General features: G+C 38.1%; 1 protein-coding gene and 1 pseudogene across 1 annotated transcript; one reads left to right on the top strand and one right to left on the bottom strand.

Moving 5' to 3' along the window:
* Positions 1 to 23,134: 23,134 nt before the first annotated feature.
* On the bottom strand, positions 23,135 to 95,651 carry LOC117019089 (sperm-associated antigen 6). Its single transcript, XM_033100506.1, has 11 exons — positions 95,488 to 95,651; positions 95,307 to 95,402; positions 78,916 to 79,082; positions 76,751 to 76,934; positions 46,572 to 46,777; positions 45,534 to 45,707; positions 44,197 to 44,349; positions 41,539 to 41,730; positions 34,950 to 35,066; positions 31,465 to 31,610; positions 23,135 to 24,133 (listed from the first exon to the last, which is right to left on the bottom strand). Exons 1-11 carry the CDS (start codon positions 95,510 to 95,512, stop codon positions 24,064 to 24,066), a joined length of 1,530 nt encoding a protein of 509 aa, XP_032956397.1. The 5' UTR covers positions 95,513 to 95,651; the 3' UTR covers positions 23,135 to 24,063.
* On the top strand, positions 53,078 to 53,951 carry LOC117019091 (60S ribosomal protein L10a-like; annotated as a pseudogene).
* Positions 95,652 to 121,896: the final 26,245 nt, after the last annotated feature.

Below are 121,896 nucleotides of genomic sequence, written 5' to 3'. Positions count from 1 at the left end.
TCACTTTCCACCTGGCACTAGTATTAGGCCAGTAGAGTTTTCTGCAACTACATTGCAAGTTTGTGAAAGAACAGGTTCCTCCCAATCAGCAGCTCTGAGACAGAGACCACAACTTCAAGATGAAAATTAGTCCCCTCATGTAATAAAATGCTTACTATATAATGCATAATGTTTAAGATGTAGGTATTAGAAAAATTGGGAAATCACAGCCTAAAACTAAAATGAAAAAAAAAACAACCCAAGCTTCAGAAATCTATCAAGTGTGATATTCTCTTGAAAAAAATCTCTTCATGCTAAATCATTCATTTTTCAGTGTTTTAATAACTAATTTCGAAAGTGACTTTGTGCTAGCAAACAGTTCCAATTCCATCCACAGTTCAAGTCCATAGTTCTATGGGTAGTTGCCCAAAATCAGCAGGGTGTTACTCTCTGATAATACCCTCTCTGATAATACGACACAAGTCGTTTCAGCCCACAGCATTCTGCCATCTTTCACAGATTTTTTTTTTTTTTTAAGATTCTTTGGCATCCAGAGGGATTAAAAACATCTGATAAATGTCTGAGAAAGGATCCAGTCATTTTTTTCCTGAGAAAAAACATTATACTAAAGATAGGGAATGGATTATAGTCACCTTTTCAAATTCCCTAAATATGTTCTAACATTCGCATATTGCTATTTGTGGGTTGCAACATTATTTCAACTCTATCTTAGTATATAGGGCACTTTATAAGAACTAGCAATAATTCTTACCTTACAAGCATGAAAACTAAGTTTGTTAATTTAGTAAAACCTAAGTAAATAATGTTTCAACAGTCCCATAGCCCTCCTTTTCCTTTCCCACCAATACCCTCTTAGGAAACCAAAAAAAAAAAAAAAAAAAAAAAAAAAAAAAAGCACTGTAGACAACATGTGGCTATGGCATAGCTGTTCTTCATTTTTTTTCTTCACAGTGCTTAATTCTATTTATAAATATCGCTTCATTTACCTTTATTATAGATGCCAATTTATGCAGTTACAGGAACTTTTCCATAATCTCTCAGAACTAGCAACAGAGCTCAGAAGTCTTGCTCTTGACTTTTCATATTGACCACTGGAGACCCCTGGAAACTTCTAGAGTGCAAAGGGATATTGACAGGTATCATAGTCCAGCCTTCAATCCCAGACCTGCTGACATCTAAGCGAGTCTCAGTGGAACTCAGGCCCAGGGCATCCTTTTCCCCAATCTTCTTTGAGGCTGTGGGAGAAGTGACAGGAAGACTATGATCAGGAATCTGGGCTCCAATCCTGGTTTTGTCACTAATTAGTAGAGTGTCCTTTCACAAATTCCTCTTCCTGAGCCTCATTCTCTTATCTGTAAAATGAAGGCACCGGACGAGATGATTTTCATGGATTCTCTCAGGTCTAAGTTTTTAGGTACAGTACATTATTTCTAAAGATGGTCACAACAGTCCCTCTTACCTTCTCTTTTCTTCCCTTTTGTGTAATTGGCCTAATAATTACAATAATTCACACATTTTGACAAATGTATACACCTGTGCATACACCACCACAATCAAGGTACGGAACATTTCTGTCATCACAAAATGTTCCTTCATGCCCTATTATTGGCAATCCCCACTCTTCTGCCCCAAGCAACCAATGATCTGCTTCCGGTCACTCTAGATTAGTTTGTTTGCCTTTTCTAGAATTTCATATAAATCATATCTAACGTATTCTTTTGTGTCTGGCTTCTTTTACTCAGCATCATCACATCCCTTTCACAATGTGCCTGTACCATTCTTCCATTAAGAGTGGAATCTACTTCCCAATCTCTTCAATCCATGCTAGCCCTCTGACTTGCTTTGACCAACAGAATATAATAAAAGGGATGCTATGTAATCCCTTTCACACCCTTAGAGACAGCCACCATGTAAAAATGCTTGAGCTAGATAATTGAATTATGTGAGACAGAGGGGCAGGGGAGAGAGGGAGAGACGGAGAGAGAGAGAAAGAGAGAGAGAGAGAGAAACCAACCATGTGAAGGAGAACCAATGTGCCTCAGCACCCAGGCCCAGACATGTGGACGAGGCCACCCACCAGCCCCAGTTGAGGCACCCAAGTCAAGTCTACATGGAGCAAAGAACAGCCATCCTCACAGATCTGCCCGAATTCCTAACCCAAAGAACTGTGAGCAAACGAAATTGGTGTTTATTCAAGCCACTAAATTTGGGGGTAACTTATAACACAGAAATTGTAAGTGAAACGATGACCCTTTTGCTCTGTCTTCTTTTAAAGTCCAACAGACTTTCTGTCAGGCCCTAGACTATTAGCAAATGATATAAATATTTTACCTTAAATCTTTTCTACTTCCCTTACTTCCTTTTCTTTCTTTTTTAAAATTGAGGTATAATTGACATATATTAGTATACAACATAATGATTTGATATATGTACACATTGTGAAATAATCAGAAGTCTAATTAACATCCATCACCAGACATAGTTACAGAATTATTTTTTCTTGTGATGAGAACTTTTCAGATCTTAGCAACTTTCAAAAATGCAATACAGTATTAACTATAGTCACAATGCTGTACATTACATCCCTATGACTTACTTTGTAACTGGAAGGTTGAACCTTTTAATTCCCCTCCACCCCCCACATCCTCACTACCATCACCACCACCCCACCATCCTTAGAATGAAGTAGGAAGCATCCTAGAGCTGACAGTTCATTTCTTTCATTATTCCTCTTCAGAAAATGGAATGGTGGTGTGATTATACTTCTTGGCTATTTTTTCGATTATTGCTCCAGGTTTGAAGAGAGAAATTTTTCTTGTATATCTGGCTTTTGGTTTTGTGCTTCTCTCACAATGCCTTTAAATATTTGTTTTTTATTCACTGAATATTTACAAAGCCCCAAGTACTTTGCCAGGTCCTGTGCTAGGCTCCAGGGAACAACACTGCACAAACAACTCCCAGCTCGCATGTGTTTTTTATCAAGTGGGGAGAGAAGCCAATAAATAAATACGTAAAATATGCACCAGTATCAGGTGGTTATACATGCTATGAAGATAAACAAAGAAGAGTATAGGAGATAAGCAGTCACAAGCTCTAAACCCAAACTTTACAGTGGTGCTTTCAAAAAATCTTCTATTTCTCCTCTTTCTCATTGTAGGTTGTTCTGTAATCAAACAATAGATGCGCTCTCAGTTGAAGCCCCTTCGTTAGGTTCAGTGGCCTCCCACCTTTTCTGATCAGGCACTTTCCTCAGAAATTCCTAAAAATCATAAAATCATGGGATCCCAAAACAACTTTCACCCCCCATAGACCTATCCTCCTTTCAGTGCTCTCTCCTCCCCTCAGGCTGGCTGTGTCTGTCAGGGACTGTATCTGAGGCACCAAGAGTCCTTGTGAGCATCGCTCAGCTCCAATTTTTGTGAAATTCCATTATTTCTGAGAGAGGAAAAGAAGTTAGAAGGGTACAGAGAACTTGGTTACCTATAAAATTTTAGAGTAGCTAAGGAATACGGTATTAAAGGAGATGGAGTAAGTGGAGGCGCATGGTAGCTTCCTACTACAGACACTAAGACTCGAATCTGAATGAAAATGTCGTGAGGGGGAAAAATGCAGATTTTCCCTTTCTTTAATTGATATGGAAGAAATTGTCAACGGTTCCGGCGGCTCCCCGCAGAAGGCGCCCGGCGGCCATTCAGGAGAGGCCCATTTCGCAACAGCTCTTTTTCCTCAGACAAAGCCTCCTTGTAAGTCCCTCCGCTTCGCCAAACAACTACGTTCGGAATAAGAAAAATGGAGCTGCTGCTGCCCGTCAGGCAGCCAGACAAAAGCGGCAGGCAGGCCGCTCCACGCCAGAGGGCAAAACGCCCTCATCTTTGTTTCCACCGCGACCTTAAAGTTAGGTTTCCCAACATTATCAAAACGAGGAAGACGCGTGGAGGAGACGACTCCGAACCACGTTTCTCGCTCTCGTCTTCCTGACCGGCAGGGACCGGCGGCCACCTCTGGAAAGGGCGGAGCTCCGGCACATCGCCGCCCGCGCTTCGCAGTCTTTCCTCAGACTGAGGACGTCGCGTCCAGGCCGCTGACTCCGCGCCTCTGGAAGTAGCGCCGTCCGCGCGCGGAGGGAAACGCCCGGGCGGCGCGGGGTGAAGCGCCCGGTTGCGCGACTGACTTTAGTGCCCGCGAAGGATGCAGCGGCTCTCGTCCCGCCTTCTGGTCAGGAGCGGGGCAGCGGCCGGGCCTCCGCACTGGGAAGTAGCCGCCGCGGGCCGCTCAGCGGAAGCAGGAGACGCCAGAGGCCTGCGGCTGGGCCGGGGCGGCCGAGCGGGCGGCGGCTCCGGCATGTTTGGCCCGAGCCTGCGCACCGCCGGACGCCTTCTCTCCCTGGAAGCTTGACAGCCGGTCCGGCAGCTACGCTGACTGACTCGCAGGAGTCGGCGGGTGTCCCCTCCCCGACCAAACTCCCCCGCTGGGCGCCGAACTTCGGGCCCTCTGCTGTGAAACAAGATGGTTGTGAGGATGCGGGTTAACATGCCCGACATTTAGCATAATACACAGTAATTTCTCCAAAATAGTAAGGAACTGAAAGGGACACAGTCTTAACACATGCAGCAACAGGGATGTATCTCAAAACAATGCTATGGGGGAAAGGTAACGCAAAAGCTCATAATCTCATTACATTTCTATGAAATTCTAGAAGAGGCAAAACTGTAGTTACAGAAAGCAGTTGCCTGGGGAGGATGGAGTGCAAAGTGCGGGGTGAGGGGGGAAGAGTTAAAGTAGTGGCTGCGGGGTAGTTGAGCATTAAGGAAGACATTGGTCGGAAAAAATTAGGAGTTACAAAATCCTAGCACTAAATGAGTGTTGTCTCTGAATTGAGTGGCTTCTTGTTTCCTGAGAAGCAGTGACCAGCACAGAAAGAACTCAGGTCCAAGAAGGATACACACCACCACACCCCATTTATGCACCTCCCCAGATTTTCTCAGTCCCACCCCTACCACTCTCGTTTTAGCCTCTTGTTCAGTGCAGAGGTTTGTCACTCCGCTGCTGTGACTTCTTTCAGGACAGCCTCCCCCACCCCGGGTGAGGGTCAGGCTTCAGCACTGCCTCTCTCACACCATGGCTGTAATGGATGCTCTGGCTTCTCCCACCATTCCTAGACTCGTGAGAAACGTTGTGGTCAGCATGCTTTAGCTTCCCTGGCAATTGCCAGGAGGGGTCAGTTGCCACACCCAGAAGAGTAGGGACATTAGAGCCCCAGGAGCCAAACTTGCATCTAAGAGTTCAGAAAGCAAGAAGTGGCCAACATATAAACTCCTCTCCTTCTCCATGGACAGAGGGTCTCAAGGCATGATGATTCAGCATGGCTTGTCTAGAAGCTGTCCTTTGGGACTGAGCAATCAGATGTACTTTCTTGTGAAGTGGTTTTCAGTTCAATGCTGAACCTCCTTTGCATTTCCGCTCACACTTGCCGCCCTGGGATTGCCCTTCCTAATAAAATCTTAGTACTTAAACTTGGCCTCAGGCACTGCTTTCTAGGTAATCCTTTAGCAGCATTTGGGCTTTAGGTCTGTGCTTTACTGAAAATTTCACAGCCACAATAACAAACAAAATAAGATTATTTTTGGCTCGGCTCACTGTGCAATTAGCCCTAACCTGCTACTTTAAAGGCAACCAGTAGAGACCACTGCTAAATACATAAATTTATATATACCTGCCTCTATTTGAAGTTGGTAGAGATACAAGTTTGGTTTTCCATTTGTTGATGCTTAGTGGTGTTTCCTCTCAAGAATAAATTCCTAGAGCACAGGCACTTATATGTTTTAAACATTTGGAAGCTTGAAAAACTTGAGATGCACGTGGGTACAAAACAAAGAAAATGCATTTCAATCATGATTATAAAGCTGTTAGTCGGATTGGGGGGGTCGAGTTACATGTTTTTGGTTCATTCATAAAGCCATGTTCTGCCTTTCTTAAAATCTTACTATCACGGAAGGCTATGTTTAAGCTTTTTAAAGTTACTTCTGGTCCAGAATGCTTTGCAAAACTATTAAACTATTTGCGTTAAATATTTAAAGACTTCAGTCAGGCGATATTTTTAATGATAGCCACTGGCTTTGTGGCCTCCTGCTCATTGCCAAGTTTGTCAGACTTTTCTTTCTCTTCCCTCCCCCCTCGTTTGCTAACGATCTGTAACTTGATCAACAGTAATTTGAGATGGGACTGGCCAGGGTCATATGTTAAATAGGATATTTCCACTTTCTTGACCACAAAAATCCTCCCTTTCCTGGCCACTTAAACACTGTTACATAACCTACAAGCACATGGATCTGATGGTTTTCTGAGACATGTTAACAAAGGTCACACCTGCAAATTTACCTTTCTATTGGCACATTTTTTATTAGAGACTTAATTTTATTGTTTATAATCTCGCCTATCAGAGCATGAAAAAATTATTTTTAAAAGCAGGTTCTGCCCTCATCTATATCATCATTGTGAATTGGTTTTTGCAGAGAAAACTTTATCATCCTATCATGTGAATAATTTTTAAGCTTTGCAGTTGAAAAATGTTTTATCTGTGGTAATTCTAATCACAAGTAAACATGAAGCCAAGCTGTATACATATTGTATTTAAATACTTTTTCACAAAAGGAAAAAACATTTTAAAATATCTTGAGTTACAAACATGCAGTATCAGAGGACATCCCATTAAGCGAACATGAGAGTTTCTCTTTAAATGCTAGTACTTGATTCTTTCCAAATATACGAGGGCAGGTAATGCACTAGCAAATGTACAGGATATATATATATATATATATATATATATATATATATATATATATACCCCTTCAGAATAGATCTTAAGCTTGCTGCAATTATATTGCTATTATGCATTTTTAGAATTCTTTAGAAATTTGTCACAAGAGACGAAGTCACGTTCTTTCAAATGGACACCATCATTGATAGCAAATCTTCCTCCTCTGATAGATTTAATTTTTAGAAATACCCCAAAGTCTTTTGAAACCAGACTAAACTTAGTAACAGTGTTTAGCAGGGAAAAATTGAACAAGAAAGAATAAAAAAAAAAAACTGAACTGAGTAGTACTTTTTAAAAAATTAAACTCAGAAAGAAGAATCAGGGATAGTTTGAAGCAGAAATTAATGAATTAGAAAAGAAACGAAAAACACAATTGTTGATCAATTCCAAAAGTAAATCCTTGGAATAAAAAATAGAAGAAAGTAGAGAAATATCTGGCAAATCTATTTAATAAGTAAGAGAGATAACATAAATAAAATTATAAAGGAGAAAGGAGACATAACAGATAGGAGGAAGTTTGGGGTTTTAAAAAGATTATGTGAGAATACTATGTGTAGTTAACTATGTGCTAATACATTTTTTCTTGGAAAAATATAAATGCAAATGGTGGGATCAAGAAGAAGTAAAAAAAAAAAAAAAGTAGATTAAAACCAGAGAAGAACTCAAAAAAGCCTCAACTCTAGAGATTCCTTAGGTAAATTCTTGTAAATTTTGAAGGACATATAATTTCCCTTTCTAAATGCATAAATATATTTAAATGTAATTTTTTATGAAGCAAATGTAATTATTACAAAATATATCAAAAGTGGTACGCAAAGAACACTCAAAAATATAAACTCACATAAGAAATCCAATCCAATGCCAGAATTCTTCCTTAAAATACCAGCAAATTAAATGCAATGAAGAAAGTCATTGTTAACATGATCAAGTAGATTTTATTCTAGAAATGTCAGGATATTTTATAATAGGAAAATAATTGAAATAATAAATCATACATTTAGGTCATATAAGAAAAAACACCATTACCTCAATAGATGATAAAAATCTAATACCTTGTCTTGATTAAAATGACTAAATTAAAAGAAAAATCTCTTAGTAAATATTAAACCAATAGCTAACATCATAACTTTTAGTAAGATTTTATAAAAGTAATAATGTTAATGGTAAGACAGCCAAGCTATAAGGAAGAGGAGAAAGTATAAAGTTATTTCCTTAACCTCCCATCACCACTCCTCATTCTCCCTCCCAGAGGTAACCTCTATTAACAGTTTCTTACATATCCTTTCAGAAATTTTCCATGCACATAAAAGCATATGACTATTTCCTCTGGAAAAAAAAATAGAATCATACTATATATATGGTTCTGCACTTGCCTTTTTCATTGTACCCTGGATATCTTCCCACTTCAGCCCACAGACACAGATCTACCCAAATTTTTCATAACAGCTGAGTACTATTATATGAACACACCATAATTTTTCACTCACATATGTGGAACATTTAGGCTATTTACTAGTTTTCTGCAATTATACACAGTTACAGTGAACATCCTTGAATATCTTTGCCTGTTGGTGCTGGTGTACTTGTAGGATTAATGTCTAGCAATGGAATTGCTGGATCTATTTTTGGATAGACGTTTTTCCAAATTAGCATCCAAAAAGGCTGGATTAATTTATAACTCCACCAAAAGTGTGTGCAAAAATTTTGGTAATTATTGAGGCTAGGTGATGGGTACATGAGAGTTCATTTTACTATTTGGGTTTATTTTTAAATTTCCATACTTAGTGACATAACAGTAAAGGCATTATTAAAATAAAGTATAAGGATACCTGCTATTCTTTAAAATATCAAAAAGCAGAAGAAAAATTGCCTTTATTTGCAGATGATACTTTTGCCAAAAAAAGAGACTTGATTGAAAAGCTATTATAAAATAACTTAAAAATCAATAATTTTTCCAGTGACTCAACAATAACCTGTTGGGAAATTTAGAAATAAGAAATTAGAGGATAACTATTAGAGGATAGAACATTTGTGACAACATGGATGGATCTTGAGAGTATAATGCTAAGTGAAACAAGTCTGACAGAAAAAGCAGAGAACCATATGATTTCACTGATACGTGGTATATAAACCAAAAACAACAAAAGAACAAGACAAACAAATGAGAAAGAAAAACTCATAGACACAGACAATAGTTTAGTGGTTACCAGAGGGTAAAGGGGGTGGGGAGTGGGAGATGAGGGTAAGGGAGATCACATATATGGTTATGGAAGGAGAACTGACTCTGGGTGGTGAACACACAATGGAATTTATAGATGATGTAATACAGAATTGTACACCTGAAATCTATGTAATTTTACTAACAATTGTCATCCCAATAAATTGAAAAAAAAATTAGAGGATAGAGATTAGAGATTCGAGGCTAGAGGATAGAGATTCGAGGCTAGAGGATAGAGATTCAAGGATAGAAGATAGAGATTAGGGGATATAGGATAGAGGGTAGAGATTAGAGGGTACAAATTAGAGGGTAGAGATTAGAGGGTAGAGGGTAGAGATAGAGGTAGAGCTAGAGAGACATGTACGTATAGATAGATATATCGATATAGATGTATATAGATATGAAGATCCTATTCACCTATAAATAATATTGACAAAAAACTGGAAGGAATCTATAAAAAAGAAAGAAAAAACACAAAAGCAAAAAGATTTTAATAAATTGAGAAATCTGTTATGCTCTGAGATAAATCTATTTTTCAGTTGTGATTTTAACCAAAATTCCAATGGGATATTTTTGAAGTTGAAAAAAATTGTTTCTATTTGGAGGGAAAAAAAGGAGAGTAGCCAGAATACTTTTAAAAAGGAAGAATAATAACAGGAGATTCACTATACCAGATGTTAACACATATTATAAACCTACAATAACTACAATGATTTTGAAATCCTGAGAAAAGACTGATAGATTAATATTTCAAAACAGAGAGACTTGAAAGAAAATTCAATATACCAATAAATAGAGCATCACCAATGAGGAGAACATGGATTATTCAATAACTGGTATGAGGAAAATCAGCCAATCATTTGGGAGAAAAACAATCTGATCAGAGCTCACTTCGTACTACTTGAAATATATCCCGGACGGATTAAAGAGGCAAATGAATGTAAAACTGAAACTGCAAAGGACTAAAAGAAAATGTAAGTGAATATTTAAGTGATTCTTGGATGGGAAAAAACTAACTACAAAACAGTGGAAGAAACCATATAGATGTATCTGCATAAGCATTTGTATGTCAAAAAATTATAAAAAATATTGAATAATAAGTTGCAAAGTAAAAAGATATTTGTCAAAAATGGCAGTATTTGCATGAAGGTCCTTAAAAGCCTTTTCAGAGAAGAAATCCTAACATCTTTTGTGCAACAAGAGCATCCTATGTTGGACATAAACTTAGAGGGAACCACTGTGAAGAAAAAAGTTCATTTGGAAGAATCATTTGTCCCATTTTTAGAATGTCACGTCTTTGTTGCCTGTTTGTATATTTTGTTTTGTTTCCACCTCTTTTCGTGTGTACAAGGTGATATTTGGATTACAAGTGCTTTTTTCTGCAATTTCTTTTTCAAATGCACACCTAAAATATTGTTCCCTACGAGGTTCACAAGATTTATCTCATTATAAACTCAGGTGTAGATACTCTTACTATCTCCATTTTCCAGATTAAGAAGATTGTGTCTTTGTGTCTTTAAGTACAAAATGGGCAGCAAACAAATATTAACATAAAAAAAATCATTCGAAATGAAGTCATCAGAGAAGAAGCTAAGCCAAGTGAACACAAGTAGAAAAAGAGAGGCAACCTGTGAATCTTCAAATACAGTACACATGCTCAGCCAGGATTCTTACACCTTGCCCCCCTCCTTAACTGTCACAGTCCACACCAGGGGTTATAGCCCAGCTTTCCGTAGTGCCCAAATGAGGACAGGTCCCAGAAGCCTCGGGCTGGAGAGATATGAGGTTGTGAGGAAGCTGGCCAACCTGCATGGTAAACACCATCTGATGCCTGCACTGGTGCTAGCACTTAATGGAGCTTAAAACAGGGACTGTTCTAAGCATGTTCTGACTTCGTAATATGCACGAATTGTCTCAGGTAGCCATCAAACAACCCCAGGATTCAGGTGCTTTTATGGTCTACATTTTCCACATTAGGAAACTGAACCACAGAAAAGTTAAATAGTTTGCTGAAGTTCACATAGCTAGAAAATGCTACCAGCGAGATTTGAGCCAGGTAGTTGGAGCTAGAGCCCAAGCTCCTTGGCCACATTTAACTATTTACAAAGCCCTTTCAGCCCCAAGAGCTCATTTGACCCTCCCGTCTTTGTGAGGTGGTAAGGAAATATTCTCCCCAAATTACACTTAAGGAAGTGGGAAGCCAGAAATGGGTTATTGGAATTAGTTTGTTTTTTTTTTAAATGATCTGAAAGAAGCTGACAGCAGAGCATGGATGAACATGTGATAAGGAATGACTGGAGAGAAAACAAGGCTTAAGGGCTTGGATCAGAGGAAGAAATGCCCTAGACTTTAAGTGGATTAAATACAAGCTGCATAGAGAAGAAGGACCTGGGAACAAGCAAAGGGAGGTTATCCTGAGCACAGTGAGAATGAAAATCATTTCAGCTCCTGAGCCATCAGGTCTAATGAAGCTGGATGATAATCAGTGAAAGAAAGCATCCACAGCATTCCCATCATGTTGAACTCGGCCACCGTCCTGAAATATTAGCTCCCATTCCAGGTCATTGTTTGTCTAAGAATCCTGTCATTAAACTTATGTCTCTGTTGATTTACCTAGCCTTTGTTAGTTTAGATAACAAGGCAAGAGGTTGTGTCTAAACGCCCACTGACCCTCCCATTGCACACCAGGATTTTCACCCAGTTTTTAAACAGAATCATGATACTAAAGTTTATACAAATACTTTTAGAATTTGCTTAAATAGAACTAAAAGTATTAATTGACTTCTGAACTTGTTGCTTGCTTTTTTATTTCATTATTTTTTATTTCACAATATTGTGAATTCAAAGGAACTTCACAAGAAACATACATGTTCTGAGAAATTTACTTTTATAAAATGATCCCTGTTAAATGCATTGGACCTCCATGTATTTAAAACTAGAAAAATAAAGAATCCGTTTGCTATATGACTGTTGCCCACTCATTTATCTGATTTTGTTCATCTCTATTGATAAGTATTAGAAAAGATATCAAAATGTTCTCAAAGTCAATATGCATCATCAACATCAAGGGTAATTCTTTTACCTACTGTAAATTATAGCATTAACCTCAAATTTTATGTAATGTCATCGTTTCATAAAATTTATTATAAGAACATTGTAAGAATATTGTATTTAGGTATAAACATTTTCATAAATTTCCATCTAAATCCTTTCTCAGAAGTAAATTCCATGCATTAAGCCTTTCCTATCTTCCCTTTCCTGCTCCAAACATGCATTCTTTCCTTCTATAATTCTTTGTCATTGAAATACATCAGGGACCTGTAGCAACCAAACATATTTCCAGTATTTGATCTCAAATAGTTAAAAGAAAAAATTGGGGGATAGCTCACATTGAAAAATTTGGCTACACCTCGGGGGAAAAAAAATAAAAGGCACCCTTAATCCTGGTTCTGAAAACAACATTGTTCTGTCTTTTTATTTTTTTATTTTTAATTTGTTTTATCGCTGGTGCTGTCGTGAATTGATAAACATTCAATGAGAATTTGAATGCTGGTGGAAAACGGTACAGAAAATCAAGGTGAGTTGAAGGAGAAAGAAAACAGGGGCTTGTGAGGAAAATGCAGTCAGGGGCCACCAGATGGCTCAGTTGGTTATAGCGCCAGCTGTTAACAACAGGGTTGCTGGTTTGATTCCCACAGAAGCCAGAGAGCTGTGCCCTCCACAACTAGATTGAAGACAATGTGCTGCTGGTGAGCTGCCCTTGGGGCCGGATGGCTCACTTGTTTTGAGCGCAAGCTCTTAACAAGGTTGCCGGTTTATCAGCCACTGGACTTGGAGCTAAGCTGCACCCTCCATAACTAGAGCGAAGGACGACTGATGGGTCCTGGAAAAACACACTGTTCCCCAATATTCCCCAATAAACATTTTAAAAAGGAAAATGCAGTTAGAAAATGGAAAGAGATGTTCTCTGAATGCAGGAAAACAAACATAACAGGTTTGAAGTCTCATACTTGAAGCCTGGTGAAGGCCAGTGACATATGACACCAGGATGGGAGAAGAGCCCAGGATGAAAAGTTTTCTAACTTGACTATTAAATTGATGTAACTCACTGACGAGTGTGCCCACTTGGGGTTTTAATTACTGTGACATCTGTTTAGTAAAGTGTATTACTAAATAGGGATCAAATACAGAGATCAAATTACGTGGGGAAGAGAGTGGAGATGACATTCATGACTCAGAAAGGAGAGCTATCGGCCAGGCCGGGGGGAATCTATCTCAGCTTTACATCTCACCAACAGAGAAGCAATAATTTTAGATGTGGAGCTGGTTAGCATCTTAGGTCATGAATTTAATTAAATAACCCTCAAGTGGCAGAAACAGAACAAACTACTGTATTTAACTGTCAGTAATACACACTGCAAATAAATTGGTCCAAATTTCTCCTCTTTTCCTTCTCTCTTCCCACACAGATGTGGTGTAGTTTTCTTAAATTCACAACGTTCTTCCTAATTTAGACTTTCCTTCCCCGTAGCATCCAATAAACTCATCTAAATAGGTGGCTTGAACCAGAGGCAGGATTTGCTTTCCACGTTCTCACAATGAAATATTTGGGAAGATGTTGAAAAAAGAGAAGGATTTGAGTTCCTACCTTGGGCTCAGAAAAAAAGGCAAATAATTCAGAGAGATATCCTGGAATCAAAGAGAAGACCATGTGGCCTTCTTGCTGGCAATTTTAGCACCTTGGAAGGTAAAGAAAAGCTGAGGTAGGGAGACTCAAAACAAGTAGTTGGGGGCAAGAACTGCAGGAGAGATTCCCAAACAGAAAAGAGGACAAAGAGAATACATTCAGCTTTTGAAATGAGTATTTAAAAACCAATTTTACTCAGTGTGTCCCCTGGAAGCCCTCTGCTGAGCTCTCGTCAACAGTTGGCAGCCTCTTGTCCATAACTGATTCTCAGCAGAAAGGTGATTGTTTCTAGGGCCTTCATCCCAGCTCTCCATTCAGCTTTCCTTGCCACATCAACCACTTCCTTCAGTAACACCAGCATCCAACTTAGATGCACTGGTTTCCTCTGAAATGCTTTTCCTTCTCTTTGCAAATAATGGACACCAACTGGAGAGAACTTAAGTAAAACTAAACATGCTGGACGAATACTTGGGTATCTCATGGAACCCAAGGAAGAGTTGAACAACTAAGCCTTCATCAGGGAGAGCTGGCCCAGGGCAGTTCCCAGGACCTCAGAGGCTGAAATCCACTAATTCCTCCAAAGAGCTGCCATTAACTTAGCTACCAACTCCCAATCACTGACTCTCTGTTAAATCCAAAATTCCCAGGACAATCTGATACACACACACACACACACACACACACACACACACACACACACATGCACACACACACGTATGTATTCAAGCTCATGCTGTTTAATGAACTCTGAAAATCATCCTACTGTGGATTCATTCCTTTGAAACTCGTCCTTTTTGCTACCGTTTTAAAGTCCTAAGAAGAAGATCTATTAATATTTCAGGCACTAACTTGAGTTGGGTGGATGTGGCTGACAGCACAGCCAGATTCCGATGCCGAATGTGACCAGACAAAGTGGCAGCAGTCCTGACAGAACAGAGCTTGAAAAGAGCCTGTTCTTGCTTGGGTGAGCTACACTTTCAAAATGTGCTTGTCAAAGTCCCCTCAAAGGGTTCCAACAACCAGGCTGGCTTTTGGAACTCTGCAGCAGCATTCATTCATTCAATCATTATTTATTGATCGCCCACTGACTGCCAGGCAACTATGCTCAAGTGATATGCTGGCTGCAAAGATGCATGGTTCCTGCCCTCATGGAACTTAGACCTGTATCTCTTGTGTGAGCAACAGTGTAAAGGCTTCTAAGAATAATTTTTTACATACACACTGTAAAGCATGGTCTCTGGTCCCGCTCTCGGCGGGTGGACACAGAATATAGTGAGGCCAAAAAGGAACACCAATGGAGCCATGGATAGGGGAGTCATACCTCTGTATTCCTGCTGGCAGCTGGGTTGGAGACACAGGAAGCAGGATCCACATGAACTGCAATCCGCCATCCGCTTTTCTGCCAACCCCCTTGCCAGTGTAGCCACAACAGTTATATTAGTGGCCAATGGCTAACCGGTTACAGATGATGGCCAACTAATTACAGCTCATCAGCTGATGACAGCTGATGGCCATCTAATAACTGAGCCAGCACATTTCAACCCTTGTGCTGCTCAGATGCACTTGCTCTTCTTACAGTAACTTCTCCCACCTGTAACCAGCAACTCTAGGACTCTGGTTAGCCTTTATTGCTGAGGAAACACAAGAAGATTAGTGGGAAAACTACAGCTGCTGCAGCTGCAATGAATCTCAAGGCTGAAGTAACTGATATTTTGATCCATTGTCTACCACCCATTTTAAAATTGGCACAGCCTCAGCTAGCACCCATACTAGTCGAGGCAGATCACACCATAGTTGTGAACACCAGCACAATAGTGGCAGATGACATGGGGATCTGGGCCACCAACTGGTACAACTTTATTTTGTCCTCTGGCCCTGCTCATGCCCAATCAAGTGGCCCAATATCTGCCACTTCCATTTTGGATTGCTGCTGAGCCCACCCAACTTATCACTTGCTGGATCTGACAGAACCCAGCTCATGATGACTATATCTGGCTGCAGATTTACTTGGTGTCTCATGGTCACATACCCCATCTCAATCAAGGCCTATCAGTCTGTAAGAAATTCTGTTTGAATGGTGTATAGATCTTTACTAGAGATGGTACGACTTTGCTCCAGAATCCTAGGATCTATGCTGTGGTTTTCCTATTGGGATCACGGGTAACTCTCTACATGACATCTTCCCCATCACAGATCCCTTTAATACCATAAGGTTTGCTGAGTTACATGGCAGGGCTTCTTGCATGGGTGCCTAGACCTGCTGTCTTTTACAAGCTCTGGTAAAAGGGTTGAAATAATATTCTGAAGTGCATGGGAAATAACTATTGAATACACCTAATGGAGGTCTTTCAGTCTTCATTCTCATAGGGACCAACCTCTCCTTCAGTCAGTGACTTCCGGATCTGAAAATTGACTCAGGTCTGGAAACTAGGCAAGTGACTGTGACTTTTTATTGGTGTAGCTGCCCTTAGTCTTCTGACCATCCATTCTTGATTTTACTTTATAAATTGATACCCTATTGACTGCCTATCTATCTTGCCTTCAGGATCTTTGAGTTCTATTAACCATCTTTATAGCTCTCTATGAATTGGGTCCCTGGATGCCACACTGATTTTGCAACTCATTGCAATAATTGCACACACCTTGCTTCTGACAGTTAAGTACTGTCACTTGGCCTCTATTGTGTCAGGATCCTATCATCCCTATTCAGGAGGCCAGTTCTGTAACCTTGTCTCCTCCAGTCAACCCTGGCATACAGAATAGTGATCAAGAGAGATTCAGTTATCATTCCTCTTAACAATGCATTACTTATCACTTCGGTAAATGGTATGTTCTCTGGAACTTCTCTTAGAACAGAGTCAGCTGGGGGGTCTTCCATCCCTACATAGGGTATGCACTCCAGCATGCCCACTCCTATGAGCCATTTGATTTCTTCTTCCACTCGGCTATGGCTGTTGCCTTACAGCTGCCAAACCGTTTGTTGCCCTGCGCTGTTCCCAGGATCTCACAAGGGAGTGCCTCAGGAAACTGAGGCCCGATGGAGAGATATCAGCAAAGCTCCTTTGAGGGAAGTCTCAGCAAACTGAGACTCGAATGGAATTATATCGGTCCCTCCCCTTCAATGGATTCCTTGGAGATGTGTGTGTGTGAAGGTAAAGTACAAGCTGGAACACAATGGGAACTTCAGGAAAGACAGCCAGCAGGCTACTAACACACAGATCTTGAGACTAACAATCTTTTACCTCTTTAGAAGTTTACCAATAAAAACTACGTGTTGGCCCAATTCGGGGCTCAGTCCTTGAGGCTGGAGTCCCTTGGCCCCACTCGCACTCTATTCTTGGTTACTGTCTTTTCTTAGCCCTGCGCTGCCCTTCTCACTCCCCACAACCCTCGTCGTGCGGGACGCGACATATGGCAGTTGTGGAATTTCCATTTTGTTTAGTGGGAGCTGTTAATTTCTCCAAACTTCCAAGAGCCATCCTCATACCAGGGGTCCTTGCTCAGGTGATAAATCCTGTATCTTGGGAGAGTGTTTGTATTATCAGTATATTCTCCCTAATCCAACTCTAGTCAATCTTCTTCATGATTGTACTGCTAGGTTTTGCGACGAATTTTTCCCTTTTGTGTGGTCACACAGCAGCCTAGCCGTCTGCCCCCACAACCTTTCACTAAGGAAAGAAGAATCTGTGGGACTGTGCCTCTCTGGCATTGAGTTTATAATATCCTGAGTCTCTCCATCTGGTCTTCAAGAGAAGGGTCTGCGGTCAACGACGAGTAAGATTCCTCACGGGAGGGACAACTCAAGCCAGATGGGACCCGTTGAGACCCCAATGAGCTGTTACAAGAAATAATAGGAAGGAGCCTTGCCCCTCCTTCCTCTTGTGCTTGTGGGAAGCTGCTGCTTGCCTCTGCCACTCCCTCTCACCTTATTGTGAGAGACCAGTTAGAGCGATAAGGTCAAGCTCTTTCTTCTCAGCTCATGGAACAGTTTCACCATGAGAGACTCTCAACCCCGGGGAGGTGCATACCGCACCTTAGTCATCATGGGACGACATTCTTCGGCTGCTTTGGGGCAAATAATTGGGTATTGAAATAATTTTTTTGAAATGGTGTAAGAGTTTCACAGACCTGCCTCTAATCATGTGATGTTCATTGTATGTAATCAATAAATACTGTCAGTGATCCAATTTGGGGCTCCAGTCTCTTGAGGCTGAGTCCCTTGGTCCTCTGTGATTTAACTGTACTTGAGTCTCTGTCTCTTTATTATAGTTTAACCCTCGCCGCCTCCCTCGTCTTCCCACGGCTTGTGTTGTGCAGGTCGCAACACTTTTGTGGGCAAAAAAAGGTACTGCAATGGTCTCTCAATCAGGACTATCCCAGTCCAGCTTCCAGGATGAAGAAAGGTGAATGGAGCCCCAGCAGAGTTGCTTTCCAAAGATCTGCCATCTTGCAATAATGATATAATATTCTTCATCCACTCTTAAAAATCAAAATTAAGAGGCTATATGGATTATTCCAAAATGTGCTTTGCTTTTGCATAAATAAAATGTTCCCTGATTTTGTCTTACATTCAGTGTTTATAAATGCAAGGGTAATGGCTTAATTAGTGTCTCTGCTAACTTAAACTGCAGGTTTCATTGTAGAAGGTACTTTCTGTAGGAAAATGGGAAGTGAGGGAAGCAGTAAGACCAAATGTTTCCAGGTTTTGTAACAAAATGCTGATTCTTTTTAAAGAGATTAACTTCTACTCCTTGGTTTTTTAAAATGAATTGCTTCCTACAACAGCACTGTTTATCTGGAATTCTCCTCCAAACCCCATTTACAAAAGTGAAAAGAAGAATAGCAAATGCGATCTATTGAGCACTTACGTGCACAGTTGTACAGGTTGTGTATTGCACAAGGGTACCAGCACATCTAAGGGGGTGTGGTTGACATTGTAGTCACCATTATTTGCATATTTATTAAGAAAATTTTCCAGCAGATGGCAGTAAAATCTTGCTCAAACAAAATCAGAATATTACAATTTCTGCCAAATGGAAGTAAAGTGTCTTAAAGACTGTACACCTTCTAGTCACGTAAAGATCTCACATAGACTCCCGCTGGCACTGCTTTCTACACTCCCGGGCTTACGCTCACCTACCCTTGTTTAATCCTCAGGAGCCTAGAAAATGGGTGCTGTTAGTAACTTGCCTAAGGCCACTGAGTCAGGGTGTAGTAATTTCAAGAGTGTGATGTGGGTCTCTAACTCTAGAGCCTGTCCTCTTCTGCACTGAGCGATGATATTTCAGAAAACTAGGGCCTGGGGATTTAAAGAGACTTGACCAGAGAATCTTGCTGCCCTGCGGCTCATCCAGACTGCCGCCTGTTCTGTGTGTGCTGACCACAGCGCTGGATGCCACTGGGGGCTGAAGCAAGCAGGGCACATAACATTCACCCAAGAAAATGGTCATTCTGAGTTAGTAAAGAAAAAAAATGGGAGGATGATGACATTCTCTTTGGTATTTTTAATTACATTAATATGATTTAAACTATACACGCTACAGAAATTCAAAAACTAGAGAACCCAATATAGGTTACAATATTTCTCAAAGAGTTGGAATTCTTTATATGAAAAATATATTGAATAAACACCATCAGTAATGCATACATTTTATATTTTAGTATAAATTTTAGCAAAACTGCATTAATTCTATATACAAGGCCGGACAATTAAGTTCACGAACTCGTTCTAGAAAAAGAGCTACATAACTTATTGCTGAATATCACTATGGTCACCTTCAAAGAACTCCCCTTGGGAAGCTATGCACCGTCGCCAGTGCCTAGTCCACCCTTCAATGCAATTTTGGAACTCTTTCTGGAATGGCCTTCAGAGCTATCATCGTGTTATCCTTGATGTCCTGAATGTCATCATAATGTCTTATTTCAATATTTCCTTTATCTTCAGGTAAAGACAGAAGTCATTGGGGGCCAGATCATGTGAGTGGGGAGGGTGTTCCAATACAGTTATTTGTTTACTGGCTAAAAACTCCCTCACAGACAGTGCCATGTGAGCTGGTACATTGTTGTGATGCAAGAGCCATGAATTGTTGGAGAAAAGTTCAGGTCATCTAACTTTTTCATGCATTCTTTTCAGCACTTCCAAATAGTAAACCTGGTTAATTGTTTCTAAAGTTGGTACAAATTCATAATGAATAATCCCTCTGACATCAGAAAAGGTTAGCAACATCATTACAAGTTAGCAAAGTTAATTATCCTACCTAATACATGGGAAAGGTTTTTTAAAATGCATAAATATCTGCATCAAACGATTTTGAAAAATAATATATTGGTATAATATTCTTGATCCAATGTTGTAAAACTGGTAAGTCATACATAGCACTCAGTTTAAAATCTCTATAACAAATTCTCATCAATCATTAATAAAAGGAGGCCATTTATAAGTATATTATACTGATCCCTAATTTATCACTAAAGAGAGGTTTTACCTAAATACACTAAAATAAACAGAAAAGTAAAAACTACATCTTCTGTGAATCAAGAAAACTGCTATAAACTTTTGCTTTTTATTTAAAATAGCATATATAGCATGAATACACTTTTCTAAATTTTTTTTGTATCTGTGCAAGGCTCAGAGAGGAATTTGGAATTATGTTAACTTGATGATAATTGTTTTCTGGGTTGTGAGATTTGCAGTGAAGTTTTTGCTTTTTTATCCTTTCTTATAATGCCTAAATTTCTAAACAAAAAAAAAAACTGACTGATTTTTATGAACACAATAAAACTCACCATACTTTAAAGCAATTATCACTAATATGTGTCTAATTTTATTGCTTTTAGAAAAAATAGTGAACTGGTAAGTGGAATATTTATAGTTAAGACTTTAATTTGATCTTTTTAATCTCTGAAACAGAATAGCTACAAATCATTTTTTTCAAGACAGTGAATTTCGTGGCAAAATAAGACAGAGTGTACACAAGCCTCAACATTTGCTAGCACCTGACTTAATCAAAGGGTTGGCGATTTGAAAACATAACAGACAAATCCTTCATTCTTTCAAGGTTAATTTTTTAAACTTACTATCTTGGATTGAAGAGGGCCTCATCCAGGTCAGGGTTTATGTTAAGCAAGACCTCAAATCAAGTTTAGAAACAAGCAAATGTTCAATCCTTTCTTTAAGGAGATAGTATGAGAGGAGAAGTTTAGAAAAACAGGTCAAATTCCTGTAAATATGAGGTTGTCATTTGTCTTATATACTAAATGAAGTATGCCTGTTTTATGTTCATGTCTTGTGCCTATTTTACTCCCTGTGTCTGGGTGAATGTGTTTATGTTAGAAAACTCCATGAGGGCAGGACATGCAGCTTTTCTTTACTATAAATCATTTGGTATAAACCCACTTATCTAAGAGTATGGGGACTGGTCTGCCCAATGCTTGATTTTTGGCCCAAACATATAATCTGTCTGTGACGATCATTGCCCATAAATCACATGTCGGTTTGCACAGAATGGGACAGTTTACAAAACTGTCATTGCAGGTTATTTTCACATGCATCTTATTAGTAAGCTGACCAACAGATATGACTAGAACCCAGATTTTCAACATCTCTTTCAATCACCACTGATATGCTCTTCACAACAGGTGAAGTGAGTGAATAATAATAAGGATCAACCAATAATAAGATTCAACAAATTCTATTCCTGAAGTTCTACAAATAGGAGGTGTGATCAAAAAATAGTGAATGTATAAATTTTTAAAAAATCATTACAGTAAAAGACACATTGCTGTCAATCCCCCTCAAAATACTCCCCCTCACTTCGAACACACATATCCCATTGTTCTTGCCATTTTCTGAAGCAGTTCTGGAAGTCATCTTTCGTGAATGTCTTTAGTTGCACTGTTGTGGCTGCCTTGATGTCCTGAATCGATTCAAAACATTTACCTTTCATGATCATTCTGACTTTAAGGAAGAGCCAGAAGTTGCAGGGTGCCATATCCAGTGAATGAGGTTGATGAGGATACACTGTAATGTTTTTATTTGACAGAAATTGCCATACAACAGAAGAGATGTGTGACATGGAGTGTTGTCATGATGGAGGATGATTTACAACACACTTTAAAACACACCTTCTCTCAATCGTAGTTCACACCCGACTGCACCAAACAAGTTGAAACTTGTCACACACTGTTACTAAGGTTCGACGTGCTACTTCCCGTATTGAAGATCCCTGCCTTTCTGTTGGATGGCACTTGGCAGCAGCATTCACCATAGTTTTTTATCACACCTTGTAAATTGTTCAGTTAAAAGAGATATCCTAATGATAGTTGAATTTTAAATAAACTGCAGGAGGTGGGGGAGTATTGGAACAGGGGTTGATCTGCCTAGAGAATTGGAATTGACAAAATTCAAATCAGGGTGAAAATACCAAAGAATGCAATCAATGAGAGACATTAATTTTGATCTAGCACAAAATAATTTTTTATATTTTAAAAAGTCACATAATAGACTTTTCAAAAAATAAAGCTTCATTTTGCTTTAAATATTCTATGTCAAGAAACATTTCATAGCCTAAAATTTCCAAATTGCATATGATCAAAGTATGGCACCCATCCAAACACCATTATTACCTTCTTAGCTTAATTACTTTTATTACTTTTTTAGTTTAATACTATTTGATAAGTATGAAATGATGTATGAAGTGAAAACCTTCAAGTTCAACATACAATGGCAAGAAATACATAACAGGAAATTTACTATTCCTATAACATCCAAGGAGGTTTTATCCTAGATAGGCCAGTTTCTTCATTATTAACAAGGTCATCTAAGAAAAAGGTTTTAATAAAGAAAGTTGAAAACTATCTTTATTTTTTCAGATTGTTAAAAGGTTCATAAGACAAGCGGGCAGGCTGGAAGGAGAGGAAGGAAAGCTACAACACTGGGAATAAAACATATTTTCTTATGTAGTGAGTCAAAGAAATTACTGCAAGGAAACAAAATAGGCACAAGGTAGTATTAAAAAGTCAAACTAAAAGCAATCGTAGGCTTATATGAGGCAAAAAGAAATGGGACAATCTTGGGTATAATAACATTTAAAAAGATGTAACAAAGTTATGCACTGTTAGGAAATGATGACAGAGAATAATCCAGAAAATACCAAAAATAAATGGGTAGGATCCTTTTGAGAAGGAAACCTGAAAGTCGGCCAGATTGGAAACATTGTGCCCTAAGGGCTCCTTGGTTATCATTCACCTCTTCTCCTATCACTCACTAACCTTCCAGGGGAGATCACTGTAAAGATCTCCCTTTAGATTAAAAGACACACACATGCCAACTATCCAAGATTCCTAAATCTAATGACATATTCCTCAGGGTCAGAAACATTTAAGATAGGAAAAATGAAAAGGACAATACTAATGCTGTTTTTATTTAAAATTTTATTTGAACCCCTCCCAGCCCCTTTTTAATTCCCTAAGTAAAGATGCATATAAAATCTGAGCCTGATGGTATTCTTTTCTAATTATATCTTAAATCTCTGAAAATATGTGACTTTTGAAACTTGGGTAAGTGAAGCTAGGACAAGGGAATACTGATGACTCATTTTACATGCCTACTTCCTTGTTTATTCATGAGTAGAGCTAGAATAAGAAACCTTTTTAGTGAAAATGGAAAGCATGTCAGCAGTAATATAATGCTTAATGTTGACTTCTATCCTCTCCAACCCCTTGAAAGGTAAGGAACAGTTTAGGTAGGGTAAGAAAAGAGTCTGGAAAACTTGGGATGAAGGGGAGAGTTTCCTAAGTTCTTAAGAAAATCTGACAGGTTATCCATAGATTCTGTGTGTTCAGTTAATGCATTTATGTAACCAGCAACAGAGTCTCTTTCAAGTGCCCTGTACTTCTGTTATCAGTTTCCCCTTTCAACTATTTCCCTTCTATATTCTACTGTGGAATTTGCAAGGCTAGCTTTCCTTGCCTAAGCTTATGAGGAATTGGCCAAAATACTTTGAGTTTTTGAATACCATCTTTCATCTGTATCTAGTTGGGGGTGTGTGCGTGTGTATATATATGGTTTTTAACAGAACGATAACAAATGTCTTAAAACCCTTTAATGTCTTTTTTAAATTCTATGTTTAGAGAAAGTCTTGTATAAATGACCATGAATAATTTCTCACATATACAAACCACTAATTTTTAAAGTATTACATAAATTTAGAAAATATTATCCAAAGGTATTTCACATTGAATAAATCTAGAATGTACTTAGTTCAAATATTTAGAAAGAGCTTTAATAATTGTTATTCATATGTATTCTGCTGTAATTCAAGTATAAAAATACAACTTTGTTTAATTAATAATTGGTTGATAGCTGTCCACTCTTTGCAGAAGTGTATCTGAATATCCAGGAGAATAATACCTGAAAAATAAAATTTTCTATGAGATACCTGTGAAAGATTCAGCACAATAGGCACAAAACATGCAATATAAGGTATTTATCTGCAATAATTCTATGAATGAAACATCATATATACTGAGAAAAAGTACACTCTCTAGTAATTCTTTCTGTACAAGGATAGAGACTATCAAAAAAGAGAAAACTTGTAGGGCAGTTGAGAATTAGAAGGAATATTGGCTGCACAGATTCCCTCCATTGGAGTGAAGGATTCCAGCCCTAGACACCAGGCTCCCCGGCCCAGAGTACTGGTGCCAGGAAGAAGAGCCTCCACAACATCTGGCTGTGAAAAACAGTGGGGATTCTGGGTGGGACAGCTGCAGGAAACTCAGAGGTCCTCTTAAAAAGCCTGCACACAGACTCACTCACTCCCAGGCACTCACCCTGGGTTCTGGCTGAGGGATGGTGACTCAGGGCACATTGAAGGTATATTGGGGTCAGACTGGGGTGTGTGGCTGTCGGGTGAGGGCTGGAGGATAGTCACCATTTTCCCTGTGTGAAGTCCTTCTCCTGTGCAGCCTGCAGGCAGGGTCCATGTCTTGAGCCCTCTCCCCAAGCCCATGGCCAAATCAGAATCTGAATTGGTCTGGTGAGTTCTGCAGCTCCATCCTGCTGACTCCCTGGGTCCTCACCCTACTCAATTTCCCTAATGCAAGAGGCACTTACTTGGTGAGCAGCCAGCCCCATCCACATTGCACTCTTTCTTTGAAAGCTATCAGAGTACATGGGTCCCAGGCAGTCAGCAACTGGCCTAGGTGTGCTCTGATACTTCTGCTGAGTAGCTCCAGGCTCATCACTGTCACCAAACCAGAATCTACATTAACCTGGTAAACACAACTTTCCCATTGTAGTGACTCCCTGAGACCCTGCTTCATCCAACTTTCATATCTTGTGAGGCTTTATCAATGGCTGGACCTTAAGGGAGCCAGCATGTGACAGCAGGCCTCAGGGTATCCCAGCTTTTTACAGAGCTACCCTACGCCCAGTACTGGTGGCAACTGTCCTTGGCTTGCAGTGTGACGTCTCCCACGTGCCTCCAGGTTTATCAGAGGCAGTGAACAACCACAGATTTCTTTGTAGCTCCTGCCAGGTAGTCCCCGGCTGGTCACAGGCAGTGGGTGACCTGAGCCTGCACCAGAGCCCCTCCCAAGAGGCCCCAGAACCAACATACTTGGAGGTTGGCTTCAGGCTACAGCAGAGCACCACTGCAGCACACTCAAAGGGCAGTCTCAACAGGCACCAGAGCCTGCTGGGGTGAATCTCACTCAGTGGGTGAAGCTCCCCACACAGTATTCCATAAACTGTGGATGTGGCCAAACCCCACAGCAACCAGCCTGAGGGCCAATGCCACCCACTGATGTGCCAATATCTATCAAGAAACAACTGTAAAAGGAGGGCACACACAACCCACACAAGGGACACTCCTCGAGTATCCAGAGCAGGTGACCAGGGAGACTGTGCCAGGGGCCCACAGGGCACCTACTACATAAGGCCACCGGACCAAGACTGGGGGGTGTAGCAGATCTACCTACTATATAGAAACAAACACAGGGAGGAAGCCAAAATGAGGAAACAAATAAATACATCCCAAATGAAAGAACAGGAGAAAACTCTAGAAACAGAACTAAACAGAATGGAGGCAAGGACCCTACCAGAGACATAGTTCAAAACAATGGTTAAAAGGATGCTCAAGGAAGTTAGTGAGAACTTCAACAAAGAGATAGCAAGTATAAAAAAAGACATAGAAACCATAAAAAAAGAACCACTCAGAAGTGAAGAATACAATAACTGAAATGAAGAATGCACTAGAAGAAATTACCAGTAGACTAGATGAAGCAGAAGATCAAATCAACGATTTGGAAGACTAGCAGAAAACATTCAATTAAAACAGCAAAAAGAAAAAAGAATTTTAAAAAATGAGGACAGTATAAAAGACCTCTGAGGCAACATGAAGCATCACAGGGGTACCAGAAGGAGAAGAGAGAAAGCAAGGGATTGAGAACCTATTTGAATCTACTTAAAGAAATAATGACTGAAATCTTTCCTAACCTGAAGAAGGAAATAGACATACAAGCCCAGGAAGTAAGAGAGTCCCAAACAAGATGAACCCAAATAGGCCCACACCAAGATACATCATAATTATTAGGTTGGTGCAAAAGTAATTGCAGTTTTTGCAATTTTTAACCTTTTATACCCCAATTTCTTTTGCACTAACTTAATAAAATGACAAAGGTTAAAGACAAAACGAGAATTCTAAAAGTAGCAAAAGGAAAGCAACTAGTAACTTATAAGGGAGCCCCCATAAGATTGTCAGCTGATTTCTCAAGAGAAACTTTGCAAGTCAAAAGGGATTGGCATGAAATATTCAATATGATGAAAAGCAAGGACCAACAACCAGCAAGTCTATCATTTAAAATTGAAGGACAGACAGAGAGCTTCCCAGACAAGAAAAAGCTAAAAGAGTTAATCACCATCAAACCAGTATTACAAGGAATCTCAGAGGGACTTTTTTAAGACAGGAAAAAAACAGACAAACAAACCACAATTATGAATAATAAAATGGCAATAGCTACATATCGATCAACAATTACTTTCAATGCAAATGGGTTAAATGCTCCAATCAAAAGACATAAGAAGGCTGAATGGATAAGGCTATAACAAGAGACAAAGAAGGACCCAGTAATCCCACTTCTGGGTATTTATCCGAAGAAACCCAAACTACTACTTTGATAGGAAATGTACATCCATATGTTCATTGCAGCATTGTTTATAATGGCCAAGATGTGGAGGCTGCCTGGCGTTGATGAAAAAATGGATAAAGGGGAGGTGGTACATATATACAATGGAAAATTGCTTGGCCATGGAAGGGAATGGGTTCTTGCCATCTGCAGCAGCATGGATGGACCTGGAGGGTATTGTGCTGAGTGGAGTGTCAGACAGAGAAAGACAGATGCAATGTGATTTCGCTTTTATGTGGAATTTAAAGAGCAAAATAAACAAACAAACAGAAACAGACTCATAGATACAAAAACCATTTTGATGGTTGTCAGATGGGAGGGTTTTGGGGGGTGTTGGGGGTGTGCATGAAAAAAGGGGAAGGAATTAAGAAGTACTAAATGGTTGTTACAAAGTAGTCATGGAGATGTATGGTATGGCATAAGGAATATAGTCAATAACAATGTAATAACTATGTATTGTGTCAGATGGGTACTAGATTTATCGGGGTGATAGATGGGAGGGGTTTTGGGGGCAGGGTGTAAAGAGTGTAGGGATAAAGAAATACAAATTGGTAGTTACAAAATGGGGATGTAAAGCATAGGGAATATAGTCAATAATATGGTAATAACTATATATAGTGCCAGGTGGGTTCTAGGCTAGTCAGGGGATTACTAAAATTAAAGAGAGAGAGAGAGAGAGAGAGAGAGAGAGAGAGAGAGAGAGAGAGGGAGAGAGAATCAACTGAAAGAACTCAAAAGATTGTGCCAGATAAATAGCAAAACATTTAAGGGATGTCAATGTAGTGGCAAAGGAAGAGTATTTTGAAAGCAAGGTCCAGTGATAGTATTTTACTATAAAAACTTTGTTTTTATTATGTCAAGTGACTGAAGTTGCTTTCATGATCATAGTTAATAGATTTTTTTATAAATTAGATAACACAATCTATCATTACTAATCAACATCTGCATTCTGATTGCCTTAGAGATTTTCAATGTATATTTTAATCACATCTGGTACCCATAAAATTGAAATTTCTGGGAGCATAATTCATATTAAAGAACTATTTTCTTCATAGTTCACAAATATTCTATCTTACAAACCTAGGAAACTAATCATTTTCATTTGTTCTTGGGCATCTACAGTACTACAAATTTATATTTATAAATTGAACATTTTATGAAAGATTTAGTATAAAAGGATTAAATATATTAATTAATGTATTGTGGGATACTTCATATACCATAGAAAGAATTAACATGCATATAAAAATATGTCAAATAAAATTTGGCAGACATTCTAGAATACAATAAATGAATTTTAAAAATCTAAGTAAAATTAAAAATTTTCCAAAATGCTTAAAATAATTAAGCTTCCTAAGGTGTTTTCTCCAGATGAAACTTAATGTTCAAGACTTGCTTTGTCATTTGTTAGTTATCTTTATCTGTTAAGATGCTTGACTTACAAAAATTTTATAGTATACTAATTTCTTCCACAATTAGTCAAGTTATAGTGGACAAAATAGAACTGTATTTTCTCAATAGAGTGCTTTTATAGGCAGTCATACTCAAGCAGATACACACACACACACAAACATAAAAAGCTACCTGAAAGAATATTTTTCTTCTACAGGCTCATACTCTGGAAAAAATTGCCCACAACAGTAGGTCTCTTCAAAGTATTCATACACGGAGGAATTCACAACTGTTTCTCTTTCTGTTGGAGTTACTCAACAAATTTTAAAATAGGCCTTACCTTCCTAAGCTGTAGGCCTTGTGGCAGGTACAAGATGGGTATTTTTTATGAAAATGGCAAGTAGTAGATTTTTAAAAATCTAAACTATAAAAATAGTGCTGTTTAATAAGGTAGCTACTAACCACATGTGGCTATTCAGCACTAGAATTATGGCTAGTATGTCTAAGGAACTGAATTTTTCATATTTAATCTTAGTAAAAATTTATACTCAATTCAGTTATTGAAAATACTTTAGGCATGTTTCGAACAACTCATGAATCTATTTTTTCATCTGTAAACTTTATATAATCTAAATAGAGATAAAGTATTTGGTGAAATTTAGCATCTGAATTGAGATGTGCAGGAAGTGACAAAATACCCACCAGATTTCAAAAACTTAGTATAAAAAAATATAAAATAGCTCATTAATAATTTTTATATTGATCACAAGTTGAAATGTTACTATTTTGATATACTGAACTAACAAAAATATATTATGAAAATTTATCCTATTTTATTTTTTAATGTGGCTATTAGGAAATTTAAAATTAACCACGTGACTCATTTTATATTTCTGTTGGATTGTATTGCCTTAAAATTAGGTCCCCAGCAAATAATTAGGATCTACCAATAATTCTCAAGGCTTTACTGGCTAATTGCCAAGCTAACTGCCATTGTTGTACCTCTCTCCTCAAGGACCTCAGAGACTCTACAATCTCCAGGATTCTCCAAGGGGAAGGAAGTGTGCTTACACCCCACTACTGCTGTCCTACACCCATGTAGAATTTGGGTTATTATACAGTTACCATATCAGATGTGCCAAAAGGAAGACTGTATGCATATCTCCCTCTCCAAACTAGATGTTTCCTAAAAGCAACTTCCCCTCCCATTTAGGCAGAGATCCAGAAGATGAAAGAGTTCCAAAAACACCTCTGGCTGTGGAGTGGACCAGGACTAGAACTTGGGTTTCCTCACGTCTAGTCCTGGGCCCCTTCTCTCTCATCATACCAACTACATTTATTAGAAATTTTTAAAGATTGTTTAAATTGGAAGGCAATAGGAAGTCAACATTTAGGCTGATAACAGCTGAAAGAACGTAACCATTGATAATCTGTCTTATAAAGAATAATTATTTTTAAAATATTCACCAAGTAATTTTTGAGAATTATATGATTGCAAAACTAAAACAATTTTAAGATTATATTTGTCTTTCTTCATAGAAAGACAATGTTTCAAAGAATTCTATAAAACACCATTTTATAGAAGCTAATGCTTTAAAAAATGTATCCAAAACTTGAAAAAGTTAGTCACTATCTAACCAAAATTCTTCATGATAATTAGCCAGTTTTTAAAATAAAATCTCTGATCACAGAATGTTAGAAGTTAAAATTTTACAAAGGTATTTTGACAAAGCACCAGATTACATGCTAGCATAACAGAGCTTTTGATTTGTCCTGGTGCTCTGTAAAATAACCCGAAAAAGGAGTAGAAAGAAGATTGCTATTCAAGAAATTACCTTACCATTGGTTAATTCTAATAGGTCATTCTATTTTGGGGTTCCTTTAGTTTACTTTTCTCATTTTTCTATAATTTTCTTTATGTTAGAAAATTGTATTGAAAGTTATTTTAAACTTACATAAAATAGCATTCTTCCTGAAGATGGACATGTAAATATGTAAAAATTAACTTTATTTTTTTTCTTGGGAAAAGATTTTCATATTTCCTTCATTTAGTGGTTTTGCACATATTTTATGTGTTATATAAAATTTTTTGGTGTATCATTATATTTGTATATTATATATAGTAGATATACATGGTATGATAGATTACACCTTTGGTATGTTTTATATATATTAATATTTTCAAAGCTAACTTATTGGAACTCTTTTGGTCAAGCAGGTCTCATAAACCTCCCAAAAGTGCATAAACTTGTATCTTTGGAAAGAATTAATTGCAGAATATATACAAACAGAAAACAAATTTTCATCTTAAAGAAATTTGTGTTCTTAAAATCAGTGTTACTATATGTATTAAAAACCACTGAAATCAAATAGGAAGAATTGTTTATATAACATATATAAGTTTTAAACATTGGAATTCATATTCTCTAATAATAATTAGAGAAAATAAGAAATGAGCTCAAGATTAGAAAAATATGGCCTTTAATTCCGCATGTGCTGTGGGTGTTTTTCAAGATTCAGTTATTTAAATCATTCCATCTTTTTGTGGTAACTTTCCTTTTATTTACTCTGGATTTAGTGGTATAGTTCTCTTTTAGGCTTACAAGGACTGAAGCTTAGTTTTAATGCTCTGCAAATAAAACTCATTTTAAAAAATTAACCTTAAAAGTAGATTCCTGCTACATTACTGTGCAGCACCTGCATATCATAAACATTATTTAATTTTTTTCAAATATAGATTGTAACTTTCTTTTTGCCACTCAACATTTCTTTTCCATCTGTAATATTCCCATTAATATAAATGTAAGCTTAAGGCAGAAAAATAATATGCGAGGAACCATGAAAATCAGAATCTATAGGCCTTTTCTAAATCAGGTTCACACTAAAGATTAATTTGAACTCTGTATTTGGGCACTCTTCAATAAAGCATGTCTTAAATTAGTACAGAAATGTCTCAAATGACATTCCAGTTTGATTTGGAAATGTGTGTGTCAATCATAACATTATTTAATTTCAGGGGAAAAAGACATCAAGAGCAGAAGTAAAGGTACACATTGGTCTCATGTAGTATTTCAAAGTCCACATTTTGACACAGTGAAAATCAAATCTAGATTTGAAAACAGAAAAACTACATAATTTTGAACTTTTCAAAGCTGTTTTTCCCACCTCACAATTTCCTCTGGATAACAGTTGTTAATACTGTTAATGTATTCTTGAAGGAGAGAGCCAGGTTCTGCTTTTATCTCTTGAACCTTTTTAAGTCCACCACTTGTTACAAAAAGTCGTCGAGCTTTGCTATCATGTGGCAGCACCTTGAAAAATGAAGCACATGAAAATGTCAGTTTTCTTTTCCAAATTGGATTATCATTACTGAAAAGAAAAATATATCTGAGGAACTGTAAAAGAGAATTTATGTCCAATATACCAGTAACATAATGAGCCTCAATTTGCTGATGAGTGGAAGTAAAATGCAGTCAGTCTCTTTAGAAATGTCTGACCTTTTTCTGTTGTGGAGATGGAATATAGGCAAATGAACATAGCAAAGGTAATGGAGATCCACTCTTACATATAAAATGTAAAGTGGTGTCCCTCTTTGCTGATACCCATTCAAAATCTTCCCATTACCTACAAAATTAAAGGCAAACTCCTAACAAGGCCCAGAAAGCCTTCTGTGACCCAGCAACTAAGTACTAAGTACTTCTCCAGCTTCCTTTCCCACCAGTCTTTATCCCAAAGGGTGCATGCCGGGCCATTTCTTGCCTTTGCCCATGCTGTTGCCATTCCTGGAATGCCCTTCTTCCTTCCCCACACCTGCTTGGCTAACTCTCGCTCATCTTTTAAGATTTTACTTTAAGAAACTTATCTGAGATACCCCTACTTTGTTATGCCAGGATGAGTTAGGTACTTTTTTTCTCTCATAGCATTCTGTTAAACCATATTGGTGCACTTGCCATGTAATATTTTAATTATCAGTTTATGTGTCTGTCACACATAAATGTCATGAAGGCAGAAACTGCACATTAAATCAGTCACTTATTTCTCTAGTGCCTGGTACCTAACAGATGCTCAGTAAGTGTTTAACAAATGAATGAACATACGAAGGAGTAGGCAGAGAAAGGAAATTGAGATGTTAAAGAGATACAAGAATCAGGAAAGTAAGGAATCAACAAATCCAAAAGAAAATTTTAAGAAGCAACCAATGAGAACTAAAGAAAGTCACTGGATTTGACAGTGGATGTTTGTGTGTCAAGAGCAAAGAGCCAGTGGAGATGAAATTAATTATGCAAGACAGCAACAACTCTCCAGACTTGGAAAGTTCTGGAGGGGTGGTCCGCAATGTGGGAATTCCCCCTCTCTTCCTTGGTCATTGCTACTATTCCCTCTGACACAAACACCCTTTCTTTCCCCCACAATTCTTACTCTTTTTTCAAAACCAATTTTTTCCAATCATACTTCCTCTCTGAATTACCTTAGACTACATTCATTTATTCCTTCTTTTTTAAAAAAAGTTTATTATGAAGTCTAGCACATTAAAGTATTTTTTAATCGTTTTTTCTGGTCTCCCCCCTAGATTGTAAGTTTCTTAAAAAAGAACTTTGTCTTACGCTATTTTGTCTATCCTCAAAAGGGTACATGTAGGCATTTAACAAATATTTAAAACTACAAAAGGATCTGGCTAAGAGAACACATATCAACTGGACTATAAAAGATTATACTAGTATGTATTTATAAAAAATGGAATGGTCTACAGATATATCAGTTATAAATATATTTTTGTCGTGGAGAATTTTCATACCTCCTATGTCTGTCCCTAGCCATGCGAAACTGTATCTTTTTACCTTTTGCCTTGCTTTCCTGTATGTTTCTAGTGCTCTTAGGTTTCCTTAGGTTAAGAAACACAAAACTCTGCCTGAAGCAAATATTCCCAAAGGCACGTTTATAATGGTACATAATATAAGTACTATATTTTATCTTAGCTATCTAACCTTCCACAGAGCCCATTGATTTATTTTTATTTACTTTAGTGACTGATTGCCAACTCCTAATTCGGGTTAGTGTTCATTTTCATAGCAAGTTCAATAAAACCAGAATATCCCAGTAGCCAAAGAGATTAGACTATTAAAATGAAACTTGCAGAAATAATGTCAACTTCTCATTTTCGAGAGCTGATGACTCTGTAGATGATCCACTCAGCGCCTCACTCCCCCACTCTCTTAGGGGGTCCGTTTCTTACTTAGCTCCCAGAAAGAAAGAAAAATAGTTTAATTATTTTCTTAGAAGGAGGTGTTTGACACACAGAACTTTATCCTGAGGCGGTTTCAGCAATGTAAAACCTACTATCCAGTGGCTATGGTGCTTGAGGGTCAGCCAAGTGTTGGAGATCATGGAAAGAGTTCAGAGAAGCGATGGCTATTAGTAGAGTATCTTTCAGTGGAGTACCTAAAACCAGGCTTATTTAACTGTAGGGCTTAGAGTGTAAGTTATAACGATATACAGTTTTGTTTATTGTTTGTAGAAATATATGTAGTATACAGAATGTGGTACCCCCTTTATATAGTATTATAACTGACTATTCAAATAATATTGGTCCCCCATTCATTTTCATTAATTTTTTTAATCAGACTTAACCACTTCCGTGTTTAATATCTTAAAAACAACCGTGTGTGTGTGTGTGTGTGTGTGTGTGTGCGCGCGTGTCTGCGCGCGCACATGTTTAGTATATTCCTGGGATTAAGCTAAACTCTTTACATATAACATCTCATTTAACTTTACAATGACCCTATGGAATAGGTACTCTTGTGATCCCTATTTTATGGCTAATCATACTAAGGTTTAGAGAGCTCAAGATTTTGCTAAAAATATTAGCACTGGTAAATGTAAATCCAGGTACCCCAACTCCACAGCCTGAGGTCAGAGCCACTCTGGGATACTATTTCCACAGACTCCATTTTCTTCAATCAAATCTCCTGAGCACAATTTAACCAGTTCTTGATACTTAGGGTCACCATCAATGGCTGTGGCAACGCAGCTACTCTCTCTCAGGCATTGCAATCAGTAGTCAGTCCTGGGGGCTGCTGCCCACTGCTAGCAGCTTGACTTCCTGCCTTACTACTTTTAATCTGCAATAAACTAAGAAATATAACAGCTACATTGGTTAAAACTGTTCATAAAGTAAGTCAACAAACTTCACATCATTGTCTGAGAGCATGTCCAGTAAAAGCATGGACTTTGTGGAAAATATTTCAGTGGTTCAGAGACCTTTTTCTTTTTCTTTATAAGATCTTTGCAGTGTTCCCAGAGGAGTGAGCCTAACGGACACTGGGAAATTTACTAAAAGTTACTTATCAATATAAATATTTTTATGAGGATTTTATGTGTTCACTTACTATTTACCCCCAAGAACACTAAAAAAGACAGTACAGAGATTGAGCGCAAGAAGAAAGTGTGAATTATATATGTGTGAATTTCATTAACCTGTGTTAATTTTATGAACCTACGTTATTGCTCCTGTCAATACAATCAGTGAGAGTTAAGTAACAAACTTAACTGCCCGCCCCCCAATTACAGAAGAAAACATTGACCCAATAGAAAAAACAAGTTAACTCATTTTCATTTTCTTCCCCCTTTTCCAGGCTAAGAGCACTTCTCACCTTACTGAACTGTCCAACCACATGCTTCAGAATATTGGGAGGGGCATCATATAGAAATGGCTCAAGGGCTGGTAAATAGGTGCATTTTTGTAGGATAGTCTTTATGGCTTTTTTGCTCTGTTGAAATACAAAAGCAAAATACATACCAAAGTAAGTGGTCAATGAAAGTTTGACAAAAATTCATGTCTCATGTTCTTGGAATCTGAAAATGAAATCAATTTCCTGGTCTAAGTTGCAGTTGTTCCATTTTTTAAAAAAGTTGTCAGAAAAACTCCTTTCATTGGTTTTATCAAAAACTACCCTGCCAGTTGTCTTCATGTCAAATTTTAAAATATATAGTGTATTATTGAGCTTTTAAGATACCTGTGAGGAAATTAAGATTATAAATCATAAAGCTATAGACTGTAAATTAATATGGATTATATTTTATTAGCTTAAAAATTCATATGTATGAAACTATGAGATACATATGAAACTAAGGTCCTATTCTTCCCAATCAACAAATATGAGAAAATACTTAGTTTACAATGGAAAACCATTATGAGGCATTCTGTGTTCTCCAAAAGATTTCATGGCTTATATGTATATACTCAGAAATAGTCTGTGTGCATTATTCAATGTACACTTGCAGATATGCTGCTGTAGATCACAGGTAGAAATAGCCCCATTCACACATAGAAGCAAAACAGATAGAATCTACTCAAATGTAGACAAAAGCTGGACAGTAGGGAGTGTATCACCCACAAGCGAAAGAATCGGTATCCACTCGTACCTTTCCCACTCTCCCCCAGCACTCTGTATTTCATGGTGACACCATGTGGTGCTGCAAGAATGGCTGCAGAAGGGCTGCTGTGACTGCAGCACATCCCTGCACCCAGCTCTAAGGCCATGGCTGGTTGTGATTCTGTTTCTTTGTATTAAAGTCTGCCCCCTTCACTTTGGAAGGCTTCACAATTGGGTTTATCTACAACTGTTTTCCACTAGAAATCCACATCCGTTTGTAAATATATGGTTTTGTGCTTTAGTGCATCCTTACAGACTTTCCTCTGATCACCTATTCTGTCTCTGAGGCCGTAGCTGACTTGTTCTTCTGGGATCTTGCATTGAACGTTTAGCAATGCTCTTGAATGTCACGGAGCATATTGATTTTCACATCATGAATTTTACAGTTGGTAAGTGGATTCTGCAAAAACTTTCATCACATTTGGGCTCTCTGTAAAGAAACACTTGAATTTGTGGTTTCCCAGAGATGCAGGCTAAGCAGTCTTGAATAATCTCTTATCTCTTGACACATTTGTCTTCAAACATTGTTTTATAAACCAAATTAAATAGAACAAAGAACTAAGAAATGCAGCCCAAAGTTTTTCCACAAGTTGTATAGCCTAAGCCGGAATTAAACTCTCCATTCCCAACACACCTAGTTAAAGCTTTGTGAACCAACTTAGGATCATGGTGACCTTAACAGGCCAACAAATTTAACTTAACTGCTGTTGATGAAAGGTCCACTAACAGTATAGCAGAGATCACATTCACCATACCATACAGACAGCCTTACTCTAATTCTAACAATTCCAAGTTGGTGATGTACTGTCAAGTTATTAACAAGAACTCTAGAGGATTAGAACTTCTAATGAATGACACTAGAAATTCACTGAACTTTACTATATCCTTTGTTAAGAAATATACTAGATTTGCAACTACATTCCTAGGTAGGAATGTGTGTCATGATTAATAATCAGCTGTATTGTCTAGCATGAAAGAAATATTAGTATATTAATTAAGATTTTGTTTACTTGTTGATTTCTGGGTTTAAGATTTTTAACAATTTTGCTGAGATATAATTTACAATCATAAATTCATTCATTTTAAGTGCACAATTCAATGGATTTTTAGCCAATTTACAGAATTATGCAACCATCAACACATTCTAATTTCAAATATTTTCATCGTCTCAGAAGGAAACTTCATGCCCATTTGTAGTCATTCCTCCTTTGCCCCACTTTTCCCATCATCCCCAGGTCACTATTAATCAACTTTCTGTCTATATATTAGACTTTTTTGGACAACTGAAAAGTTAATTTTGTTTTAAAAGCATTCTGGCCCAAAGAGTTATAGTTTTTAAAATGAAGGGGGAATGTAAGGATAAATTTTGTGACCTTGGGTTAGGAAAAGTATTCTTAGATACGGCTCCAACAGCACAAGCAACAAAAGGAAAAATATATAAATTGAATTTCATTAAAATTTAAAAGTGTTTTGCTATAAACAATACCATCAAGAAAGTTATAACAAAGTACACAGATTGGGAGAAAATGCCTGTAAACCATACATCTAAATATATAAAGTACTTGAATATATAAAGAACACTTACAACTCCATAATAAAAAGATAAATAGCCTAATTTTTAAATGGGCAAAGGGTGTGATTAGATATTTCTCCAAAGAAGATATATGAATAGCCAATGAGCACATGAAAAGATTTTCAACAGTATCAACCATCAGGGAAATACAAATCAAAACCACAATGAGGGCGGCCAGTGAGCTCAGTGGTTAGAGAACAGTGCTCATAACACCAAGGTCACTGTTTCGATTCCCCCATGGGCCAGAGAGCTGCGCCTCCACAACTAGATTGAAAACAATGACTTGACCTGGAGCTGAGCTGCACCCTCCTAGATTGAAAACAACGACTTGACTTGGAGCTGATGGGTCCTAGAAAAACACACTGTTCCCCAATATATCTCAATAAAAATTAAAACACACACACACACACACACAAAATAAAAACCACAGTGAGATACCAATTCACACCCATTAGGATGGTTATAACAAAAAACAAAGATAATATAAGTGTTGGCAAGAATGTTGAAAATTGGATTCCTCACACATTGCTGGTAAGAACATAAAATGGTACTCACATTGGAAATCAGTTTGGCAGTTCCTCAAAATATTAAATAGAGTTATCGTATGAGCTAGCAATAACACTCATAAGTATTTATCCAAGAGAAATGAAAACATACGTCCACACAAGAACTTGTACAATAATGTTCATTCCAGCATTATTCATAATAGTCAAAGAGTAGAAATAACCCAAATGTCCATCAACTGGCAAATGGATTAAATGTGGTATATCAATACAATAGAATATTACTTGTCAATAAAAAGGAGCAAAATATTGATATATGCTATATAACAAGAATGAGCCTTGAAACTTATGCTAAGTGAAAGAAGCCAGGCACAAAGGCCACATATGTTGAATAATTCCATTTAAATGTTCAAAAGAGACAAGTACACAGAGACAGAAAGTAAATTAATGGTTGCTTGGGGCTAGTCAGGGAAGATATAGCTAATGGGGGAATGAAAAGTTTCTAAAATTAGATTATAGTGATTGTTATACAACTCTGTGAATATACTAAAAGCCAGTGAACTATACACTTTAAATGGGTAAATTATATAGCATATGAATCATATTTTAATAAAGCTGTTATAAAGGAGAATAACCATGATGATGAGAATACAATAACCAAATCAAATAATTAACTTAGAAACTGGTTTATAGCTAAGGTGATAGAATGAACTTATTCAAATGCCAAAACTAACATGGAACATTTCAATATGATGCCTCTAAGTCAAAATAAATGAAAATGCAATAGCCTGAATATTTTCAAAATATATGTAGGTAAGCTTACTAGAGAAAAGATTTCTTCTTTCAGTTTTTATTAAGGTATTTGATATGACATGGGCACAGGCAGATAGGAAGGCTATGTGAAAATATGCAAGAAATTCCAAGAGGCTGCTCCTTGGTTCTCCTGGATCAGAACCAATTAGAGAATGTTTATAGAAGCTGACATGCCTTTGGGACAAAATGGACTTCAACATGGCTTTATATTGTGAAAGCTGCCACAGAGTAACAAATGAGAAATACATCAGACTGTTCCTGAACCTCTTGGATGCATTTTCCCTACTGAGATAGGATCAAATCAAACAGACTTGGACTTTCATCCTAAAGCCTTTAAAACAACAACTGATAGAATCCAAGAGATCTTGGGAAAGAAAAAAAAATGATCAAGTCCCTACAATAAGAAAATATTTGTATGGACGTAAAGCCTTGGAAAGATTGCTAATAAGACAATGATTGATAAAGATCCCACTTTTTAATTTAATACTCAGTGTATTTCCTGAAAGTAAATATTATATCAAACATAGGCAGAATGAACCTTAACTTCTATTAGTAAACCTAAATGTTTTAATAAAGTCACCTTTGTTAAAATAAAACACAATAAAAATTATCTTACTTTAAGGAGTGAAGTTTTCAAATTTCTTCTACTGCGGTAATATTTATATTTCTTAACATCATAATAATTCATTAAAAACCAAGTTATATGAACTTGGTAGTATAAAAAAAGTATATAGTGCTACCTGAGACTATTTGCAAGGGTTTCTCAGCTATAATTATTATTGATTCCACTATTGATTATTTATGCGCTAGCTCATATATTCTTATATTTCCAAAACTTTAAGGAAAATAACAGTTGTTAAGTGCAGAAATCTGAAAGAGATAGACTTTTTAGGATATTAATAATTTATTTGTTGATAATCTAGAAGTTGAACACAATTACTATTATAGCCTGGGCAGCACAGTTTATGCCTGTAGAGACCCTGCAGAGGAGGCCATAGTCATTGGATCAGTAGAGGTAAGGGGCAAGGGAGGATGAGAGAAGTAAGGAGGGAAGAGGAAAGAAGAGGAATTTAGCAGGGAGGGGATAGAAGAGGGTAGAAGAAAAGACAGTAACAATAATGGGTTAAAGAAATTTGAGGCCAAAAGTAAACTACAAATATAGGTTAAAATTATGCATATGTAAATCAGCTGTACTGGGCAACTCAAAACTGCAAATGGGCTTGTGGTTTCTCAACCAGAAAGTCAAAGAATCACAGAATTGTTAAATGGGGAAAGGCCTTAGCACATTGTCAATTTTACTCTCCCTACCAAGCATTGCCAAGGAATGCATTCAACATTGGAGAAATATAAGGGAAGCCCTAAATCTATCAAATCATTACTTTGATATAGAAATAATTTGTAGAGAAATAACACATAAACATAACCAAATATACATAAATTCACTTTTATAAAATTTAAAATTTGTAAACATATAATTTGATAATAAATTATTCACTATATATAACTTGCAGAGTCCCTGAACTATACAGTTCTAATAAACTTCCTCCCTCATTATATCATCTAAAGTTGTTTCAGCAACTGTGTTTTATTTGTTACTTTATTATTTTAATTAAAATTTAAATATAGCTTAACTTATTGTTGTTTATTTTATTTTGAATTACTGCTTTTTCTGTGCACTTCTTTCAATCCAAGTCAATTACTAAAAGCAGCTTTCAAAAAGTTACATGTTTCCTAATAAGGCAGTATGCTAAGAAACATGTTTTTCTTTCTTTGAAATCCTATAATTATTAAACAACCCATCCTACTTTATATTCCTGTTTTGTGAATCATTTTAGTAGCTAGTAATATTTTTTTCGGAAAGCTTGATTTAAACATATATATTTAAAAATGTTTAATTCAGTAAATCTTATAGACTTTTTTTCTTGTTTCCCTTTCTTCCATTTCCGGCCCCCCCCCCCCCCATTCAAGCCGTTGTTTCTCAGTCGAGTTGTGTAGGACACAGCTCCCTGGCCCATGCTGGTATTATGAGCCTTGCGCTCCCCCTGGCTGAAGCAGTCGGTCGCCAGTCGTTGTTCAGCTGCTCACACAGCAGCTCACAGCAGCTCTCGCCCGCTGCCGGCCACTCATGCTCACTGCCGGCCACTCACTCTGGCCACCAGCCGCTCATCGCAGCACACAGCAGCCATGGCAGCTCACACTAACTGCCAGCCACTCACGGAGGCACACGGAAGCCCAAGGCAGCACTCAGCAGCCAGTGGCAGCTCACGCCAACCTCCAGCTGCTCAAGGCAGCCCAGCTCCAGGGAGAGCTGTTATTCACAATCTTAGCTATAGAGGGCACAGCTCACTTGCCCATGTGGTTATTGAACCGCCATTAGGAGCACAGCACTCCAACCACCTGAGCCACCGGGCTGGCCAGACATTTTTGTTTTAAGGAACAAATATAAGACATATAATTAAAAGAGTAGGCATTTGGAGTTAGGAAAGGTAGATCATGGCTTCCTGAATACCCTCTTCCAGTTACATACTTTTGAAAGCATCTTCAATTCTTTTGGACTCAATTTTTTAATGTAAAATGGATTAAAGTTCTCTCCAGCCAATTCCAACTCCAAAATTCTATTATTCTTCAGTTCCTATTCTTTAAGTCAATAGCAGTGTAGAAGGCAATAACCAGACATTATTTTTCAAACAAATTTGCATTTGCAGAGAACTTTCTTTAAAATATATCACTGATTTTTAGAGATAAGGGTAATCTGTTTTCAAAGAAGTCACCTCAGTCCTTCTGATAAATTTGTATTTCTTGACTCATGAAAGCAATATTATTCATAATAAAAATTAGAACATTTTCAATTACATATTTTTAAGAATGAGTTAAAATCTAACAGAGCTTCATAAACAGGTAAGAATTAAGCACTTACTTTTTCTTGAAGATCCTCTGAGCTTTCTGTTGACATGTACAATGAAAGCAGAACTGGCAAAGTATTTGTGACTGCCACAGCCCGCGCATGCTCTGGAGTGTGTCTCCCAATCTGTCCCAAGGCCCAAGCAGCAGCTGCCTTAATATGATCTTCCGTTTCTTCTGACAAGCAGATTGACAACTGGGCCACGCCCTGCAGCGTTGATCAAAAGAGCAAGTGTTATGACGCTAAAGCAGGATTAAAGCGTCTTCCATGTCTCTCAAACATTAGAAGAAGTCATTTTGGCCTTGATCCTTTTCTCCCTAAACGGTTCAATAAACGAGCACAACACAGGGGCTGTCGTTTTTCAAGTCAATAAAGTGACTAGAACTAATTTACCTCAATTATCTGTAACAATCCAACTAAACTAAGACTCTCTCTGCTAGCCTTTACTCCCCAAATACAGAGGCAGTTAACCAAACAACAGATGCCACAGACTAGTATCTAAGCAAAACCAGATTCCACTGTGAAAAATTTAAAAAGCTTTTAAATTTAAAACCTTTTATTTTCCTTTGTTAAGAAAGGTAATTTAGAATCCTTTTAAAATCACCTTTTAACTAAGTATAACAGAACTGAGAACAAAATAACTACTATAGATCTGAAATCAAATGAATAATATGAGCAAGAATTCTATTAAAGTGGCTTTTAGATGAAATATATTCACTGAAACCTTTCCTGAAATAGTAGAAAAATTTCCATTAATTTTGGTCAACTTTTAAATGATAGTTTTGCCCATTTTAACATGATTGAATGTCCAAGTAGAAATGATTACTTTTGTAACACAGATAGCATGTGCTTATATTTTGTACTTTAGGCTTATCTATCTAAATAATCAAACCAGAATTAAATCAAGGGCCTCATATACATCACAGTTTATACATCCAAGGAAGAATCAAATAGCCAAATCAAATTATAATTCCAGATTCTGTATAATTTTCTAACTAATTTGAGACTATAATAATTATCACCTTAAATTTAGTGCCACAAAAGTCAACGTCACATCGTCCTGCAACCATAGCAAAGGCCAAATGATCATATACACTTCTTTTACCCGCTACCTTTAAATTTGGTTATTAAAACCAATTTCCTGAAGAGACCTGCCATATTTCTTCATTGGCTTCTTTTTTACAACTAAAAATGTGTGACTGCAATACAAAAGGTCAGACCTTTCTTCAGAATGCGACAACCTTCCAGAAAGTCCATACTCTGGGACATACCAAGATTGAAGAAGCAGGAGGAAAAGCAGCCTCCTCCACTGCATCCTCCAAAGTCTGACTTACTGGCCTCAGTTGTTATGAATAGCAAATGAGATAAGGAACGTGAGTGTGCTTTGAAAAATCATAAAGTTTTATTTAACTGTGAAGTACTTTATTAGCTCTTACAGCACTATGTAGGAAAAAGAAAGAATGACGCAGTATTGTGCGGTTTGCCTCAAACTACTGCCGTCACCTTGATCTTCAACTAACTGAGGGACAATGAGGTGGCAGAGGCCAGCAGCAACCCTGGGCCAAAGGAGGGGACTGCCTCCTGGTTAGTTTGGGGAGGAAATATAGAAATCAAAAGCAATTGCTGCTTCTTTCATCATTCTTCCTACGTGCAAGTTTTCTGACGATCCACAAAAGAACCAAGAATCAAAAATCCCGGTAACATCCCACGGTGACCCTTCAGAAAGCAGCAGTACTGCTCTAGTCACCATCATAGTCTTTGTAATAGAAGAACAAAAGGAAAAGCACAGGATAAAACGCGAGTGGAGCAAAGAATTATCAAGGAATAGGTAGAAATAAAGATCTGAGGCTCTTTTTCATTCTGAGGATTAGCAAGAGATAAAAAACAAACAAACAAAAAAAAAACTCCACACTGTTTAACATACAGCAGCAGCTTTTCCATGCTGATAAGAAACCCACACTCTAGAAGGTCTCTGGAGACACTGTAAGCACACAGCTTCTGAAGCGTTCTTCAGGTTATCCATATTTATTCATTCACCCAATAGTTTTGGATCACCTACTGTGTGCCAGGGTTGCACTGTAAGGAGGATTGATACCAGGCTGTAAATTGACAGGAGGCCAAATCCCAAGAGCAAGAACACAGAACCTTGCTGTCTGATGTGTGCCCTGAATTGCCTACATCTAAAAAGAGAAATTAGTTCATGAAAGCTGAAGGAGAGAAAGTGGATAAAAAAGGGATGTCCTAGTCATTGTCATCTCCTACTCAAGTGACAGGAAAGGGGAAAGAATGTAGAGACCTCTGAGAATAATGAAAACAACTCCCAGCATTTCATTTATACGTTGTCTTTAATCAAAGTATGCTCTGCATGTTAGTGAATATGTACAGTCAATCCTTCAAGATACAAGTGCACTGAATATTTCAATACAGAGGATACTAATATGCAGAGGTATTGTTATTTTGTCGATATTAAATACTGAGTAAAACTGCCTACAAAGTAAACCTTATTTCAAGCACTGCTTTCAGAAACATACTGACAAGCCATGAAAACAAGCCGTAAAAGTCTTCAGGGTTCTTTCATTCATGTCAGTTACATTTTATATTCTATGGGAGAGTATTAATCTGTGGTTCTGTCTTAGAATATCTCACTGCAATAACTGAGAAAATCAAGCAAACCTTGGAAATGATGACCGCCATCGCCAGGTTCTCAGAATGAGCCGCGACATAACCAAGCATCATGATGCCAGGCAGCCTAATGTTGCCTTTGCAGGACCCAATGCAATCGATCACAGCAGCAACTCCCCCTGTGTTAACTATCAACTGTGAGAGCTGAGAGAAAAGGAGACTTAGGTAATTGTGATGGTAAAGCACAAGATGATCTTTGAATATTACTTTAGTATTGCAAACTTTTTAACTAAGGACCTAAAAATATCTGGTAAAATTTGAAATATGATCTTATAAAATTACTATATTTATAAAGAAATATACAAGTACAATAATCCTGCTATTTCAAATGTACAAATATACTCACCATGCGTAGCTTTACTCGGAGCTTCAATTTTTCATGCAATGATGACACAGCTTTAATACCTATTATAATGGATGTTAAAACTCCTCACCTAGACACTACACGTAGGGCTAGTTCATAAGTAGCTAAAAACTGAAAGTCCAATTTGTGAATATGAAGCAGATTAATCATTGAATGCTGAAAGACAATGTCAGACTTGAAATATTCTAGCATAATTATCTCCCATTTGTGAGCAATGATTACTGGCTGATTACACTTCAATCATGAAAAATCTCAATCAAGTGAAGATGTTAGGTAAAATACAGAATGAGGACTTTAAAGTTTATTAAAATGAAATTGATTATTCAAAATATACATAGAAAAATATACAACTTTAGAATCCACCCAGGTTTGCTTCATCACTATTCCGTTGGCATCGAAGAACTCAGAATGGAAACCAGCATATAAGAGCAGCTACTTGAGTGGTTACATTAGGCTGGGGACCTGGTGGTCTCTCCCAACCTGGAACTGTACAACCTCTCACTACTCCCCGCTGACCTAAAATGACAAGGATGACCAAGGTCCATGGTCCCCAGAATCTAGACATGGAAAGCAGGAAATGATTAAAAACTGAGATTTCAGTTTCAAACTCCATGGATATAATCCAGTGGTTCTCAATGGGGTCAGGGTGGGGGCACTTTTGTCCCTTGGAAAACATTTGGCAATATATGGAGACACTTTTGATTATCATGACGCTGGGAGGGGTACTACTGGCATCTATCTAATGGGCAGAGGCCAAGGATGCTGCAAAATATCCATCCGACAGTGTACAGGATCCCCCTCCACACAGTTACCTAGTCCAAAATGTCCATAGTGCTCAGGATGAGAAACCCTGACCTATCCAGATCATGTGGCACAGCACTTGGGCCCTGTGTACAAACTGATGTTTTACTTCAACACGAAAACTAACTCATGGTATTGCATTTAAAGCTTTTTTTTTCTTTACCTCGGGTGTATGTTTTGCAATCTCTCTAATTAAAGTACAAGCATTTTTCTTCACGTATTCATCTTTGTCCTTCAGACAGGTAAGTACAACTGGGAAAATCTCTGCTTCAACCACCATTTCTGCCAGATCCACAGAATGTTTTGCAACCTGACTGAGAGCTGAAAGGACCTGACGCTGTTAAGCAAAAACCAAAATAAAACAAAACATTATGCATAGTCCACTGCAGTGTTCAGACACAGTTTAAACACCTTTTTACATAGTCAAACTCCTTTATAAAAGAAAAACAATTGGATATCTAACAAAACCTGATTTCTGAGTCTCAAGACATTCACATCTTAGTCTTATACCTAAATAATCAATTTCTTAAAGACCCTAATTTCCAAATTAAGTGTCTTAGTTTTTTATGGACTATTTTAATCTGTACCACAGATGATCTAAGCATATGACCTTTGGATGAATACTATTTCTTAATTATGTAATACTTAAATTGTTAATTTACAATACATGCAATAAGGTAGTAGAAAAAGATCAAGCAGAACTAACATTTTCTTGTTGGCATGATGCTGATAACATTTCAAAGAACTTTACATTGCTTAGTTCATATTAACAATTTAAAAACCTTATAGGATATAACTATTACAATATAAAAGTATAATCGGTGACTATTTTAGAAAGCTATAAAAATATATATAAATATGACAATGTTCTTAAGAAATTTAAATAGTGGTGGGCTAGAAAACCTTTAGGTCCCTTCCTACCCTGAAATTCAATCATTATGGGATTCCTTATTTTAGTCATTAATGTTAATACTGATGCTACTTCTAATTTTAAGCCTTGCACATACCTTTCTCAGTCATGTGTTTATTGTCTAATCTTTACAGCATGACTCACATATTACAAGGCCAAATACACCATATAATCACACCTGTTTTCAGTGATAATTTACGACTTATCTTTAATGTATAATATTAATCTATACACATTTCCATTTTCTTAGATTAACAGAAGACTGGTTTGTTTTTGATTATTTTTAAATACCTTCAGTTTAGCATCAGGGTTCAGGATCATCTGGGCTAAGTGAGCAATTGCTCCCGCATCCACCACTGTCTGTGCCAACTCTGGGGAGTGCTTTGAAATATCGCTGAGAGCCGAAGCAGCAATCCTTTTCAAAGCAATTTCTGGCTCCTGGATACAGAGTACTAAAAGAGGAACCGCTCCCGCGTCCACCACAGCTTGTGACAGTTCTGTGGGCCCAAGAAAAGTAATTAAGTGAGTATGGGTGACTGACCCTTGTGCAAGCCATTTTTCACCCTGACAGATACAGCAAAGAAAAAAGGGGAGGGTGTGCTTCACTGTCTCGACATCTGCATTTCAAATCAGCCTTCCTGGTTTCGTAAACTATGTGGACCAATCCTGAGCTGAAAAGAATACAGGTCAATAGATGGACCTCCATTTACATGAACACATTTGAGGTAGATTAGGCTGAAATGGCTTGTTTTTCTTTTCTTTTCTGTTTTTTAAGAGAGTAAGCAGATGTCAGCTGTTTAAAGCTCTGACAATTCTGTACTTCTCAATAGGCAAGCATTTTATACGTGGTTTACAGTATCAGAAAAATTTAAAGCACTAAAAATTTACCAACCACACTAATTAGACAGTATTTTGTGCTGTTTACATGAGTAAACATTAATATGAGTCTTGTACCAATAATGTCAATTTTTAAATTCCTTTCATCTTATAGTACTTTCAAAAGATTTTCTTAAAACTTTACACGAAATGCATTTTTATTGTACATATAAAAACACTTTCAAAAACAAGATCTACAACTGAACAGCATACTTTATATAAATGTTAATGTTTAGGTAAAGGAGTAAATTTATCCTAAGCATTTTACATGTCAGAAATAAACATCTTTTGAATACACATGTTGATTTACTTGTGTGCCCAAGAAGAACAACTACAAAAATAATAACATATTTTAAATTACAGATAATGAGAGACAGGCACGTAGACCCATGTAATATGTATGTAAAAAACGTCTTTTGGAAAACATAACACACAATACACAGTTACAGATTCTATTTTTATTGTATTCATGGCTTCTCTTATTGAATCACATATGCTCATTTCTATAATCTCTTCCTTTCAAATTATGTCCTCATTTTCCCAGAATTGTAGTGCCCTGACAATTTAGGTCTTAATAGCCAAGATATCTCTTCAGGATATCACTTAAAGTTTTTAAATATGGAGTTTAATTTTTCAAAAGATTGGTAATATACTTTCTAAAAAGAAATAATGTTAGAAAATACAGATTGGCATCCAGTATTTGTTTTCCTTAAATTATTATAATTATCTTACAAGTCCCAATGTTGCATAAACCATTCATTCTTTCATTAAACAAGTATTAATGGAAGATTACTACGTGCCAGACGCTTTCAACTCCGGTGCAGATGACAGACTTCTACAAATTAACACTACACTGATTAGCAAATAGCTTGCAGTATTTAAAATGTGGTGTGAAATATGAAATACAATGGTAAATTAATATGTAATCTCAAGAACTAGAGGCAGATACGTGGAAAATAGTTTTTAAAAAAAAGACAACAGCAGCAACAGACTAGAATACCAACACTTTCCTCAGAAGCATCTCTGTGATTCTATCTCAACTGCCTGAAAACCAACAAGACAGCAGGTAAAACAGGTGATCACTGTGTCTCTCCCTCCCCCATTCATCCAAGGGAAATGGAAAGAAAGATAAAGTGCGGTATTATACAAAATTTCTAGATATAATTTTCATATTTTATATTAATGAATATGTTATTCAATCCAGTCCAAGTACACAGGTGTTCGTATGGTAATATCAACTTTTTATGTACATATTTCAGGGTACCTAGAATATATATAATGGGCTGAAAATTTTGTTTCAAGAGAGTCTAAGGATTAGTTCCTCTATGTATTATCACTTTTATACAGTTTCTAAGAGTGAAGAATATGCAGTAAACTACAACTGTTTCAAAGTACTATTAATAAAAACTTAAGGTTCTTTTTTAAAAAAAAACCTATTTACCTATTATCTTTGTTATCCCCACCCATTTTATCCTTTCCTTGAATAACAGAGTGCCATATCCTCTTTTCCCTGAACCATGTAATGTCAATAATGAAGCAAACTCTGCTGCTCTTCTGACTTGTTACCCAATCCCATCCTAAGCTGTTTTTGGTTCTCTCTAGAGTTCTGAGGTTAAAATGTGGGAAAGGCTGGGGATGGCGCTGGAGGAAGATTCGCCATGAAGGTAATGAAGCTTCCAAAGACTTGCATTGGGCCTAGCAACTTTGTACTTGCGATTTTATATACTTTACATCTCCAATTTTTAAAAAAGATTTGTATTAAAATATAGTTAACATGCTATATTATATTAGTTTCAGGTGTACAACACAGTTATTCAACATTTATATACCTAAAGAAGTGATCACCGTGGGAAGTCCAGCAACTAGCTGACACCATACTGTGCTATCACAATATTATTGACTGTGCTGTACATTACATTTCCATGACTTATTTGTATACCTGAAAATTTGAGCCTCTTACTCCCCTTCATCTATACCCCCCCTTTTTTAATTTTGTAATGACAGTGACATTCAATATTATTTTATTTTAATTTCAGGTGTACAGCATAGTGGTTACATCTCCAAATTTACGCCGTCCTAAAAAAGCGGCATCTGCTCTTGGATGACACACATTGTTATTTAAAATGACATTGTTCTACTACCTTCATACACATATTAAGTATAAGATGATGTAGTACATACAGGTAAGAATACAATAAGCCTAAATAATGCACAATATACCATATTACACATGCTAGTGCTACCTCTTTATTAGCCTGCCTCTGTCGCTATTCTTTCTCCTATGGCATATCTTGCTCCTGTTCCCTACTATGGCTTCTTCTGGCATTTCTATGCCAATGACTGTTGGTGTCTACCCAACAGCCTTTGTCAGCCAGGGCATGGACTTGTGGACCAATCCTGGCCAATGAGTAGAAGTTTAAGCCACTTGTAGTTGATATTCTGTACCTTACAGCCAAGAAACATTCTGAGGTAATTCTGGCTTCGCTTGTGCTCATTGTATGTGTATATTTTCCTCTCTTCCTTCAGTCATTAAGTGTTCATTAAATGCATACTATATGCTAGAAATCTGGCTAGACGTTGGGCAGCAGAATGGAATAAAACATTGTTTTATTCTAGACGCCTTTGCTCAGGATGAATATATAAATACAACACTGCAAGTATGGAGCAGAGCTAGGAGTCAAGTCTGTGGAGTGTTTGGCGAAAATGTGTATTGGGGTGCATTTCAGGCAGTGCTTCCCACCTTACTTCTTTATGGCTGTTTTCTTTTTTCCCTATACTTTCTCTAAAAAAAGGAGTAGTAACCAAAACATACAAAATTCTGATACATTTAAAAATATCTACCCATAGGAGAAATTTCACAGAGCTCATTTTTAAACTCTAATTTGGAAATGAATTTTGGTTCAATTAATTTTCTCATGCTTATGAAATCAAAGATTGATGTGTACAGAATTAGAGGCTCATAAACGGTTTGACGCCCTCCCACCCCCCAGAAAAAAGCAGGGAGCCAAGAAATTTATCTTCCCGTATCTTTGAAAATATTTCAGCATAGTTTTAAATTTTAAGCAAATCTTCAAAAAAATTAATTTTTTAAAAGTACACCTATTGTTCAATAACAAGTGACATAATCATATACTGTTAATAACAAGCAAGATTAGAACTAGTTATGCAAAGAAAATGAAGAGAAAAAACTTATTAGGATGGTGCAAAGTAATTGCGGTTTTTGTAATTATTTTCAAACTTTTAAACCGCAATTACTTTTGCACCAATCTAATAGTTTGCTATGCTAACAGGATTTATACTGCGTTGATGGTACTATTGGTGATATATTTTCTTCTATATTTGCCAAATTGTCTTCAGTGTGATTATATATACTTTTTTAAAATAAAAGAAATATGAACATGACTTCTGTCCATACTTATAGCTACTGCTGGGGCTAAGTATATTAACATTACTATTATAAAGGAAAAATAAATATAGACATTTCAGTTTCTCAACATGGCAGAAAGTTTCTTATTTTAAAATATGGTGGGAATGTTCTTCCCGTAAGCAGCCTGAAATGACCTCTGAAAATGATTCGCTATTCACTTGACCCAGAGAACCCCACAAAATCATGCAAATCAAGAGGTCCAAATCTTCATGTTCACTTTAAGAACACTCGTGAAAACTGCCCAGGCCATCAGGGGCATGCATATCCGAAAAGCCACCAACAATCTAAAGGCTGTCACATTACAGAAGCAATGTGTGCTGTTCCATCCTTACAATGGTGGAGTCGGTAACTGTGCCCAGGCCAAACAGTGGGGCTCAGTGGCTCAAAAAGAGTGCAGAATTTTTGCAGCACATGCTTAAAAATGCAGAGAGTAATGGTGAACTTAAGGGTTTAGATGTAGACTCTCATGGATGGATTAATCCATACATGAGCTCTCCCTGCCACACTGAAATGTAACAAAGAGTAGATTGTTCTAAACCAGAAGAGGAGGTTACACAGAAGAAAAAGCTATCCCAGAAGAAACTGAAGAAACAAAAACTTATGGCCCAGGAGTAAATTCAGCATCAAATAAATGCTAATGGAGGTAAAAAACAAACAAACAAAAACAAACGAACAAACAAAAAAAACATGGTGGGAATGTATGTCTCCTTTAAAGAAAATATTAGGAAAGGGTGTATAATTATTCTGTAAATAATTACTACTATACACTAGAAATACCCATTTACTTTTTCACACTTTCTCTCTTACCTTAATCCACACCCTTTTTACAGTTAAAATATTACATTTTTTAAATGTTAAGGATTACATTTATTTTAAACAATTTTAGATGCAAATTGTCAGAGAGAATAAACTGTCCAATAGCACCTTCCTTATTCATAAATAACAAAAACCATCTATTGTACAAATATGTACAATTGAATACACAGCTCTCAGATTTGATGGTCAGCTGTTTTCAGTAAAGGAATACCTAGTATTTTTGGGCCTCACGAATAGCTCATTACTGAGTGAAGGAACTGAGGCAGGCTCCTCTGTGGGACTGTGACAGGGGTGGTGGCGGGGTCATCCCATCACACTTCTCTCTGCCTGTTTTTCCACGGTTCTTTCTAATAATATGTATGAGGCTTATGTGCATGCAGTTCTTTGAATATTATAACATGAAAATTTGGGGTGATAATCTTTGCTTTTCACACAGTTGCTTTTTCTTATGAATTTTCTTCTCTGCTGTTTTTAGGACCTGGATTTTTGGTTTTGGGTGGTTTTTTTTTCCTAACAAAATAAAGTTCTCTTTAACTAACAGGTGTGAAGTGTCACCATTTAAATGGATTCAAATCTTCAACTTAGCATAATCAAAAAAAGATCAGTGTAACTTCAGATTTAATTTTAAAATAAAAAAACACAGAGATAAAAGGGCTGACTTTTAAGCTCAACATTAGTTATAAAATTAGTACTATCTAAAACTGATGAATAGAATATTAGAAATGACTTCATGCTGACTAGAAAGGAAGACAGCAGACAGGCATGCCCGTTCGCATATAATAAGCATGACTGTAACAGGTAAAACTACACAAATCAGGCGCAAGCAATTTTGCTTCAATAGTGCTCACGATGGCCTCCACCCTTCCTCTTAACTGTTATTTATGGCTAGTTGCTTGTTTAGATCAGGAGTGGTAAGCTGAAATGTCCACGAGGCCCACGCAAGAAACTAGAATAAGTAAAGCCAGAGGGTGTCAGAAAAATACCCAGTGGGGGAGCAGCAGTGAAATGGAAAAGTATAGGCACCAGCTACAAGGAACAGCAGTTACTCAGCTTCAGCCCAGTGTGGCCATGTAGGAATACAGGCCTATGTTGTCAGATCTTTTGATTTTTCAAGAGAAGCCAGAAATCTGATTTTTAATGTGAAATTTCTCGATTTTTAAGTGTTGACAACTTTTTTTTTTTTTTTTTTTTTTTTTTTAAGAAGACTGTGTGAGGCAATGTAGTGCAGGCCAAATAAAATACATCCATCTGTGGGCCAGCTACAGCCTGCAACTGCCATTTTACAGCACAGGCTAACACAGCCTGTGGGGGGCTTTCTGGACGTGGAACGGTGATGTTCTAACTTTGATTCTTGCAGTCATGTTTTTGAGTCATAAAAGAACCACTCTAGTAGTTATTTAAGAAAATTCAGAGGAAAATTCCAAGAAATTAATGAAAACCTAATCATTGGTCTGCAAAAAAAAGGATTAATTTAAACATATAATACTCAAATTTTCTGCTCACAGCAGAGATGTGGGAGAGAATTTGAGCAAAATTAACTGATCCATCATGAGAACTCATAAAAAGTACTCAAAGTGAAGAGGCTCGCCAAAAGAAACAAAAGAAAAAATGTGTGTGTGTGTGTGTGTGTGTGTGTGTGTGTATTTAGCACACTAATTCAAAAATAATTAGGCAAATCAAACACCTCAGGAACTCTAATATCTTTTAACTTTATTGCTTTTAGTTTATTTTTCAAACATTGCCTTTAACTCACTGTTCCTAAGCCCTACAAAAAGTTATATTTTATTTGTTCCATTAAAAAGGAAAGGAAACCTCTTTTCCGGCTTTTGCAGTGCGACACAACATGAGCAGCAAAGTCTCCCGCGACACCCTGTACGAGGCAGTGCGGGAAGTCCTGCACAGAAACCAGCACAAGCACTGGAAGTTTATGGACACGGTGGAGCTGCAGATCAGCTTGAAGAACTAGGACCCTCAGAAGGACAAATGCTTCTTGGGCACGTCAGGCTTAGATCCTCTCTCTGCCCCAAGTTCTCCGTATGTATTCTGGGGGACCAGCAGCACTGCCCCCCAAGGATAAGTGGATAGTGACGAGGCCCAGGCTGTGGATGTCTCCCACATGGATATTGAGGTGCTGAAGAAACTCAACAAGAATGAGAAACTGGTCAAAAAGCTGGCCAAGAAGTATGATGCCTTTTTGGTTTCAGAGTCTCTGATCAAGCAGATCCCATGAATCCTGGGCCCAGGCCTGAATAAGGCCAGCGAGTTCCCTTCCTTGCTGACTCACAATGAGAACATGGTGGACAAAGTCGATGAAGTGAAATCCACCATCAAGTTCCAGATGAAGAAGGTGCTTTGTCTGGCAGTGGCTGTTGGCCACATGAAAATGACGGATGATGAGCGTGTGTGTACAACATGCACTTAGCTGTCAATTTCCTGGTGTCATTGCTGGTGTCAAAGAACTGGCAGAACATCCGGGCTTTATATATCAAGAGCACCATGGGAAAGCCCCAGCGCCTATACTAAGGCAGAGCTTAATAAACCATAGTGCTACCAAAAAAAAAGTAAAGTCATGAATCAGCATTTCTCTGCACTCAGGTGTACCTATTTATCAGTTTAAAGATATGCTGGTTTTTGCATCTGGCTGTAAAATACATAGCTGTATCACTTCAAAACTTTTAAAGCAGGTTAAAAATATACTTAAAATTTGGCTACCACTTATGTTAATCTTATGTTATGATAATCAGTCACCCCATTCAACCACATTTTTTATGATTTGGTAAAATTATAGTCAAAACAAATATGGTGTTGCAATTGCCAAAACTGGTTATACACTGACCGTACTCTAGTGTTATTTTAGGAATGTCACTTCCAAAGTAGAACAACTTCGTCTAATGTTTGGTCTAACCCAGCTATTTACAATTGGTTTAGTTATCTACTGCTGTGTAATAAATAAATCATACCACACTTAGCTGCTTAAAACAGGAACCATTTATTATTTCATAGTTTCTGTAGGTCAGGAATCTGGGAGCAGCTTAGCTGGGTGGTTCAGGCTGTGACCTCTCACTACAGCAGGCAGGATGAGGCTGTAGTTATCTGAGGCTTGATGGGTCGAGAGCATCTGCTTCCAAGCTCACTCACGGCAATGTTAGAAGGAGGTTTCAATTCCTCCCCACTTCTGGGGCCTTTCCTCAGGGTGTTCATGATGAGGCCTCTCCCAAAATGAGTGATCCAAAAGAGAACCCAGACAAAAGCTGCAGTCTTGTATATTCTAATCTCATAAGTGACACACCATCGCTTCTGCTATATTTCATTGATACAATGTGGGAGGAGACTACACAGGGATGTGACTAGGAGGAGGCAGGTAACACTGGGGGCCATCAGAGAGGCAGAATACCACAAAACCCTTTATTCTTCACCAACACATCTGAGAGACGCAACATCCTTCCACAGGTAACAATGGATCATTATAGCTACAATTCTGAACTGAGAGGCTGACATCTTCAATTGCAGGTGGGAGTGAGAAAAGGGGAGAGGAAATTTGCATATTATAACGAAAAAGTCTAATATATGATTTTTATTTATCTCCCCACCTCACCAATGTCATTTTTCTTACTGTCATCATTTCCACACCAACTTCTCTCCACTCAATCTTCAGAGCCACCAGTCTAACCTTTACACATTGGTTGAGTGTTGGAGAGATTAAGGGTAACACATATACCATATGCTTTGAAGGTTATGTAATTCTAGCTCCTTTAAAAAGTCAAGTGAGTCAAATAAGCCATTGATCTGAAGTTAATGGGGCCTTAGTAAGAAATTACAATCAGCTGGGATGGACGGCACACTTACAGATCTCAAGTACAAAAAGCAGCTTCAAACTATGTTAAGAAGCGGAGACGAGAGAAAGAGGAGGTAGGAAAGATAAAGACTTGGGTATGGCCTTGGAAGGTAATAGGTAGCATAAGAGTTAAAGCAATTTTTAAAACTGCAATTTTAGCAATTTTCAGTTTTTACTTATAACTACTTAGCTAAGACTAATCTAAATAGAATAAGGCAAAACGACAGAGGGGGTCGGAAGTGCTCTTGTAATAAAGAAAATAAATTACTTGGAGTCAGAGCTTTACAGAAGACACTTTTTTTGTATCTAGAAATTTTTTCATTTGTTTTCCACTTGCTTTTTATAATATTGCAACCATAGTTGTAGTTCCACTCTACGTACAATTTTGCAGTCTGCTTAAAAAAAAAATGGAAAATGCATATTGTATTATTGAAACTTTGTACTTTGTTCCAGCCCAGTTTTAGATAAGTCTCTGCCTTCGAGGAGCTCAGGTTCATGTAGGGGGCTAAATAGTATAGGGCTACTGGTTCCATGGTGGAATTCTCTACAAGAACATACAAAGGAGAGAGGAAACAGAAAAGGAAGACAAAGGAGACACTGGATGGTTAGAAAGTTTATAATATTTTTATAAAAGTGGTCTCTGGTCAGCAGTTCTTAGTGTGACTTTCCCTGAGTAGTCCCTTAAAGCTTCCCGTGGGTTTCTACTGTCTGCTTTTATTCGTGAGGATGGAGCCAGCCCTACAGTTTCAATAATTGCTTAATATCCCACTGAGTAAATATGCCATAATTTAATTAACCATTCCCAACTCTAGGACATTTGGTTTGGGTTTGGTTTTCACCATTATGAATTACTCTATAGTAAACCTCTTTGTACATTAATATTATGTATAAGTTATCTATTGCTACGTAACAAATGACCCAAACTTAGCAGCTTAAAACATCATTTATTATGTCACATGTCCTGAGGGTCAGGAATCTAGGAGCAGCCTTACTACGGGGTTTTGACTCAGAGTTTCTCATGAAATTGCCATCACAATATCAGCTGGGGTTGCAGTCATGTAAAGGCACAACTGAAGGAGGATCTGCTTCCAAGCTCACTCATGCACCGTGTTTCCCCGAAAATAAGACCGGGTCTTATATTAATTTTTGTTCCAAAAGGCTTATTTTCAGGGGATGTCTTAATTTTTCATGTGCAATAATCTACATTTATTCAAACACAGTCATGTCATCTTATTCTGGAGCATCTGTCTGGCTGACGATCTTAACCGGGGCTTATTTTTGGGGTAGGTCTTATTTTCAGGGAAACACGGTAACTGTTGGGAAACTCTAGTTTCTTGCTGGTTGTTGGAGACCTCAGTTTCTCACCATATGAGCCTTTCCATAGGCTGCCTGAATGTCCTCATGTCATAGCAGCTGTCTTCCCCCAGAGCAACTGATGAGAGAAAGAGATGACAGAAGACTCAATCTTTAATAGCTGGTCACCTATTCTTAGAAGTGACATACCATCACTTCTGCTGTGGTATTCTAGTGGTCACACAGACCAACTCTGGTATGATGTGGGAGGTGACTAAACAAAGGGGTCAATATCAAGACCCAAAATCTTTGAGGGGCATCTTGGAGGCTAGCCACTACAGGTCATACATATAATTCCACATACATACATACATACATACATACATATGTATGTGTGTGCATGTGTGTATTTATGTAAGATTCAGGCCCAGAATTAAAATTACTGAAGAGAAGAATGCTGACATTTTTTGAGATTCTTGATATTGTTAGATTAAACCACATGAAACTGCTATTTTTGTTAAGTCAAAACCAGTCAAATATAGGTAATTTCATGTAGGTACCTAATGTGCATTGCAATATTGTTTTCCAAAGAGGATGTATCAGTATACGTCCTCATCAACAATGTGTGACACTGGTGGTTTGGCCATTTACCTTATAACGTTCATTTTAAACCTTATATCAAGTGATTGCTTGAAGCTGAATCATCATTTTCTTCTCCCCAAATGGTATTTTCAGTTCCGTATTTCTTAACTTACTGCATATTAAAGCTGTTAAACTGATTAATAAGCATAAATATTAAGTATGACTTTTTGAGCATTAACACCATGTTGCTATTTAACAAATAACCACAAAGCATAGGCACAGTAATTCTAAGTTAGTGCTGTCCAACAGGAATGTGAGCCATATATATAATTTAAAATTTTCTATGTCATAAAACTGGTGGTGTGAGGTGAGCCTCTTGAAATCTCCCCTGGAATTTAAAACAAATTGAACAACTATAATTCCACAAAGAACTCCCTGTGCAGCAGACAGGAAAGAACTAAGAGATGCACAACTTAAATGACCTAAAGGTGGGCAAATTGGGTGAGCAGGGGTGGAGGGAAGTGGGAAGTGCAGAGACACTGGCCGTGCAGGTACAGCAGCTGAGATGGAGCTTAGAGCTCCAAGTTCCCTGCATTCCACAGCTGCAGGAGAGGAAAGAATTCAGACTGCTAGAACTCCCCTTACAGTCCACAGTCCTGCAGAAGGAAACAGCATATAATATGACCCAACGCTCACAGCAGAAACCTCGGAGGAAAGATTGACAGAAGAAGGGTGAAAATGGAGGTTTAAGCCCTCACTGCCAAGCAGAGGATGGAAGGCTTAGGCATGGAGCCTAGCCGCCCCCTCCCTACCCTCCCAGAGTTTGCCTGGCCCCCACCTGCCCAGAGCGGAACAGTATCAGTGTCAGATCAAAAGAACAGAATATTTGCAGTTCTGAGAACTGTAGCGCACAGTCACAGACTCCCAGCCCAGCTAGTTCTGGCAAAGGGAAGGGAGCTGTGGCAGCAAAACTGGCTGTGCAAGTGGTCACCACCATTGCTCTGGGCCATCTCTCACAACCCACCCTACCCCCTCCCCCACCTATCTGGGTGGATCCCTGCAAGGGTAAACAGAGCCCAGAAAAACACACAGGCCCTGAGTCTGGTGCAGGAAGAGATTCAGAACTTCAGAAGTTCTCCATATACCCCAATGGAGACGATGCACTCAGACCTAGGCACCAGCTCGCACAGTAGAAGCCCACCTTCCAGGGAATCCCCCCATTGCGTGAGAAGCCAGAACACTGCAGAGAAAATAAAACACTACAGTGTAAGAGAGAATAAAAGGCTGCAGTCGGACAGAAAAAAAAACATTCTACAAATACCTACTGGAAAACAAAAGAAAGAACTCTTGCTATCAACCTGTTGCAGAACCCACTCTTGTAGATGCCTAGGAACAGAAATAATAAATCATTAATTGCCATGAATAACCAAGGTCAGAAGACAGCTCAGAAGAAAAATGAAAAGTCTCCAGAAAATGAACTTAAAAGCATGGAAATATGTGACTTGAAAGACAGAGAATTCAGGATTACAGTTGTGGAAAAACTCAATGAGATGCAAGAAAACATAGACAGGCAGTTTAATGAACTCAGAAACAGAATCCAAGAACAAACTCAACATTTTATCAAAGAGATTGAAATTTTAAAAAAGAACCAAAGAGAATTTCTGGAGATTAAGAACTCAATAAAAGAAATGAATGAAATAGACAGCTTAGGTAATAGAGTTGACCAGATGGAGGAAAGAATCAGTGACATCCAAGATAGAAATCTGGAAATGACACAGATGGAAGAAGAGACAGACTTGAGACTTAAAAGAAATGAAAGAACTCTAAAAGAACTTTTGGACTCCATCAGAAAGAGCAATAAGAATAATGGGCATATCAGAAGGAGAAGAAAGGAAGAAGGGAACAGAGTATATTCAAACAAATAGTTGATGAGAACTTCCCAAACTTGTGGAAAGAAGTGGATCCTCAAATCCATGAAGCACACAGAATACCTAATTACCTCAATCCCAAAAGGCCTTCTCCAAGGCACATAGTATTAAAGCTGTCAAAAATTAAAAACAAAGAAAGAATCCTCAAGGCAGCCAGGGAAAAGAAGACAGTAACCTACAAAGGAAAGCCCATTAGATTACCATCAGATTTTTCAGCAGAAACACTACAAGCCAGGACTCAAATATTCAAACTATTAAAAGAGAAAAATTATGAGCCAAGAATAATATATCCAGCAAAGATATCCTTTAGGTATGAAGGAGGAATAAAGACCTTTACAGACATACAGAAGCTGAGGGAATTTTCTAACACACGACCTGCACTACTAGAAATACTGAAGGAGGCTATTCGACCTGATTAAAAAAAAAAATAAAAAAATTAAAAAAGGAATACAAAATCATGAGTAGTATTATGAACAGACAGAAGCAGGAATGGCAACCCCTACACCAAATAGGGCACTATACACTTAAACATAACATACAGGGTAAAGAAAGGAAAGGGAAAAAAAAAAAAAACACTTAAAAAAAGAGGAAAAAGACAACTTGCTACTGCAGCAAATAAACTCACAGCATAAATAGTGATAATTTGTGACAACAAAAAACAAAACAGGAGAAAGTAAGGTCTAAACTGGCACAAGGGAATGGAGAAAGAAAGTGTACTGAAGATAATGGAATACTTTAATAATGAAACTTTCTTTTACATAAACTTAATAGTACCACTAAAAAAAAAAAATAAAAAAATCCAGAACTGAAATATATAACATAAAAAAAGAAAAAAACAGAGGGAAAAATCATAGAATACCACCACACTGAAATAATAGATAGCAACAAAAAGGCAAAGAAACAATGGAGACACCATCCTACCAGAAACCCAGAGATAGAATGACAGGAAATTCTCATATATCAATAATCACCCTAAATGTAAATGGACTGAACTCACCAATAAAAAGGCACAGATTAGCAGATTGGATCAAAAAACTAAACCCAACCATATGCTGCATCAAAGAGACACATCTCAGTGTCAAAGGGTGGAAACTGACATCCAAGCAAATGGTATTCAGAGAAAAGCAGGTGTAGTCATACTGATATCAGATGAAACAGACTTCAGGATAAAAAAGGTAACAAGAGACAAAGATGGACATTTCATAATGCTAAAGAGACTATACAACAAAAAGACGTAACAGTCATCAATATTTATGCCCCCAATCAGGGAGCACCGAAACATACCAGGCAAAAACTAACAGAACTAAAGGGAGAAATTGACCAAAACACAATTATACTAGGGGACCTAAAATACATCATTGACAGCTATGGATAGATCATCCAAACAGAAAATAAATAAAGAAATAGCAGCCCTAAATGACACATTAGATGTAACGGACGTAATTGACATTTATAGAGTACTTCATCCTAGAACATCAGACTGTACATTCTTTTCTAGTGTACATGGAACATTCTCAAGGATAGACCATATATTGGGACATAAAACTGGCCTCAACAAATTTAAGAAGATTGAATCATACCAAGTGTATTCTCTGATAACAAGACTTTCAAATGGGTGATAAACTGCAAAAAGAAAGCAGGAAAAAACACAAATATGTGGAGATGAAACAACATACATTTGAAGAATGACTGGGTCAAAGAATAAATAAGAGGAGAGATAAAAAGATACATAGAAACAAATGAGAATGAAAATACATCCTACCAAAATTTTTGGAATGCAGCAAACGCAGTTTTAAGAGGGAAATTTGTATCATTACAGGCCCATCTAAAGAGGGAAGAAAAATCCCAGCTAAATAACCTCACGTTACGCCTTAAAGAACTAGAAAAAGAAAAACAAATGAAACCTAAAGTCAGCAGAAGGAAGGAAATAATAAAAATCAGAGCAGAACTAAATGAAATAGAGAACAAAAAGACAATAGAGAAAATTAATTCAACAAAGAGCTGGTTCTTTGAAAAGATTAATAAAATTGACAAACCATTGGCCAGACTCACTAAGATAAAAAGAGAAAAGACACAAATAAACAAAATCAGAAATGAAAGAGGGGAAGTTATCACAGATGTCACAGAAATACAAAAGATCATCCAAGAATACTATGAAGGACTATATGCCACCAAATTTAAAAACCTAGAAGAAATGGACATGTTCTTAGAAACATAGCTTTCCTAGGCTGAATCATGAAGAATTGGAAAATGTAAATAGACCAATCAACAGTAAGGAAGTTGAATCAATCATCCGAAACCTTCCCAAAACCAGAAGTCTGGGACCAGATGACCTCACTTGTGAATTCTACCAAACATTCAAAGAGGATCTAATACCTGTCCTACTCAAACTCTTCCAAAAAATTAGAGAAGAGACAATACTCCCTAACTCATTTTATGAGGCCAACATTACTCTGATACCAAAGCCTGGTAAAGACAACACACACAAAAAAAATTATAGATCAATATCTCTGATGAATACAGATGCAAAAATCCTAAACAAAATTATAGCAAATTGAATGCAACAAATGCATTAAAAAGATTATACATCATGACCAAGTAGGGTTCATCCCAAGAGCAGAAACATGGTTCAACATAGGCAAATTGAACAATGTGATACACCACATAAACAAAATAAAGGACAAAAATCATACGATTATGTCAATAGATGCAGAACAAGTGTTTGACAAGATACAACATCCATTTATGATTAAAACACTTAACAAAATGGGTATAGAAGAAAAATACCTCAACATAATAAACGCCATATATGACAACCCCTCATCTAATACCATAAATAACAGTGAAAAACTGAAGCCCTTTGGTCTATATTTAGGAATACGACAGGGCTGTCCCCTATCACCCCTGCTTTTCAACATAGTATTGGATGTCCTAGCCAGAGCAATGATGCAAGAGAAAGAAATAAAAGGCATCTTAATTGGGAATAAAGAAGTTAAATTATCATAGATGACATGATGCTATATATAGAAAAATCCTAAAGACTCCACCAAGAAGTTTTTAGAAACAATAAACAAATACAGTAAAGTTACCAGCTACAAAACAATGTACAATAGTCCATTGCCTTCCTATATACTAACAGTGAAATCTTAGAAAAAGAAATAAAAAATAAAATTCCTTTTGTAATTACAACAAAAAGAATAGAATACCTGGGAATAAACTTAACCAAGGATGTTAAAGACCTATATACTGAAAACTATAAGACATTTTTAAAAGAAATTGGAGAAGACACAAAGAATGGAAAGACATTCCATGTTCATATACTGGAAGAATCAACATAGTTAAAATAGCCATATTACTCAAAGCAATATACAGATTTAATGCATTCCCCATCAAAAATCTCAATGGCAGTTTTTAAAGAAATAGAACAAAAAATCATCAAATTTGTATGGAATCACAAAAGACCTTGAACAGCCAAAGCAATCCTAAGGAAAAAGAGCAACACTGGAGGTCGCACACTTCCTGACTTCAGCTTATACTATAGGACAACAATAATGAAGACAGTATAGTATTGGCAGAAAAACAGACACACAGACCAATGGAATAGAATTGAGAACGCAGAAATAAAGCCACATAAATAAGGACAGATAATTTTTGATAAAGGAGCCAAAAACATGCAATGGAGAAACGACAGCCTCTTCAATAAATGGTGCTGGGAGAATTGGAAAGCCAAGTACAAAAGAATGAAACTAGACTGCTATATGTCACTGTGTACCAAAATTAATTCAAAATGTATCAAAGACCTAAACATAAGACCTGAAACAATAAAATGCACAGAATAAAACATAGGTACTAAACTTATGGACCTTGGGGTCAAAGAGCATTTTATGAATTTGACCCCAAAGGTAAGGGAAGTAAAAGCTAAAATAAATGAATGGGACTAGATCAAATTAAAGAGCTTCTGCACAGCAAAAGAAACCATCAACAAAATAAAGAGGCAACCAACCAAATGGGAGAAGATTTTTTGCAAACAATGTCTCCAATAAGGGGCTAATATACAAAACATACAATGAACTCATACAACTCAACAACAACAACAAAACCAACAACCCAATGAAAAAATGCGCAGAGGACCTGAATAGACATTTGTCCAAAGAAGACATACAAATGGCCAACAGACATATGAAAAAATGCTGAACATCACTAATCATCAGAGAAATGCTAACAAAACCACAATGAGATATCATCTCACACCAGTTAGAATGGCTATCATCAACAAGACAAGTAGTAACAAGTGTTGGAGAGGCTGTGGAGAAAAAGGAACCCTCATACACTATTAGTGGGAATGCAGATTGGTGCAGCCGTTATGGAAGGCAGTGTGGAGGTTCCTCAAAAAATTACCATATGATCCAGCTATCCCTCTCCTGGGTGTCTACCCCAAAAAATCTGAAAACATTTATCCATAAAGACACATGTGCTCCAATGTTCATTGCAGCTTTATTTACTGTGGCCAAGACATGGAAAAAAGCAAAGTGTCCTTCAATAGATGAATGGATAAAGAAGTTGTGGTATATATACACAATGGAATACTATTCTGCCATAAGAAAAGATGAAATAGTACCATTTGCAACAACATGGATGAATCTTGAGATTATTATGCTGAGCGAAATAAGTCAGACAGAAAAAGTTGAGAACCATATGATTTCACTGACATGTGGTATATAAAACTGAAAACAGCAAAAGAACAAGACAAACAAATGAAGAAACAAAAACTCATAGACACAGACAATAGTTTAGTGATTACCAGAGGGTAAAGAGGTAGGGGGGTGGTAGATGAGGGTAAAGGGGATCAAATATATGGTGATGGAAGGAGAACTGACTCTGGGTGGTGAACACACAATGTGATATATAGATGATGTATTACAGAATTGTGTACCTGAAATCTATGTAACTTTACTAACATTTGTTACCCCAATAAACTTTAATTAAAAAATAAAAAATAAATAAAAAATTCTAGTAGCCCGATTTAAAACGTAAAAATAGGTAAAATTAATTTTAATAGTATACATTATTTCACACAATATATACAAAATATTATAATTTCAGCATGTCATTAATATTTAAATATTTTAATGAGATAGTTAACATTCTTTTTTCATACCAAGTCTTGGAAATCCAGTGTGTTCTACACTTATAGCATGTCTTGATTCATCTGAATGTTTTCATTGGAAGTGTTCAATCTCTATTTAGATTTCAAATGTTTACAATGGAAAAAATAGATTCACATAACCAAGTTGTTCCAATCATGACTGTAAGTGTTCCAATAATTGATTATCAATTTGTAAATTTATATTAAAAGTAAATAAAATTAAAGATTTAGTTCCTTAGATAGACTAGGCACAATTCAAGAATGTGATAGTGGCTACTTTAACATGTGACTAGTGGCTACTTTATTGGTAAAAGTGTGGCGTGAAATCAAAGGAGATATAGTAGAACATTCTATGTCTAGTAATAGAATTATATGACACAAATGGTTAAATAGCTACAGTTGATATCTCTTAAAGGCCAGAAGTACTATCTTGAGCAAAATGTTTTGATGCAATTAACTTATACTACATTTTTAAAGCAAGCTGGTACATTCATCTAAAACCACAGATAAGAGCAAAGCGAGCCCCCAAAATTAACTGTGCAAAATTATCAGATAACATGGTAATTACACAGCAACTATTTTCCTGTAGATCGTGAATTTAAAAATTTATGGTAAGATAAAATGAAGAGCATGACTTATTTCAAAGTACAATTCTTATACTAACAATGTCCCAAGCTTTTAATAGCTAAACTCTCTTGTAGATGTTTGTGAGATGCTTAATTTGAGTACTTTAAAATTTCAGTTAAGTACGCTATACTTAATCTACTCCTAGAAATTCAAATGTAAATACTTAAAAGATTTTAGAAGGATTTATACACTAGTGACTGGAGAACAAATCAAGTTAGAGAAACAATTTTGTTCAAACTCAAAAAATGTTATGATGTACTGTTCAAACTTGATTTATGACACCACTAGGATATAAATACCTTCTTCTTCATCCACGCAGCGCATAGACATTTAGTATTTGCGTGAAACAGAAAACAAAGCCTCAGACTAAAAGAATGTTAGGTACCATCAGGTAGAGAAAGTATTGTGTGCTGTAGAGGGCTAAGTGTCTCAAATCCTTTTTGATGATTACAGTGATGATGGTGATAAAGAATTTTTGCATACGTAAAGTTATAGGTCTTAGTGACTTAGGGAATAAGATCACAGAATTATACTTTATTGTTCCATATTCTAAATTCTTTCAAAAATGCCTCAAAAGTCTCAGAAGATTTTATTAACCAAGAGTTCATAGCTTTAAAAATCACAGTAAATAAAAATACAAAAGAATTCACAACATATTTTTTTGCTAGCATACAAACTATCCCTAAAAAGGACTAACAAATTAGGTAATTACTGAATAAAGTTATAATTGAAATGTTATTTTGTTTAACACATTTGGCTTCTATGTCCAAAAAACATAGAAGAGACATTTATTTTCACTTTATCTTTTCTCATCAACATGTAAGTAAATAGAAGAGTATTTATGGAAATAAAATTTAGGATCAAAATAGGTATAATATATAATATATACAATCTTCTATATATCATTTGCCTCTATGCTTGTGTGTTTCTCAACCCCCCCAAGATAAAATAAGCTATAAAAAAAAAAAGATGACACAGAAATCAGCATTATCATCTACAGGCATCAGTAAAGACAATTATCTGTAGGACTTTTAAAATAATTTGTAATTACTAGGCTCTAGTACACTTCTCACGTTCATCCTCACTGTAAGACATATAGTAAGACATAAAGACATAAAGTCCTTAGTTAACTCAGATATTTGTCATTAACATGTAGATTTTTAAAAAGTTAATTACTGCTTCCTAAGCTTGTGCCACATGATTTAGGCTACTGGTATTTATATATGTGTGGCAGGAGTGGCATGAGAAGAATATGTGCAAAAATTCTGAATTTTAAAATTCTTTTCTCCTTTTATCATTTCATCATTCTACACAAGACAGAAAAGAATCAGGCTGGCCAGCTCTGTCTGGATTCCTTCCTTACGTTATCTATTTAGTAAATAGGACATAGTCTACTGTTTCTATAGTGTCCAAATCAGCCAGTTCTAGAAATACTGTTCATCTTTGGCCACAGCAATCTCATCTCTTAACTGCTACTGAGCTGGAACGGAAATTTCTCACTTGATTTAGGTCCTAAGGACATAAATCAGGTCTATAGGAGGAAGAATTGTCACACATGTGGAAACCAGCCTCAGGGATTAAAAACAGAGGTATCCGGCAAGACTTTCAAATACAAGGAAGTTAAAACAAAGAATGATGAGCTCTCATACACTTTCCTTTCTCATACTATAAAAACGAAAAATCTCTGGAATGTTTTGAACAATTGCCAAGCAGTTCCACCATAAACTGCTGTCTGACCAGAAGAAATCCTTTAATCTCTCTACTTCATTTTCTTCATCTATAATATGACAATTATATTAATACCTAAAATGGTTTAGAACACCTAATTAAATGTATGCCTCTTAGCCAGGCTTGTGAACAGACAGAATTTACAACAGACCAAGTTTACAAGAGAGCATTTTTAGTGAAAGCTCCCAAAATAAACACTTAAAACTTACTTTGAGCCCAAATGTCAAAGATCATTCACACAAGACACTCATATGCCTCCTCCTTCCTCAAACTTCCAGCCAGGGTACTGCCTTCACCTCAGTCTCAAGTACTCTAATTGCTGCCACACTCCGGACACAATTTATTAGAAGTGCTTCTCCACAAAGCTGCTGTGCTAGAGACAAGGCAAGATAACGCTACCAGGTGGGAGCAGGGAGGAGGGCCTAAGCAGGTGAAGCACCTTCCGGGACCCCTCCCAATGGAAGCTCTGTGGCTCCAGAGCCCCACGGTTCCTGCTGCCTCGCCCCTTCACACTTCAGCCCTCCCAGGCTCCTCACCTCACCACTTGTATCTCCAAAAGCAACGTTACTCTTTAGAAATAGTGAGAGATTTGACATTGATGAGGTAAATATGTTATAGGATAATTCTGCAGAATGAGAGAGTGTGGCAAGAAGTAAGAAAGACAACCAATCTGAGAATTCTACCTCAGCCTTAACAAAGGAGCAGAAAAAAATATAAAGAAATAACTTATCTTCAAAGTAAGAGGTACATATTATCAAGTGTATTCAATAACTGGTGATTCAACCATAGAAGTTTAATGACATGATTGTACAGAGTTTTTAAAAAACGTCATTTGGTTGTTAGCCCCCAGTTCTCTTTGGTGATCTGTAAAATGCTTTAAAATCTGTATTTCCTTCTATTGCCCTTAAAATCTATATATAGAAGTAACTTTTAGAAATTGTATTTTTCAAATAAGGAAAAGTCAAACGATGCCCATTGGTTTCTCTCTTCTAATTATATACTTATTTTATTTTTATTAACTATACACAAAATCTTTTCCTTCTATTGCCCTTAAAGGTATACTTCATTTCTTTTGCATCTCCATTAAAGGTTTATATTTCTTATACTGTCTAATCAAACATTTTACAACTAATACCAAGAAGAAAACCTGAATGAATGTCCTCCCATTAATCTCAATATATTCCATTTTTAAGAAATAATCGAGAAAGAAATCAGGTTAGATGTAAATCCTGTAATTTCACTGATATTCAGGATGTGAATAATGGCGTCTTTTTAAAAGATTTTTATTAAAATATAGATAACATTCAATATTATATTAGTTTCAGATGTACACAATATTATTCAACAATTATATACCTAAAGAAGTGATCAACATGACAAGTCCAGCAACCATCTGACACCATGCCTCGCTATTAAAATATTATTGACTATATTCCCTATGCTGTACATTACATCCCCATGACTCATTAGTTTTATACCTGGAAATTTAGACCTTATTCCCCTTCACCTCCCCCCCCCCTTTTTTCAATTACAGTTGACATTCAATATTATTTTATATTTCAGGTGTACAGCATAGTGGTTAGACATTTGTATAATTTAAGTGATGCCCCTGACTAGTCTAGTATCCACCTGGCGCTATGCATAATTACTATCATATTATTCACTATATTCCCTATGCTTTACATCCCCGTGACTATTTTTAACTACCAATTTGTATTTCTTAATCCCTTCACTTTTTCACCCTGCCCCCCAACACCCTTCCCATCTATCACCCCGATAAATCTAGAACCCGTCTGACACCATACATAGTTATTACAATATTATTGACTATATTCCTTCTGCTACACCCTACATCCCCATGACTACTATGCAACAACAAATTTGTACTTCTTAATCCCCTCCTCTTTTCACCCACTCCCCCATTCCCCTCACATCTGGAAACCATCAAAATGTTCTCTGTATCTATGAGTCTGTTTCTGTTTTGTTTGTTTTTTCATTTTGTTCTTTAAATTCCACATAAAAGCAAAATCACATTGTATCTGTCTTTCTCTGTCTGACATACTCCACTCAGCACAATTCCCTCCAGGTCCATCTTTGCCACTGCAGATGGCAAGAACCCATTCCCTTCCATGGCCAAGCAATATTGTATTATATATATGTACCACCTCCTCTTTAAACATTCATCCATCAACACGCAGGCAGCCTTCACATCTTGGCCATTATAAACAATGCTGCAATGAACATATGGATGTACACGTCCCTTCTAAGTAGCGTTTTTGGTTTCTTCAGATAAATACCCAGACGTGGGGTTGCTTTATCTCTTGTTATAGCCTTTGTTTTAAAGTCTATTTTGTCTAGTATATGTACTGCTACCTCATCCTTTTTTGTTTGTTTCCATTTTCATGAAATATATTTTTCCATTCCTTTACTTTCAATCTATATGTGTCTTTCAATCTGAAGTGAGTCTTTTGTAGGCAGCATGTGTAAAGGTCTTGTTTTCTTATCCATTCAGTCACCCTATTTTTTTGATTGGAGCATTTAATCCATTTACAACAAAAGTAATTGTTGATAGATATGTAGTTATTGCCATTTAATTATTCATATTATTTATTTATTTAATTAGTTATTTTTGTCTTAAAGAAGTCCCTCTAAGATTCCTTGTAATATTTGTTTGGTGGTGATGAACTCCTTTAACTTTTTCTGGTCTGGGATGCTATCCGTCCCAGATTCTAAATGGTACCTTTGCTAGGTAGAGTATTCCTGGTTGTAGGATCGTGTTTTTCATCACTTTGAATCTTTCCTGTCAATCCCTTCTGGCCTGCAAATTTTGTATTCAGAAATCAACTGACAGCGTTATGGGAGCTCCCTTGTAGGTAACTAGCTGCTTTTTTCTTGCTACTTTTAAGATTCTTTCTTTGTCTTTAAGCTTTGGGATTTTAATGACATGTCTTGGTGGGGCCAATTTTGGTTCAACTTGTTTGGGATTCTCAGTACTTCTTGAGCTTTTGTGTCCATTTCCTTCACCTGGTTAGGGAGGTTTTCCATCATTATTTCTTCAAATGCTTTTTCTTTCTTTTTTTTTTTCCTAGGTTGATAGCTTTTTTCTTTTTAATTAAAGTTTATTGGGGTGACAACTGTTAGTAAAGTTACATAGATTTCAGGCATAAAATTCTGTAATACATCATCTATATATCACAATGTGTGTTAACCATCCAGTGTCACTTCTCTTTCCATCACCTTATACTTGATCCCCTTTACCCTCATCTACCACCTCCCTCCCCCACCCTTAACTTCTGGTAACCACTAAACTATTGTCTGTGTCTATGAGCTTTTGTTTCTTCATTTGTTTGTCCTGTTCTTTTGTTGTTTTCAGTTTTATATACCACATGTCAGTGAAATCATATAGTTCTCAACTTTTTCTGTCTGACTTATTTCACTTAGCAATATAACCTCGAGATCCATCTATGTTGTCACAAATGGTACTATTTCATCTTTCTTATGGCAGAATAGTATTCCATTGTGTATATATACAACAACTTTATCCATTCATCTATCAAAGGACACTTTAATTGTTTGCATGTCTTGGCCACCATAAATAAAGCTGCAACATTGGAGAACACACGTCTTTATGGATAAATGTTTTCAGATTTTTTGGTTAGATACCCAGGAGAGGGATTCCTGGGTCATATGGTAATTCTATTCGTAATTTTTTGAGGAACCTCCACACTGCCTTCCATAACGGCTGCACTAATCTGCATTCCTACCAACAGTGTATGAGGGTTCCTTTTTCTCCACAGCCTCTCCAATACTTGTTACCATTTCTGTTGTTGATGATAGCCACTCTAACTGGTGTGAGGTGATATCTCATTGCGGTATTTATTTGCATTTCTCTGATGATTAGTGATGTTGAGCACTTTTTTATATGTCTATTGGTCATTTGTATGTCCTCTTTGGAGAAATGTCTATTCAGGTCCTCTGTTGATTTTTTCATTGGATTGTTTTTTGTTGTTGAGTTGTATGAGTTCCTTATGTATTTTGGATATTAGTCCTGTTCATAATACTACTCATGGTTTGGTCTTCTTTTGTGTTTTTTTATCAGGTCGAGTAGCCTCCTTCAGTATTTCTTATAGTGCAGGTCGTGTGTTAGAAAATTCCCTCAGCTTCTGTACATCTGTACATCTTTATTCCTCCTTTATATCTAAAGGATATCTTTGCTGGATATATTATTCTTGGCTCATAATTTCTCTCTTTCAATAGTTTAATATTTGAGTCTACTCCCTCCTGGCTTGTAGAGTTTCTGCTGAAAAATCTGATGATAACCTAATGGGCTTTCCTTTGTAGCTTACCATCTTCTTTTCCCTGGCTGCCTTGAGGATTCTTTCTTTTTCGTTAATTGTTGACAGCTTCAATACATTGTGCCTTGGAGAAGGCCTTTTGGGATTGAGGTAATTAGGTGTTCTATTTTCTTCTTGGATTCGAGGATCTAGGTCTTTCCACAAGTTTGGAAGTTCTCATCGAAAATTTTTGTATATATTCTCTGTTCACTTCTCCCTTTCTTCTCCTTCTGGTATACCCATTGTTCTTATATTGCTCTTTCTGATAGAGTCAGAAAGTTCTTGGAGAGTTCTTTCATTTCTTTTAAGTCTCAAGTCTGTCTCTTCTTCCATCTGTGTCATTTCCAGATTTCTATCTTGGATGTCACTGATTCTTTCCTCCATCTGGTCAACTCTATTACCTAAGCTGTCTATTTCATTCATTTCTTTTATTGAGTTCTTAATCTCCAGAAATTCTCTTTGGTTCTTTTTTAAAATTTCAATCTCTTTGATAAAATGTTGAGTTTGTTCTTTGATTGTGTTTCTGAGTTCATTAAACTGCCTGTCTATGTTTTCTTGCATCTCATTGAGTTTTTCCACAACTGTAATCTTGAATTCTGTCTTTTAAGTCACATATTTCCATGTCTTTAAGTTCATTTTCTGGAGACTTTTCATTTTCCTTCTGAGCTGTCTTCTGACCTTGGTTATTCATGGCAATTAATGATCTATTATTTCTGTTCCTAGGCATCTACAGGAGTGGGTTCTGCAACAGGTTGATAGCAAGAGTTCTTTCTTTTGTTTTCCAGTAGGTGTTTGTACAATGTTTTATTTTCTGTCTGATGCAGCCTTTCATTCTCTCTTACGCTGTAGTGTTATATTTTCTCTGCAGTGTTCTGGCTTCTCACACAATGGGGGGATACCCTGGAAGGTGGGCTTCTCCTCTGTGAACAGGTTGCCTGGGTCACAATGGATCGCCTCTGTGCGGGGATGTGGAGAGCTTCTGAATTTCCAAAGCTCTTCCTACACTAGTTTCAGAGCCTGTGTGTTCAGTGGCTCTGTTTACTCCTGCAGGGATCCACCCAGATAGGTGGGGAAGGGACAGGGTGGGTTGTGCAAGGTGGCCCAGAGCAATGGCAGCGACTACGAGAACAGCCAGTACTGCACCCAAGGCTCTCTCTCTTTCTCTGGAACTAGTTGGGCTATGTGTCCATGGCTATGGGCCACAAGTCTCAGAACTACAAATATTCTGTTCTTTTATCTGAATTTGCTACACCATTCTGCTTCTAGCACTGGAGTGTGGGAGGGGTTGGCTAGGCTCTGTGCCTAATCCTTCCATCCTCTGCTCAGCAGTGAGGGCTTAAACCACCGTTTTCAACCTTCTTCCCTCAGCCTTTGCGCCAAGGTCTCTGCCATGAGCGTTCGGTTCAGCTGTGTTACATGCTTATCCCTCAAGTGGGACTGTGCGCCATAAGCAGTGCCCTAGCAATCTGAATTCATCCCTCTCCTGCAGCTATGGTAGCTCCGGAATGCAGGGAGCTCAGAGCTCCAAGCTACTAGGTGTACATCCTGCGCCCAGGCAGCCCACATCATCACATTTCCAGCTTCCCTCCTCCCCTACTCGCCCAATTTGCCCACCTTTAGATGATTTCAGTTGCACGTCTCTTAGCCTTGCCTGTCTGCTGTGCAGGGAGTCCTTTGTGGAATTATAGTTGTTCAATTTGTTGTAAATTCCAGGGGAGATTTCAAGAGGCTCACCTCACACCACCATTTCTATGACATCATTCTCCGATAGCCAAATAGGTTTTCCATTCTTTGTTCTCTCTCTTCTCCTTCTGGTACCTCTATAATGTCAATGTTGGTACACTTGATGTTTTCCCAGAGGCCCCTTCAATTCACCTCAATTTTTTGGATTCTTTTTTCTTTTTGCTGTTCTGATTGGGTGTTTCCTGCTACTTTATCTTGTACATCATTGGTTTGATCCTCTGCTTCATCTACACAACTATTGGTTCCCTGTAATGTATTCTTCGTTTCCATTATTGTATTCTTTATTTCTGACTGGTTCTTTTTTATGTTTTCTATCTCTATTTTTATGTTTCCTATCTCTTTATCGAAGTTCTCCCTGAGCATCATTATAACCAGTGTTCTGAACACTGTGTCTGGTAGATTGCCTATCTCCATTTTGTTTATTTCTTTTTCTGGAGCTTTGTTCTGTCCTTTCATTTGTGACATGTGTCTTTGTCTCCCCCATTTTAGCTGCCTCCCTGTGTTTGTTACTATGTGTCAGGCAGGGCTACTATGCCTCCTGGTCTTAGTAGAGAGGCCTTATGTGGGTGTCCTTTGAGGCTCAGTGACAGTCCCTGGTCACCAGAGTTGGGTGCTCAAGGAGTGGCCATTGTGTCAGTTGTGTATGCCCTCCTATTGTGGTTGAGCCTTGGTTGCTGTTTGCATGTCAATGAGAGGGATTCACCCTCAGGCTGATTGGTTGTGAAGACAGGCTGTGACTACAGTGGGGGAATTGTTGTGCAGGGGCTGACCCTACAGAGCAGGATTTGCTTTAGCAGGGCTCTGGTGCCTGCCCAGTCTACCCTTTGGGTGTGTCATCCTTGGAGGCAGCTGGGTGATGCTTCACCTCAGCCTGAAGCTGGCTTCTGGGTGTGCTGAATTTCAGGGCCTCCAGGGAGAGGCCAAGTTCAGCCACAGCATATGTCCTGCCTGGGACCACCTGGCATGAGCCACAAAGCAATCCACAGATGGCCACCACCTGTGCTGGGTTTGAAGATGGTTCAAGTGGCCCAGCTGCAAACTGGATGGGCTGTGGCTGGTGCCAGGCTTGAGCTGTTCCACAAGTGGTATGGAACATGCCAAAGCCAGATGCTGCTTGTTTGGGTTTTGTGAACCTTTGACTGATTTTAGGAAAGTTTTCAGCATGAGCCAAAATCGGCTGGTTGTATCTGAAAAGCCACTGGAAGTGGCTTCCATGTGCCCAAAAGTTGGGTGGGGTGGGGTTTCTGGGAATCACCTGGGGCAGGGCAAAGGAACGGTGTTAGCCAGGTTGATGGAGACTCAGATATGGTGGCTACCTGCATCTGCACACTGGGAGTGGGGAGGGCTCAACAAAGAAACAATGGCTTCTGCCAGTTCTTCCATCTGGGAGAAAGCAGCCCCTCCAGCTCTTACCCTGAAGCCAGACAACTTAGTTCCTGCCATATGTCCCTGGAATATTTTGAGCTAATGCCCTAGTGCTGGAGCTCAGAGTGAGTGAGTCCATCAATGAGCAAGTCTGTGCACGGGCCCTTTAGGAAGAACACCTGGGTCTGCAGCCTCCTTTGACTCACTCAGCCCTAATCTCCGCTGGTTTTCACAACCAAAAGTTATGGGAACTTCTCTCCCCACCACTGAAACCCTGGGTTGGGGAGCTTTGAGGGGCTGGGACCCCTTGCTCCTCCAGGGAGACCTCCACAGTTGAGATAGCCCTCCCAATTTTTAATGGTCACACGCGGGTGTGGGACCAGCATGTTCCAAATCTCCACCCCTTCCACCACTCTCGAGGTGGCTTCTTCTGTATGTCCTTTGTTGTAGGGCTTCAGTTTAGCTAGACTTCAGGCAATTCTCAATGATGGTTGTTCTATATGTTAGTTGTAATTTTCATGTGGTTCTAAGAGGAGGTAAGCACAGCATTTACCTACTCCACCATCCTGACAGGAAATCTCAGATAATAATCAATGACTTCTTTTATCACTTACTAAAATGACAATTCCCTTTCTTTCTGAGAAATCTAAGTAGTAATCTCTTCTGGGAGCTTCTGGGTCTCAGCTCCTAAGTATTGTGAAATATTGAAATTATAGTGGGAATTTCATGTGGGAGACAGGTTATAGCAAAAATTTGAAATGGGATCCCTAAGACAGATCCTATTTATGCACTATTATAATTTAGTCTCAGATTCAACAAAAGGGAGGTATGGAAAGGCTATCTCTGGGTACCTGCCTGCGAATGCAGTTGTATGGGTGTCCCTCAAGGCTCTTTTGTTTGCACCATTCTTTTAAACACTCATGTTACAATGTGTTTGCAATAAGGTCTCTGACATAAAAAAAAAAAAAAAACTTACTAAATATACTCTTGTAGTTTCCCCATGATAACCAGTTTCTGATCTAAAACACTGCCTTAGTTTTCTCAATCAACATATAGTAAACAACAGTCCTAATGTGAACCTATCTGGAAAACCAAAATCCAGATGTTATGGAAATAATTTTGATATACTACCTCTGAATCATTCTAAGCATGACAATAGTTTTCTTTCTCAATTTAATTTTATATCATTTTCTTTCTTTTTTGTCCCTAATAGTTTCACCATTTGAAGAACCAAATTAAACATAACCATGGGAGAACCTCTTATTGTTTCTTCTGTTTTGAATTTCTTCAACAATCTTTCAAGAAATATGAAGCTGTACAGTACAGTGGTTAATGTGAGCTTTGGATTCAGACAGATTTAGACTCAAATTCCGGTTCCACCATTAATATAACTTCATGTATTCTCTCTTAAGTTCTACCCCATTTCTCTGTTTAACAGAGAGAATAATACTTACCCTAAGGGTACCACAATCAAAATGAGATAATGTATCTAGAGCATACTGCACAGACCTAGGCACAAGTAACTACTTGATAAAAAGTAGCTACTATATATATATATATATATATATATATACACACACACACACACACACACACACACACACACACTGAAAAATCTGGAAAACAAAGAAAAATACCCTTAATTCTATCACCCTAGTAACACAAACATGTATCTCTTTGTAATTTATGTCCACGTAAAAACTTATTTTTATAATTGTAATATACAATTTTGTCCTTTTTTCACATTATAATCACTTCTCCATGTAACCATGTAGGATTCATAATTATACCTTTTCAATTTGTTGAATGAGATTCCATTAAGTAAACTACCATAATTTAACCTCTAAATTCCTGCCAACTACTGAGGTTTTTTGATATTACAAATAATGCTACAATAACATTTTCATGAATATAGTTTTTTCATTCTGTGGAATTCTTTCCTTAGGATGAATTCCCAAAGCAAATATTTTTGGTGTAACCATGCTCTTAACCACTGGCTATATTTCTGCTTTACTCTTTTCCCCCCAAATAATAATAGGTGGGAAAAATACATTCATTGTTTTAATATGCAGGTCTTGATTATTAGCAAAGTTGATCATTTTTACATGTTTGTTAAACTCTATATTCTTGTTCTGTTATTTGTTCATATTATTTAGCAACTTCTGTAAAGTGATGGGGGCAATTTTGTTCCCCATGTACTTTTTAATAAGGGGGTGTGTCAGCACAATCTTCACACAAGAGATCCAGGTCCCTTCTTGATGACATCACTGAGCTGTCGGTTTATAAGAAAAGGTGCTCCTTCTCTTTCTCCTCCTTCGTGCCCAATATGGGCTGAATACAAAAATGTTCTAGAAAGTTATCATGTCTGTATCTTTTCAACATTACTCACTCATATGATATGGCCCTAGCTGGTTTGGAACACCCTATTAAAAGAGTGAAGACCCAATATACCCTGAGAGGTGACACACTAAAATAATTTCTCAACTGAACCAATTTACCAAGGTCTTTGAGAATTTATCAAATTCTCATTTGCCCCATTCTCTCCCTTTTTCTTTGCATCCTCAAATTTCTCTTTGGCTAACTAAGATAAAGACAAAAATGTATAGGTTTTTGTGAATTTGTGATCGAAACAACTTGGGCATCATTCAAAACATATCTCCCATAATATATGAAACATCAGTAAAACCTCACCTATGCTTTACTAAGCAAAATCAGATTTACCTAACAAATCTAAACTTTTATAATCCTATTTTAAAAGATGCTCCATTACCTGCATTATGTCTTGCAATATATCCAAGAGCCCAGGCTACAGCCTCCTTGACTCCAGGGTCAAAATCTTCCAAGCATATCACCAGCGTATCCAGTGCTCCGCAATCAACTATTGCCTGAGCTAGTTGAGGAGAATGTTTAGCAACTGCTCGTAACACGAAGGCAGCTGCTTTCTTGTAAAAACGCTACAAGGATAAAATAGATAAAACTCAAAGTGAGTTGAGCACTTATATAACCAAAAGTTAAAATAGACCAAAACCGATGTAAGAATGACATTATTGCAATAAACCTCAACAGCATTTAAATACAAAGGATGAAACACATCCTGCAAAATCATTTTGATTTTTTCATGTTCCCCGTTGCTCCTGTTCAGTAACTAAACTAAAACAATATAAGTCTTATATTACATTTCGACTATTTTATTCTAAAACATGCATTTACAAAATAAAATACTGTATTTCCTACTTATTATATTAATATTTCTTTTAAAATTCATAAAATAATGAGATTTTATGTATCTGCATTACACTGAAAGGTATTTGTTTGACCTATGGGAGCTCTTAGACTCTTAACATGTACAACTAAACTGTCAACTGACAAATTTGTTTCCTTTACTTGCCCTCAGTCTCTAAACATGATAGGCCTTTCATGACCTCAACTAATCCTTCTGGTGTCCTAAATTATCCTAAATAACAACCATGTTTTGAGATGCACTTACCAATCATTGGATAAACATAAAGGTAAAACATTCTTGATACATTTTAAAACTTAACCTGGCAAATAAACTGTCCAAACAATGGGATATGTTATTTATTCCTTTTTAGAAATGCTTTTTTAAAAAGGTAAATACAAATGACTTACGATTATGTGAATTTTAAGCAATGCTTCATATTTATAGTATTTTGTATATATAAATTTATCAGACTAAGAAAATAAAACTAAAACAATTTTCTTCATATAACTAAAAAATTATTTAGGAAGTATTTAGCTAGAACACTCACTGTGGTTTTATGGTTCACATAATAACACAGTAATGGTCTCCTGCCTCTTTTCATTAATAGAACCCAGTTAATCCTCTATTTTAGATTCTAAGTTTCTATTTCTTTACAGTGACTACTTAAAAGTCCCTGGGTAACTACAGTACTCATTTTGAAAGCATTCTGTTTGCTTAGTCTAACATGTTAAGGTACAGTAAAAATTGTAGGAGAGAGAAAATACATCAAGTATATTTTTAACATATTATATCTCAAAACCTGGTATATATTGAAGATATAAGAAATATGCTATGTTAATAATAATATTTTGATTTTGTGTATTTCCTTAGCTTCTTAAATATAACATATATAGATATTAAAATATTTGTTGTAAAGTCTAATTTTATATATCAGTAACCAAATATCTATTAATTTATTGTAAAAATTAGAATAGAGTTTCAAAATAGCTTTCCACAGATTATTTTCTTATAATTGTGGGAAAATAATGGTGATACATTTCTTGTCATTAACTTAAGCTAATTTAACTTTTATATTGCAGAATTTTCAAATTCACAGACAATTCATTGAGCATCAATAGTCACTACTAATTACAGTACCTATAATTCACACTTTCTGATCTCATTCACCTTTTCTCCTAATTTCCACTTTCCCAAATTCCTCCCTGGTCTCCCACTCCTCACCAAAATAATTTCCTTAAAAAAAAAAAAAAAAAAAGCAAAAGCAAACCCAGAGGATTTTGTACCTCATAAAGAGAGATTAAATCTCTCTTTAATGAATTCAAGGACTAGTAGGTGAATAAGATAGAAGCTTGTGACATAAGTATTGTTGAAAACAACTTTTGTTTTCCTCGGGCTTCATACGAGTGTATACTTATCTAAGCTGATCCTATAACTTTAATCTCCCAATACACAGAAATACTGCTTTATGTATAATTTCATTAACATTTTTGGCCTGTTTTCTTCTTATATTAACAGTAATTGAGAAAAGCTGCATATCAACCCAAAGTAAAATACCCTAAAGATATTATTACGTGCAGTTCAAAGAATTGAAGGTGTATTAACACCTTAATAATTCTAATGCCTACAAGTTTGCAACTGTACCCAAACTTCAAATTTTTAAAAGTCAAAGGTAGCAACAACAAAAACATATAACTCATTATTTTTAATCTTACATTCTGTTCTGCCAACGAATAAACAAGCTGTGGAAGAATGTCTCCCTTCACAACTGCTTCCGCTAGGTCATCATTATAATTAGCCAGTCTCCCAAGAGCCAAAGCTGCAGTCTGTTGAATTGTTGGGACCACATCCAGAAGAAGAGGTCTCAGCAAAGACATTACACCTGAGTTACATTATGAAAGAACAGAAATCAGCAAAATTTAAATTAAAATTTAAATTAAAAAACAAACATACAATTCAGCATATATGCAGATAAGAAAATTAAGGGGAAAATCAGCAAAAACAAAAAAATTATCCACTAAAAACTAATGGGATATTTAGAAGCACATGGCTGACCAAGACAAGAACAATACAACCTGTAATCATCAAAGCAGCAGCATAACATGGAAGTAAGAAAGGCGTGGGGATTAGATAAGAGTTTAAATCCCTGATTTGGCAAACACTGGCTATGTGACCTGACAGGGCTGTCATGAGGAATGCAGAGAAAGGCTGTGAAGCACAGAGTATAATGCCTACAGCATGGAGGGCGGGGCGTGGTAGATTCCCACCCCCACCCCACCCCCGGCCTTTGCAAATCCTATCTTTCAGGGCTCAGTTCAGATCCTTTCCTCTCAATGAAGTCTTCTGCTTGTTTTGTTTTTTTTTCTCTGATTCCAACTGTTGGGTCTTTTCTCTCATTCCAAATGAACTTTTTTATCACAGAAATTGTATCAGGATCTTTCTCAGAGGCAGGGGGGCTAGGTGGACATTTGGCTAGGACCTCACATTCATGAAGGGTTGCAAATCAGACTTCTGACATTACCTCCAAATAAATACATTCTTTGAGATAAGGAAATATATCGTATTACTAGCTCTCATAATATTCATTTTAGTAGGTATATCATCACAACAACAATAATAAAAGAAGCTTATATTTATGGAGCACTTATATGCACACATTGTTTTAAGGACTTGTTTTCCATACTAATTCATCAAATTCTCCTAACAAACCTATGAAGTAGGCCCTATTACTATGTCTATTTTACAGATGAGGAAATGGAGGCTGAGAGAAGTTAAGGAAATCATCATACCACTAATAAATGGTGGAGCAAGGTTAGAAATTCTGACATTCTTTATTGATAATCGCTAAATAAATAATATGTATTAAAAATTGAGGAGGTGGGGAAAAGGAGACAAATCAAAATTGCATTTTGGTCATTTTACTGGATACTCCCACTCTTTATATTAACTTTGCCTTACTATTAGGTTGGTGCAAAAGTAACTGTGGTTTAAAAAGTTAATAATAATTGCAAAACTGCAATTACTTTTGCACCAACCTAACACAAACTATGCAAAATAGTCGACTATTTGTGCTTTAACGATGGTGTTTTAGTCTAAGGTTGCAAGAAAGGTAATGACAGAGTCCAAACTGGAACAAAGTGCCCCTTGACTTTCTAAATTTTACACCATTTACATCAGGCCTTTCAACTTCAGTTATTACATCTTTTCTATAAAAACACACCCCAGTGATCTATAAAAGCAAATATTACTAATATTCTTTTATAATGTTATATCCAGAAACATTAACTAGAATAAAAGGAAAACATTTACAGTAACATTTAGGATGAGACAAAAATAATAGTACTACCAAATAACCTAAACAGAATGATAATGATGCTTATCACAGATAATAATGTGACCTGTGGCTTTTCATGACTTCCAATTTCATTTATTGATCATTTTTGTTTCATTTGGCCTAGTTAGATCATCTTACATAAGGCCACATTTACAAGTTTGAATCCCTCTCAGGCTGGTTAATTTTGCAGCCACAAAGCCCTCCTACTCATGTCCATGCAATAGCTCCTGTGAAACAAATCCCAGTGTTTGCTCATAAGTGTTGCTTCTACTGTTATCTATACTTTTTATAGAAATAATTTCTGAAATATCTCACAACAAAATGTTTAAAGCACAGGATAAGGTATTAGAATTACCAAATATTAACATGGGTTCATTCTAGAAAGTTGGATTTAAAACAATTTGCCAATCTCTTTTTTGTAGTTTGCTTTATTACTTGTTATTTTTTTAGTTTTTAAATTGTGGCAAATATACATAACAAAAATTACCACTTTAACCATTTTTTAGTGTCCAATTCAGTGGTATTAAGTACAATAATGTGTAATCTTCACCACTAAGAACTGTATGACTGTTTTCTTCAAAGGCTGTACCATTTTACATTCCAATCAGGAAAGTACAAGTGTTCAAATTTCTGCCCATCTTCAACCAACACTTGTTATTTTCTTTTGTTTTTTAAATAATAGCGATACTAACAGGTGTAAAGTGGTATCTCATTATGGTTTTGATTTTCATTTCCCCTAGTACTAATGGTGGTGAACGTCTTTTTATTGGCCATTTGTACATCTTTGCTGAAATATCTATTCAAGTCCTTTGACCATTTTCAAATTGGGTTATTTGTTGTTGTTGTTAATTACAACTTGACGTACTTGATAATCAATATGCACTACTTTAAGTAAATACTTTTAAACAGAAAAGCTAAATTTGTTAACATATTTAAAATGGCATAATAAATACACTAACCAAAAAAAAAAAATAAAGTATGCTTAGAATAGTTTTAAGAGAATCACAATTATGTTTCACATTATTTTTTCTTGATAATTGTTATTTCCTTTTTTCTCACTTCATAAATTTATGTGAAGGTAGTGACTTATTGCCTTTGAAATGTAATTGGAAAATCAATCCATATTGGGTTATTCAACCTCGATATTTTGAATTAAAATCTCAAGAACTTTGAACTTTTTTGTTAAGAATTTGAAGAATGAATTCATCTGTCTAGGTCTATAATATTTAATTAAATTATAAGTGTTTATTATTAATTACAATATTTAGCTAATATACCAAAAGTCTCCCAATTTTGGAAAATTTCAGTTTGTAATTTTAGCAGTAAAATACTTTACACACAAAAAGGTACTTCACTTGTCCATATACTCAAAGGAATTTTCTGCTTTATATATTTTCTCCTCCATTTTTCTACTGCATCTGGTCCAGGAAAAATAGTGTCAATAAATTGACATACAATTCTTTTCCTTCAGTTTCCTTCTATATCCAAGTTAGGTTTCTACATGGACGCTTCTGCTCTACATACTTTTCCTATATTCCTTAGTTCAGACAGTAGCACAATGAGGATTTTGAAAAATGCTATATCTCTGAAGCTATAAAAGTGAAAGCTAAAGTTTCCATTTAAAATATCTTTGTTTGAATAACATCGTTTTTATTAGAGAAAATATTGCCCCTAATTTCTAGTCCTTGAATTGCCTTTTAGTGCTTCATAATCATCAGTCCCCAGGGACATTATTTTTTTATCTCTTACACAGATTAAGCATGGAGATTTTGTTACTCAAATTACAGCTTTGTTCTAAAAATACAGATAATGATGAGAGAGAGGAGAGAAAAGAAGTATATATAACATAAAAAGAAAATTTTCCTTACCTGTCTGTCCATTAGGAATCCATACTGAATGATCCTTGGTGAGCGAATGCATGAAAATTTAGAATCCATAAATTGCAGTAGCCTGAATAGTATGTGATACACCAGGTCTCGAGGGAGCAGCTAATGACCTCACTAGAGTCTCCACTGAAGGAGCCAACAAGTACTAATATCTCTTAAAATAATAATTAATATATTATACTTTAATATCTATAAAATAATTCTGTCTACTCTATACAAACTGATAAAATGGTGTGTAACTATTTCTAAAATTTAAATTCTAGGATGAATCTCTACAATTCTCCACCTCCCCCAACTTTATAATCTTGAGTTCCTTTTCTATTTTTCTTGTTCCTTTGCCATACTGGTGACATTGTTGCTAATACCTACACTGCAGTCCAGTTATGCCCCAAACAGAAACCACCTCGCTGATCCTGTCCACAGTCATTCATTCAAAAACACAATCAGGGTTTACCAAGGAGCAAGGAATAGGACTACACATGAATTAAGACAGCGCCTCCTCTCAAGAAACTAATAATCTAATAAAGAAGATTATAAAATAGCCTCAAAATAATCACCACTCTTTGCTTTAATTCCTTTTAATGCAATGTAGGCCTAATACTTTGATTTTGCATGCCAACTGCATATATAAGTCAGGAAGGAAAGGGCAAATATTTCCAAAGACAAAAATATTACCCAAGTCTCATTTTATATGTATATAGTTTATATACATATTACCTCAGTCTTCTGTTTATACAGATATTTAACATCTCAACTTTCTTTAAAAACAAGTATCTACAAACTGGGCTTTTAGGCCCATTTAAGTCATGGTAAAGATTTCTGGTTTCCCTGCTTACTTACCTTCTTTATTTGTTTTCCAATTTTTTTAAATTTTTTTAAATTTTTATTGTGATAAAACATACATTACATAAAATTTATCATTTTAGCCATTTTTAGGTGTACAATTCAGTGGCAGTAAGTATAGTCCCAATGTTGTAAAACTATCACCCACTATCATTTCCAGAATTTTTTCATCATGTGAAAAGATACTCTATACAAATTAAACAATACCTCCCCATTTCCCCCTACCCCCATCCTCTGGTAATGTCTATTCTACTTTATGTCTCTCTTTTTGTTTTTGTTTGCTCATTCATCTGTTGACAGGCACTTAGTTTGTTTCCACGTTTCAGTTATTGTGAATAATGCTGCTGTGAACACTGGTGTACAAGTATCAATTTGAGTCCCTGTTTTAAATTCTTTTGAGTATATACCTAGGAGTGGAATTGCTGCATCAAGTGGTAATTCTATGTTTAACTTTTTCAGGAACCACCAAACTGTTTTCCACAGTGGCTACAACATTTTACATCCCCACTAGCAAAGCATAAGAGTTCCAATTTCTCCACATTCTTACCAACACTTATGTTTTGTTGTTGTTTTTCATAATATCCATCCTAATGGGTGTGAAGTGGTATCTCACTGTGGTTTGATTTGCATTCCCCTAATGACTTGTAATATAGAGCATCTTTCCATGTGCTTATTGGACATTTGTATATCTTCTTTGGAGAAATGTCTATGCAAATTACTTGCCCATTTTGAAACAGGTCATTTGGTTTTTGTTGCTGGTTGAATTTTAGGAGTTCTCTATACATTCTGGATATTAATCTCTTATGAGATATATGCTTTGCAAATATATTCTCTAGTTCTGTGAGCTGTCTTTTTACTCTCTTCATAGTGTCCCTTGATGCCTGCCGTTGTATTTTTAGACTTAAAATGAAGTGATTTCTACCATATGTATTTTTTTACATTCCAATTTTATTCAAAATTATCGAAAATCATCATAGACTTATATGATGAAGATTTATTATCGTAAATTTGCAAAGCTTTAAAAATTTAAATTCCAATAATGTTTCATTTTCATCTAAAACTACTTTCTCTATTTACTATGAAATTGCCACTATAGTTTATTCAAGTTTTAGAAGAAGTGATTTCTGCATACAATTAACCAACACACAACAAAGAATTCACCACCTTTGATTGTCAGTGTTATCATCCGACTCAGGCATTCTGTTTGGGGTCCAATGAGACTATAAAAGAAACTTCATGCTTTAGAAATAGAAGGACTCACTTGCCCTGCTTGTTACATGACTGCCTATTGTAAAAAACAACAGACTGAGGTGATTAAAAGCATGTATCTGGCAGGAGAATGATTAGTTTCAAATCTGGGTTCTGTCACTTCCCAGCTGTGGGACTCAGTAAGATTAGTTAACATTTCTGTGTCTCGGTTTCCTCATATGTGAAATGGTGGCAAATTCTAGGACTATCTCATAAAACTCTTGTAAGAGTTACAATGAGTTAAAATTTCTAAAGTGCTAGGAAGATGAGTTGGGACGAAATGAACACCATTAAGTACATGATAAATAAAAGTGTTAATTAAAGGAATCAATTCCCTATGTTGTCCATGTTTTTCATCAACATTTTATTATTATTAGTGTATATGACTCATTCATTAATCCATATCTTCCACTCTTATGAAGAAATATTTAAGATTCTATGGTCCCATAGATTGAGCCTTTTCAACCATATATTTTAGAATTACTATGGAATGAATAATTCTCTCACCATTCACTCAAGAAATACCTATTAAGAATACACACGATGTTGAAAACACAGTTGTCCTTTACCTCAAGGAACTTATAAAGGGGTTCTGAGAGATAAACAAATGCAAAACACTGTGATGCATGCAACTAAAGGAGAAGTACAGCGTGCTCTGCAAACATACAGTACAGCATCTAACCCAGATTCTGAAGGACACAGGAAAGGCAAACCAGGGGAAGTGAAATCTAAGTTGAGATCTGAAGACTTCCAGGTAGATTGCCTGCTGAAAAAATGGAGGGAGTCTCCAGAGAGAAGGATCAGAGAACATTCCAACCAGAAGGAACTATAGAAATGAAGTTCAGAATCAAAAACAAAGTTTGATATATTGACAAAACTGAGAACACAGTATGACTACTGTACAACAGGGGAGGAAGGAGATTAGAGAAAGAAAGCTAAAAAGTCCTGAAGGGTCCAATAACCTATTTTAAGTACTTTGAATTGTCTCTTAACATTAATGTTGGTACAGTAACCCTCAAATGTTCACTTTGTAAAGAAGGATCACTCTGATTACACTGGGAAGAAAGCATGAAAAGAGACAAGATGGGAAGCAGGAAGACCACTTAGGAAGTTATTACAGGAACCTACACTAGATGTGAAGATAGCCTGGAGAATAGCAACGGCAAAAGGGAAAGAGTGAAAGGTCCAAGGAGGCATTTAGGAGACAAACTGATTAGTGTGAAGAAGATGGAGGAATCAGTCATACTTCCAGGTTTCTGGCTTGGATAAGGCATGCAAGATTGTTGCAGACAGTTGAAGAAGCCATGATAAATTCACACTGGCCAGAAACATAAAGTCGGAGAAGTGACAAAAGATAAAGCTGGAGAGGTTGGCTGGGCCAGATCAAATTTGGCTATAGGTCGAGTTAAGATTTTGTGATGTTATTCTAAGTGAAATGGGAAGCCATGGGGAGCTTTATTGTTTACACCACTTACTCTCAGGGAAGTAAATGAAAATGAAGATTCTGAATAATCCCAGGTCCACCCTGTATGGCTGGGTAGGCTGTGTACTGCACAAAACCAATTGTGGCGACAGAGCCAGGAGTGCAGTTTCCAGGCTCTCGGCCTCACGTGGAAAGGTGCTGGCTCAGGTAGTAAATGGCCATCAACTGTGATTGGATGGCTATCAGCTGTGGCTACTTGGCCGTCAGCTGTAACCAGTGAGCCATTGGCCACTAATATAACTGCTGTGGCTACGCTACCAGAAAGTGGGGGCTAGCAAGAAGATGGTGGCTGGCAAGTGCTGATTGCAGTTAGGACGGCAGGTTGTGGACAGTGTGGCTCCTGTTTCCTGTGTCTCCAACCCACCCGCCAGTGACACTATAGTGGTGTGACTCCCCTATCTATGGCTCCGTGGGTGTTCCTTTTTGGCCTCACCATGTCCTGCGTTCTTATGTGGGGAGCAGGAGCTGAGACCACGCATGACACCCTGCACAAATCCAGGGGATGCCACTCATATAGATCACAATATAAACGGCACTCCTGAAGTTATGCAAAGCACAGCGGCCCTCCTTGACATAGCATGTTATGAGGTTTTCTACTTTGTTTTACGTGAACAAATGTCTTATCTCCCCAGTAAAATAATAAGCATCTCTAGAGCAGGGTTTCTGTTTTATGTTTATTTTCTATTTCTCAAATTATCTAGCATACTTCTGAATACACAACTGGCTCTTACTGAAAAACTTGTGGTCTTGACTCTAGACACCACCATTCACTTAGCTTTTACTACTCTAATCACTACGTTTTCTGTCATCACAACGTAGCTCCAATTACACTTAACAATTTTAATAGATTTAAAAAATTTTATTACTATAATATTACATTTACATGACTACAAACTTTCTGAAGCAAGTCTCATGACTGTAAATTTTACAACATGTTCTCATTTTCCTTCACTAGTCATTTTTTACTTGAAAGTATGTAAGTGTTCCTTTTTGTTCCTTTTTTCTAGAATAAGAATTTTCAGGCCTTGTTTTGTTTTCTTCCAGCCTTTATGATTATATACCTCTGGCCACTATTTCTGCATTTGATTAAGATATCATAAATTTTGGCACCACATATCTATTTATAAAATGTATTCTATGAAATACATTTTCACTGTCATAACTATCAAGGCAGTTATGATTTTAGATGTTATATCCCTTACAACAAAGAGTCTTACAATTTATTAAGAGTCAGAATGAATCACAGAACATGTATAGTGTTTTTACATAGAATTCCATTATGATGGTAAATAATTCAAGAAACTCTTATGATCAAGAATAGTCTACTTTCTTCTTTTAAATTTATTCCCATTAACTATAATATCTTCTGAATTTTGTTTGGTGATTCAGTGTTAACACAGTTGTTTATGAGTGAAGGGCTACCACACCTGACATGGCATTTTTGAGTGGAAAAGCATGAGAGGAAGATGGGACTGAGACTACTGACTCACAGAGCAACCAGCAACTCTTCTAAGAGGGCAAGGAATCACTGTATGTATGTATGTATTTAATATGCACTATATAGCATTTACCATTTCCCAATGCAAACTGGCCTGTTGCCAGCTTTAGAAGGCAAAGGGCATAATCTGCTAAATTCACATTATTCTACCATTAACATCACTGTAGCTGTCTTCTATGATTACTATATTAAACCGAAATTCCATTCACTCTTCCAGGGCAACTGTCTGTCTCTCCACTAGGTCACAGCCATCACCACCTATACGTGAGATTCGAACTGTGTAAAGCATACAAGTTATAGCAAGTTCAATTTACATTTCACTTTAGATAAAGCAATTGGAACTTACATGTTTATAACTACATGAGGAAATATAAAATGGGCTTTTACTATACTTTTCAAATGAACATGTAAGTCCCACATATCCAAGCCTTTATTACCAGCTAAGACCTGTCTCCTGCACTCCAGAGCCCTACCTACCCAAACTGCTTACCGTAGTCACTGGCACACAGATGTCCCAACACACTATAACCGCCGTCAGCACTGATAGTGAGGTCATCATTTCCCTCTGCCTCTTGTATCCTCTTTCTCCACGAATGAATGGCTCTAATGCACCTAAGCAACCGGAAGCCTGGGCTCATCTGGAACTCTCTTCTCACCTGCTCCTACCCCTTCTATTAAGTCACAAGTCCTGCAGATCTCTTACCCAGTGTGATTGCTACAGCAAAAATGAATACCTGGACTTCCTGATCCTGTTTTAATGCCCTCCGATCTGTTCTCCACACTACTATGAAAATCATCTCTCTAAAGCACAAAATAGATCCCATCATTCCTCTAATTAAAACTCTTCAATGGCTTTCAGACAATTTCAGGATGAGTCCCAACTTCAGATGAGGTCCTTCATAATTAAGGCTGACATCCTCTAGCCACTGACTTTCCTCTGCCTTGCCATATTACCCCAAGAAGCTCCAGCCATACTTAAACATTTGCATTTTCTATCAGGTACACACCTCGTTTTCTCTTGCCTCTGGGCCTTTACACATAATGTTCCTGAATGCAGTTTGCCCCTCCCCCTTCTTCGTCTGGCTAATTCCTAGGAAATCCTCCTACAAGACTGCCATGAACAGAGGCCCGCACTCCGAAAGCTTGAGTTAAGTACCCTTCATATGTGCTCCATGTCTATCTTCAGACATTTACCAAACAGTATTTTATTTATTTATATGTCTCCTCATTAGCAAATAAGCTCCCTAAGGGCAGAGTCCATGTATTTTTTCATGATCAGAGTCTAAACATTCATCTGGCACTTGGACACTCAATAAATGTTTATTGAATAATGAATGAACTAACTGTGAAAACTAACATGTAGAGAATAAATAGGACAGTTCTAAAAGGGTTGTCTACTCCAAAGGTTCCATGAGTAATATCTGAAGAGGAAAATTTTGTAAGGCAGTCAGTTCAAAATTATATCTTCAGATACAATTAATTTTTGTTTTTTTCATATGCCACCTACTCTAACTTTTGGGGGGATGGCTTACTCTAAAAGATATGCATAACAAAGATAATTATTAAGAGCCATGTAGTGGAGAGGTGGAGAGAGGGACTAACAATTTTATTAAAAACATGGGTTAGGGATAGTTCTGCAATTGAGCTCTCAACAGAGGACTGAGCTTCCTGGCAGCAAAAGTATACAGGGAACCACTTTGTGAAATGAAGGAAGTAGCAACAATTTTTTTTCCTGAAATTTCATACCTAGGACTAGCTTGACATATAATAATTTATGAAGACTGGTTAAATAAAAGAGTACATCTTTATATAAAAAGATTAACAACAAAATGGACAATGTCTTGAATGACAGATTTAAGGCTATGGGGAAATTGTCTATTTTAAAAATAAGCCCCCAATTTAAAAATTAAAAAGAGGGCATATTATTAGGCTAATCCTATAAAGACATTTCTAATGGAAAACTAATGTAATCTAGTCAATATATACAATTTAATAGTGATTCTATCTTGACACAGAGATAGAATTTAGAATACACACATAAGTGGATAGAAATCATTTCCTTTGGAGAAACACGCATACATACATAGACACAAGTACAAATATCACTTGTTTTCACCGAGACTTTTAACAGAATTTGAATAAACAATAAATTTTAAATTGAGCTACCCTTATGATAAAAAACATTGGGGCACATAACAAAACATACACACAAACACAAATATCACTTGTTTTCAGCTAGACTTTTAACAGAACTTGAACAATACATTTTAAATTGAGTTACCCTTATGATAAAAAACATTAGGGCATATTTCACTTTGAAAATTAGGGAAATTTGACTGGTGTTCAAGGGAAGGCCCAATTTTTTCTACATGTGGCCATGGATTTCTCCTAGGGCCAGTACATCTAGTCAACAGAAATCCCAAAGTCCTGTCCCCAAAAAACTTGGAAGAAAAGTCCTTCACATAAAGTATAATTAAATGCAAAACAAACAGAAGTGTTAAATACACACTCACATCAATCAACCAATAAATATCAAGTGCTTCCCCTTCCCTGTTGCTCTACCTTGTGTGTTCTCAAAATTCCCAGGACAGCAGGCAGTCAATCCCACGCCAGCTGACCACCCTGAGCTCTGATGAAGTCTCCTCTGCACTTTCCCTGATCCTGGCAGGGTCTCAGTCCAACAACTCTCTGTGGATTACAACTTCCAGTGGATTACACACTTTTCCCAAGATGCTCTTAACAAGCTTCAGGTTTGATAAGGCTTTTCCTTAGAAACCAGAGGAAGCTGAAAGATTCTCTAGAGCTCCCAGGCCAGTTTAAGCCCTAAATACTCTCCTACTCTATCAAACCTTCAGATATTTATCAAAGTTAGTCCTCTGCATCTGGCCTCCACTGAAGCTCCCGTAATGGTCCTCAAGGAGACCCCAAAACCAATTATGCGCAATTACTGGACAGCCATTGGTACCCAAAGGGCTCAACAGACAATTTGTTTTAACAGTGAACATTGAGGTTTATTAGGAACTCCTAGAACCATTTAGAAATAATTTACTAATATCTACAAGCAGAAAGAGCACCAGGTCAGGCTGCAGCAATTAAGAAACTGGTCTCAGTCCCAGTTTGGCCACTAACTCACCTTGTGACGAGGGCAATTACCTGACCTTTATGGGCTTAAGCATCCACACTGAAGAACACACCTACCCTACCTGCCTGAGCTGTTATAAGAATCTAATTTTGTAAGAGATGTAAAAACACTTAGAAAAATAATTACTCCTTCCTTTATTCTATTCAAATATGTTGAACATCTGCTCTATGCTAAGCATTATGCTAAGCATGGAATTTACAGTTAGTGGAGAAAGCAGAAACTAAATCATTACAGTTGTGATAAGTATTATGAAAGAGAAATATTAGGAATAAGAAAAGCATAAATCAGGAGACTTGACTTACTATGAGGCTCAAGGAAGATGTCCCTGAGGAATGAACATCTAAACAGAGCCACAAAGAATGAGTAGAAATTAATTAGACAAAGAAGTGTAGGGGAAGTTCTTGTCAGAGGAGCAAAGGCCATGAAAAAACACTCAAAAGTAAAGTGGAATTAGGAAATATTTAACTTTTCAAACATATTTAATGTGTAACATTTAAATTTAACCCACACAATTTGCCATTTCTGAGCACCCCTCTCATAGGCTCATCTACAGGTTGGATTTTTTTTTTTAATTGTCCAGTTTGTCCTAAGAAAACAATGAGAACCCAGCCCTCATTATATTATTTTCTATTTATGCATCAAGGCTCAGATAACAAAACAGATAACAGCCATGTCGGGATTATGGGTTAGAACACAGAATAAAATTCTAAATAATCTTGTTTTTAGGACACATTGTTAGGTGCTACAAGTTCAGAATTTTCATAGTTCCCTAGAATATTTTCCACTAAAGCATAAGTTAAAAAAACCAAAAACCCATCTTTAAAGATAATGAGTGCTTCAAGTTGATTGTCACATTTACAAATAGAAGACTCCTTTTATATTAACAAAATGCCTCAATTTAAATAGCATAATTGGCTAAGTTTTTTCAAGTTGCTCTACTAATTCTCTTTATCCTATGGAACAGTAGTTTTTATAAGAGAATCACAGTACCTTTACCTACCAGGATATATTTTAAATACATTATAAATGTATTTAAAAGGCTTTTCCTTCTTACAGCAAATTGAGGTAGTAGAACATTAAGCTGAAGATTTTTACACTGCCCCAGAAACATGTAATTTAAAATCATTTTTGTAAACACATTACTATTTTCTTGAATTCTGAACCCATTAAATTGACTCAACTTGCAAATTAGCTTCATATAGGTGCATATTTAGTTATGGAAACTTTTCTATTCCTACTCTTCTGAAAATGTGCATACCTACTGGTTTGCCACGTTTACAGTTTTACTATAGGTTACAGGATCATATTACAAAGGATTATTTTACACTTTATCTTCACTTTTCTTATAAAAATAGCTGCTTCAGAAGAAGTCTATTTTATTTAGCTAAGCAGTTTAAAAATAATTTTCTTGGAGCTCTCATTAGCTTATTTCAAAAGACCTCCCAAACAACCTAAGAGTGGCCTGGTATTCCAATATGCCATAAAACATGTTTCTTATATTTTATAATTAAATAACCACCTTTAAGTGCTGAAATTTTACAATTGGTAGTAACAAAGTATTATCTCTACTATTACCATCATATTTTACTGATTATTCAAAGAGGGGAAGTATCAGAATTATTTTTTAAATCTCTGCAAGATGTAATGGTTCAAACATACAAGGTTTGAGGGTGTATAAAAAGACTTTATAACAAACATTAAACTTTTAATGTTTTTAATGTATACTCTTTTGATTTAGAAGAATAAAATCAATGAGAAATAAAATAACGCTAGGTTATTGTACAGTTCTTTCTAGTAACAATTTTGATTAGAAATCAAAACTTATTTTTGTCCAAATACTCTAAAGAAGATATCTTGCAACACTTTGCTTTAGTAATCACTTTGACTTATTTAATAGGGCAAATTCTCTCATTAGCACATCAAAAACAATGAAAAAGAACAGAGATTTAAAATAAAATAAAACTCCATTGATTATTGTCAGCTTTAATGTTCCTTTTGCAGTTAATGAAGTTAAAAATTCTTAAGTGAACTACTGACTTATCATGATGCCTACATGGAAATGTTTTTCACATTATCTTGGATGCATGATACATATTTATTTAAATAGTGTAGTAGAAAAGTGGAAAAACAAGACAAAACCCTCCCAGATATGCAGAGATTAAGTCAGTCAGGAATAAAATGCACACTGGTGTCTTATGCTAGCAAAATGAAGTCACTTGGCTAAAAAAAAAAAAGAAAGCTTGATCAGAAGTATAATTGATGCACACATATGGTGGCTCGTTCACATGCATTTTTAAACCCATGGTGATTGTTTTAGAAAAGAATAAACTAATTTGAATAGTTAAACTACTTGGCTATTAAGAAAAGTTTTCATGACAAAGCCTTCAGGTTATTTAATTAAAATAATAAGTATATTGGAATATTCATTACATGTGTCTGTTTAAAATAACTAAAGGAGTGCTTAAATTGAATCTACATAACATGAAGTACCTAAAAGTAAATTTCTCAGGAAGACCAAACCTTTAGTGTTCCATCAAGATATTAGTCAAGCGCAGATAACTTCCAAACATTGAGTTACATTCCTTTTGTATTCCATCCCTTCACAAGACAGACCAGAAGTGAAAGTAGGTGGCTATTTAAAATGTCGTATCTAAGTCACTTACACTTTGGAGGTGACTTAGCCTAACAATTTGGATTGATAAAATTCCATAACATAGTCTACATTGTACACATATCGGAAGAGAAACCTGCCACTATTGTACTAAAACGTGATATTCTGTATCTTAAGTTATCTATAGTATCAAATTTGTAATAAATGTCAATCATTTTCTCTTTCAAAAATGTTTTAGTTAGCTGTATATTCTCCAAAAATTAAATATTTGTAAATAGTACGTGTCCATTCACAAAGACCACTGGGTAGAACTCAGAGGAGGAAAAAAGATCTAAACACTAAGTGCATTCTAAAAATGTAACACGCTCTAATAAATTTAGTCAGTATGTATACTAACACTGTGTCCAACACTGTTCTGCATACTTTGAGGACTACACTTGCCTGCATACAAGCACATACACACATGCAGAAGAAAATTAATCCACATGAAATAATTGGAGAACAAAAGATTATCAACTTTGAAATGACAAAATTCTTGAAATAGAGAACAGATTAGTGGTTGCCCAGGGTTAGGGACTAGAGGGAGGTGGGCACACAAGGCATCTTTGTGATGATGAAAGAATTGTGTGTCTTACTAGGGTGGTGATGCATACACACAGAATAAAACTGCACAGCACGCATATGCACATACATACATACAAACACACATGAGTACAAGTAAAACTGGGGATACCTGCGTTAAATCAATGGATTGTATCACTGCCAACATCCTGGTTGTGATGTCACACTACAGTTTGGAGGCTCATGGGATCCTGCATTGTTTCTTACAAATACATATGAATCTACAATTATCTCAAAATAAAAAGGTTTTTAAAATTATTGTAAAATACACTTTTTCTCAATTCTAAATACATCCCCTGACCCCAAATAAAAACAGATAAGGAATAAACACCAAAATCCCTCCCAGTGAGCAAAAACACACAAAAAAATTCCCATGTCGGTGCACTGGTAATTACCCTAAAAAATAAAAAACCCTAGAGTAACCATTTTGTCTAAACATTCTTGCCCCGCCGATATGGTCTTAATTTTCTTTTAATTCCATGTTAATTTAAATGAGTTTTAAAGATCATATCCTATAAATTGAAGGTTTCTGTTAACACAGTAGTGATAAAATGCTATCTTACTTTAAGTTCAGATAGTGAGGAATTGAGAGAGGGAGGGAGGGAGGGAGGGGGGGAGAGAGAGAGAGAGAGAGAGAGAGAGAGAGAGAGAGAGAGAGAGAGAGAGAGAAAGAAAGAAACCATTATCATCTCTCTTTATGTTAACAGATAAGAAGCGAATCACACACACACTCCTCCTCTCTCTATAGAGTCTGCCTCAGTTCGAACTGAAGGGTAAAATGAGAACACCAGAAAGGTATCTCAAAACTAGGTCTTTACCTACGTTGAATCTCTTGGAAAATATTCAAGCATATCATTGCTCTTTCACTACTGCAAAACGAGAAATTATGTGGCAACCGCTCTGGAATTCCTTTGGTGTGAAGAAGTCCAAGGTGATCAAAGGCAGGATGACATGCAACGGCACCCGGATAAAATAAGTCTGATTAGGGCAGATTCCCATTCACGTAAAATGACTTCCAGGCAATTCGTTTGGCTTTGACTGTCAACCAACACTTTTCTGGTTGCCATAAAGATGGAAATAGGGACCCATGTGGAAGCTTAACCCTCTCGGCCTCACCCCTAAAGTCCCGCTAAAGAGGCTGAATGTTTCTACTGCCCTCTCCGAGGACTGGAAGAATTTAGGGACGCCGTCCTCCAGTCCCCATCCTTCTCCTCCCCAAAAGCTCAGCAGACAGGGGAGCGCAGACGGGGGAAGGGAGGCGGGGTAAGGAGAGCGTGGAGGGGCGGACCGGGACGTTGGGCGCTGAGGCGGCGGGGGGACCGGTGAGGGGCGAGGCAGGGCCGAGGACCCGGGGCGACTTGAGGTGCAGGGCGAGGCGAAGGCACCACGTGACACGGTGCCGGGTGTGAGAGGCGACGGGGGTTCGGAGTGAGGGCTCACCCGCGTTCTGCAGGGTCTCGATGTTTTGGGGTCTGGTCGCCAGCTCTGCCACCATCTGCACGAACTGGGTCCGGGCTTTCTGGTACTGCTCGAATACTGCAGGGAGAGACACGGTGGAGGGGCCGCCCGGCGGTCCCCAGCTCCCGCCGCCAGCCGTCGGGGCGCCCGCCCCGCGCCCTACCTTGCACCACCTGCCTCTGACTCATGGCGCCCGCAGCTCTCCGCCGGCCACGACCTCCGGGGCGACGCTGTTCGTGTGCGCCGGGCCAGCGAGTCCGCGTGGAAGGGGCGACTGCGGAGGCCACTCGGCTTCCAACGGCAAACTGTCCTCTTTGTGTACCGGCGTCTCCCAGGCAACCGACCGGAACCGCAACGCAGCGGTCTCGCTGCAACGGTGAGTCTCGGGCGTGACGTCACGGTCTCAGGGCCCCGCGCTAGGGTGACCGGCCCCGGGGAACTCCGCCTGCAGGGGCCCCCCTGACGTGCCAAACGCGCCCAGCGGCTGCACGAGCTCTGCACTGTCGGGTGTCACTATCCTGCTGGTTCGGACGTCCGCCCGCAGAACAGGTTCTTTACAAAGGGACCCCAGACCCTTGTAGCTGCCTGACTGCGCGCAAGTCGTCCGGGCCGCGGAGCCCCACGCGCTGGGAGAACCCCGTGGAAGTGCGGCGAGACAAGGAAACTGCGCAATGAAGTCGTCTTGGCTTCGACGGTCAGGAGAAATCTTGTGTGTGGCCTTGTGCAATCTGATACATTATCGTCAATGAAACCTTCAAGTTACATCTTTTCCCCTGTGGTCCAGCTTTTATAGACCTGGCATTTCGGGTTTCGGGAGTCCTGGAGCGTCACGACAACCATGTTCATACACTTAGTTATATTGTATTGAAAGCATTTAATAAGCACTCCTAGAGCTTCAACAAGAGAAACAGATGAGGAAACAATATGATTAATGTCTTGTCTTTACCGACTTTCTCCTGTTACTACTAGGTTTGCTGTGTACTCACTTTTATGTGATTTTCAAACATTTTGACTTTGTCCTTTAAATTTAGGCTTCATTTTGTTGCTGAATGACATTTTCAAAAGAAAGGGAGAGAGAATCTTTACCTGGAAAGTCTTAATTCAATTTATCTTAAGCGGACTTCCCTAGCTTATATACCTTTAACGCTACCCAGTCTCATTTAACAAATATTAACTACTCAGTCTATCGCTGGTTTCTAGCTTCCCTGAAAACAGTATACCAAACGTTTCAATGACAGGTGTCAATGTTAAATGTTTCTCCATCAGAAACTACAATTTCTCCAGGTGTGGTGTAAGTAGCCACATCTGCTGCTGAGTAGTGCCAAGACAGGAAACCTCGTGATTATCTCATCTTCAGTAGAAGGGAACATGCAAACTTAGCTGGTTCTCATATCTGGGTGAGTCCTATGAAATAATCTTGGAGATCTCACTCTGACTTGAGCTCTCTGATAAAGTCCTGTTATTTTGTGGAGCCCCAAATAGTAGGAGAATGGACCCGCAATCAGAGAGAACAGTAAGTGTGTTCAGGCGGATCCCTGCTACCCTGAGAGCAGGTGCCTGTCTTTTGCTCCAGTTCAGAAGCCAGTGATACCTACAGTCCCTTAACTCTAAGGCATAAGTTTCACAATGATCTCCATGTTTCCCTAAGGAAACAGGTCCTTTAAAATTAAAGTTTTTGTGTGTTCCCATTTCTTTAGAGATGTGGGGGGAAACAGATTGAGCAAATAATTAAAATTGCAAATAAACCTTCATTGTAATTTTGTTTTCAGTTCCTTGTTGCATTATGAAAAAAAAATCCCCTTAAAACTAAAATGTTCCCTAATTGGTTTCAGTCCTTAAACAATTCAAACTCCCAGGCTACAACAGCTTCCATTTTTAGTAATTATTTTACTATGTATTTTCTACTAAAGTGTTGAGGTAAGAGCTCAGTGTTGAAAAAAAGGTATAAACCTATAAACATAAGTCTATTTATGAAATGCTACAAAGTTTGAAAACAAATTCAAATGCTATCTAAATTATTTTTAACTGTAGATTCTGAGAGTCTGTCATTAGCAATGTGTGGGTTAAATTGTATTGTTTCTGATAAAACACAATATAGAATTCTTACTTTTTATCTGAAATTAGACATACCAGTGTGAAAGAAACTAGATCTTTGCTCTTTACTCTAGCTTTGTTTTTTAGAAATCTTTAAAATTAAATGGATAAATGTAACAGAATGGTCATAATATACATATAAATGAATTGTTAGTAATCCAAATATAAAACATGGGAACAGATTACTTTTACTGACAAGAAATCCTATCTGTATTTTCTGATCCACTTTTCAATTTCCTAACTTTAAAATAAAATGCCATTCTGTTTTACAAAGTTAATTGAATGCCTCATGATCACATATATACTTCTAACAGTTAGCAGTAAGAAAGAAAACTATTCAAAGGGATATTTATGGGGTATTTTTTTTAAGTGCTATGTAAGATTATTTAAAGTTCTTAAAGTACCAGTTGACTTTAAATGTAGATATACAATGTACTTGACATATTGTACATTTGATTGAAAATGAAACATATCTGAACTTGCAAAAATGTTTCCATGAAAGATTTGTTTGAAAGACTTTGGCTGTTTCGCAAAAAGCTAATCATGTGTAACTTCAAATTCATCTTTGCCTTCAATTCTTCTGTTTATGAAAACGAGACTCAAAAACATGTCAGTATAAAGCCAGTTTTAAAATCCTGTTATTTCTCTTTAAAAATCTGCTTTGGGAATTCAGGAAAATCCCATTATTATGGGAATATATTCTACACATGCCTAAAAGAAACTATTAATTTTAACTACATGTATTTTCTTCAGGTCCTAGATGAATTTTGAAAATTAAAGCTTCATGTGTGCTAATTAGATATTGAGTGCAAAAACCAGGGAGTTAGGATAACCTATGTGAAGAGATGAGACTATCTAAAACATCACTTAAATAACAAAATACTTGTTTTTAAGAAAAATTAGCTGAGTTTTACCTAGATATGAAATCTCCTTCCCTCCTCCCCCAAAGAATTAAAACATAGTATTAGCATTTAAATAGGCATTTATTTGGCAATTGTTTGTAATTGTTCAAGTTATGAAAACACAGTCTAAAATTTTGCCAACACCAAACCTAAAATTACTGAAATAACTCCATATTTACATACTTGAATTAAAAACAAAGGCATTACATACGCTATAACCAAGTTATTGGACTCAAAATAGTATCTATAATGAGGAAAGCAAACATATGACATCTTAAATGTTGCATTGGCCCTCTTTTGGGAAAAACTTCTGAGCAGACCATCCAAATTGTTCCATGAAGTTTGTTAACAGGGCAGGAGATACTCGGACACTTCCATCTAGGAAGGAACGATTAACATTTCTATGCTTGAGTTGTTTGTGTCTTGTTTCCCATTATTTGTTTTCCAAGCCTTTTTAAGTCAACTCTTTACATTTTAAACTTAAAATTTTTTACGTTTCTTTTAGTGTTAAGGCCAATAAAACGTTAACATGGCAGTGATTTAGCTGGCCCCACAGTTCTGAAGGTACACCTGTACATGGCTTCCTTTTCCACTAATTCAGTGGATGCAGAGATTAAACGCATCCTTCCCACTCCCAAAGTAAACTGTCATTAGGGGGATTCTGCATACGAATAATTTCACCTCCAAAAGCACCATACAACATAAAGTGAATGATACTAAAAATTGATGCTTCTAAGGTAGAAGTGTGAAATAAAGCATAACATTTTCTAAGACAATGGGACATTAACAAAAAATATTATTTCTACTTGGAGTGTGTGTGTTGAATATCTTCTAAAGACTTACGTGGGTGTTCCTTAAAAATTGTACCCAAAGCCAAAGCCTCGATCACAAAATAGAAACCTCTGAGCGCCCTGACACAAAAGTCCGTCACCCCCTCCTCCTCAGCACCGCCCAGACCCACCACCCCTTTAGAATCTTGGCGTTGTTGGACTTGTCTCGAGATGGTGGGTACTATTCCTTCCTCCCTTTTTCATCAGTACAGGACACAAGAGACAAAGATGGGAGGTGCCACAGAGGAAACTTTCGACCTCTAGTGCCCACCAAGCCCGCACCGGGACCACGACCGCGGAGGACGAGGCCCGCACAGATGCGAGTCCTGCCACCCCCGAACGGAAGGTTCTACGCCGACGCCGCAAAGTGACACATGAGAGGGTCCCCGCGTGTCGTGGGAGCGGGATTCCCGGGTCCACGGCGCTGGCCCTGGCAGACGACTGCATTCACGGGGAGGGGGGGGAAGGCTGGGGTCCGAGAGGAAGGGAAGGGTGTCGTCCTCCCGGACGTCCGCGGCTTTTCCTTTATCCCGAAGTTTCTAGAACTTCAAGGAACTTCTAGAACTCCGCGCTCTCCGCGCACTTTCTAGGGGAGAGGGGCGCCGGATATAGGTTGGGCCTGGGGTCAGGCTGTGGTTTGGGTTAAAACCCCACGAGGCCCCCGCCGCCAGTCGCTGGGCCAGGCCGAAAAGAGGGCGCGGGGGAGGGAGGGCCGGCGGCGCGGGAGGGAGGGAGGGAGGAGCGGGGAAGCGCGGCCCGAGGGCGCGAGTGCGGAAGCGCGGCGCAGGCTCGGCCGGCGGCCTCCCTCCCGCGGGGGCGACCTCCAGGGGCGGGCGGGGGGCGCTGCGCCCGCGGTGCGGGGAGCGGGGGAGGTCCCTCTGCGGCTACCTCGCAGCTCCCCCGGGCCGTGGGTCCCGCAGCGCCGGCGTCTGCCGGGGTGGGGGCGGGGGCGGGGGCGAGGTAAAGAAGGCCTCTGTCCTTTCGCTTTGGTTCGGCGGCCAGGCCTGTGCAGGAACCTCGCCCCGCGCGGGCCGCCGCGGAGAGGTCCTGGCCCGAGCCTGGCCGCGGTGCCGCTGAGCCGTGGGCCAGGGAACCGTGCGGCTGACCCGCAGGGGCGAGCCTGCAGCGGGCGGAGACCGGAACCCGGGAGCTGAGGCCCCGAAGCGCTGGCGCAGCCAGAAAAGCTCGCCACGGCCGCTCCGTTCGGCCCTGCTTCCCCTGAGTTGCTTCTCTCGGGATTTATGAAACGAGAGCTCCGTTGAGGGGAAGGAACGGGGGCGTAGACGCACTCCAGACGCTCTTTGCCCGGAGTGGGGTGTGGGAACCCTGCACCACCTCATCAGCCAGTTCCCTGAACCCAGCAGCACAGGCCGGATCCCAGAGGCTGGGTGAGCAGCCAAAAGCTGATTCAAAACAAAACAAAAAGCTGCATCTCATTGCACATGTGCGAGTTTCATATTTTTACGTCATTTCGCTTTTATCAAGTCCCAAGCCAAAACTTCTTGCTTATTGATTACTCTGAAGAATAATCGACCGTATGCTCTGACTCCTAGAAAATACTGCGAAAGTAGAGAGAGAAGGTTGTCAAGATTTCTGCTTTCACAAAACTAGCATAGGCTATCTATCCATTCTGCGTATCCCCACAGAGATGATCAGCGGAGAGTGAGTTCTGCTAACGTGCAGAGTAGATTGGAAGACGCGGTAGCACAGCATCTCCTTCTTTAAGAGGAGATACTTGCACTACAGTTTGCAATTCCTGTTGCCTTATTTTTTGATATACAGGAAACTCCTGACTGAATACTGCTAAAGCTGGATTACTTTAATTTGCCTCCTATTCCAGCGTTAACCCATATTTATTTTTTAAAGTGGAGAATAAAGTTTATATGAAAGAAAGTTTTTCTTCATATGAAAAACATAAGAAATGAGTAATGACTAATTGTTAGAAGAAAATACTAATACCTTTCCCCATTAGTAAGACAGGAAATGAATTACAAAGAAATGCTTTTTGTTCTAGGAGTACTTTTTTTCTTGGTGAAATAATACCTAATCGCTTATCATTTTAATTATAATTCAAGAGTAACGACCGTGGAAGTTTACAAATAATGCCAGTATGTTTATAGTCAAATCCTACAAAACAAACAAACAAACAAAAAACAACTTATACACTCTTTGCCTAAAGAGTGACTTACTCTATATACTAAGTACACCAAATGAGGACAGTGAAGATAGAGACGCCTTGTAGCAGAGTTGGATAGAAAAACTGATTCTTTTTCAATGTGATGCTTAAGCATAATGCTCTAGATGTATGGCAAATATTTAAGAGTGTCACAAGTAACTGGTATCAGTTTTCTTCGTGGGAAAATGTATTCCCAGAACCCATTATAGACCATGATAATATAATAGACTTGTGCTGCCCTAGAGACTCTCTTTAAATTTAGAGAGCCTGTATGAATTGTGTATATTCAAGTTCATGAAAATGCATATTCTTGAGTCTATTTTTTTTAAAGTTGCTTATATTATTCTGTTGTAAACTTACTTTATCATAATGAATTTCTTTAAAAGTGTTCTCCAAAGGCACAAAAATTTTAATAGGTGAATAATGTGAGCAGAATGAGCATTTGAGGGGGGTGAGCAATTAATTACATTAATGTGAGCAATTGAGGGGGGTCATAACCTCGTTCTGCTTAGAAAATGAGGGTATAGTTTGAAGAGAACCCAAGTGAAAATATTTTAAGAAAATTGTCATGAGGCATATTTAGAAAGGAACAGCTGGTAAACATTTTCCAGTTCTTCAGTTACACTAGAAAACAAACTAGTGAATCATGTTCAAAGCAAAAACATTCTCCTGAGTTAATTACTGATAACATTAATTTTCTGATTCATGAACAGCTAGATGCTTTCTAAACATTACTCTCTGGCCAGTACAATTTATACTTCTGTATTTTGGAAGTGTGTTTATTGAACTTTGGACTTTCGTTCAGGAAGTTGTTCGGGAAGTCACAGCGATAGTCACAGACAGAGGCCTTCAACTCCTGTGAAGGGCTCTGGCCTAGAAGATCTGTATCACACACACAGGAGCAATGATTGTGGCACTTTCCACAGTGCCTATCGCATTGGTTTAAGGACTCGCCTTTCCCTAAAATCTACAGAACTCTGCCTCCTCAGGGTTGGGTCACATTGTTATTTTTTCAGCTGGTGGTTCTCCAGGACCACCATCAACTTCTCTTCCATATGCCCCATCATCTCCCTCTTGTGAGATACTATTTCCTTAAATCCACACATTTCTTTCCCCTGCATTTTCCTCTAGTGAAGAGCTCCAGGCCCACGTTTGTCATAGCTTTTTTCTCTTTGGCTTTCTTTAATTTGAAATCTCATAGGCATAACCTCTCAGACATTTCAAAGCACAGAGTACTCTCATGTCTCATTCGATACCTTGTGATATAGCTAGATGAAATTATAATTCTATTTCAAAGTGCGAGGAGAGGGTGCAGAGGTGTTGACTGGCCTGGAATGACATAACCAGGTCTCGTGGCTGCTGATCAGTTTGCTTTCTGTGGCGCCATGTTGCTTCCGACATTAGGAGGGCTTGACTCTCACCAGCAGTAGGACCAGCTCCTTTGTCGGGAATTACACAGATGACCACCCTTGCATTTCTTTAAAACTTACCTATCTTTGCAGACTTTGCTTCTCAGAGACAACTAAACTAGCACTGTTAGTCTAGTTAACCACCTTCTGTCCCACCACCTTTTTAAAATTCTGAAATTTTAGCCCATGTCAAGAATGCTGTCGTGCGGGGTGTCATGCTGGGCAGCCTGCAGGGTGTCAGGCGGGGTATCCTGCCGACTATGCCAAGTGTCATGCGGGGTGTGTGAGGGGTCTCTGGTCCCGCTCCCCACACAAGAACGCAGGATATGGCTAGGCCAAAAAGGAACACCCACGGAGCCATAGGTAGGGAAGTCATACCACTATGGTCTCGCTGGGTTTACCCGACGTGCGACCTGCTGTCCGCTTTGCTGCCAACCGACCGACTCTCCTCGACTCTCCTCCACTCTCCTCCACTCTCCTCCACTCTCCTCGACTTCCCTCCGTAGCCGTGGCAGTTATATCAGTGGCCAATGGCTCAATGGCTACAGCTGACAGCCAACCAGCCACAGCCGACAGCCATCCACCACCCGAGCCAGCACCCCTCCACATGAGGCCGAGACCCTGGAAACTGCTCTCTGGGGCTCCGTCCCCACAAATGCCTTTCAAGGTGTAGTTATTAATAGGATTCTCTAATTTGTAACTTTTTATACTTGGTGATTTGAATCATTGGTCGACTGTAAGTATCTATGTTTCTCCTTTTTCTTTCCTCCTCACAAGGTAAATTCTTGAGAAGTGAGAGCTGTGTTTTCCATTTTCTTACTCGTTGATTTTTCTCCCAGGGAGGAAGTTCCATAAGTGCTAAGTGACTGACCGACATTGAGGACATAAAATAATTCATCCTTCAGGAACGTTCTCATAGCATTTCTGAAAGTAATTATGAGATTAAATTTTCCTGAAAATTTATGGAAACAACTGTTTTCCAAAATTAAATAGGAAATATGCATGGCCGTGGGCATCTGTACCCAACAGAAAGTCCTTTACCATCCGGGAACCCCTAGCCAGGGAATCCTTCCTTTCACATTATTAAATCTGTGCCTAGCAGCCAGCAGAGATACTGCTACAGTCACCAAAAAACCCAGCTACAGCTGTGTTGTCTTGGCATTAATACTGACCTACTTACTGATTGTCAGTTGTTCGGATTGCAGACCTTTACCAGAGTCTCCACTACCTTGTGGAGTGTCAGATTGATAGGGCCATTACGGACACTCTCTGAGGGCCATCTCACCACAGGATTCTTTAAGCTGACCGAAGGGATGTCCTCTGCTCCCTGCAGTCACGCCCAGCAGTTCTTTAACCACCCAGTTCTAAGTTACTTATGGGCAGGAGCTGCCTTCCTCTTTGCCGTCTGTCTCACGGCCATCACACACCATGTGTATGGTCATCACACACCATGTGTATCTGCCGAATTGAGTCCTTAAGAGAAAGATGAAGGTGGGTGGATGCAAGCTGTTAGTTGATGATGCTGACAGTTCGTTTCCCCAGTGAAACTGGCCTGTGTAGAATAGACAAGGATTTAGAAGTTTAAGGGTAAGTTTTGCTGTTTTGTTGTTGTCAGCATGGCTCCTTATCTTAGGGGCTCCCTCAACGTAACTGGGTGGGGAGACCAGGGTAGGAAGTGGCTTTGCTTGGCAGAATACTCTGCCTGCCTTCATTTCCTGATCGCCGTGCCCCCGTATTTGAGGCAGGAGGGGAGAGGACTTTCCCCCTTTCCACACTTTCTTCCTTATCTGCTCCTTCAAATGGCGTTTTCCTTCTCAGAGTTGCCCTTGGGGTGCGCCTGGAACTTAACTTACACACAGTGTGGTTCCTGCCTCTAGGAACGACCCTTTCTCATAAACATTTTTAAGCAGTATTGAAGGAGAACCAGGACCAGCACTTTATGGTTGAGGATTATTTGTATAGTTTTCATTGGACAAATGCCATTCTCCATTTCCTTGTGCTGCACGTATTCAATATAACCTGAGTTTTAGGACTGAATTTATCCCAGACAGTGACAGACGTTTTTGGTTTTTAGTTGTAACACACAGTTGACTATCTCAAAAGCAAATTTATTACATGAAATGTAACCATAAGTGTTCATCACTCTGAGGACATTCTTTTGCAAAAGGAATCACCTCACAAAATATCACAGTTCAGTGGTTTGTAAGACAGTTGCTAAAGTGGATAGTTACAAATTCGTTCATGAGTATTAAATCATCACTCACCTCATATTGACCATCGTATGAGTCAAGGTGCAGTTACAGAAAACAAAAGGTACTGAAGCTGATTTAGATAAAAAGGCATTCATATATTAGTGAGTATTACTAGTGGCTTGAAGACTCTTTGCAAATGCTGAAGAAGCAGCTCTAGGTTGAGCTGGAGAGTGGTTCTGATTGTATATTCAGATGCTACTGAGGAGGAAGTTCGAGAAATGTAGTTTTTAGCCCCCCAGCCTCAGCAGCATGGGAAAGCACGCAAGAAGGCAGGAGTGGGAATGGGAAGTGAGTACCTGCCCACCCAGGCATCTGCTCTGCTTGCTTGTCACGAGCTGACCCTCCAGGCATAGCACCAAAGGGCAGTCATGGTCTGGTCTCGTGGGGTTTGTTGTCCACACCAAACACCCAAATGGCAATGCTGACAATCATGGTGAGGCGGAGAAGGACATGTACATGAGCTTGGACGTAAATAATAAGGGACTTAATCTGAACTGGAGGTGGGGGTGGAGTGCTAGGAAGGCCTGTGGAGGAAAATGCATGTGAACTGAGGCTTGCAGGTGGGGTTTGCCAGGTGCAGCAGGAAGTGGAGTGGGTAAGAGAATTCCAGGCAGCGGAAGCACGTGTGAGGGAGTGAGAGGTGATGGGGCTGCAGAGGGATTGGCTGAGGACTTTGAGGTCACTAGAAGGACTTTTCCTAAAAGAAATCGGAAGTCAACTTTTGAGTATAAGAATGAAAGCAGATGAGTGTCTTTAAATATGCTCAGCAGCTGCAGTTTGGAGGGGTTTAGAGGAGGGAGGGAATGAAAGCCAGGAGAGTAAAGAGCCTGGTGTGGTAGGTAGACCAGATGACAGTGGCGATAGCAGTAGAGATGGAGAGAAACAGGCCTGGATGCATATTGAGGAGATAAACTCTTCAGTACTTGGGGAGTGATTGGGTGTGGGGAGTAAGAGTGAAAGAAGCATCAAGAATAAAATGCCCTGGTTTCTGGCATATTTAACTGAGCAGTGAGTGCTTTGAGCCATCTACATGGCGCTGTCAGGAAAGTCATTGCTACAGAGGTCTGGAGCTCAGAGGGAAGGTGCGAGCTGGGGTTACAAATGGAAGTCGTCCCTCTAGATGAGATGTGGGCCATGCAGTGGAAGAGGGAGCCTTGGGAGAGGGCCTGCGCCCAGATGACTCTGAGATGTAGAAGTCCGCTACAGGAGGAACAGCCAGGAAAAGGTAGAAAAAATTTCAAGTAAAAATCAGTGTTTTTCCAAAAAGAAGAGACTCTCCATCAACTTTAGCAGGGAAGATTTTTATTTTTGAAAATAGGCCACTTCTAAAAACTGTAGATATTTTCCAATTCTGTTAGCAGATAGATCACCAGGAAAAGTTCATTTAAAATAATGAATGCATTTATTTCTGTATTAACTATTAACTACATTAATTTGCATATTAACTGTGTTAACATACCATAAATGATACCTAAAGGAGAGACTACACTTTTGAGATGAGAAATCCAGATTATTAGCAAAATCTAGCTAAAAAATGACTACATTTATATAGTGCTGTTATAGTGTACCCTAATATTTCATGGTGAAGTGTGTAGGGCAAATGTTCTTATTTCCATTTGATAGATGAGAACTCTGGGGCTAGAAAAGAGCATGTGACCTGACAGCAAAGCATTTCCACCCACGAATACATTCCTCCATTGGATTATCAGACCAGCTGTCACCTGGAAGTCCCCCAAGGGAGAGGGGCTCGGGGCAGGCCACTTTGGATGGGGGATAAGTTGGGAGCACAGTTCGGCAGTTTGTTGCGTAAACAAATGTTTATTGAGCCAAATGCCATGGGTGGGTTCTGGGGTGAAAATGAGCTCCTCTTCCCAAGGAGTTTGTAGACTAATGGGGGGTGGAGGATAGACAAGAACAGAGAACATATAAACAGTGGGACTGCAAGTGCTCCTGCAGCGGATACAAGGGACCTTTGTGACCAGATGGGAGGGGAGGGTGGTATGAATGACCCTAAGGGAAATAGAGAAGGAAATTTTGCTCAAAAATATATCTACTTAAGTGTTTTGCCTTGGGCAAGTCTTCCTTCTTGTGCTGTGCAGGTCACCAAGGGGTCTGCTGTGGTCACGTTTTGCTGATTTGTCTGTTCCGTTATGTAGCCATGGACGCTGGTCCTAGTATAAATGCTCGTTTGCGTGGTCACACTCCAGAGGTTAGTAGGGCAGTGTGTTCAGGTTAACCGCTCGTCCTGAATATGTCCCCTTCCCCATGCTTTCCAATCTCTTGCTTCCTTATGTGTGCAGTGTCACCTCTCTGGACACTGTCAACTCCTGGTGGAGGACAGGGAACATGTCTCCTCTTAACGCTGACGCCCCCTCATGTTGTACTGTCCCAGACGCAACATGGCTCTGAGAAAAGAAATGGCAATTTGACATGTATTTTGGCTCACGGTGTTCTTTCACAATTCAACAGTGACTCTGGTCCTTCTGCCCTTTTTATGTGCAACATGATTCATTTGATGGCCAAGATAATATTTTGGAAATAATCAGCTTAATAAAGAATTTTTTTTTTTGAATAGAAAAATTATAGCTAAAGGAAAAAGAAAGAACCATCTGATAGTGTAATATGAGAAATGTTAAATAATTCATAAGTTGCTTGATAACTGGTGAATAAATATATCATGGAATATTTAGAATTTGGCAAAGCCTTCTAGAGTAAATCCATTAAACAAATGCATGCTCAATATTACAGTATCTGCAATAATTTCTGGAGAAATTTTTATTCCAAAAAATCGAATGACATGTAGCTAAACTGCAATTAGATCCATGAATGAAAACATTCCACGGCCTGTATTAGTACATTATTTTTATTGGGGCTTTCTGACTTGTAAAATGAGATTTTGAGGGAAGTCAGAGGATTAATTCTTGAAGGGAAGATACTGATAGGTGCTTATGGCCCTCAAGCAAATGTCTTTGAGCTACGTTCACATGATCTCAAACATCTCTCTGCTTTCTTATTTCAGGAATGTATTTATGAGGTATGATTAAAAAAAATACAGTGAATGTTTAAATTAAAAAAATTTATTACAGTAAAGGACACATTGCCATTAATCCCCCTCAAAATACTCCCCCTTGCTTCAAACACACTTATCCTATCGTTCTTGCCACTTTCTGAAGCAGTTCTGGAAGTCCTCTTTCCTGGGCGTCTTTAGTTGCGCTGTTGTGGCTGCCTCGATGTCCCGAATCATTTGGACTTTGGAGAAGAGCCAAGAGTCTCATGATGCCAGATCTGGTAAATAAGGTGGATGAGGACACACCATCATGTTTTTATTTGACAGAAATTGCCATACCACAAGCGATGTGTGACACAGAGCGTTGTTATGATGGAGGATGAAGTAAAGACACTTATGAAAGAGGACTTCCAGAACTGCTTCAGAAAGCGGCAAGAATGATGGGATAAGTGTATTCAAAGCAAGGGGAATATTTTGAGGGGGATTAATGGCAATGTGTCTTTTACTGTAAATTTTTTTTTAATTTAAACATTCACCATATCTTTTGATCACACCTCATGGTCTCCAGCCTTAAAGACATTGTGGTCTGGCAAAGCCACTTCTTGCTCATTAGGCTTCGCGTATGTTTTACTTACACATTCAATTATATTTGCTGCCTTGAAGCATGTGAAGAGAATATGCCTGTTTCAGACTACAAGAACAAGGGAACTTTTTAATGTTCGATTGTGGTTAATCAATTTTCTGTTCGTCCTGGAGATAAACTGCCTAAATAAAGATCAAGTTTTCAGGGTCCTCCCATACAATCAGAGAGATGCATGAAGAGACAGGAAAGAGTCAAATATTGATGAATGTTTTTCAGTCTGAGGGAAAATACTTACAAGAGGCAGAAATTCATTGTCTGGAACAAGTGGTTAAAGATTCTCAAAGATGTTCATCAAAATTTGAATAAGAGGAATAATGAAAAGAAGCTGTTCCGTGGAATAAATTTCCTTTACATAACTTTCCCTCTTCTTTGATACTGTAATAACCTGTGGGCCATTGAATGCCAGCTAGCAGAATATTAACAGAATGACTGTATTATGCAGATTTGAGGTGTTAACTGACTCCTCTTTTTAAATAAGTGCTAGTTATTTTAGTAGTTTGAATATTTTCTCTATATAATATCACTCATTATATGGTACTTACTTTTCTTTTTTTCACTTTGCTCAATATATATTATAAGATACAACCTTTGCAGGAGAGAGAACAGATAAATATAAACATGCTGCTGGGTCTATTAAAAGGCCCAGAGATTGGAAAGAAAATCAGTCTGGGCTGGAATCTTCAAGGATGGCTTTGAGGAGGACGGAGATCAAATGTGAACAGCCTTGAAGGATGGGTCGATGTGGGGAAAGATTCAGGAGGGATTTTAGATAGGGATGGTTCCCTGTGAGGAAAGATATGACTGAGATGTTTTTCTTGATATTTTATTTTTATCTTCTAAATTACTTTTTTGGAACATAATTCTTATTTCTTTTCACACGCTGCTTTTTTATTGTGCTCAGCACTCTACTTCCAGGTCCAGGTCTGAATTCTGCTTTAATGCAATGGAGATTCCATTGCCTGAAATCCCAAAGCGTCACTTTGCATATGCTTGTTGCCAGTAGCATATTTTCATTGGGTTGTTTACTGTGGCTCAATTTGCCAGCTTCCTGCATGGACACGGCATGCGGAAACTCTCCACAATCCCGTCCTCTGTGACTTTTCAGGGGCAATTCCCGTATTACTTGGAACACAAATGAGATGGCGAGTTGTGGGCAGAGGCGTTCCCTGTCAACCACCTCACCAGTCCCTCTGTTTTTTCCATGAAGTTGAAGGCACACTGAATTATTGTCGTTGTTTCTACATTATTGTCTTCCACATTGTCTAGCTCAGATGGGTCTCACATGGGGTTTAAGATGGGATGCTTCAACCAGCAAATCCCAGGAGTGCGTGTTTATCTCCTGCCTCCTGACGCTCTTTTCACTTTCTTATCTGTGTTCCTGCCTCTACCTGTGTCCCCAAACCCTTTCACAAAATAATGACACATCTAAGTAAAGACAAAGTTGAACACACACACACACACACACAGAATATTTAGATACTGACTTATCTGGAAAGACTCAGAATGTGATTTTCCTTCCCTGTGCCATGCTCCTGGCTGGCATGTGGGCAAATACACACACTCTTATTAGGCTTCTTAGAGCGCAGGAAACGATGCTATTACAGAGTTATGAGGACTTGTGTTTCTTAGTCTGCTTTTGCCAGAGAGCAATAAAGCCTCTTTTAGAAAGTGGTTTTCAATCCTTCTTTGAAAAATCTGTGTAGTGTAAGTAAACAAAATTGTTTATTTAATTTAAGAAGAAAAACATCTGTGGGTAAGAGTTTACAGCCTAGTCAACTCTCATGTTTTTGTTTTTGTTTTTCCTGCTGCTGATTCTTTTCTGTAAGAGTGGGAGTTCTACTCAATCTACATACGTAGAAGGCAGCAATTAAAGAGAAGATTGTATCAGCCTGCTTCTCCCAGCAATGATCTGACTGGATAATCCTTGTCTTTCTTTGATAAGTGTGTTTAACACTTTGGCTCAGTGCTAACTCTCCTGCTCTGCAGGTGGGTGTAACAAACTTGCTTCTCACTGGAGATTCCAAAAGGACCACCTTGGCTCCCGACCCCTGCTTAGGTTCAAAAGGGTAAGAGAAAGTGTCCCGAATATGTTAGAAACTCAGTGTATATACTGTAGTCTTTACTCTCTGACAAACAGATGGCATTCCAAACAGTTATTCTCAGCAGAAGTAAGAGTGGTCTTGATTTTCCCCCATCCAAACTCATCTGCTTCCTGTCTCTAAGAGCTCAAGGCTGTTTGTTAGAAAAATATGTGTATTTAAAACCACCATCTATTAGATGAGTACAAGATACCTAGAAGCAAAATGCAAGCAAAACACAAGTTGTTAGCATTGATTTAAGTTCTTTCAAGTGAAATGGAAAAATAAAACCTCTGTGAGATTATGAATTATTTTTTAAAGTAAGAATATAGTCAAAAGTCCAAGGAAATCTTAATCTTCCTTTCCTTCTCCCTCTCCTCTTGGTTCTTTCTCCAACTACATTTGGGGACAAAGATTGTCTTAATTGAGGGACACATCAAGGCCCCAGAGGTGGGTACTTCACGACAAAGTTGCCCACAGAAAACAGCAAAGTTGCTTCTTCCTTGTATCTACTGGAAAGCTGGCTTTCAGATGTAATCCCATTTGTTGCCCTGTTGTTGCACACTGCCAGGATTATCAGTTTCCTGAGGGAAGGTGATTATGAAATTAAAAGTTCTACCTGGGTTAGGTATAGTATTAAATATTATGCCCAATTCTAGGTAAGCAAAAAGAGGGAGTTGTGTCCAGGATAGTGGAGTGGAAGCCAAAGCCTGCAACATGGTGGGAACCCAGGCTAAGATGCTGCCACGACCTCTCTGTGTCTCATCTCTGTCTCTGTTGGCACCTCTGCCTCCTCCAGGACAAATTGTGGAAGTTGCCGACTACCTCGATTCTTTATATCTCATCATTCACAGGGGGGAGGGTCTAGCGCCACGGTCCCCAGTCCAACCCTAGAAAGAAGACTCACTGCACCTGCTTGGGGCTGAGCCGAGTTCTAGGCCAAGCAGTTATGGTGGGGACTGGAGAACTCTGGTGGCCAGGGAACAGGGTCACAGTATATAGAATCCTTACTCCTGTGGTACCCAGGTGGGTGTGGGGAGGGATGCGGGTGGTGAGCTGGGCATTCAAAACAGAGGGTTGGTTGTGTATTGAATAATTATGAGGTCTCTTGAATAGAACATAAATATACTTCTCATGTTAAAGTTAGAACGCTGTAGTCTACTGAGGATCCATTTTCTGAGATAGACTGTGTGACAGAGTGGCCATGGCAAGGCAGGACCATTTCAGGCTGTGGGTAAAAGCAGAGACTCTGTGTGGGCAGTCAGGAGCCCTGTGGCTTCGCCAGGCTTTTCCATGAATGCCCTTGGGCCTTGGTTTCTTCATTTATAAAATGAAGGGGCTGCAGAGTACCCTCCAAATCTAAACCTGTTTCTATCTGTAGCATCATTTGTCACATAATGTAATAAATTTACAGTAAGATTTATGATGATACATTTTACTACCGCTTTATGAGCATATATTGGACTTGTCAATTTGATAAGGCTTGATCACCTAAGATAAAGGCATTCAATTCTTTTTTTCAAAATGGAATGTGAATAAAATTATGCTTTTTCACCAATCTTTCCCCTAGTTCTTGGGTCTGCATATTGCTTTTTTGCTTGATAATTTTCCCCTATATCTCCTTACCCTCCACATCACGGTACATGTTTATATAGAATATTAAATATTATTCTCTTTCATCTAGCTACCACTGCTTCTCCTCGATTTCAGCTGCACTTTATGTCCACTTTGCATCAGAGAACACAAAACTGAGCCATGTTTAAGCAACTTTGTGTCAATCACTGCCGTCTAGATTCCATTTTCTCACAGGATGAGAAGAAGGTAAATAAATTGGATCCAACAAGTAGCCTGAACCTTAGGCTGTGCCTATAATTGTCTTTTTCAATAGAACTCCATGAAGAGGGCAGGCAAATCCCCAGGCGGGGTCCAGGTCACTGGGAGCCCTGCCTTGTTACACAGCATTAGAATAATCCACTCCCGGGGTCCTTTGTGGGGCAGTGGGTCTCAGCCAGGCTTTCTGCTACAGCTGCTGTCCTTCCAGTGGATTCTGCTGCTCCTTAAATCCTTTCATGGAAGCATCATTTCCATGAAGAAGACCTTGTGTTGGTAAACAAGCTGACACTTCTAGGGATGAGTCTCCCTTCTCATCCCTCACCGCCCAGTAACTGGGAGTCCTCTTCTGTGGGTGGAAGGTTGTTTTAGTTTTAAAATACCTAGTGCTACCAAGGGAAATACTGAAGGAGTGAATTTCCCAGATGTAATTCCATCATCATCCTTCTATGATTTGTGAGTCTTTATTATGTTAAGCCAAACAAACATTTTCTTTCAATATTCTAGAACTAATAAAAAACCCAGTGAGCTTCATGTAAAGGATTGTTTTAATAAAAGTGGTAATTCAAAACACCTGTTTAACTTGTGGCTTTCAATTCTAATCAAAGCTCTGTTAATCCTTTGCTTGGGACATCCTGATTTCTCTTAAAAAAACAAAAAGATGACACACCCATTTGATTGAAATTTGATTCTTCTTAGGAAAACTGCCAGTTTTAATTAAGTTCGAAAATTGAAATACGGCTGGAAGTTGGATGAAATTCAGCATAGTAATTTCCTTTACGTGTTCTGCGTGTTCTGAAGAAGGGACTGTGAATTTGTGTAGATGAAGACATTACATGACTAATTGTTCCTGCTTCTATGAATTAAGTACAACTTTTTAGTTTTGTTGGTGTTCATAAAAAATCCTCTTATGCTGATTAAAGGGGATAGATCACTAAAAAAGATGTTCAATGTTAAGCCATGGTTACTTATTTTTATTAGCAATAGCAGTAGTCCATTTAGGGGTTCTAATTAGGGAAAACACAGGGATTTTGTGTTGTGAAAAACTGTGCTCTAATTTTAAAGAAATTTAGAGTATTCTTCTGTTATGTGCATGCTCTGTATTTTCACAAATTTTTATTCTTGGGGCTATCACCACTTTATTCCCTGATCCTGTCCAAGTCACTTTGGACCTCATAAAAATTGGGAGTGTGCATACATTTTTAAAAAAACTCTGAATTCTGATTCTTGAATGAAGAAATTAAGGGAAATACATTTCTTTTGTATCTCTCAACTAACTAAAATGTAAATTCTTTTAAAACTTCCTTTGATTTCTCCTATGTATAAAGTCAACAGGGCAACCAAAGAGGGTGCTTTTGACAAGCTGAGCTGTGGTTTCTCTGAGCACTTTTCGATTTGCTTTTTTTCATGGGAAAGGTTGACAATTATCTAAATGTGTAACAGGTATTCTTTCTTGTCTTCGTTGGATTATGTGTATTGGCCTTTTATTGACAAATTTACATGCTTTACTTTTTCCCCCCTGATGTCTTTGATTTAGTGGATGTCCTGAATTAAGGATTCTTTTCTTTCCCCTCTCCTGACCACAAATTTGACCATGAGTAATTCTTTTCCTATCAGTATAATCAAACTAATTTTATTTTGCTGCCACAGTTGATGATATAGGATCGTGATTCTGGCTCTGGCCTTGAAAGTATACCTTCCAGCTTAACTGTCTTGTTAAGCACGTCCTCAGGGTGATATTAACAAACATGCTTCTATTTATTTTTAAACAAGAGCTGGAGATCTGTGAGGATTAAAAAATGTGGATAGTTAGAAGAAAGAGTCTTACTTGAGCATAGTACTTCTAATCTTTTAGAAAACTATAACAACTGTTCCAAGGCACCGTGAGTTTTAGACCTTCTCCTTCATTGACCTTCAAGGTTCTGCAGAATTCTTTTTAAACAAAAGCCAAAAAATTGTGTCAGAGAATTTCTCATGATGGAACGTAGAATAACAGGAGAAAAGTGTGTTTTTTTTCCTTTCCTTTCCCTTTTAAAACTGATCCCTGTTCACTAGAGGAATGGTGAGAGAGAATTTCTAGTTAAAATGTTTATTTTGAAAAGTGTTTAGATGGGATCAAGAGAAAGTAGAAAAACAGAAAGGGGAAGGTAGAGCATGTAAACAAAAATTCCTAAAGAGGTGTGGAAAAGGAAATACTTTATTCAGGTGAAACAGTTTGCAAACAGGAGAAATGCAGCCTCTCCTAGAAACCAAAAGTGGGCTCCATGGAGACAAAGGGGAGGCCGCCTTTTATAGAGAAATTTCCTGCCCAGGTCCTAATTGGTCCAATTTTATGCAAATGAGGTTTCCAAATTCATACAGTTCTGATTGGTCAGTATAGTTGGAAATCAGGATACAATTGTGCAGTTCTGATTCGACAGGGCAGGTCTCAGTCCATTGGTTAAAAGCTGAAACCAGGGCTTCCCTGTAGTGGTTAACTCAGACACATAAAGCGGGGCATCGTGCGGGAAGCCAAGAGTTCAGTCTTCCTGCTATAAAGAGTATATGGGGAGCCCCTGTCAGCAAATGGCCACTGAACTCTTAATCACTTATAAAGTGTTGGCCCTAAGTTGACCATGGAGAGTCCATCTCACAGATAAATTCCTTCTTGAGGTTCTCATTAAATGATCTTTCTTCTCAGGGTCCATAAGCATGAGGTGTTGTGTTGGACTCTTCCTGCCCCTTTCTTTTCGTTTCATTCTTAATGTAAGTATGGAATACTTTTAAGATGCACTTTAAGAAGAATTGAAGACAGAAAGTCAGGAAAACTGACTCTGTGGAGATGGGAAGAAGGAGTTACTGAAAGAGGCTCTAAGTTTAGGTCACGTTAACCAAAGAACATGGCCATATGGATATAGGAACGTAATAGGGAAATGGAAAGAAGACGTGATTCAAAGAAAAGGAGCAGCATAGTAGAGACATGTGGAGTTCATTTACTATGGTGTTTTCTAAAATCCATACCCCTAATTTTATATCATACAGGGGTGTTGTAAAAATATAAAACTAATGTTTTTTATTTTAATTATATTAATTCTTATAATGGAAGAATATGGACGGAAGATGAAACCTGCTTCAAAATGCTGGGTATTATCCAAAATGTAGCCTTCCCGGAGCCCCACTGGGGAGCGTTACTGCAAATTGCACTGTAGGCCTCGGTTCTGAGGACTGTTCAGGAAGAGGGTGATGAGAGAACGAGCCAGCCAAATGGCTGAGCACGAGATCTCCAAAGGGCACGTTCTCGAGAGATGGTGTTCACTTACAGATCCACTGCAGAACTGCCTTCATACTTATTGTCAAATCATCCATTCGAATCACTGTGTGAGTCAGAAAGCTCTGTTTCAAAGAATACTTGAGGCCTTCTTAGTGTGCATCAAGGCTCAATGTTGAGTAAACGCGTTTTATGGGGTGTTTTTGGCATGCTCTTTGTTCCTGCGGTCGCTTTGGTGGTGATGGCCTGAGTTCTGGTCCTGTCTCAGCAGCATGGCTACTGCGACCTCTCAGCCAGTGTGCGTCATGCTGCTTGCCTTGCTCTGTGTTGCTGTTTTGAGCACCACCTGGGTGATTCCACCCAACCACTGAGCAGGACCACACAATGAAGAGACGATGTGGCCCATGTGTACGAGGCATGAGAAAGGCTTGTTCTCTTGAGGACAGCAAGTCTGTGAATACAGTCTGTAAAAGGCAGATCAGTCAGTGTGTCATTATGACCGGCAGGTTTGTACAGCCCACAGCAGAGTATATCACCCTGAGTGGCAGCAGTTCTGATTCTGGCTTTGACATTGAATTTGCTTCTCTTTGTGCATTTCCTATTTTCAGTATTGACTTCACTGTTCTAAGTCTCAAAAGCTCAAAACCTGTCACCCTTCCCAGGTCCTCCTGTGCCCCTCCCCTCGGTGTACCAGAAACCACATCCCGTGCACCCAGCTCACTGCCTCCCACCTGCCCTGTGATCCTGGCCTCCAGGCTTCCTCCTTGCTCCAAATTCCTTTCCACACAGTAAGGAGCTAAGTCCCTAGACTGTCCTCGTCTCATAACCCCCGGCACAAAACCTTCCATGACTCCTTCTTGCCCACAGAACAGAAACGGGCCTTCTCAGCCTGGTCCTTAAAGTCCTGTCAGTTTGGTCCCTTGAAATCCTTCACTGTCATTTCCCATATCAGTGACACGCTCTCTTCTGCAAATACCATTTCTTTCCTTCCTTCAAGGTCTGGCTCCAGTATCTCTTCATACGAACTCAAGGAATGACAGTTTCTTCCTTTTCGATGCTATTACATGCTGGTAGCACTTTTAAAAAAACTGATAGACCTTATATTTTAGAGAAGTTTTAGGCTCAGAACAAAATTCAGGGGAAACTACAGCGTTCTCACACACCCTTCTGCTCCACCCAGCCTCCCCCCCATCAACATCCTGCAGCAGAAGGCACATATGTTGCAATTGTTGAGCCAGAAGTGACACCTCATTACCAACTAGAGTCCGTCGTTTACATAGGGTTCACTCAGTGTTGTACATTTTATGGGCTTTGACAAATGTAGAATGACATGTATCCCCACATTTTAGTAGCACACAGAGTATTTTCACTGCCCTACGAATCTCCTGTGCTCCCCTTATTCATCCCTCTCTCACCCCAAAGCTGCTGTCACTTTTCACTAATCTTACATGTCTGTTTCTGACACTTGGTTTTGACCACCCTACGTCTTCGTCTCCCTTCACTACATAGATCTCTAAAAAATATGGATACATAGATACATCTTTAAAATCTCAATTAAAGAGCAGTAATTATCTCCTACGGATGGCCTGGGTTTTACACAAATTGGAGATTTTGAAGGGCACCTACACTACAACCCACTTTAGAAGTTGCTTTTGGACGAGAACACGAACTTGACGTCTCAAGGAGACATTCATCAGCTTATTACAGGTTAATAAGTATTTGGTGAAAGTAGAAGTGATTTTGCAATGTAATAGTTGTTCTCCTTCCTAATACATAGATTTAAAAAATCTATGCTTCCTTAAGACCTCACCACTCTACTAAATTGAGAGACAGAGACAGAGAGAATTGGGCCTTGGAAAAAATACTTCAGTGAATCCTTTAAAGCAATCTCCATTTATAATGTGAATAACTACCTCTTATTTAGTTTTCTAAATTAGGACTTTTTCAAGATTGTATTGAGTTATAATAAACAAGCAAGTAGATGTCAAACAGGTTAGTATAATATGATACCGCTGCAAAGAGCTAAAGAAAAAAGTTCACAGCCTTCTAAGCTTTTTGAACGGCACTGTTCACAGGTATCTAAATGTTCCCCAAATCTGCAATCACTAAGGAAATGAACATGAGTGGTAAACAAGAAGTACTATAGAAAAGAAAGGAGCTGCACCAGAATAAGATATTACAGCTTCTCATAGAAGGTGTGAGGTATGGTTGTCTTAGATTTGCTAATGGCAATGAAGGGAAACGGGCCACTTCTGGAACAAAATCCTGATTTGGTCAAGCCTGTTTCTTCCCATCCTCTCTGGCTGCGCTCTTTGGTCTGGGCTGCAATTGTGGGCAGACGTTGTATAGGTGCTAGGTCCGGTCGCACTGACTCTGGAATGTCAGCTGCAGATTCTCCCCTTAGTTACAGGCTCATCATGATTCTAAATCAAATGATCATATTTTGATATAACCACATTTTATTCTAAATGAAAGTCAGCAAAGATTGCCTGAGCATCTCTTCTGGAGCACTTCTGCGCGAATATTGACAGCAGTGACAGTGAAGTGCACTCGCCAAGTGCCAGGCATGGTTGTAGACTCAGGTCGTCCTCACAGCAACGTCAGGGCACACGGGCTCAAAACATTGTACACTCCTTTGGTCTACATGTGGACTCTCACTCCCTGATGCCCAGTGGCCCCCATACTGGGGCAAGGATTTGAGAAAACAAAACTACACTCATGTGTTTCATATTTTGTCTCTTTTCTTCAGTGATCAGTTTTATGAAGTGTTTTTAGAGCATAAAGTTATGGGCAGCCTTTGGGCTGGCATCAAGGAATGACAGCCCGTTGAGAAGGAATCAGCAAGCACCGTGTCTCTGACCCCTGCCATCCCGGGGTCGTTGCCTGTGTACCTCTCCCCACACCCACTGCCTTGCGTCTTCTTCCTAAACTCTTTGCACCAGGCTCTGAGGAGCCCCCAGAAACCCCCACCCACGCTAACTGATGAGGATAACGTTGTTTTTCCCCTTTCTTTACTAGCAGATGAGGCAAAGGTGGAATTTATTCATGAGGAATTTTTACTGTGGGTGCCGGGGTAAAATAAAAAGAGCGGAAAACTGTGGACACTTAAAGAAAAGGGATAAGTGTATTTGACACAGACCTTTTTGTGTTTGTTTTATCTAGTTGCCATCTGCCCCGTAAGCACTTTTTCTCTGGTTACTTGAAGTAATTGAACAGGTTTTTCTTTTTAAAATTTATATCTATTTATGTTTCACTTATTTATGTGTATATAAAACAAGAGGCAGTTGAGTGCCATGGCTGAGAGCCCAGGTTCTGGAGTTGCACTGACCAGATTATCAGATTCAAAGGGCATTGCGTAGAGGGCAATATGACCTTGAGCCAGTCACTAATTGCTCTGAGCTTCAGTTTCCTTATCTGTCAAGGTTTGGGGAGTATAATAGTCTTGTCTCTTTCACAGTGTCCTTAAGATGATGACATAAGAAAGACTATAAAGCAATTAGCAGATACAGACATGCAGTAAGCCTAAATAAACATCAGCCTTGAGGATGTGGTGTTGTTAATTGGAGAAATGATGAATGAATGCTAGGGATGGAAAGGTGCTGCACAAACAGAAAACCAAAGAATATAAAATACAAATTAAAACTCAACTACATTCTAAAAATCAGGCTTATTTTTTTCCCACTTATCCTAAAACTTGATAATGTGACAGAGTCAAGAACATTTCACTTCCAGTTCTGCTTGACTTTTTTCCCATAACTTTCATTTTTTTCAATAGCTTCAAGGATTTATTTATTCCTTTATTCATTCAACACTGAACCAGGTACTGAGGGAGGCACCTGGGATGCAAGTGCGTATTTTACCTGAGAAACTTGCTTCTTGCTCATAGAATGGAACGGGTGAGACTCTTATCCCAATGAGGCATGAGAGAAATATTCCAGTTAATTCTATGTAAGATGGGTAAGAACTGCAAATTGAGGTAAGACCAAGTTGTTAACTTTAGTAAGCAGATTATTAGGGACAGAAGTAATGGTGGATGTACTAGAGTAAAAGCACTGTATTAATGTATTTGTTTTTCCTTTTCATTTTGAAATAATTTTAGACAAACAAAATATTGCAAGAATAGTACAAAGAATTCTTGTATACCCTTCACCCAGATGTTAACATCTTACGTAACCAAGAGTGCTGTTAATGAAGATCCGAAAATTAACACTGATACGATATTGTTATAGAATCGATAGATCTTATTCCTATTTCCCCAGTTGTCTCATTTTTGTCTCCTTTCTGGTGCAGGATCACATGTTGCATTAGTTGTCATGTCTGCTTAGTCTCCTGTAATCTGGACTAGTTTCTCAGTCTTTATATTAATAGGTCTCTCTGGATCTTTACACTTTTGATGAAGAACACAGACTAGTTATGTTGTAGAATGTCTCTCAGTTAGGGTTTGTTTCCCAGTGATTGGATTCAGATTATGTGTTTTTCATCAGAATATCAGATTATTGATTCTGCGTCTGTTTTAGGGCACCATGTCACAAGACACGTGGTGCTAATTTATCCCATTACTGATGTTAATTGATCTCTTGGTTATATATACCGTAGTGATATCAGCTTTCTGCACTGTAAAGTTACTGTTTTTCCCTTTGTTCTTTTTTTCTTTTTATTAATTTCAGGTGTACAAATCAACGTAGTAGTCAGATATTTCACCCCTCACAAAGTAATAACCCCCTCCCCCCATCTATTGCCCCTCTGACATCGTATATATCTATTACAATTCCATTGACTCTATTCCTTATGCTGTATTCCATATCCTGTGACTATAGATAGATAGATAGATAGATAGATAGATAGATAGATAGATAGATAGATAGATATAGATATAGATATAGATATAGATATAGATATAGATATAGATATATATTAAATTATGGTTGACATACAATATTATTCAGCTTCAGGTGTACAGTGCAGTGATCAGGCATCTACACCGGCCATGAAGTGGTCTCCCTCATAAGACATGTGCCCATCTGACACCCTGGAACATTTTTACAAATTATTGATTGTATTCCCCAAACTGTCTTCCATACCCCATGGCAACATTGTAGTTACCAATTTGTGCTTTCTAATCCCCTCACCTTCTCCCTCATCCTCACCCCCCTCCCGTCTAGCAACCATCAGTTTTTCCTCTATATCTCTGAGACTATTTCTGTTTACTTTGCTCATTTATTTAGCTCTTTAGATTCCACATATAAGTAGGATCATATGGTATTTGTCTTTCTCCAACATAATGTTTTCTAGGTCCATCCATATAGTTACAAATGGTAAGATTTCATTCTTCTTTATAGCCAAGTAATAGTCCTTTGTATATATGTACCACACTTTCTTAATCCATTCTTCTACCAACGGGCATTTCGGTTGTTTCCAAGTCTTGGCTATTTTGAATAGTGCTACAATAAACATACGGATGCATATATTTTTTCAAATTAGCTTCTTGGATTTTTCTCCCTTTGTTCTTAATAAGTATTTTGTGGGGAGGTACATGGATACTATGTTTCTCACCATACTTATGTTCATTAATTTTAGCATCCATTGATGATTCTTACCTGAAGCAGTTATTACTGTAGTAATTGCCAACTGGTGATTTTTAAATTTTTGTCATTCCTTCTACATTTATTACTTGGAATTCTAGTGTAATTCTGCTTATCTAGCTAGCTAGCTATCATCTATCTATTTTAGCATGAACTCATAGGCTCTTATGCAATGGATTACAATCTATTATTATCATTATTTACAAAAGAAAAAGTTAGTCCATTGCAGCCATTATATCAAAATATCACAGACTGGATGACTTATAAATAACAAATTTATTTCTCACAGTCGTGGAGACTGGGAAGTCCAAGATGAAGGCACGAGCGTGGTCATGTTTCAGTGAGTTCCTTCTTCCTGGTTCATAGGTGGTACCTTCTCTCTGTGTCATCATATGATGGAAGGGGCCTAGGTATCCCTGTGGGGTCTCTTCCGCACACTAATCCCACTCATGAGGGCTCTACCCTCATGACTTAAGCGCCTCCCAAAGACCTGATACCATCATCTTTGGAGGTTAAGATTTC

Source organism: Rhinolophus ferrumequinum, assembly GCF_004115265.2.
Source record: "Rhinolophus ferrumequinum isolate MPI-CBG mRhiFer1 chromosome 5 unlocalized genomic scaffold, mRhiFer1_v1.p scaffold_110_arrow_ctg1, whole genome shotgun sequence".
NCBI lineage: Eukaryota > Metazoa > Chordata > Mammalia > Chiroptera > Rhinolophidae > Rhinolophus > Rhinolophus ferrumequinum.
Note: the sequence above shows the minus strand (reverse complement) of the source record. Positions and strands in the feature narration are given on the sequence as shown.

Excerpts from the sequence above, each read along its gene's own strand:
- LOC117019089 (XM_033100506.1), bottom strand. The coding sequence starts at position 95,512 with ATGAGTCAGAGGCAGGTGGTGCAAG. Across the intron at positions 76,935-78,915 it reads ATTCGTTGGCAGAACAGAAT|CGTTTTTACAAGAAAGCAGC; the intron begins GTAAGATTAAAA and ends TTATCCTTGTAG. Across the intron at positions 44,350-45,533 it reads TTGCAAAACATACACCCGAG|CTCTCACAGTTGATAGTTAA; the intron begins GTAAAGAAAAAA and ends CTTTTCTCTCAG.